Here is a 140,704-nt window from a genome sequence, read left to right as displayed (position 1 = left end):
CAAAATTTTTGTCATGTGTGTCAATTATTTAATGTTCATATTTTCATATTTTATCAACTTGATTTCACATACCCTCATCCTAAAATGTGAATTGCAGCTTTTAATGGGCTATTTGTATTTTTTCTGACATGCATTTAAAAACAATTATTAAAATGAAAAATGTCTCATCTGTATATCACATAAAACCATCTCAAACATCCCCAGGGGTTGGCTTACCACACTTTGGGAAACCCTGGCCAACACATGCACTGCATCAGGCCCCTGAACTAATCTTCCTTCCTGCTTATGAGCTGTCCCGGAGAAGCACTGTGTCAGCCCCTCCTGTGGCTGGAGTGTCAGCACCGTGCCTACCATGATATGCAGGCTCTTTCAGTGACCACAGCCTGAATGGCTGTCATGAAAACACAAATGAGTAACCTAAGCCTGGGGAGGTGGGGACATTTGATAAGCTGCTTGTCTAGGGCAACATGGATGGTGCTTGTCACAGTCAGGATAGGAACCTGGGTCTGCCATGGTCTATCTCAGGCAAGGCCAAAAGCATGGGCAGAGCTTCTTGCACAGGCCTGGTTAATTTGGGCTAGCCTTGGAACTCTTCATCTGTCTTTTTTCAAATATGGCCTACAGCTCTTGTCCTGGGCTCTTTGACCTCTGCCTTGATGCTTCCCATCAACTGCAAACTGCCTACAGTCACACCTCTCAACTTCTGGGACCCTGTAGAAAGTCCTGCCTCCATAGAACCCACTCAGAGATAGCCTGCCTTGCAGCTCAGTGTAAGAGTATGTGCACACGGTTTCACAGTGTTCTCTGACTTCCTCTCCTGTGCAGGTTCAGGTCTAGGGTAAAATAAGTGAAATGCCTGGATCACAAAATGGAAGAGGCTTCTAAGACATGCTAAGATTTTGAGACAACAATCCTGTCACTGGCTTTGAGATGCTTCAGTCTAGTTTCCAGAGTTTAGTCCAGGGAAGCGGGGTTCTGGGAGGTCAGGTTTATTGGCATATGAAATATATTTTTCCTTCATTTTGTTGACATTTGCACCGACAACACAAAAACAGGACTGGGTAAAACTGGGCACCATGGGGCAAATCAAGAGTGATGGCACCGCCTGTATGAGGAGCCCACTGCCATTTCGTGGGGGCTTGAGAGAGCCTGAAGTGAAGATTTGGAATTGGAAAAATGGAAACAGCCCTGAAAAACAGATGTTATGGAATTTGAGTCCAAAAGGGTCAAGATAGCTGCTCACAGAAGTGTGTGGAATTCTCGCTCTGTTGTCGCATTGCTTAACAGGCCATAAAGCAAAAGATTTATGCAGCTTAAAGAGGCTCCTCTTCCATCAGTTATTTCCTGGATGACATGGCCTTAGTGTGACACACCAAGTTCCACTCCATCGGAGGAAGCAGCCCTTCCCTGGTCTACATGTAGACACAGGTTATGTAGGGATTTGGGGTCACAGGGGTGATGATCAGGCCATACTGAAGCCTGGTGCCTTGTGAAGGGAGGACAGTCATGGTAAAGTGGCATAGAGGATAGACTTGGAAGCAGATGAGGATACCGAGGTCCATAAAATAGGAACGAACACCAAAAATAAACGAGTTCATAGCAGCCATATTAACAATAGTTAAAAGGTAAAAATAGCCCACATGTCCATCATTCGGTAAATGGATAAGGAAAATCTGATGTATCTGTGCAATGGACTATTGTTCAGCCATAGAAAGGAATGGAGTACTGATAAATGGTACGACATGGATGAACCTTGAAAAGCAGATATAAGGACACACTAAAGAGCAGAAATCAGTGAAAAAGAAAACAAAATTTATAGAGGAAATAAAAGCCAAAGATGGTTCTTTGAGACCAATAAAATCAATAAGCCTCTCATGAGATAAATTAGGAAAAAAAAAAAAAGGGAGAAGTCACAGGTTACTAACATTAGGAATAAGAGAGGTGATAGACTACAGAATCAACAGGCCTGATAAGGACAGGGAGTGCTATGAACCCTTTCTGCCAATGCATTTGACAACTTAGAATAAATAACACATTCCTTGAAAGACACAAAGTACCTGAGGGACTGATGTAAGGTGCTCATCTCTGTTTTACCCAACTTGGAATTCAGGCCAGAAGAGCCGGGAGCATCACTCAAAAATTTTTCAAGCAGAACTAACAACCTTCAAGAACCTGGAGCCAAAGATAATAGTTGAAACATACAATAGACTGCCTGTGTCAAAACTGAGGGCAATTTCTTTGGGAAATTAGGACATTCAAAGCATTTATACTGGGGAATTTAGAAAGCCACCATATGCCCAGGGCAAGACCCAGGCTTAGAACTAAGACCTGAACTTTCACCTGGGGCTGATTCCTAGACATAGTGCATGCCATAGTACAAAGAAAATGCCAAAGTGTTAAATGAGGGACCTAGGACACAGTGAATTTGCAAGGCCTGGGAGAGATACTTTTTGTTTCTTTTAGCTCCCAGCATTCAAAGAAATCTGTCAAAACACTAGCTGAACACAATGACCACACCCAACAAGAATTACTACATTCTTTGCAATAATAGTTTGAGCAAGTCACTAAACAAATGGATCCTTCACCAATTAAAAAACAAAACAAAACAGAAAAACCTGAGGAAAGGGGAGAATTTGATATCCAGAGTTCGTACATTATAATACTCAGATGTCCAGTTTTCAACAAAAAAAATCACAAGACATGCAAAGAGAAAAGTATGGCATATTCAAAGGCAGTAAATATACAACAGAAATCATCCCTGAGAAAGGCTAGACATCAGAAATTCTAGACTTTCTTAAATATGCTCAAAGAGCTATTTAAGGAAAAGCTAAAGACATGGACAAAACACTAAAGGAACCCAGAACAAATATATATACAAAATAAAAATATCAGTAAAGAGGTGGAAACAATAAAAAGAACCAAACAAATGCTGGAGCTGAAAAACTGCAGTAATTGAATTAAAATTCACTAGAGGGGTTTAATAGCGATTTGAACAGATGAAAGAGTCTGTGAACTTGAAGATAGGACAGTTGAAATTTATCGAGTCTGAGAAACAGGAAGAAAAAAGAATGAAGAAAAGTGAACAAATCCTAACGGACCCATGGGACAGCATCAGGCAGACCAATATACAACTAGGAGTTCCTGGCTGGCCTGAAGGTACTGACTCATCTCAAATGATTGCCCTCTGTCAGTCACAGATTGAAATCTTTGTTCCACTCTTTCTCTCCTTCTCACTACTGTACTTGACTAGTCTTTTTTAAAAAAGAAAAAAGCAAGCGGGAATTCTAGAAAGAGGAGAGAGAGAAAGAATCAAATAATATTCGAGGAAATAATGGCCATAATGCCCCAAATTTAATGAAAGACAAACCAACAAACCCAAGAAACTTAAACTGTAGTAGAATAAACTCAATAAGAACTTATCAGATGTAATCAAATTGCCAAAAGCAAAAGACAAACAGTCTTTGTTGCGGAGAGAGAGAAGTGACTCATCATTAACGTGAATAAGATTTGTGGCCAATTTCTCATCAGAAACTATGGAGGCCAGAGAAAGCAGTATGACATTTGAAGGGCTGAAAGAAAAGAAAAAAAAAACTGTCATTCAAGAATTCTATATCCATTAAAACTGTGTTTCAAAAATGAGGAAGAAGTTATTTCCATACAAAATTAGAAGGAGTTTGTTATGACTAGCCTTGCCCTACAAGAAATGCTAAAGGGAGTCCTTCAAGTTAAAAGGAAAAGATGCTATATTAAAACATCACGTTGTGCACTGTGAACATATACAATTTTTATTTGTTAATTATACCCTAATAAAACTGAAGGACAGGAAGAAAAGATGGCAGATAGTAGCTTAAAGTCATATGAAGAAATAAAGATCTCCAGTAAAGGTAAATACACGGGCAAATATAAAAGTAGGTATTATTATGACTTCGGTTTGTAATTGCACTTTTTATTTCCTGCAGGATTTAAATGTGTAAAAATAATTATAAATCAATGTTGAGCACACAATATATAAACATGTTAATTGTGGTGACAACAGCATGATCATGAGGGCAGAATGGAGCTGTCTAGGAGCCAAGTTTTCATATGCTATTAAAGTTAAGTTGGTATCAGAATAGACTGTCATAAATTGAGGATGCTAAGTGTAATACCCACGCTAATCACAAAGAAAATATCTAAAAATTATGCAAAAAAGGAAATGAGAAGAGAATCACATGGTTCACCACAATAGTCAACCAAACATAAAAGAAGGCGGTAACGGAGGCAATGAAGAACAGAAAAAGTATAAGACATAACAAAACCAAATGGCAAAATGGCAGAATTAAGTTCTTCCTTATCAATAATTACTTTAAAGAGCTTAAACTTTCCAGTGAAAAGATTGGCAGGATGTGTAAAAGAATGATTCAACTATATACTGTCTGCAGGAGTCACTTTAGATTCAAAAACACAAATAGATTGAAATTGAAATGATGGGAAAAGACATTTCATGAAACTTATAACCAAAAGAGAGCAGCGGTGGCTAACCTAATGCCAGGAAAAAAAGACTTTAAATGCAAATTGTTACAAGAGACAAAGACATTATATATTAATAAAATGGTCAGTTCATCAAGGATGTATTAGTATAACCATTATAAACACGTGTGTATCAAACAAGAGGTCACCCAAATGTATGAAGCAACACTGACAGAGTAATAGGGAGTGAAAAATTCTACAATAATAATTGGAGACTTCAGTACTTTCAGCAATGGGTAGAATAACCGGATAGAATAGCAAGAGGAAAATTCTACTTTCAATAATAGAATATCTAGACAAACTAGCAATAAGGAAACAGAGGATGTGAACAACAACATAGACCAATGGGACCTAACAGACATATACAGAGCATTCCATTGAATAGCAGCAGAATACACATTCTTAGTGCACCGTTCGTAGTCCAGGGTAAACCATATATTAGGTTATGCAGTTGACTGAAGGTTCCCCTCAAATTCATATGCTGAAAGCTTAATCTCAGTGTGATGATATTGGCAGGTGAGGCCTTTGGGAGGTAATTAGGTCATGAGGGTGAAGCCCTTATAAATAGGATTAAGTGTCCTTATAGGAAGGGACCAGAGAGCTAGCTGGCCCTCTTTCCGTCATGTGAGACCACAATGAGAAGTTGACAGTCAGTTTGCAACTTAGATGACCAGAATCCAAACTTGCTGGTACCCAGAGCTCAGATCTCTAACCTCCAGAACTGTGAGAAATCAATTTCTGTTGTGTAAAATCCACCCAGTCTATGGTCCTTTGTTACAGCAATTCAAACGGACCAAGACAGGCAACAAAACAGATCTCAATAAATGTAAAAGTATTGAAATCAAGCCAGGCATTCATGCATGTAGTCCCAGCTACTTGGGAAGACTGAGGTGGTGGAAGGGTTGCTTGAGCCCACGAGTTGGAGGCTGCAGTGGGCTGTGATTGTGCCACTACACTCCAGCCTGGGTGACAGAGTAAGACCCTGTCTCTTAAAATTATTTTTAAATACTGAAGTAACATATTTTCTGACCACAATGAATGAAGCTAAAATCAGTAACAGAAGAAAAACTGGAAAATGTAAAAATATGTGGAAATCAATTAAAACACTTTAAAATCAACCAATGGTCAAAGAAGAAATCACAAGGGAGATTAGAATTACCCAGAGGGAAATGTATAGCTGTAAATGCTTACATTTAAAAACAAGAAAATCATCAAATTAATGACCTAACTTTATAGCTTGAAGCAATAGGAAGAGAAAACTATGCTGAAAGCTACCAGGAGGGATGAAATAATGAGGATAACAGCAGAGATGAAAGAACAGAACACAACAGAGACAATCAACAAAACAAGACTGGTTCTTTGAATAAACCAACAACATTGGTAAAGCTTTAGTTAGACTTAGTAAAAATGAGAGAAGACACAAATAACTGAAATCGGAAATGAAAGTGGAGACAGTAACGGTTCTATTATTACCAATCTAATTAAACAAGGACTATGAGAATGCTGTGAACATTTGTACGCTGACAAACTGGATAACCTAGATGAAATGGACAAAATTCTAGAAACACACAACTCCTCAAAAGTGAATCATGAAGAAAATCGTGGATAATCTGGATAGATCTACAACTAATAAGAAATGGAAGCAATAATAAAAAACCTCCCAACAAAGAAAAAGCTAAGCTCAGATGGTGTCACTGGTGAATTCTACCAAACATCCAAGGAAGAATTAACACCAGTCCTTCTAACATCTTCCAAAAAATAGAAGAGGAGGGAATACTTCCTAACTCATTCTATGAGGCCAACATTATCTTGAATCAGATAAAGAAAATTACAGACCAATATCCCTTAAGTATATAGATGCAAAAATCCTCATAGAAATATTAGCAAGCTGAATCCAACAGCATCTTAAAATGATCACACGTAATGATTAAGTGGAATTTATCCCAAGAATGCAAGGGTCATTCAACATCAGAAAATTAAAGTAATATATTACATTAGCAGAATGAAAAAAAACACACACAGAATCATCTCAATTGACATAGAAATGGACTTTGACAAAGGCTAATACCATTTCATGATTAAAACAAACAAAACAAAACAAAAACACACACACGCACAGAAGGCTGGGCATGGTGGCTCACACCTGTAATCCCAGCACTTTGGGAGGCCAAGGCAGGTGGATTACTTGAGGTCAGGAGTTCAAGACTGGCCTAGCCAACATGGTGAAATCCCATCACTACTAAAAATACAAAAATTAGCCAGATGTGGCCAGGCACAGTGGCTCACGCCTGTAATTACAGCACTTTGGGAGGCCGAGGTGGGTGGATCACGAGGTCAGGCGTTCAAGACCAGCCTTGCCAAGATGGTGAAACCCCATCTCTACTAAAAATACAAAAATTAACTGGGTATGGTGGTGGGCACCTGTGATCCCTGCTACTCGGGAGGCTGAGGCAAAGAATTGCTTGAACCCAGGAGGCGGAGGTTGCAGGGAGGTGGAGGTTGCAGGGAGCCGAGATTGTACCACTGCACTCCAGCCTGGGATACAGAGTGAGACTCCATCTCAAAAAAAAAAAAAATTAGCCGGGTGTGGTGGGGTACATAAAAAGATGTCCAACATCCTTAGTCATTAGGATAATACAAATCAAAACCACAGTAATACAACTGCATTATCTACTGGGATAGCTCTATGTTTTTAAAAAGGAAACTGTTGATGAAGATGTCAAGGAATGGAAACCTCATACGTTGCTGGTAGCAATGTAAAATGTGCAGATGCAGCCAGCGTGGGAAGCAGTTTGGCAGTTTCTTAAAAAGCTAAACATAGAATTTCCATATGATCCAGCAATTCTCCCCTAAAAGCATATGTTCACTAGAATTTAAAACAAGGACTCAAACAGATACTTGTATGTCAACGTTCATTGCAGCATTATTCACAATGACCAAAGGGTGAAAACAACGCAAATGTCCATTAGCGGATGGATGGATAAATATATAATGGATATACTGCATTTATATTCTACAATGTATATGAGTCTTGAGAACATTATGGTAAGTGAAATAAATCTTACACAAAATGACAAACACTGTATTATTCCATGTATCTGAAATATCTAGAATAGTCAAACTCATAGAGATGGAAAGTAGAATAAAGGTTCCCAGGGGTTGGGGAAGGAAGGGAATGAGGAGTTATTGTTTGATGGGAACCCAGTTTCTGTGTGGATGATTAAAGGGTTTCAGAAGCGGACGGTGTTCATGGTCTCACAACAATGTGAATATAATCAATGCCACTGAATTGTACACTTAAAATGCTTAAAATGACAAATTTTATGACTTTATGTATATACATATACACATATACATATATATGTGTGTGTGTTTGTGTATATATAAAACTACTTGGCCAGGCTTGGTAGTTCAGGCCTGTAATCCCAGCACTTTGGGAAGCCGAGGCGAGGGATCACCTGAGGTCAGGAGTTTGAGACCACCCTGGCCAACAGGATGAAACCCCATCTTTACTAAAAATACCAAAAAATAGCTGGGTGTGGTGGCGAGCGCCTATAATCCCAGCTACTTGGGAGGCTGAGGCAGGAAAATTGCTTGAAACTGGGAGAAAGAGGTTGCAGTGAGCCGAGATCGTGCCATTGCACTCCAGCCTGGGTGACAGAATGAGACTCCGTCTCAAAACACACACACACACACACGCACACACACACACATGCACACACACACACACGCACACACAATGGTATGTGACCCAGTTGAGGCCAGTGAGATGGGAGACACTGACTGAAGGGCTTCTGGGAAAAGTTTCCTCATTCCTAGTGAGAGCTGATGGATGAGACGTGGTCTCCGCTGTTGCTCTGGATCTGGCATCTGGAACTGCTGCAGCCATCTTGTGAACAGACTGAGGCTATGCCAACAGGGGGCCACAGACAGGAAGAAAGATCTGGGTGCCTGAGGATGCCATGGAGCTACTGGATGGACAGCCTAGGAAACATGCGGAGACCTGTGGCTACTAAAAATCAAACACATGAGCTGGGCATGGTGGCATGCGTCTGTGGTCCCAGCTAATTGGGATGCTGAGGTGGGGGGATTGCTTGAGCCTGGGAGGCTGAGGCTACACTGAGCCTTGATCACATTACTGCACTCCAGCCTGAGTGACAGAGCAAGATAAAAAACAACAAAAAATGCTACTGGACCAGTGGACTGCTCTGAAGTCAGTCTTATCTGGGCTTTATAGTTTCTTAAGATGAATTTCTTATTGTTAAAAAGGAAGTGTTGGAGGCAATTAATAAAAAACTCAAAAATTCCATCTCTTCACTTAAGCTTAAAATAGAGAATTTAGGAAAAAACTGAAAGATGAAAAATCCAAATATTTAGAAAAATTGGTCTGATGTCTGACTTTACCAGATCAAGAAGATGGATGCCAACCTCATATTTCAAGTAGCTGCAAGCAGAGCAGCCTTCAAAATCCATCAAAAGAAAGAGCAAGTGCACTTTAGGAGGCTGAGGCAGGCAGATCACCTGAGGTCATGCGTTCAAGGCCAGTCTGGCCAACATGGTGAAACCCCTCCTCAACTAAAAATGCAAAAGTTAGCCAGGTGTGGTGGTGCATGTCTGCAGTCCCAGCTACTCAGGAGGCTGAGGCAGGAGAATAGCTTGAACCCAGGAGGCAGAGGTTCCAGTGAGCCAAGATGGCACCACTGCACTCCAGCCTGGGCAACAGAGTGAGACTCTGTCTCAAAAAAAAAAAAAAAAAAAAAGGAAGTGTAGACAACATTAGAAGATGCTTTGGAAGCCAAGTCCTGTCTTCAGGGAAGCCTGGCACTGCCTTCTGAGAAGGCCAAAGAATGGAGAGGAAGAATGAGCAAGCTTAGTCCCCAGAAACAATGGCTACGAGGTGGGAGCTTGGCTTTGGATGTAACGAAGGAGAGACATCCCAGAAAATGAACCAAAAACAGTTTTAAAAAAAATATGCATTGACGTGGCTGAGTTACATACTTATTCGAAAACTCTTAGGGGGAAAAAAGAAAAGCAATGAACACTAAATTAACTGAAGAAGCTAAAATAATTGATTGCTTCAAGACCACATGAAAAAAATCTCCAAACCAAGAAATTGATACTGCAGAGAAAAGCACAGTTAGAAAGGGAGGGGCAGAAACACTTCCGGGAGAAACTTCAAGTCCTTTCTGAACTCATCGTGAAAACGAAATGAATTTTCACCCAGTATTCAGTCTTTCCAAAGCAGCAAGCAGTCCCTTCATTCCCAGAGTGACTTTGGGGGAAGTCGGAAATTGCACAAGTGATGATGGTAAAGAATGAAGAGTGTTCCAGAAAGAGGACCTATAGGGTGCTCCAGGATGAAGTGCAATTATGTACCTTCCTAGCTGGTGCGTCATGGATCATTACAAGGACCTGGGCACCTGGACAGGGCGGAGAGGCTCAGGGGCATCTTGTTTCTCTCGGCTGCAGGAAGTTGCCCCGGAAGTGCAGCTCAGCCCTCTGCTGCAGGCACTGACCCGCCTCCCCTGCCTGAAGTGGGAATGACTGAGGTTAGCTGAGGGCCTCCGTCCTGAACTTGCCTCAGTGACCAGGAAGTCGGTCTAGCCCCTCCAAGTCACAGGCAGCCGCAGGACTTCCTGCCTGGGCTTGTGTGTTGGGGCACACACAGCCTTTCCCTCCCTTTCCAGGTCCCAGCCATCACTTTCCCACGCTTTGCTTGTGCCTTTGACCTGTGCCCAACCTGCCACATAAAAACATGTCAGGATGGCCCGTAGCCCAAAGAGGGTGTACTAGGTCCCCTTGGGGTAGCAGTGGAGTGAGGAGGGGGCTGCTGAAGTCGGTCCAGGTCCCCGCATCACTGAACTGAGGCAAGTTTCCATGATTCCAGCCTCATAGTGCTGCTGGGTTGAGAGGGCCATGGGAAAACCAAGGCTCTAGGCCTGTGAGGGTGACAGTTTGTGTCTGCTCTAGAAAGGGTAGAGGGCAAGGAGGTAGCCCCAGGGCTTGAGGGCAGCCAGGACTCATTGCTGGGAGAGCTAAGGAGCCTCAGGCTACCCTGGGCTGGAGAGCCCAGGAGTTCTCAGCCGTGGCTAACAGGTGGACGGAGCGTTCCGGAGGAGTGGGCTGTGACGTCCAGGCCAAGCTCCCTGCTTCCAGCAGGCTCCTGCTGGTCAGAGAGTCAGCTCAGCTCATGGCCCCAGCCACAGCTCCCTCTGGCTGAAAATGTGTGTGTCCCTCTGGCAGAGGCTGCACTGTCCAGGGAGAGGGAAGGTCCAGGCCATGCCAAGAGGGCACTGGGCATTGTCTGGCTGCTGTGGGTGTGGAGCAGAGCTTTCTGTTTCTGGATGGCCTCTTGGGGGTAGAAGCAGTGAGCCCCAGAATCCAGAGCCATGCTGGTCACAGCTCTGCACCCTCTAACCCCAACCATGGGATGAGGTCCCTGGTTATGCCCAGCATGTATGTGTCCACTGTGCAGCAAGCATGTGGCTCTGGCTGGCCTTCGTCTTCATGGCCTTGGAAACTGTCCTCCCACTGCCACTCCCGGCAGCTGCCCTGTCTGGCTGCTGAGCCCAGCTTCTCTGCCCAGGGCCTTCCAGGTGCTTCTCACTGCACCCGCGCCCCGCCTGGCCTCCAGCTCCCCTTCCCTACGCTGCAGAGTCTCACCCCTTATCCCGTTTGGACAATCCAGAAGCTGGCTCAGGAGCTCGGGCAGACACACTCATTCACCCGTCCATTTTTTTCTTACGTTTGCAATATGCCAGGCCTATCAGGGACCCAGGGAAAACCAGTGCAGCCCAACCCGCAAGGAGGTCACAGTCCTGTGAAGGAGTCAGATGTAGAAACAGCGCTGAGGCTGCAGGGTAAGGGCTGTGAGGTGGAAGCCAGAGAACCCCCGTCCATCCCCATGAGGTCAGAGGTGTCAGCAAAGCTTCCTGAAGGGGGTAGCACTGTAACTAAGACTTGAAGGAAGAGCGGGAATTTTACCGTCAGCTGCAGACCTTCATAGAACCCCAAACAGAGAGATGGACTAGGGTGAGGACTGCAAGTTTAGTTCGGTCCTTGAAGGTGTGGCCAGGTTCTGGAAGCTGTCATAAAGGGGTAAAGCTGCTGAGAACCTCATGATGGAAGAGCTCAGAGGGTTTCTTCTTCCTCTTCCCGCAGAAGCTCCCACTGTCGCAGGCACTGAGTGGCGCTGGAATGTGTGCGATGGCACCTTTCCATTCTGCTACTTCCTGAGCTTCTGTGGACACGCTGCCGTCAGCCCCTGACTCTCAGGGAAGGAAGCAGCGGTGTTTCTGGGCCAGCTGTGCATTCCTCCATCAGGCGAGCCTCCTGCTCGGCACTCTGTGAGGCCACACTGCCATGAGGGATTTGGCAGCAGAAAGACCCCAGAGAAGTCCTGACAGGGGCAAGGAGGCTCCGGATAGCCATGGAGGGCAGTGGCTGCTCCAGCAGCTGAGAAAGTCTCCCCAGGCCGGCAGGTATCCTCCTGCTTGGGATTTCGGCCCACTCATCCTGGGCTAAGGTAGGGCTGAGGGTGGGCAGGTTCTAGGGGCAGCTGCCCTGTGACCCTTGTTGTTGGGACTGAATTGTGTCCACCCCCCAAAAGATGTGTCCAAGTCCTAATCCCTGATACTTACATTTGTAACCTTATTTGGAAATGGGGTATTTACTGAGGTAATCAAGGTAAAATGAGGTCATACTGGATTTGTTCGGGCCCTCATTTAGTGAGTGGTGTCTTTAGAAAAGAAAGGGAGATTTGGACAGAGATGCAGACACGGGGGGCGGGGGGGAAGCCACGTGAGGCGGAGGTGGAGACTGCAGTGTTGCAGCCACAAGGCAAGAATGACAGGGATTGTCAGAAGCCACTAGAAACGAGGACAGACGGGCGAAGGAGCCTCGTCCGGAGCCTGATAAGGAAGTGGGGCCTGGCTGACACCTTGATGTTGGACTTCTAGCCTCCAGAACTGTGGGAGAACAAACCTGTGTTAAGTCACCCAGTTTATGGTATTGCTGTGGCCGCCGCAGGAGATCAACACACTATCCAGGGGTGTGCTGCCTGGGCTTGTGCCTCTGCCCCTCGTCCTAGCAGCCAGGGACTGGGGCTGTGTCTGTCAGTGAGTCACCCAGGGGTCCACACCCACTGCTTGCTTCCCTTGCTCAAGAATCATTTTTTGATCACCTACCAGGCACCAGGCACAGTGGGATTACAGACATCAACAGGCAGGGCCCAGCTGACACTCAGGCTGTGGGGGAGAGCACAAGGAAACCTGTCATGTTCGTGGCCCACCCAGAGCAAGCCACTCAGGGGTGGCCGTGAGCAAGTTCAGGGATGCTCTGACCCAGGGCATTGTGGACCACCAGAGCGGCTGCAGGCTGAGGGCCGGCACGGCTGCAGGGGATACCTGTAAGGCTCGCTGGGGTGTGAGGTAGGAAATCCTCGGGATATGCCAGCCCCGCTCAGCAACACTGGAGTTCAGGCTGGCTCCTCTGTGTCTCAGGCCACCATTGCTCACAGTGGTGACCACCCTGGTGATTTCACAAGGTTCACCCTTGAAGATGACCCTGGGAGAGGTCAGTGGTCTGTCCTAGATCACATGGCTCCCCTGGGGGACTTAAACCCAGGTCTCAGCTCCCTGAGCAGACAGCTCTTTTTCTCGGGACCCTTTGCTCCCAAGGCATGTTCTGCCTCTGGCTCTGGGATGGTGCCAGTGCATTCTGAGGCCACATCTGTGTCATTTCAAAGTGCCAGAGTGAATGGAGGGGAACAGCCAGTCTGTACCAGAGAACCATACGCCCTGGATTCTCTCACTCTGAAAGCAGCCACTTCCTCCAGAGGTGAAACAAGCCTCATGGCTGGACCTGGGAGCAGTCTTTGTCGGGGTGGGGGCCAGTGCCCACAGGACTTGTGAGAATCTGAGGCTGCTCAGGGTGGGCTCAGGTTCCAGGTGACGCCACACAGGAAGTGGCGCGGCCTATGGGGAGACCCTCTTTCAGCTGTCGAATGTGGCCTGTGACCGGGTACAGTAGTAGCTCATGCCTGTAATCCCAGCACTTTGGGAGGCCGAGGTGGGAGGATCACATGAGCCTGGGAGTTCAAGACCAGCCTGGGCAACATAGGGAGATCCCGTCTCTACTAAAAATTAACACAAAAGAATAAAAAATAAATGAATGTGTCTGTCACCAGGGGGCTGGCCGAGTTAGGGGGATTGCAGGGGGAGAGGAAGGCCCGCTGTGAGTAAAGGGACGCCTGAGGCAAGGGCAAAGGGCCTGGGGGCCTGGGGCGGGGCTGCTGCTGCCCTCTACCCTCCTCGAGGGGGTCCCTCTGGAGACCCCTTTGCCTCCCCACCAGGAAGTCCTCCTGAATAGTCCCCCGCCTCAGCACTTGGGTCCCATCGCAGTCTTAGCTTGCCCTAAGTCCCTCTTTCTTCCTACCCCACCCCCTCACCTTATTGTACGGCTCAGACCCTCCTCTGTGCAGTCACTGGCCCTGGGGCAGTCGTGGAAACTACCTTTCTGAATATAAAAGTTAGACATGCACATTGCAGAAAAGCGGTTAAATACAGAAAAGTAGAAAGAAAAACAAAGCACTGGTATCACTTTGGCTTACTTTCCTCCAGACTTCCTTTTCCTGCACACACCTTAACAAAGCGTTTCATCCCTCAGCTCCCTCCTTAACCCCTGTCTTGCCACCCCCAGCTCCACTTAGCATTATGTTGAGTTTTCTTGGACTCAGTATTCAGAGAATTTACTCGCTATTCAATATTCAAGGAATTTGCCAAGTTCTGTGTAAAACATCTTTTTAAAAGACTGCATAGGCTGGGCATGACGGCTCACACCCATAATCCCCATGCTTTGGGAGGCCAAGTTAGGAGGACCCCTTGAGCCCAGGAGTTCAAGACCAGTCTGTGCAACAAAGCAAGATCTTGTCTTTATAAAAAAATGAAAAATAAAAAATTAACTGGGTACAGTGGTTTAGTCCCAGCTACTCAGTAGGCTGAGGTGGGAGATCACTTGAGCCCAGGAGTTCAAGACCAGCTTGGGGGACATGGAGACCTCGTCTCTACCAAAACAACGAAAATGAGGCATGATGGCAAGGGGCTGTAGACCCAGCTACTCGGAAGGCTGAGCTGGGAGGATCGTGCGCGCAGGAGGTTCCAGACTGCGGAGAGCTGTAACTGCCACTGCCCTCCAGCCTGGGTGACAGAGCGAGACCCTGACTCAAAAACAAAAACAAAAAATTCCAGCATATGTAGGTATAATATATTTAACTAATCCCCAATTCTGGGGCATTTAGGTTCTTTCGCTATTTTCTTTTTTGCAGTCCTTGCTCTTCCCCTGCCATGCAGGCCTAGTCCTCAGCTTGGAAGCCCATCCTTCACACCGTTAGGTGGGAACCATGGCAAACATGCACCCTTGTGGTGGCTGCACCCCCGCTGCCAGGGTTTGTCTGTGCCCTGACCTCAACCTAGGGGAGTAAAGGAAGAGTCCCCGGGCGGCTCCCCTCTGCCGGCCACCCCTCGTCTGTAGAGACATCTGCAGCTGTGTCTGGTGATGGGGGCAGATATCACCAACAGCTGAGGGTGAGGATGGCATGACGGAGAGGCGGGAGACAGCACGAAGACCCCTGGCAAGTTGCTGAACAAAAGAGCCTGTTCACTGGCTGCTCGGCCTCTGGGTTTCTTGTAACGCTCCTTATTAAGTCACTGTCAATGATGGCCAAAAGCATCCCGACTGATGCATTCATCATCGTCCATCTTCCCAGCCCTGGGCCTGCCCATGCTGCGAGACCCCGTTTCTGCACCAGGCTCACCTCACTTACACTCAAGCACTACCTCTTCCTCCTCCCTTCCTCCCTCCTCAGCTGTCCAGAGGTCCTGTTTGGTTCCAGGCAGTCCCTCTTATGTCACTATGCTTGTATCACTGGAGGCGCGCAGGCCTGGCTGCCCTCCTGAGGGCCGCACCTGCACCTTCTTCCTTTCTGGATGGGCCAGCCATGGACCCCTAGATGGACTGCATGAAATGTCCCCTCTCACCTGCCAAGGGCCCTCAAACAGTTCTCCAGGGACATCCCAGGCAATGCCCTCCTTCCCACTCGTGGCTTTTGCCTGATGCCTGCTGGTAGGATGGTGACCGTCAGGGACTCTAGACCAGACACCCTGGCCCTGCCTGGCCTCCCGAGGCTGGGACTTGGATCTAGGTGGCCCCAGATGATCCCCCAGCTCTTGGGAGCGTGGCTAACACCTTCAGAGCCCCTGTTGGTCATAGCCTGCAGCCCTGGGCTAGAGCAGAGTCCAGTCTGGTTCTCAGGGTCAGCTGGGAGACCAGGTTCAGGTGTCCCATCCAAGAGGACAAGAAGTGGGCAGGGAACAAGAACCGGATGAGAGGCTGAGGCCAGCTGGAACCCAAAGGAGGGCACGGCAGGCCTTGAGCAGAGCAAAGAGCCGTAAGTGATGTTCAAGACAGCAAGGGCCCCAACCCAGAGCCATGCCACTAAACAGGCTGCAGAGCGGGAGGTGGGGTGGCAGGAGCTGTGGGCAGCCAGGTGGTGGGGGTTTGGGTGCTGAGGGGCAGCCCTGGCTGGATGTTCACACTGGCCTGGAACCCTGGCCTGTTCTCATTGGTTACTGGTTAAGGAGTGTGTAGGGAACAGGCCTGGGAAAGTCTCGGGCTAGTGAATGAGTCTGAACTTCCCACACTACTCTCACCCCTGGGTCAAAACCTGAAAAGGCCAGGTCAAAATACCAGCATGGCCATGGGGGATGGGACTTCTGCCATGAGTGGCCAGTCATATTTCGGTTCTGCTGCTCAGGCCAAGAGGGGGCCAGAGTAGGCGGCCTCTGTGTGGAGGGAAGAAGGAAGGCCGCCACGTGTCCAAGAGGGCAGACCTGTGACAGGGCTGGGAGGGGGCAAGAAACGTGATGTGTGGTCCAAGATCCTGTCCCGGAGTGTTGCTGAAGCTCCGCTGGAAGCACGTGGAGGCTTCGGCTTCGAGGGCGCAGCATGGCCACATCGCTGGGTGCCTGGGCTCCAGAGCCAGGGTGGGGCGGGGGCACAGGCAGAGAGACTGGGAGGGAGCGAGAGAGCTGCGGCGGAGGAAAGTTTCAAAACCCACTTCCACTCTCCCTTCCCCGCAGGGACGCTGTTTAACAAACAGGACATCCTGAAAACAGAGAAGCTGGCCGGTGAGCTTTGGGTGTGACTGTCCACCTGTTTCCCTGGAGTAGTCAGGATCAACTATCCCAGCCCCCAGGAAAACCCCCACCTCCCCCTTTGACAGACACTCAGGGGGAAATAGCCTTGCCTCTGCAAAATGAAGACAAGAGGCTCATGGCCAAATTCCAGGGGATCCCCCAGGCTCCTCTGAGCGCATCCATGTCTCTTGCTGAGATTAAATGGAAGATGCCAGCAGGACCAGTGACGGGCTCCGGCCCCCGAATGAAGGTGTCAGTTACCCTGCTGTCTTCAGGGACCTGACTAACCCTGGTGCTGGCGCGGACAAGCATCAGGACTGCAGAGAAACCGTCCTGTGCTGTGTCGCAGACCTGTGCTTTTCCTCCCTACTATGTCCTACAGGTTTTAATTTACTAAATTAAACTCTTATTTTCCTTCTGTCTTTCCCCCATGATAATATAGGGTAGCAGTTCTCAAATAGTTTGGTCACAGGACCCCTTCACACTCTTGAAAATCACTGAGGACCCTAACGAGCTCTCGTTTATTAGTTATGCCAACATTTAGCATCGTAGAAATTAAAGCCAATAACTGTGAAAAATATTTACTTGTCCATTTTAAGACCTTACATCCATTACATATTAACTTTTTTTAAAAACCTATATTTTCCAAGGCAAAAAGTGTATTTCGTCAGTAGGAGTGGCATCGTTTTGCATTTTTGCGGACCTTTAAAGCCCGGCTTAACAGAAGGCCGCTGCATTCAGTCTATTGCAGTATGGTATCCTGGCAGAAGAAAACCACGTGAGGTTGGGAAAAGAACCCCCAGGGGTTCTTGCACCACACTTCCGATGGCATGCTGTGTCGGCTGACTTTAACCCGTACGTTCTAAATAGAGAGTGCCATGACCAAAGCAGAGGGAGAGACACCTACAGATGTCCTGGGTGAAGGGCTGGAAGAAGTATTAACGGTGGCGGAAGCAGCTGGGCATCGCCTCTGTTTTCTCCTAGGGAAAGGATGAACCGCTGTCTTGCTATGAGGCATGGCTGTGTTGTGTCAGGTGGGAGCCTGATTTCTGAGGTGTACGGACGGGAGGAAAGGTGCGCATCAGATCTCCGAGGAAAGTGGTGTAGTGGACTTTTGTCATCTTTGGCATCAGAACACCCTTTCTTCAGGGAAAATCTTTTATTGAGTGAGTTTTGGCAGAGTCCCGCTCCTCCTGGAGACAAAGGAGCCAGACACTCTCTCCTCACACGTTCCAGGAGCTACAGAATGAACACACACCTGAGGTTTGCCTGATCGTATCCTCCCTAATGGTACTTAATCGTGAGCTCAGGGCAGACAGCTGAGGAAGTATTTGCAGGAGGGGTGAGTCTGGAGGCTCCCTTTTTGTGGGCGTCATGCTGTCAGTGGTGCTGGTGGTGGAAGCCGCAGCACGCCCAGCAAATGGTCCCTGTGCTGCAGCCCTGCCTGTTTCCAGCCACGCAGCTCCCCGGACCCCTGTGAGCTTGCTGGGCTTCATCCCATCTTTCCTGCCCGGCTGAGTGACCTTTACCCAACAGCTTCCTTCACTGAGTTGGGGCCCTGGCAGGGCCAGGCTGGAGGCCTCCCTCACCATCTGCAGCTTCCACCTATATGGCTGGGCTCCCTGAACCCACGCTTGGCCTTTCCAAAGTGCCCTGCATAGCCCTCCGGAGAAGCTTTGGATTCCAGCACTTTCCCAAAACTGTCCTGCGTGGAAGACTTGGGCCACACCACTGTTAACTGAGGGGCTGGAATGCAGGGTCTTTCTCATCTCACCTCAAATCCCCAACAGAGCCCTTCTAATGGAAACAGTGTTTACCAGTTAGAGTATTTGTAAAGCACAGGGGAAACGCATCATGGGCGATCTGCCACAAATTTCGTGATTCCTTGAGAACCATTTTGTTAACACTGAGGTCATGGAGTGACAGCCCCATGTGGACTGTGATTGTTCCCTGGCCGTGCACTGCCTCTCCCCACGGAGGTCGGGCTTGGCCATGTGCTGTGGCCAACGGAAAGTGAGCAGGGGCTATATTTGTGCCTGCAGGGTAGGGCTCAGCCTCTTGTGCTTCTGCCATGAGAAAGAACACGGCCCAGGAAAAGCTGCTACTTCGACCAGGGACCCAGAATACCGGAGCAGACCTGATCAGACCCGAGCCTGGAGCATAAACCAGAAGCCAACTTGTAGACTATGCGAGAATGGGAATCTGTGGATGTAGACCACCGAGTTCTGGGGTTGCTTTGCAGCAACAGCTGACTCTGACTGAGCCCGTCACAGGAGGAAGAGTTCCAGAATTTGATACATGCTGAACACTGGATAGTCAGTGTTACATGGCAATTTGGTAAATTCCCAGGCACTGCTGAAGTTCTCTTGACCTCACAGACAAATAACTTCCTACAACCTGCCGCTTCCGTTTTTACCTAATGGTCCTGACTGCGGATGCCCTACCTGGTGAGAAAGCTTGTTTCCACACTTCAGATGCTGGCTCTCCAACACTAGACAGCTTGGGGGACAGGAGGTAAGATGGGCTGGCGGTTTGCGGGGGACCCCTCAGGTTGGGGAGTTGGCACCAGGTGCCAACAAGCTCCTGGCCTGAAACTGCAGCCAGGGGGGCCAGTGATCCCACTGCCACCCCCAAACCTGCCTCCCAACTCCTCCAGCACTGCCTGCCCATCCACGCCTACATCTTACTGAAATGAAAATCCATGTCTTGGAGAAATTCTTTAGGGGTGGAGGGGAGGCACTGGGCTCCTGAAAACACACATGGGCTTCAAGTTCTAGGTCACCCTGAGGCCAGCAGCATCTTTCCGTGCGTCTTGTGCAGGCTGCTCCGGGCTTTCCCTCTGCGGACGCAGCTCACACTTCTCACCATACAGGACACTTCCCTGTTTGCTCTCCACTACATCCCCACAGGATGCACCATGCTGGGCTCAGGGTAGGTCTTAAAGAAATATTGAGAAAATGAATGGATGAATCTTTATTTATAAAAAGTTACATCCACTGCTCTCAGGGCTGCCGGCTGGTGTAACCTGACAGTGTGAGAGAGACAGAGACAGAGCGAGCTCTGTCCCAGCCGACTAAGCTGAGCCGTGGCTCCCTGGGGCATTCTGGCACTCAGCTTCCTAGCACAGGCTTTTGTTGAGAGAACGTGTACAGAGCATGTTATTTTAATGTTTTATATACGGCAAAAGTAGTGAATTTAGGATTATGTTTTTATATTTCTTCAAACCCAACAAGTTTGCCTCATGGCCAGGGAAAAGAGTGTGGAACACAGTTTAGATCATTTTTAGTAATGACTAATAAGTGGACTCCATCCAGTCTTCTCCACAGTAATAACATCAACACTCCTTTTCGTTTTAACCTCCTTTCGAAAGTATTTATTTGTTCTCAGTCAGACGAACATAACTCTTGCAGGATCCAGCTTCTGCTGATTCCCTGGTGTGCTCCCAGCACCTAAAGAAACACTGCACTTCTCTACAAAGAGAACTGGAACTGTTGTTTCCTTACTGCTGACAGATGAAAAAGTTTGGACCTTAAAATGATACCTGCTTCTGTTGGCACTTCTGGGTAAGGCCACTCTCTCCAGCCTTCCAATGACAAGTAATGCTTTACAGTACAGCCAACTAATAGTCTAAGATGCCTAGAAATGGACAAACCACATGTTGCTTATTTCCACACAGTTACGACCTGTGTGGAAAAATTCAAGGCGCTAAGCAACCGTGTCACTTTATGGCCTGGTACCACACTGGAGCATGTCACAAGTTCCCAAGGGCAGTGGCTTCTTCCTCTACTAACAGGTTCTACCACAGACCTTTACACAGCACAGACCTCGGTTACTAACACCTAAATGTTAAGACCCACGGGATTTGCAGTCTCTATATTCGTGCCTAGTACTTTGGTAAAAGCCACACCAGGCACATGGTATTTTATGCAGTCTTCAAGGACATCTGCGATAGACATGTATCTTCACATGTAAGCTTTAAAATATACTTTAACATAATACATTGTACTGCAGAGAACTAGAATTCAACATATTACACTGCTAAAATGTTCATATAAATACTATATATGCATGGATTCACTCCATTAGAAAAATTCACCTATCAGAATATCAAAGACCAGTATCAGCAAAGCCCAAGGAGAAAGTATTTTAACAGTAGGAACACTAAAAATAACGACTATGAGGTTTATAAACAAGTGGTGGGAAAGAGAATTCTTTACATTTGCTATTATGTCATAACAGGCACAATCTGAAATACAATTTAAGATTAGCAGTGTACAAAAATACTTTTTAAACAATATTTTTGATAGGTACAGTAGCACTTAAAAAAACAAAAACAAAAACAGCTGTGTAGTTATTCCTTTTGAGGACCTACTAAAACAATTCACCTTACTGCCCCCAGCTACATATGAAAGTGCAAACCTGGAAAGCAAGTTCTCTTACCCAGGTACACACCACATACACCCACATACGGAAATAACTCCATCTACGATGCATACTGATGAGGCAGCGACCTCAAACGGCGTGAGACGACAGTGTGTGGAGCCTGCTTCCATTTCCAGGTTTGGGATGAATGAACAAGAGGCAAAGGCAAGGTGGAGTCTATGAGTGCTTGGGTCCTCTCTGGGAGTTTAATCTGGCATATCAATATTTAACTTGGGAGGTGGGGGAACGTATTTCCCAGGGCTCTGGGTTATAACTACCCTGGCCTTCTTTCCAAATATTGGAGCAATTTTCGGAGCTTCTGGAACGGATGTTTCCTCAGCATCTTCACTATCTTCGTGATGGAGATCATATGAAATGTTCCCATATTCTCTTAAAAATGGAAAAATTTCAAGCAGAAACTGACAGAAGTCTCTGCGAATGCCAAACCACCAATGATTGCCACCCTTTCGCCTAAATGTTGTGGCCATTAAAGTTAGTAAGGAAAGCCAAAGGGGGACAAATATGGAGATGAAGGAGAATGTATTGTGACCATCCAATCTGTGAACCAGCAGGACCTCAAAAGTGAGCAGGGGCACGACAATCGTTATCCAGCTGATGGCCATGGTCACGTGTGTTCTTCGCTGCTCGGCAACCACATCCAGGGACCGCAGGAACAGGAGGGACCAGACGATGTAATAGAGGACGACCAGGCAAAGGAACGACATGAGAATCCACAGAGGCACAAACACCACCAGCCACGGCCAGTGAATAATCCTGTCCAGCCTTAGGGCGATGAAGATGAACTGCAGGATGTTGACAGAGCACAGGATCTCCAGCTCCAGCGATCTATCATGTCGAAAGCCCCAGACGCAGGCGGCCACGGACACGGGGGACACGAAGAAGAGAGGCATGAAGACCAGCAGCCAGAAGTGGGTGCCCCTCTCCACCCTGTCGCAGACCAGGACTTCGAACATGAGCAGGAGCAGGTGGATGCCCACAGCGATCAGCATGGCTTTGAACTCCACGCAGGCCTCTCCCTCGGTGCGGTAGCGAGGGTTGCGGGCCCAAACGCCCGCGCCCACCGAGGCGCCCGCGATGACCAGAAGCTTCCACAGCCATATGGGGGTGAAGACGGCCCAGTAGCTCCACTGGATGATGCCGTCCAGGCGGAGGGGCAGCAGCACCGAGAAGAGCAGCAGGCAGGAGTAGATGAGGAACTTGCTGGGGTTGAAGTCCTGGAACAGGCCCCTGGGGTTCATGTCGGAGGCTGCCGCCCACCGGCCCAGGCCTGCTCCCCCGTGATGCTCGGCGCCCGCGTCTCCGCGGCTCCCCGGGCCGCCGCCTCCCGGGCCCGGCCCACGCCGGCTCCAGGCGGACCAATGCCGGGGCAACCAGGAGGAGGCTCGCAGCGGCGACGCGGAGAGGCCGGAACACGTGCGCGCGCGGTCACGTGTCCCGGCCGGAAGCAAGCTACGGTGTGGCCTGCGCGGGCCCGGGCGGCGCGGCGGCTACCGGCGGGGCGCTGCCTCGGTCCCGCTGCTGCCCGCTTTCATTCCGAACTCATTAGGCTGGCACCTACTGCGTGCGGCGCCCGGAAGGGCCTGGCGCGCTGCGGACTCCCCAGGCGGCCCGCAACCTCGGACGGACGCTTCCAGGCGACTCCGGGAACATGGAGGCGGGAGTGAGCTCACATCCTCCCGGCAGGGCGGGGCGGGGCCCTACGGGGAGGGCGGGGCCGGGCAGAGAGGGCGGGGCCTGGCGCGGAGCACCCCACCCCACTTTGCGGGGATCCTCCCCTCCCCGCGCTAGCCGCGGCTCCCCGGGAACCCGCCTGGAGCTAGGGCGCCCGCGGTGAGGCTCCAGCGCCCCTGGGGCTATGGCGCCCGCGGTGAGGCTCCAGCGCCCCGCGGGCGGCTTGTAGAGCGGCGCGTACGGGAGCAGAAGCGGGTGGCCGGGCGAGTGGGGGAGTTTGCGAGCCAGGGAGCGGGTGCCGGTAAATGCACGGATGCTGGCGCTGAAGACCTGTGCGGGCCGGCGCGGGGCGGCGGCGCGTGTGTCCCTGGCTCAAAGCAAAAGGCCCGCGCGTGGTCTCAGTGCACCAGGGCCTTGCTTGGGATGAAGACTCGCGGGGCAGAACTCCGCCTGGCGGAGCAACGGACGTTTCTCGGGCTGCCTGCGAAGTGGCTGTGCAGAGCCCGGGCGGCAGCGGCGCTCCTGTACCTGTCCCGCTCACTCCAGAGTGGAGGGTGCTGGGGAGGGTGTTAGACCCCACTGGGCCCCTGGACGGCGTCCCGCGGAGCAGGGAGGAAACTGGATCCAGACCCGGGTTGGGGGTTGCTTCCTGCCCCAGGTCACCCGGCAGGATAGCAGAGAATCGCGTCGCAGATACAGGACTCCTACCTTTAAGTGTCTGGTCCTCATTTTGACTTATCTGGCCCTGTCTCCGTGTTATTCTTGCAGAACAATGTTGGGAAAAGGGTACTGGACGAGAGGTCAAGAAATCTGGGTTCTTGTCCAGTCTCTGCCACCCATCAGCTGAGAAACCTAGGCAAATTCACCTTTCTCTCTGGGCCTCAGTTTTCGGGTCTGTAAAGTTGGGAGACAGGAGTGGGTGATCTCTAAGAGCCAGCAAGGCTGTAGCGAGTCTGTGATTTGGAGCACCCGTTTCACCCTCTGGCCAGCTGGGCAGACCCTGGAGGATTTCTGTCTGTCTTCCCTGCTGTCCCGCTGCTCAGCAGAGCCCTGCCTGCCCTCCTTCCTGCCCTCACCAGTCTCTCCTAGTCCTGTTTCCTGATGTGGATGTGGAATGGTGTCACGCAGGTCCTGACAGGCCGTCAGAGGAATGCATCACCTGTCAGGTTCTTCACCGAGTGGCCGTCCCGCACCCCCCGGGCATGAGCAGGCTGTTCAGGGTGTGAGGCGGACAGTCCCAGCCCTCAAGGCTCTTTCCACAGCTTCACTTCAGCCTCAGGCAGTCTGTGGCCCTGGGGAAGGGAGTCCAGCTGAGTGAGCTTCACCAGTCCTCGGGCTCAGCCCTGAAGGCTGACTTCATAGATGTGTCTTCAGAGCCTCTTGTTTCTGGAGAGCCTCTGCGAGCCCTGTGGGGAGAGCCTTAGCTAAGTGGGGCTCTAGCCTTATCTCCCTCAACTCCTCCCCTAACCAGAGTTGCTCCAATTTGTCTGTTTTCCATATTGGTCTTTTCTGTACTTTTTTCTTCCAAGAAGGATTTGTCAACTGCAAATTTGTAAAAGTGGAAAACCCCCTCACCAGTCCAACTTCTTCATCTGTGAAATGGGCTAGGAAAAGCACGTAGGATTGTTTTGAGGATTAGATGAATTGATACATGGAACTTTGCACTTTGCATTTAGAGACGTGCAAGTGATTAATGTGACCACACTAGGAAAGTAGAGTCCATGGAGGGGAGGGGCCTGCCAGCAGTGCCCCCACCCCTTGGGGAGCTGGTGGCAGAGTCAGGTCCTCTGGACCCTGTGAGAACAGTCAGAGGTCCTTCCCAGTCTCCTGCCTAGCCCGATGAACTCAGGGCTTCTGCTGCCACCTTTGTGGCAAAGATGGAGCTGAGAGCGTATTTTCCCGCCTTGAGCTCCTTATTCAGGACAGGTGCATCCCTCCATCCAAGAAGAGGCTATGAAAGTGTCCTGTCATGGTTCAACGTTGCCTCTGCTGCCCAGCTCCTGAGGGAGGGTAGAGCCAGCTTCCAGGCTTGTGCCACAGAGTGAGGGATACTTTCTGCCCTCTGTCCCCAACTGGCTTCCTTTGAACTGCAGGCCTTGGCCTCTCCCCCATCTTGTCCTGAGCATCAGGCCCCCACACTTCACTGTTTTCTGTGATGTGGTCAACCTCTCACGGACCTGCCTTTGTCTTTTATTTACCTGTAAAACTAACATGGATTGTTTGCTATGTGCCAGGTGCTGGCGGCATAATACTCTCCGAGGCTGGTATACAAACCAAAGCGTAAATTCATTCATTTACAGACGGTGTGTGTGGGTGCGGTGCTCCAGGCCACCAGCATACGCTGCTTTTCCCCAGTCAGGGTGTGCAGGGGCATGTGGCCCCAGAGGGTAGGGGCTGACATGGTTTGAAAGTCCCTGTCCTAAAGGATGGGGAAGTCCTGGGATGTGTCCCCTCCCCAGAGTCTCTTTCCTGCTTGGCATCCTCAGTCCCAACTTTCCTGTCTGAACTGTGAGGCCCTCCTGAGCTGCCTGGCACACCTGGTGGCCAAGACCCTTATGGTCCATGTGCCAGCCCAGCCAGTGTGCTGCTGCCCCCTGAGTGTGGGCATCCAACGTGGCCTCTCTCTCCTTCCTGGGCACCAAATCCCAGGACAGGGTTTCAAGCCCTGAGAAACCTTCTCGACCCCTGGTGGACCACTGACCCTTCTTTGACCTCCCACCACCTCTGGGTGCCAGAGATGGGGTAGCACTGGGGAGCCTTTTCCTATCCTGGGACTCATTTCACTGGGTGTCATTTGTTTGGCCTTCTGCCCTTTCATGAAATTTGAGCTCCAGACACCCAGCTAGCACTTATGTCTTAGCAAATGTTTGAGAAACGTTGGCTGAATGATTGAGTGAAGGAATGGGTTCAGCACTACTCATGACTGTGATGCTCCTGTGGGCAGTGTGAAGCTGACGGCAGGACCAGTGTCCTTTCATGGCCAGCATTCTAAGCCCTGTTCCCTCCACTCTGGAGCCCAGGTGACCTTTCTTCAGATAGCTCATTGGTGAGTCATTTCCAACTACTTTGTTAACCAGCTGCCACAGATACAGCAGTTTAAAGCAGCGCCCGGTTACTATCCCCCACGTCCCGAGAGTCAGAAGTCAGCATCACATGCCTAGCTGGTGCTCCGCCAGAGTCGCAGGGCCGAGGTCTGGGTGTGAACACTCCAGCAGTGAACCTGCCTTCGAGTTCTGTGTTGACAGGACTGCATCTATCCATCGAGTTGTTGGCATCCCATGAGGATGCCAAGCTGGGAAGAGACTCTGGGGTGGGGACACATCCCAGGACTTCCCCATCCTTTACCCTCTGGGGCCACATGCCCTTGCATGCCCTGATTGGGGAAAAGCAGCCTATGCTGGTAGCCTGGACTGAGGTCCCTGTTCCTTGCCCACTGTGGGCCTCGGGGTTCATTCTCAACCTCCCGTATTTCCCGACTCGTGGCTCCCTTTAAAGCCACTAGTAGTGGGTTGAGTCCTTATGACTGGAGTCTCTCTTCTGCCGTCCTTGTTTTAAGAGTTCCTGTGATTATTTTGAGTTACTCAGCTAACCTAGGATCACCTCTCTAGTTTAAGGTCAGCCTGTTAGTAACCATAATTGCATCTGAAAATTCCTTAGAATTCTGCATAGTATCAGCAGCCAGGCCCAGCTTGGCTCTTCCTGCCCCACAAAATGGCCACTGCTCAGCAAGAGCTGAGCTGGGTGTCCAGGGAGAGCAAGGCACCCTCCACAGCAGACCAGGGTGACAGTGACACCTGGGCACGCTCCCAGTCAGAGCAGCTGGAAGCTGGCGGGAGTCAGGTTTCCCCTGCAGCCCTCTTGCTGCAGGACATGGGTGCCTTTGCTGAATGTCCTCTGAGGGGCTGGCTTGGAGCAGGGGGATGACCTGCGCAGAAAGCCCAGGAAAGTTTTCCCTTTACAGGCAGATTTGTGGATTTGCTCACATCAGCTTCTTCACAAGGAAGCCACAGGCCACCTAGCCTTGTGTCAGCCTCATTGCCCACCATTACCCTTGGCCCCTGTCTCTCACTGAAGATCATGCTGTCACCTCTACAATAGCCTCCTCCTGTCTCCCTGCCTTCCCCACTGCCAGTGTGTGTGTGCGCGCGCGCGCGCGCGCACACACACACACACACACACACACACACACACTAGTGAGGTAGTGTACCTGTGGGTATGGACTCTGGAGTCACCCTGGCCCAGGTGCGAGTCCAGGCTCTGTGACCTTGACAGATAACAGCTTCCAGCCCCGATCTCTGAAATGGAGCTAACCTCCCAAAACTATCAAGGCGAAAGGAAACAATGTATGAAAACCCAGTGCCTCCATTATTATTCCCCAAGGGTGACTGCTGTAAACTGCCTCTCAGCAGCAGATTGGGTGTCCCCTCCCTCGGGTATCATCCTGTTTGCTCATCTGGCTCTCTGGGCTCCCTGTGACTTTTTCAAGGACAGGGACCCAACTCTTATCTCTGTGTTAGCAGTTTCCAGCACAGGCCCGTACACAGTAAGCGAATCTGGAAAGTGCATGCGGGTAGGAAGGCAGGAGCTGATGTGGTATCTCCCGTGGGCTGAACCGCAGAGCACCGGCACCCTCCTGAGACAAAGCAGCTTGTGTGAAGCTCACAGGTCCCAGTGTTACAGGGAGGTGCTGCTGGGCTCGCACGAGGACCTCCTGGAGCATGACAGCTCTTCAGGCGTGCACGCAGCTTAATATTTCAAAGCACTGTATGATCTGGAGCTCACTTCAGAGGCTGAGGTGGCACAGCACTAACCTTCTTTGACAGATGGGGAAACAGGCCCAAGACCACAACCGTGGTCCTCTAACCCCACAGCTGCAGACTTTCCACAGGGCCCTGCTGTTGGCCTGGCCCTGTTTATCGGCTCAGTCCAGTGAGAATGGCTCCCTGAAGAGCCAGAATCTGCTGGGACCCCTTAAGACCTAGGCTCCTGTTTTAGCAGCTTTTTCCTTCCTTAACCTGTGTATTAATTTAGCAAATATGTATCAAGCATCTTCCCTGTGACCCAGGCCCTGTCCTGGATATAGATGTAGCAGTGAACTCTAAAGGTGGCTTCTCCTGTGCTGGTCCCTTCTCAGTTCAGGGGTCACCTCCTTCAGGGTCACCTCCCTGACCACCCCTCCTAAAGTCATTCTCCTCTCACTTGCTTCACCTTGTTTTATTTCTCCTTTTCTTCGATGTTCACTTTAGAAAAAGCTGGAAAATGCAGACTCGTTTAAAGAAAGAAAATGCTGTAGTCTTACCACGTGCAGAAAATCACAGTGAACATTTTACTGTGTTTTCCTTCCAGTTGGTCTGCTCTGCAAAGAGATGTCCTGTCATCATCCACATACCATTTTATTCCGCTTTTTTGCTTAAGGTTAATTCTAAGATTCACTTATTTTCACACTGTCACATCTCTGGATCTTGCACGCTGCAGTGGGGCTGATGTTTTACAGGTGCTGTCAGCCAGTGTTAAAACTCAGCTCTTTCCAGAGGAGGTTGTATTCGTTCTGTCAGTCACCTGGGGCACTGCCAACTTGAGACAACCTGAAATTAAACTTAAATTCAGTTACAGCATTTACTTGGCATATTTCCAGATCACATCTTAGTGCAAATTCAGACTCAAAGCAGCGTGAGTATTGGCTTGTGCACGTCCTCAGGGGTGTTTCTGTTCCCTGCCTGCATCCGGGTCCATGGCTGGGACACGGAGATTTCCTCACGGGCTCTTTCTGCCTGACAAGGCTGCTTATCATTCCCCTCACACCAAAGAAATACACCTTTAGGATCCCAATTTTACTTAGATGTCCTTTATTAGATAACCCATTCTGGGTATTTACTTCCTTAAAGGTATGTGAAATAGTGGTGTGTTTTCTAATCAAGTGTCTTAAATGTGCTGAAATGCCATAGATAGAAACACTTATGAGCATCTTTTCAGTGGCCCCACGATATTACATTAAGGGAAGTCCAATACTTTACTCACCCACTCTCTTGCTGTGTATTTATTTCCATTCTTTTTTTTTTTTTTTTTTTTTGGAGACGAAATCTTGCTCTATGGCCCAGGCTGGAGTGCAGTGGTGCGATCTCCGCTCACTGCAACCTCTGCCTCCCAGGTTCAAGCAATTCTCCTGCCTCAGCCTCCCGAGTAGCTGGGATTACAGGCACCCACCACTACACCCAGCTAATTTTTGTATTTTTAGTAGAAATGGGGTTTCACCATATTGGCCAGGCTGGTCTCGAACTCTTGACCTTGTGATCTGCCCGCCTCGGCCTCCCAAAATGCTAGAATTACAGGTGTGAGGCACCACACCCGGCCCCGTTATTTCCATTCTTTTGTTAAATGAAGAGACTGTGCTCTTTCTCACACATGGCTTCTTTGAATCCACATTGTTTTTCAGGGTAGATTCTCAGAAATAGGCTTGCCATGGTGAAGGATTAAATACAGTAGTTCCCCCCTTACCTGCGAGTTCGCTTTCTGAGTTTTCATTTACCTGCAATACACCGAGGTTTGAAAATATTAAATAGAAAATTCCAGAAATAACTCATCAATTTTAAATGGCACTCTGTTCTGAGTAGCGTGACACAATCTCGCTCCATCTAGCCTGGGACGTGACCCCTCTCTTTGTCCATGGTCCCCACACCGGGCCTGCCCCCTGCCCTTCAGTCACTTAGGCAGTCACATCAGCTGTCACCACATTGCTGTGTCTCTGTTCAGGTCACCCTTGTTTGACTTAATGGCTCCAAAGCACAAGAGTACTGTACCTAATTAACAAATTAAACTCTATGATAGGTCTGTATGTTCAGGTATATACGTAGTATATACTGGGTTTGGTACTATCTGTGGCTTCAGGCGTCTACTGGGGGTCTTGGAACAGATCCCCTACGGATAAGCGGGGACTACTGTATGCTAAAGACCCTTGATACATAAAGCCTAGCATCTTTAGAAGTTGATTTCTTTTCTCTCTCTCTCTTTTTTGGAGATGGAGTCTCCCTCTGTCTCCCAAGCTGGAGTACAGTGGCCCGATCTTGGCTCACTGCAACCTCCACCTCCTGAGTTCAAGCAGTTCTCCTGCCTCAGCCTCCTTAGTAGCTGGGACTACAGGTGCACCACTACACCAAGCTAATTTCTGTATTTTCAGTAGAGACAGGGTTTCACCATCTTGGCCACGTTGGTCGCAAACTCCTGACCTCAGGTGATCTGCCAGCTTCGGCCTCCCTGAGTGTGGGGATGACAGGTGTGAGCCACCGCACCGGCCTTTTTTTTTTTTTTTTTTTGTTTTCTGTGTCATCTTTGAGGAAATGGAGTCAGTGCCACCCCGAGTTGGGGTGTGAATCTGCCTGTATTGATAGCAGCCGGCAGAGCTTATTTAGAAAACTCCACAGGGTTGAAGGATTCAAATTAAAGAGGCTGAAATCAAAGGTAGACTCAGGTATAAGGCTGTAGAATCCTAAAAGCCAACTAAAAATAGGGCCAGTTTTGACATGTTTGTGAGCGTGCACATGCCGAGGTAGGCGCTTTCTGGAGTCAGATCACATGCTTCAAATGTTATGAACAACGCAGTAGGCATTGGGATTGTTCAATTTGAGGCATTCAAATATAATTAAATATAATCAATTCAAACTAATTTTTTGTGGAGGTGAGTGGGCAGCTTCCTGAATTATGGGATTAGGCAATCCAGGTGTCGATTGTACTAAGCTGACATTACCAAAATGTCTTAAACAGTTCTCATGGATGATTTAAGCTTTTCCCCAGTCTCATCCGCGCTCTTAATTTACTCAGCAAAACCTTTTTTTCTTGGATAAAGGTCATTTTCAACCCAGCTCTCACCTGGCTTTGTCATAAATTCCAAGGGGACAAATGATGTGCTTCCTGAGTCACAGACATTGTAAAATTGTCATCTGATTTCACTCCGGGTTGCCTTTCATTCTTCCATTTTTTTTGCTGCAAAGCAGCAAAACAATAAATGCCTCTGCATGCCACTGCAAGCCAGGGCCTGGAGTTACCCCAGGAACAGTGTGGGGCTCCTGATTGAAGGGGCAGCTAGCAGTACAGGAGGCAGCACAGCCTGGTGACCCAGAGGCCGCAGGAGCATGGCCCTCCCCTGTCAAAGCTGGCTTTCTCAGGACGAAATCCATCCGCTTTACGGCCCTGGCTGATGGGCCTTGGCCCATCTCTCTAGCTTCACCTCACTGCCCACTGGGCTCTTGTGGCCACCTCAGCTTCTTTCTGCTCCTCAGACTCCCATGCTGGACCTGTTGCTGCCTCAGGGTGTTGCTTTGTGTGTTTTCACAGCTGCCTGTAGGGGAGATAGACCTAAAAGAGCCTGGGCCCACGTGCAGCCTCCAAGCAGTTCACTCATCACTCAGCTGCTATGGCCAGACTGCCTGCTAGTGCTTGCTAGGTGCCAGGCCCCGGGGAGGGAAGCAATGCCCTGTGGCCCCTGTCCCCTGTGGCCCCTGTTCCGTGCAGTCAAGATGCACAAACACAAAACACTGAATAACCCTGAAAGAGCAGAAGAGAGGACCAGAGGTCACTGGGCTGAATACAATGAGAAGTCGACTAAAAACCAGAAAAACAGCATCGGAAATAAGCTATCTGACAATGATCAGGGGAGAAGCTTGTGCTCCAGGCTGCGACGCAACCCCGAGGAGACCACTGCTGAGACGGCGCCCTGGTGTAGTTAAGCGTGGGCCAAAGAAGGGACCACGTGGGTTCAAAGCTGGCCTTGTCACTTCAGCAACTCTGTGTCCTTGACCAAATGACTCAGCCTCTCTCAGTCTAAGTTTTCTCATCTGTAAAATGGGAATAATAAAGTCTACTTCACAGGATAGAGGTGAGATAATAGAGATACAGACCTGGCACATTCAATAGATGCCCGCATGGGTGTGTACTCCCCTCCCACGCCCGACCCTGTGCTGCTGGAGAGGAGAATGACTGGGGAGGTCTGTGCTCAAGTCAGCGGGGCATAACTAAGGACACCTTAAATTATGTAATCAGGTGACAAGCACCCAATTCATTCTCCACCCTGGGGCTAGTTCTGCTTATAAATTAAGAGGGCCAGGGTGGCCCAGGGGTCCCCAGATGCAGGTCCAAGTGGAGCACTGCTGGCTACACAGGGGCAGATTCCCAGGCCTCATCCCAGACTGACCAAGTCAGAATCCTTGGGGGTGAGACTCAGAATCCATATTTGTAAGCCTTCCCAGATGATTCTAAGTGCAGCCAGGTCTTCACACCCACACAGCCGGACGACCCCTGAGAGGCTTTCTCAGCCTTTGCAGTCTGTGTTTCTGGCCCCATCAGATGTGCTGAGCAGCGTGGGTTTGGTTCATTGTTCATCCTCTGCCTTCATCAGAGACAGGGGTTTCTCCTGGTCCCACTCATGGGAGGAGGCCACAAACAGAGACAACTAAGTGGAGAAATAAATCTCTATCAACTGCCTCCTGCCCTGCTCTGGAGGTTGTCTGCGAAGAGGGAAAAAGCTAACTTCCAAGACCTGGGGTGCTTTCTCCCCACTTATCAGCTGAATCGAAACTGAAAATACACCTCCGAGGCTGGAGATCTGTTACACGACTGAAACCTTGATAAGCAATCCCTTGTCTTGTGGCTGCTTCTACCTAAAAAGAAAATGAAACCCCTTGGAGTTCCTGCTGGTCTTAGATTTTTTTCTTTCGTAAGAACATAAAAATTATTTACCGTCACTGAGGTTCTTTCCAGATTGCCCCAAATAGCCATAAATTTCCCAGCTTTGTCTGGGAGGTATTTAGAGGGGTGAATTGCTGTTTACATAGTGAATTCCCATTGCAGATCCAGGGTTACTAAATTTCCCCCATGAGGACAGGTCATCTCTTGAACTCAGTGCTCTTACAGAGTGGGGCATTGAAGGAAGAGGTTCTCCCTGATGGTTTCTAAGGGGGTGCTTTCAAACCTCAGCAAGAGCCTGGCACGGTGGCTCATACCAATAATCCCAGCATGTTGGGAGGCAGAGGCGAGCTAATCACCTGAGGTCAGGAGTCTGAGACCAGCCTGGCCAACATGGTGAAACCCCATCTCTACTAAAAATATAAAAATTAGCCAAGTGTGGTGGCACATGCCTGTAATCCCAGCTACTTGGGAGGCTGAGGCAGAAGAATCACTTGAACCTGGGAGGCGGAGGTTGCAGTGAGCCGAGATCGGTCCATTGCACTCCAGATGGAATGAAACTCTATCTCGGGAAAAAAAAAATCTCAGTAAGAGTGGAAGTGGTTTGCAACTATTGGTGCCACAGCAAAAGGGAACTTAAGGAACAATATGGTCAGGGAAGGGGTGTTGGTTTTTTTTTTTTTTTTTTTTTTTTTTTTTAATTAACAAAAAACCAGGAACACATTTCAAAGTAAATAGAGGGCCCAATTTTTTCTTTTGGTCTGAAAGGAGCTTCAAAAAATCGTTTCAGTGTTAAATAGAATGACAACATTAATGGCAATGAAGATAGTGAGAAGTGCTACCCTCTGTTTAGTGTGGTGTCCCCGTGAGGGTTGGGGGAGAGATTTGATGCTGTTACAGGGGAGACTGAGGATCAGAACGGCCAAGTGCCTGGCGCAGGCATCCCCACGCAGCACCGCCCGTCTCCACCACAGTGCAGGGATGGGACAGAATGAATGTCCACCCACGCTGGTGCTCTGTCAAACGTCTGCTTTTAGAAGTTCTTTTTCGGCCAGGAGTGGTGGCTTACGCCTGTAATCCCAGCCCTTTGGGAGGCCAAGGCAGGCAGATCACAATGTCAGGAGTTTGAGACCAGCCTGACCAACGTGGTGAAACCCCGTCTCTACTAAAAATAGAAAAATTAGCCAAGTGTGGTGGCACATGCCTGTAATTCCAGCTACTCGGAGACTAAGGCAGGAGAACTGCTTGAACCCAGGAGGCGGAGGTTGCAGTGAGCCGAGATTGCACCACTGCACTCAAGCCTGGGTGACAGAGAGAGACTCCATCTCAAAAAAAAAAAGAAAAAAAAGTTCTTTTTAAATAATTATTTTCTAAATATCCTGGTCAAGTCAGGCTGCCGTAACAAAATATCACAAACTGGTGGCTTAAACAGCAAACATTTATTTATCAGCAGTTTTAGAGGCTGGAGGTCCAAGATTCAGGTGCTTGCAGATTTGGCATCTGGTAGGGACCCGCCTTCCGGTTTGTGGATGGTATCTTCTCATTGCAACCTCCCTTGACAGAAGGGGCAAGAGAGCTCTTCACACCTCTTTTATAAAGTCACTTGTCCCTTTCATGAGAGTGGAGCCCTTATGATCTGCCCACTTGCCAAGGCCCTGCCTTCTCACACCGTCACTGGGAGGTTAGGATTTCAACACTTCACTTCTGAGGGGACACAAACCTTCCAACCGTAGCAGTAAATAACCAACTTCTAGCCACTAAAAAATGGATTGCCCCTGGGTGAACAGGGAGGTGAGGATCAGAACCGCTTTTTGATGGGATGATTTAGGCAGTGCCAGAGAGTAGCTGTTGGATAGGGTGCCAGGCGGGCAGTTCACCAGCACTCCCCCAAACCCGGGTACTCACAGATCACAGCCATCAGGGTAGCAAGCCGGGTGAGGGGAGTGGCCTGGCTGGCAGGAGGTGATGGGGTGGCTTCCCCTCAACTCCCGAATTGCTGGCTTTTCTCCCTTTATTGTGGCCTGGGTCAGCATTGGAATTCAAGTTTTTGTGTGAATAGCATCAAAGGTTTTATTTTGTGTGTGTGTGTATGTATGTATATATATATATATGTGTGTGTGTGTATATATATATATATATATATGTATGTATATGTATATATATGTGTGTGTGTATATATATATATGTATATGTATATATATGTGTGTGTGTATATATATATATGTATATGTATATATATGTGTGTGTGTATATATATATATGTATATGTATATATATGTGTGTGTATATATATATATATATTAAATTGTTGATGCATACATAGGTGGTAAAGCCACAAAACAAAGCAAATAAGTGATTTACATAAAGTCATGATTGTGGTTATCTTTTGGGGGACATTGAGGGATTATGAGTGGGGACACATGTGAAGGGGATTCCTGGTGTATGGCAGTATTTTATTTTTTAATTTATATGGTGGTTATAATTATGTAAAATTATATATTTATGTGAACACATAATTTGTATAAATATATATAAATAATTCATAAACATATAATTTGTATAAGTATATATAACTATAAATGTATTTACATTATATATTTATGTTACAGATTCACATTATGTAAATTATATATTTATATAAATATATGTATGTAAGTTACATATTCATATTATTTATATAAATTACATATTTACATTATATATTTATATAAATATATATAATTTATACACATATACTTACATAAATATTGTTATCTAGTTTCATAAATATATAAATATATTGACATAAATAGAGTATAAAATGTAATGTTTTTTGTATTTCCGTGGGCAGGCTCCGCCGTAGCCGCCGCTCTGTCCTCTCTCTCATGTAGGAGCCCGGCAGTGAGCCCAGGTTTGTCTCTTTCCTTCATCCTTCCACCTGAACATGGTGAGGACAGGAGCGGTGGGCATTGGCGGAGAGTCTGACTTCTGGGCACCCACAGCAGGTGTTGGAGTCACTGAAACCTGATACCCTGAGCAAGGCCAGTGAAGGGCACAGTGGTGGCCCCTTCTCCCGGCCCTTGGTGCACCACTGAGTGGCCCCAGTTTTCTTGCCCTGCCCTCTGTCCCCTGGCAGGGCTGCTTCCTGGCTTAGTGCCATGTGGGTGGATTCTCCATTTGCAGTGTAGAGTTGTGATTTCAAGCCTGGACTTTATGCAGGGCAACCCTGGGTGGAATCCCACCTCTGCTGCCAACTGGCTGTAGGGTCTTAGGCAAACCGCCTGGTCGTTGTGCCCTCTGTCTTTTGGCTGTAAAATGGGGTGATGCCAGGACCCAGTGGCAGGGTTGCTGTGGGACTGGCCGTGTGCAGGATTGCTGATGTTGGGGTGGGGCGCTCTCTGTTTAAAGAGGGGTGCTCTTACAGCAGTCTGGCCATCTTGGACTTTTACCCACTGGTTCTGCAGACTTCCTATGAACCCTGGCAATGCTTCAGCATCTGATCTGCTCTCTTTCTTTCTTGGGTTAGAAAGAGGCGTTCTGGAAGCTGGGTTCTTTTTTTTTTGAGATGGAGTTTCACTCTTGTTGCTTAGGCTGAAGTGCAATGGCACGATCCTGGCTCACTGCCACCTCCACCGCCCGGGTTCAAGTGATTCTTCTGCCTCAGCCTCCCAAGTAGCTGGGACTACAGATGCCTGCCACCATGCCTGGTTAATTTTTGTATTTTTAGTAGAGATGGAGTTTCACCATGTTGGCTGGGCTGGTCTTGAACTCCTGACCTCAAGTGATCCACCCACCTCAGCCTCCCAAAGTGCTGGGATTACAGGCGTGACCCACCACTCCTGGCCCTGGAAGCTGGGTTCTAACCCCAGTCAAGATCAGTGTTTTGCACGCAGCTTTGGAGATGGGAGTATGAAAAGTAGCCTGCTGTTTGGGTCTGTGATAAGAGCCCACCCCCTTCGTGCCAGTGGAGCCCCTCCTGCAGCATTACATGAGGAGTGCCGTCTCTAGATGGCATGTGAGACGGTGGGCAGCAGGGGTCGGGATGGAGACCCAGGTTCCGTGTTGCCACCTGCAAGGCTAGATTCTAGCTCTTATTTTATCCCAAACTCTCATTTGAACACAGCTGGATTCCTCTCTTAAGATAAAATAATAATACGGATCATTTAACTGGCATACAGTGTGAACCAGGCACTGTTGCAGGTGAGAAGTGCTCTGTTAATGTGTGCACATCTGTGCGTGAGGACCCTGAGGCTGGGACAGCCTGATCCTGAGTCCAGCTTTTCCTCACCAATGACTCAGGAAAAGTTGCATTTATTGAGCACCTACTATGTTTCAGGCATAGTGTAGGAAAATGCAACTAAAATCTCTGATGGAATCTTCCTCAAGGAGGATTAGAGAGGCAGAGATGGGGAAGGAGGGGCGGCAGGCAGCTGTGCCCTCCTCCAACAGGACGAGGGGCTGTCGGGTTAGACTGAGGGGCACAGAGGCTACAGAGCCCCGGGGAGTCTCAGCTCTCCAGCCCAGGTGCAGCTGCCCCTTGGGCAGAGAGACTGGAACACATCTGCTCATTAGGGACCTACTCAGGCAGCTGGCTGAGTGCCTGTCCCTAAGGCCTCCCTGAGCCAGAGGCTCCCCAGCCCTGGCACCGAGGGTGCAATCCCCAGAGCTGCTTTCCCAGGCTCACTGCAGAGGCATGCACAGCCCAGGTGTCTGTGGCCTCCACATCTAAGCCCTTTGGACACCCAGGAGTTTGAGCTCAGCAGTGAGCTCGGAGCTTGCACTTGGGTTGCAGCATCCAAAAACCAATTAGTGTGGGGCTCGGGGGGAAATCTGTCTGACCAGTGGTTTGGCACAATCTTCAATCACTGTGAGACAGAAGATGTATGCTGTGTGCTGTGGCCACGGTGTGCGTGGCTGCAGCTCCTGCCAAATAGAAAGAGCCCCCACAGTGCCTCCGTCCCCCAGCCCTGCCTTTCCTCCCAAGTGCAGTGGGGGTGTCTTGGGTCAAGGGGCTCTCTAGACAGCTCTGTCCCCTCCGTAAGTCCCCCAGACCCCCTTGACTTGCTAAGCAGTTAGCCCTATGGCAGTCAGTTCTAAGGGTAAGGGGGCTGAAGGCAATGGTGCTTAGACGCCCTTGAGGGGCAGAGACAATGCGATGAGAGCCCGTGAGGCCACAGCATGCACCAAATCTCCCCTCTGATCATTTTGGAACAAGTACAGTGAGCATGCGTTGGAGGTGTCCCCAAATTGCAGTCATCTGGGGTCTTCCCCTGTCTGTTACCTTAGGGTTAGTTTGGCAGTGGATGCAAGGCAGATGCTCTGCATCCGTCACTGTGTTCATGAATGGTCCTCATTTCCTGAATCCTTCTGGAGCATTCTCTGAATTCAGCAGGGGCATGTTTTCCCAGGATGATGGGTGGAGCCCGAGGTGCATCTGGCTGCAACAGCCTGGGAGGGGCCCGAGCCGCCTGCAGATCTCGAATGGGTCTCAGAGAAAGAGACACATAGGCCCCACATGCGTGCGCACATGCACACGTGGGCAGGAACGTGAGCAGCAGGCGTGTGTGCTCCACACACTTCTTCACTGGAACACTCACCCCAGCCGCAGAGAGACTGGAGCAAGGGCTAAGGGAGGCCGAGTGAAGGAGCGCTCAGCCCTGGGGTGGGCTCCTGGGAGAAGTGAGTCACTGACCAGTAGTCATGGTGGGTTTGCTTTGCAGAGCCATCTCTGGAGCCTGAGGTCATAGGGTCTCTCGCGCTGGCCAATCAAGTTCCTGGAAGGGTTTTTGACAGGGAGGTTTTCCACAAGGGCTTGTCCCCCTGAACACTGCCTAGCCTGCTCAGAAACACCCCATGTCTTCGGCAGGCTTGGTGTTCCATTCCAGGCTTTCTGCTCCTGGTGGAAGGGACAGTTCCTCCCCTTCCCTCCTGCTCCCACTCCCTCCTTTCCCCCTTCCCCTCCCCTCCCCTCTCCTCCCCTTCCCTTCCCTTCTTAAATAGAGATAGAGTCTCCTTATGTTTTCCAGGCTGGTCTCAGACTCCTGAGCTCAAGCAGTCCTCCTGCCTTGGCCTCCCAAAGTGCTGGGATTACAGGTGTGAGTCACCCCCAGCCAGGCCACTTGTCTAAGCGTTCCTCAAATGCTCCGCTAAACCACCTAGTTAGTCTTGCCAATCACTTCCTGGGCTTTCCTGCCTCCCAGCGTTCCTTTATCTCACTCCCCAGCTGCCTGGAATGCTCTAGTTCTCTCTCTCCCTCTTTTGTGTTCCTCAGAATCCTCATCGCTTTTTAAGCCCAACTCAAGCTCTACCTCTCCCAGGAATTTTCGGGGGTCTACTTCACTCTAGTCAAAGATTCTTTGCTCTGAAGTTCTTTGAAATCATCTCTTTGCCTGAGGCTTCAGTTTCCTTACTTGTAAAAGTGAGACAATACCATGTCATGGTTTGTTGTCAAGATTCCTTGTGACGACCTTCATAACAGTGGCCCGCACATAGTAGGTGCTCAGTGAAATTCTCATTCCTTTCCTGTTCTATGCCAGGCACAAAAATACAGATGTGAGATGTAGTCATGGCCTCTTGGGAGGAAGGGGGCCTGGGGTGGAGGAGGCCAGGGTGAGGGGGTTCTATACCTACCCAGGGAAGGGAAAGGGTGGCAGGAAGCCTTTGGAAGGACCTGCTACTGGGCTGGGTTTGAAGGACAGTTAGAGGCCATCGGGAGCACCAAGGAACAGGAGTATGGAGAGGCAGTGGGGCAGGAGAAGGACAGGCTGGGAGGATGAGGATGGGAGCCAGTCGGTGGGAGGGGTTGGGTGCAGGGCACTGTCCGGGGGACAGCCTGGACTTTATGAAGGATGAGGAAATCACGAAAGGAGTTGAGGGTGGGGGCAACAGTGGGAGAGGCTGAGCCAGGAGAGGCGGCTCAGTGGCCTGTGAGGGCAGGTGGGGACCAGGGGAAGGCAGCCCTGACTCAGGCTTAGTCAGAGATCCTGGTCCAAGGTCCCCTGACCCCTCCCCGCTGTGGCCTCACAGTGCACTTCCTGGAATGAAAGGTGGAAAATGCGAGTTTGCTGTTTGGGGCTGCCCTTGAGCTTGCCCAGGTAGGGAGGATGATGGCCCTTCCTGAGGGCTGCCCATGTCCACTGCCCTCCTCAGTCCCCAACTTCTCAAGCTCACGGTGGTAACCAAGCTCCCCGCCCCAACACCTGGCTTGCCTTTCCTGGGGCGGTTTCTCCCTCAGAGACTTCACTCCTTAGTTCAGCCTTGGCTGTTTGCACAGCCCCTCACCTGAGTCAGTTTCAAGTGAGCAGAGCGCACAGGGGCTTTGAACACAAGCCACTCGGGGCTGGGCAGGAGGGCAGGGGGAAGGAGGGCGGCAGAGGCAGCCATAGGCTCCTCGTGTTCCTCTGGATGCCCCCCTTCTCCTGGCACCCCGTGAGGGTCCGTTTTGCTGCCTGTTGTGCCCTGATCCCTAGCACCATGCCTGGGGAACCGTTGAATGGATGCCTGTTGAACTCCAGGGTCACTGTCTCCAAGTCCCAGGTGTATAGCTGGGTGCACAGCGCCTGCCTCCGCCTTTGATGCCTCTCCCCCGCACAGTAGTCTAATTGCCCAGGATGTGGGGCAGGGGCAGAGCGACAAGGGGTGCGGGGGATGACTCTCTGCCCGCTCCCCTCAGCCAGGCCCTCTGCCGCTCCTCTGTGCATTTAGAGAGGTAAGGGCGACTGAGAGTGTAGGCCCGCCAGAGTGACCTGCCACTGTTGGCGAGGCTGGGGCAGTCAGGGGGGCGTGGCCTCCACTCCTTGCCCCTGAAGTGTGCTGGCCTCTGTCTGGAAACTGCTCATTTTTCCTACCACTGAGCTTGGCAGCCATCGGGGAATTTCTGGAGGGAGGGGGGATCCTGGAAGGAAACCACCGTGGGACCTTGTTGCTTCCCCAGAAGCCCAAACACAAAGAGAGGATGGAGTGGAGGTGGAGAACCGAGTGCAGCTGCAGAGGGGGCTGTTTTTTCCCTTAAGAACAAACCGCCCCACGTCGGAAAAAGGAAGGCCGTTACCCTTTCATCTCCTGTTTTTTTCCTCCAACCCCGGGTCTAACTGTGTGTGGGATTTCAGCAGCAGGAAAGCGGGTGGCAGGAGGAGGTCTCCGCATGAGACAGCAGCAGTCAGGCGGGTGCCCTCCCTCGGCTGCATTGCTCTTTCAGCCCTACAGTGACCTTGTGACTCCCATGTTATTATCCTCATTTGCCAAATGAAGCTCAGAGAGGTAAACAGAATTGCCTGGTGTCACACAGCATGTATTGATGGAGCTGCTACTTTATTTTTTTTTGACAGTGTCTCCCCCTGTCACCCAGGCTGGAGTACAGTGGCTTGATCTTGTTTCGCTGCAACCTCCACCTCCCAGATTCAAGTGATCCTCCCACCTCAGTCTCCTGAGTAGCTGGGACTTTAGGCACATGCCACCATATCTGGCTATTTTTCTATTAGTATTTTATATTTTGTTAAGAAAGGGTTTCACCATGTTGCTCAGGCTTGTCTTGAACTCCTGGGCTCAAGGATCTACCTGCCTTGGCCTCCCAAAGTGCTGGGATTACAGGTGTGAGCCACCGCACCCGGCAGGAGCTGCTATTTGAATCCAGGTCTGTGTGGCGCTAAATTCATGTTAAAGCTTCCCCCTGGATGGGAAGAACGGCAGGCCTACACAGGCCTGCTGTGGGAAGTAGAAAAGTTCCTTTTTAAAGTTTCGTTTCTTGTTAAAGAATAAGTGTGCTAATAGGTCTTTGTTAAACCCTATCCTATGTAGCTGTTAGACCTGCCATGCTTACAGGCACGTAGTACATTCTATGGCATTGTACTTTAGCCAAGATATCTGTGCTGGACGTGCTCACAGGCATGTCCCAGCTCTCCATTGCTTTTACCTGTTTGGAAAAGTTTTAAAGTTTGTCAGCCAACCGGATTTTAGTTTAGATTGTGAGGTCTGGCTCCAGCCAACGGAGATCAGACATAGCGATCTCGTGGCACAATGGCTAGTGAGGGTACCCTTCCTGCAGCATAGGAAGTAAAAATAGCATTGCTAAAAAATCCTTTGTCTCAGTGCTAATTTTTCTTTGTTGCACCAAGCATCAGTTTCCAACACCTGCTATCCCCAGTCTTGTTCTGGATCATTCCAGGCCTTCCCTCCATCAGAGCTTACTGTTTCCATGACCTCCTTGGTGCTTTCCTGTCATGCCTTCTCCTACCTGTGCTGTTGAGTCAGTGGGGGGTTGCTTCCTGGGCGCCTGGGTGAGTGTGTGGGGACTTAGGGAGACAGCATCTGGTGGCTTTTCAGGCTGCCACCCACTCAGCCTTTCGGGGCAGAGAGAGCTGGGTTTGGGGAGACAAGAAGCCTATTGCTGGGAACTGGGAACAGGAACAAAGTCGGTGCCTACAGCTGGAAAGGAGGCAGCAGTCTCAAGGAGCCCAGATCCACTGTCACAGGGCGTGTGTTTGTCCTTGGTCCTGTGGGAGCTGATGGGCGGGTTAACTTGAATGCTCCAGCAGAAAGCCACAAGGCTGAGACTGCCTGGTGGCACCTGGTGGCGAGAATTGTGCACTCTGTGCCTGGCTCCCTGCCTCCCACTCCCCCAGAAGGGCTCATCCTTGAGCCTGCCCAAGGGGAGAACAGAGGTGGCCCTGGCTGTAAATAATCCCCAAGGGCCACAGGCCCAAGGGAGAAAGCTCAGGACAGAATCTAGTTCACCAGTGAACCTCCATGGAGTGCCTGCTGAGTGAGCAGGACTGGAAGGTGTGTGGGTCCAAAGCAAAAGGAAACAGCCCCCTCACACACTCAGGATGTCTGCTATTAAAAGAGTAGAGAGGGCCGGGCACCGTGGCTCATGCCTGTAATCCCAGCACTTTGGGAGGCCAAGGTGGGTGGACCACTTGAGGTCAGGAGTTCGAGACCAGCCTGGGCAACATGGTGAAACCCTGTCTCTACTAAAAATATAAAAAGTAGCTGGGCATGGTGGTGTGTACCTGTAATCCCAGATAGTTGGGAGGCTGAAGCAGGAGAATCGCTCAAACCCAGGAGGTGGAATGCAGTGAGCTGATACCGTGCCACTGCAATTGGGCCTGGGCAACAAAAACAAAACTCCATCTCAAAAAAAAAGCAAAGAGCAAGCATTGGAGGACATGGAGAAATTGGAGAAACTGAACCCTTGTGCACTGCGGGTGGGAATGTGAAATGGTGCAGTTGCTATAGAAAACAGCGTGATGGTTTCTGAAAAAATGAAGCAGAGGGGCCAGGCACGGTGGCTCACACCTGTAATCCCAGCAATTTGGGAGGCTGAGGAGGGTGGATCACCTGAGGTCAGGAGTTCAAAACCAGCCTGACCAAGATGGAGAAACCCCGTCTCTACTGAAAATACAAAATTAGCCAGGCGTGATAGTGCATGCCTGTAATCCCAGCTACTCGGGAGGCTGAGGCAGGAGAATTGTTTGAACCCAGGAGGTGGAGGTTGTGGTGAGCCAAGATCGTGCCATTGTACTCCAGCCTGGGCAACAAGAGTGAAACTCCGTCTAAAAAAAAAAAAAAAGAAGAAGCAGAATTAACATAAGATCCGGCATTTTCACTTTGGTGTGTATACCCAACAGAACAGAACGCAGGGTCTCAATGAGATGTTTGCACAGCCGCATTCACAGCCACATTCTCACCATAGGCAAGAGGTGGAAGCAGCCGCAGTGTCTGTGGCAGGTAAGTAGATAACACAGTGAGGCACACGTGATGGAATGATCCTTCAGCTTCCACAAGGAGGGAAAGACAGGCCACGACACAGGTGACCATGAGGACATTATGCCAAGTGGAATAAGCCAGTCATGAAAAGACAAATACTGTATGATTCCCCTGATGTGCGGTACCTGGAGCAGTCAAATTCACAGAGACAGAAAGTAGACTGGTGGTTGCCACGGGCTGGGGGGACAGGAGGGAGTGGGAGGGAGCGTTTAATGGGTGTAGAGTTTAGAGTTCTAGGGATGGATGGTGATGGTGTTTGCACAATACTGGGAATTTATTTAATACCACTGAACGGTACACTTAATATCAAGGTTGTGACTTTTATGTCATGTATATTTTACCACAATTAAAAATAATTTTAAAATTAAAACAAAAAATAAAGTGACCTGTAGTGGTTCATGCCTGTAATTCCAGCACTTTGGGAGGCCAAGGTGGGAGGATCACTTGAAGCCATGAGTTCAAAACCAGTCTGGGCAACACGGCAAGACCCCATCTCTGTTTTTTAAAAAAGTAAATAAAGGAAATGGCCGTGGACTAACAGGCTCTTATGGGCCAAACTGGTAAGAAGCCCTTGGTGTTGTATTGTGTAACCTTCCCATCAACCTCTGTGAGAGAGCTCCCTTCATTCTGACACAGAACCGGTGGCTCAGAGGTGTGCCTTGTCTTCTTCAAGGCTTTCACTGGTCTTTATGTCTCAGGTGAGCGCTGGTTTCCTGCGTTGTGCTGAGCTGTAGGACTGGCCCTCAGTCTGCTGGCTGGGGCTTCTGATTTCAGCTGGGAGCCCTCAGGCACACAAGACAATGGAAAAGGACAAGGGCCGTGTAATTGGTTGTGAAAATGTATGGACAGATCAGGGAGGCATGAGTCATGGACAAGGCTTCTTAGAGGAGGAAGTGGGATATGGCTGGGCCACCACTCTCGCCCCAGCCCTTCCCAGGGTTCTGCTGGGTGGGAACAGGCTGTGTGGGATTCTTCGGGAAAAGGGCACGTGCCACTGGAGCCAGGGGAGGAGCAGGGCCTGGGGAGCACCTCCCTCCATCCTCCTGGTGTGGGAGAGCTGCCACATACTGTCTCATTGGAGTCCCCAGCTGTCCTCACTGGGAGATCTTTTCGTATCTGAGAGCTGTTTCTTGGGCCTGCCACTCTGGCCTCTTCTCTCAGCAGTTGGGGGATTTCACAGTGTTGGTGCGTGTGGGCCCCAGAGATTTGCCCACCTAGAGATGCCTGGGCTTGGGTAGGGTTGTCAGATTTTGCCAATAAAAATACAAGATGCCCAGTTAAATTTGAATTTCAGATATGAAAACACATTATTCTTCATATAAGTATGGCCCCTGTATTGCATCGGTGTTTCTTCTGCCCCCCGCCCCCAACAGTGTCTCACTCTGTCACCAGACTTGAGTGCAATGGCACAATCTCGGCTCACTAAAACCTCTGCCTCCTGGGTTCAAGCGATTCTCCTGCCTCAGCCTCCCAAGTAGCTGAGACTACAGGCATGCACCACCATGCCCAGCTAATTTTTGTAATTTTAATAGAGACAGGGTTTCACCATGTTGGCCAGAATGGTCTCGATATCTTGACCTCATGATCTGCCCTCCTCGGCCTCCCAAAGTGCTGGGGTTACAGGCCTGAGCCACTGCGCCTGGCCTGCATTGGTATTTCATGTGGCAACTCTAGTCTTGGGGCTGTGTCCACTAGAGAAGGGGCAGTGGATGATGCTCTCGGTATTCCAGGGCCTGCTGACCCTAGACAGGATCGGGGCCTGCCATAGACATTGGTTGTATTAGTCTGTTCTCACATTGCTATAAAGAACTACTTGAGACTGGGTAATTTATAAAGAAAATAGGTTTAATTGACTCGCAGTTCCATAGGCTATACAGGAACTATGGCTGGGGAAGGCTCAGGAAACTTACAATCATGGCAGGAGGCGAAGGGGGAGCGGGCATATCTTCACATGGCAATAGGAGAGAGAGAGAGCAAAGCGGGGAAGGGACACACAATTGCAAACAACCAGATCTCGTGAGAACTCACTATCAGGAGAACAGCAAGAGAGAAATCCACACCCAGGATCCAACCTCCTACCACATCCCAACCCCCACACTGGAGATTGCAATTCCACATGAGATTTGGGTGGGGACACAGAGCCAAACCATATTATTGGACATCCAGGCCCGGGCCCAGCCAGTCCTGGCTCTGCTGAGACATATGAGGCAGTCTTGGGTGGAGCTGCTGCCCCGTGTGGGCTTACCAGGCAGGTAGCAAGGGCTTGTCATTACCCGCCATGATGGCTCACAGCCTCTGTGCCTGCCAGTGTGCTGTGTGTCGCAGAACCTCAGCAGTCAGTAAGCTGTGGTTAGTAAGCTGAGCTCTGCGTGGGCCTTCCCCACCTCCTGCCTGTGTCACCAAGGCCTCCACGTAGCCTTGTGGCTGCAAGCATCCTTTCCTATGTCCACCACCTCAGGCCAACCTCACCAGGGCACCCCAGTTCATGAATAGCACCCCTTCATCCTTGAGTCTCCTAATCACCCTTCCAGCTGCTCCCTCATCCATCCATCCACTTATCTGTCCTTTCATCCATGGACAGATGTTTGTTAAGACCTACTGTGGGCCAGATGCTGTGGCAGCCCCTTTGATGTAAAACTCCCCAGCTGCTAGGAGGGATGAAAAGAATTCATAGATATGAGCTCTGGTCAGCCAAAGGACCCGTTTCCCATCCTCAGGCATCAGGTGATCTGGGAAGAGATTCTCCAGAGGCAACCTTTAGACACCAGCCACTCCTCCAAGTTCCTGGAGGTGGCTTCAGGCTGTGACCTGATGGGAGCAGGCATGTGGGGAGGCCAGGAGTCCCAACAGTCAGGGAGCTGAGCTGGCTCTGCCTAAGGTGTGTGAGGGATTCCCCCACGTGGTCTCTGCCTCTTCTGTGTGCCCTGGTGCCGCATGCACATTCAGGAAGAAGGAGAGCCGTGGGACATTCGAGCCACAGTTTTCTGGCCACTGGTGTCTGGCACAGCTCCTGCAGATAGCAGGGGCTCAGCGTGGACTCATTGACTGACTGTCCCTTTACAGATGAGAACACAAAGGTCTGGAGAGGGGAGGTGACCCGTTAGAGGTCACACAGTTTTGCAGCATGCAGGGGAAGGTGGTGGACTGGGGCAGGGAGTGCAGATATGGTCATCAGGCATGCTTGGTTTCAGGCTTGGTCCACTTTTGTGATTTTGGAAAGACATTGAACTCCCAACCTGATGGGCCTCACCTGTAAAGAGGAAATCACAGCTCCCTCTCAGGCTGTCAGTGATGTGCTAGGCCCAGGACCTGGTGTGGTGAGATCCTGAACTGCGAGGGGAGGGGAGGAGTGCACCACAGTGTCACTTGAGAGGGTCCTCACGGCCACACCTGCCCCAAGTCCCTCAGGGCCTGCTGAGCTCTGGGTGGGCGTCTTCTCCTACCTGTCCGGGATCAGGGCAGAGAGCTTCCTGGCCCCAGCAGCAGAGAGTAGGAATCGGACCTCCTGCCAGTCCGCCTTCCTGGTGTGCTGTAGGAACTGGGGGCCTTGCTCCGGGTGTGCACAGCTGCCTGCAGAGCTTTCTGTGATTTATGGCCCGAGTGTCGAGGCTGAGGCTGGATTTACTGCCTGCACAGGCTGTGCAAGGAGGCCCCATGTGCACCCCTACCCCAGGGCAGGGTGTGGAGGGGAGGGAGCCCTGAGCCCTTGCATCTGGAGCTTTCCCAGTGGGGACCAGGCCTCAGTGGGACCTGCCGGAGATGCTGCCTTCCCACCCTGGAGCCCACAACCAATGTCATTGGTTATTTGTGTTCCTGTCTGCCAGAGTTCTTCTTGGCCATTTTAGAAAATTAAAACCCGACAGAAAAATGTATTCTAGAAAGGGGAATTGCCCTTTGATTCCCAACCCAGAGATGAGCATTTTACTGGCTTGGTGGTCTTACTTCCTGGTGGAGCTATGGTCTGGGACCTTCTGAGGGGTGCCTTTTACCCCCACACCACCCTGCATTCCTCAAGCCTCTGACCCTTTGGCCTTCCTGCTCTCTAGAGCTCATGCAGGGAAGGAATGGGGCTGTCTATAAAAAAAAGTCACAATTTAAAAAATGCTGCTGGGTTTGGCATTTGTGGGGGGGACAGAGTGACAGAGGCTGCATGGGGCTTTGCCGAGGGGCCAATCCCAGTCCTGGGGTAGCCCATGGTGCTGCCCCTCCTGAGGCTGGAGGAGGAAGGGGGATGGGCTTGGAAGACAGAGAGGCATCCACTTTCCCTTTGAAGTGCACTCCCCGACCACCCCATCCTGGTCCTAGAATCAGCCTCCAGCAGTAAGCAGTGACTAACGGGCCCTCAGGCCTCTGTGACCTCCTGACTCTCTGAGGTCCCGGGTCTCCTCTATGAAGTGAGGATTGCTGTGAGGTGCCAGGAGAGCACAGTCCAGCATCTGACAGTGCCAAGCCTGCCACAGGCCTCTAGCCAACATCCTTTCATTCCTCCTTGCCCTTCCTAACTCCGGTCTTCATGTCCTCTTTGTCTGTCTGCCTGTCTGTCCAGCCGCCCAGAGCTGGCTAGCTGCTAGGGTCATGTGCCTCTGCAGATCAGGAGCACCCCTGGGCCCAGGACCTGAATCCACCTGGCAGCGGTCAGCATGGAGGATGGGTGGGCTGCAAGTGTGACTGTGCTTCCCCAGGGAAGAGCAGGTGGTTGGACTGCAGCCTCAGGTGCTCTGATGTTGAAAGGGCAGCAGAGGTCATGGGGAGGGTGAGAGAGCACCTGTGGCCAAGTGCAGTCCCTGCAGGGAAGACCTTGAGATGCCATCAGGAGGACAGCCTAGCTGGGGAGGGAGGGAGGGGCCGAGCAGGGTCCGGTCATGCTCTTGGATGAGGCTGGCTTCCTGGTAGGCTGCAAATCATATTTCGCCTTGGGAAGAGCTCATCACAGAATCTAGACACTCGAATCTCGGTTTATCTCACAACGGAGTACTAGGTAGCTGTCACCCTGTGGCGGCTTTTATCTGGTTACCTGGAGGTGGGTACCAAATCTGCGGCAGTTGTTCCTGTGCAGGTCGTGGGAAGCACAGAGCACACGTCTGCGGGAAGAGGGAAGGGGGAGGACACGAGCAGGAAGGCAGTGGGGATGAGTAATAGCTAGGAAGGCATATGTCTCAGTTACAGACACACTTGACTTCATTTCTGGGAGGTAACACTTTGTAAACTATGACGGCAGAAAGATGAGTCCAGCTAATTCAATAATTTAAAATTGACGTTGAAATGCATGAGATTTTTTTTTTCCTAATGTGTTTTCCAAGCAGATTTGTTTCTGTTGGAAGATGAAAGCTTCTCCTTTAGCAAATGACTTGGGCCTCTGACTTTCTAAGACAGCAATTCCCAGGAACATCTGGTGAGTGCCTGCCGGCTGGCTGGGCTGCAAGGACCACCTAGAGAGATGGCGGTGGGGAAAGAGAAGCCGTCAATACAACCAATACAATGGGAAAAGTGGTTTTCAAAGTCCCTAGTAAGTCTGTTATGGCGGCAATGACTACACTGAGAAACAGAGTCAAGCTTTTGAATCTGTTTGGGAATCAGCAATGAGCAGGAGCTTTTTTTTTTTTGGTAGCGCCCTGCAAAGGGCTGCAAGAAAAGGCAGGCTCGGGGCTACTGCTCAGGATCTCAAGGAGGGCTCCCATGACACACTGCCCTTACCTGGCGCTTTGCGTGAGAAGTCAGGAGTCTGAGCTTTTTTTGGATGAGGGGTAGATCCCTCTATCCTAGTGATGTGAATTAAAGATCTTAGGTCCTCCCGTAAAGACCTCCCCCAGCCTAGAACTTTGGGTTTTCATCAAGTGCCCAGGAAGGAGTGGGTACACGTGGAGCTGTAACTAGCCATTTATTCCTGCATATGAATGAGTCTGTGCAACCCGCACCTGAGGCGAGAACCTCTGGGCACTGAGGGGCGGTGAAACGCAGACTGGAAAGCTGAGAGAAGGGTGAGGGCGAGCTCCTCTTGCTGTGGCGGCTTGGAGAAGCGCCTGTCCAGAACCACCAGCAGGTGAGAATGGCTGTTCCCCCATCTGTAGATTGGCAGCTCTTTTTCTTTTCTAATTGATGCAGTCACCAAAGATCAGATGCCCACAGGGATGCCCACAGGAGCTTGCCAGGCCTCTTTCTAATAATGCTACCTATATATACACTCCTGCCAGCTTATGGAAGCGAGTCTCTACTGCTGGCTAATGTTCTGGAAAATCTGTCAGCCGTCCCTCTCCACGCCCTCCCCCATTTCCTTCCTGGCTTTTGAGCACCCATCTCCCTGTTGTCAAAGCACCTCTAGGAATCCCAACTTCAAACCCTGCCTCTGGTTCCTCTGGGGTTTGGCAGGAAGATTGTCCTGTTTGGTCTTCAGCTCTCTTGCTGCCTTCCTCCCACAGTCTCTCCAAATCTGTGATCTGAGAGCCGATGATCCTCTCTAGTCCTCTGGACTCCACTGCACATGGACCCCTGGAACAGCGCCTTAACCTTGATTCCACATCCACCCCTCACAGCCCAGTCTTCCCACCACAGCTGAAGTGATTTTGTTTTTCTTTTTTTTCTGACAGCTTCTTGCTCTGTCGTCCAGGCTGGAGTGCGGTGGCACGATCTCAGCTCATTGCAATCTCTGCCTCCTGGACTCACTCAACTTCCTATCTCAGCCTCCCCGGTAGCTGGGACCACTGGGTGTGCACCACTGTCTGGCTAATTTTTGTATTTTTTATAGGGATGGGGTTTCGCTGTTACCTAGGCTGGTCTCAAACTCCTGACCCCAAGAGATTCACCCTCTTTGGCCTCTCAAAGTGCTGGGATTACAGGCATGAGTTACCACGCCTGACCCAGAGTAATCTTTTTAAAACCAAAGTCAAAGCATGTCAGCCTCCTGGCTTGAACCTTGTGTTAGTCCATTTTGTGTTGCTCTAAAGAACTACCTGAGACTGGGTAATTGATAATGAAAAGAGGCTTAATTAGCTCATGTTTCTGCAGGCTGTACAGGAGGCATAGCACAGGCATTTGGTCCTGGGGAGGCGTCAGGAAACTTCCAGTCATGGCGGAAGGCATTGGGGGAGCAGGCGCATCACATACTGACAGCGGCGATGAGAATGGGTGGGGAGGTGCCACGCACTTTTAAATAACCAGACCTTGTGTGAATTCACAGCAAGAACTCACTCATCGACAACGGGCTAGCACTAAGCCATTCATGAAGGATCTGCCCCCATGATCAAAACACCCCCTACCAGGTCCCACCTCCAACACTGGGGATTACATTTCAACCTGAAGTTTGGAGGGAATACACATCCAAACCATAACAAACCTCTTGAGCAGTTTCTACCACACTAGGAGTAAATTCCAAACTCTTCCGTATAACCTAGAAACCCCTGTATCATCTGCCTGCTGCCTCCCCTTCCAGCCCTGTGTAACTCACTTTCCCCTGCTCACCGTTCCAGACCTCCTGGCCATTCATTGCAGTACCAAGCTTTCTTCTGCTTCAGGACTTTGCACAGGCTCGTGCCTCTGCCTGACACACTCTCCTGTCCTTCCTCCCTACCTCAACTTTTGCCAAGATTGATTTTTCTCATCCTTCAGTTCCTAGCTTAAATGTCACCTCCCAAGAGAGACTGTTTTTGACCACCCAGTCTAAAATAATTTGTAATGACACAATTTGTAATTATTGGGGTGCTTATCTGTTTACTGGCCTCTTCTCTATCCTTTTGTCTGAGTTGTTCACCTTGCATCGGTCAGAGCAGGCTAAGCTACATGCAGTAACAAACTCACACATCTTAGTATCTTCAAACCATAAGGGCTTATTTCTCAGTCATGCTAAGTGTCCATCACAGGTTGCCAGGGGGCCTGTGCTTATTGTAGGATCCCTGGCTGATGGAGCAGTCACATTTCCTAACATTCTCAGTAGCCATACCAAGGACGAGAGAGCTCTGGAGGGTCTTATATTGGCAATTAACTTCTCTAGCCTAGAAATGATTTATGTGTCATTTCTGCTCACAAGTGATTGGTTAGAGCTAGTCACATGACTCCACCCAATTACAGGGCTAGGAAGTTCCCAGTGCCCAGGAGAGAGTAGAAATGTTTGTCAGACAGCACTAAAGACTCCCACAGCAATCAATAAATACTTTAGAAGGATAGAGTGTCTAGAATGCTCCTTCCATGGCTGCAGGCGTTTAGAGCATCCTTACGGAGTCCTGCTGGAGATTTTGTGTTTCTGCTGCTCAAGCCCCTGGCTCTGCCAGGAGTCAGAATTCTGGCAGCAAAATGCAGCAGAAAAGAGGTCTCCTGAGACCTGGCATGAGCCATCTTAGAGGCAGCCAAGGCTGGTGGCCTCTCAGTGCCCTTATCCTGTTGGGACACGTTTCCCCTGTTGATGTACTGTGTGAGACAGCCCCGCCAAAAGGGTTCTGCCACTCCTCTCTGAATCTGCCACACAGCTCAGGGTCTGGCATATCCAGAATCTGAACAGATGATCCTGCTGGAAGAGTCCCAGTCGGACCCCTCCGAGCTCTAGGCAGGCAGAGAATGAGTGCAATATTGCTCAGAAAGCCCAGTGCATCCTGTTACCCATGCAAACGAATGGCACCTCAGCATCCCAGGAAATGTGGGGGAAGCCTCCTGCAGCTGCCGTGGGTCCTGGGGGATGGGGGGCAGGTGGGAACAGGAGAATCCTGGCCTGTGACCTGATTTCTAACCCTTTTCCCTCAATTACAATACCCCTTCCACCTGGGTAGGCTGCTGCAGCTGCTCTCCTGTCTATACTTGCATTTGACGAAGGGTACCCCCACAGCAGGCCCTTTCCACCAGGCAGTCACACTGGATACAGATGGGCTTTGGGAGGAAAGGCTGTGCCAGGTTGGTGATCACACACTTGACTGTACATTGTGACCTCTGCTGGCAATCACGATGTAAGCTCACATTTGTGAGGCATTTACCAAGATCCTGGCACTGTACTGAGAGATCTATGTGGACTCTCATGTAAATCTTCATACCTACAGTGTAGAGGTGCTGCTTTTGGGCAATGGGCGAAACTAAAGCCCACAGAAGTAGCTTCCTAATTAAGTAACTGTAGTCATAAGGTGTAGCCCTCCTTTAATCCTATGCTTCCAGGCTCCAAACCTGTGTACTTGTTACTCCGTAAGAAAAGCTTTGGGTCTGATTCCTGTTCTAGGTTATAAATACTAGGGAGCTTCCTCTTTGAGAAGCCTCCTACCCCATCTCCTTACTGTACCTAGCAGAGTGTCTGCCATATAATTAGCACTCAGTGAAAGTTTTAAATGTGAGTGAGGAGGGTAAAAACAGAATACTTAAAATAGTAGGCTAACAGTAGGATATTCTCGATTGCATTTTTTGTTAAGTTGGTCACTAAGGTAAAGCTTCTGTGCTTTTTCATATTGATGTTGATAGAGGGGCTGGATCTGGTCGTTATACATAGCAATCTAATCATGGCCCAAAGCCTCCAATATAGCACACATACATCCTAACTTATAATGATCAACAATGAAATAATTAATTACACTGTGCTAGCAGCCATGGATATCACATTGCATATGGTTCCCTTCCTTAGAGATAAGAGAGGCAGACATTTAAATTGTTCGTTGCGAAGCCTTGTGACGCGCATGACGTCTGCGTAGGAGTCGGCGGGGCCACAAAACCTGTGGAGGCAGAGGTGGGTAGGGAGGAAAAATCCACCGAAATGAAGCTCTATTGGATACAAAATTACACGTTCCCGAGCTTTGGCGGGAGAAAACCTGTTGGCCAGGAGCTTGCCCACTGCACTTCTGCCTCGAGCCTATGGCTGGGTGGGATTCTGGCCCTTGTAGGCGGCTTGGGTCCAGTTACTGCGACGCACTAAGTAGCTCCATTACTGCTAATGGGATGTCATCAGCGAAGCGAGTGGTGGCGGCAGGTGGAGTCCCGCCCCAGGACCCCCTGGCGGCGTCCCCAACGCTGCGCTCAAGCACGCTTCGCCACCTCATAATTTTCTTCTGTTTCTGTATGATCAGGTCTGTCCTTCGCTTTTGCTTTCCATTACTTCGTCCTGGCCCTGGCCTGAGTCTCACAACTGGCGCCCCACCTAGCCCGCTCGCACCCGCCCTAGGGGCCAGGCCTGCAGCTCCGCCACACCTGCAGGGTTGCAAGCCGCGCGTCTGCCGCGGAAAGAAGGAAATAGAGGGGGGCGGGGCAGGCGCCCCCGGCCCGCCCCTTCTGCGTGGGGCTGCTTTTCATTGGAGAAACCTCACCCCCCCGCCGCCAGCGGCTTGGAAGATTCGCCTTGGATTGGCTGGAAGCCCCCGATGGGCGTGGCTTCCGAGGAGAGGGCGAGAACGGAAGCGAGGGCGCGCTCTCGAGAGGAGGGGTTGCCTAGGCGACGCCGGGGGCGCGCTCGGGGGGTGGGGAAGCGAGCCGGGCTGCTCAATGACAAATCGGCGGAGGACGGCTGGGGTCCGGCCCCGGGAGGGGGCGGGGCGCGTTTAAGAGCGGCGGGCCGGGTGCGGACGGCGGAGGCGACTGGACGGATCCCTGGTAAGGGCGCGGCGCCCGCGGGCCCCGGGCGGGGTGAGGCGCGGCGGACTGGGGAGGGGGGTGCGCCGCGCGCCCGCAGCCTCCTGCTCCTGCGTCCTCAGTGCCGGGCTGTGGCCGGGCGGCGGCAGGACACGTCGGGTCCCGAGGCTGGCGGAGGGCGACGCCCGGACAGCGGCCCCGCTCCGCTGCGGCGGCTCCCTGGGGAAGCCTCGGCCTCCCGGGCCGCCCGGGCTGAGAAAGTGGGGGCGGCCTCCGCCCCTCCCGTGTCGCCGCCGTTCCTTCGCTATCCCGCAGATGGCTCTGCTTCCACTTCCTGCCGCGGGCCTCCGGCCCGGGACTGTCCACTTCCTCAGTGCCCCGGCTGCGGCTTGGGCAGGGCCAGGGCTGGGAAGTGTTGCAAAAACTTACAGCCCTCGGAGCTTGCGCTCGCCGTGGACGGGGCGGTGTTCCTGAAGGGCTCCAGGTTGCGGGTTTGGTTTTGGTCCTATCTTGCGGATGAGCATGAAGTTGTTTCTCCGCCAGCCTCTCCCTGTGCCTCCTTTCTGATGGGGGCCAGCGGCAAAGGGGACTTTAAGGGGACTCAGCGTGACTGAGCCTGGACCGGGCATCGTAGCCCGGGTTCTCGCCGCCTGGGGGTGGGGTGTGAGGTTATCCGTACTCGGCACAGGGCTGCGGGGCGCGGAGCTCGCTGCGTCCACACTGCTTGTGTGAGCACTGTCCTCTGTGTGCTCATTTCCAACGAGAAACGTTGGAACTTTGGTGTTCTTATCAGGCGAGTCTTCTGGAGAGAAGTGCTTGTGCCTGGCGGACTGAATGAAGTGGCCGTGGAAGAGACTTGGCTGATTGCTCATCTGGGTTACCTGTGACTCGTCTTCAGCCCTCGTAGAACAGTGCACTTTCTGCTCTGTCCTGGTTTCCTGACGTTTCTTCTGAAGTTTTGGGGATGGATGGTGGACACGGAGCATCAAGAGGGGGTAGTGAATCTTTTAGAGGTGTCAGTGACTGATGCTCTCAGCAGAGCCGTGAGATTCTTGGATGTCAAAGCTCAGCTCAGAACACGTCAAGGCTCAGAATGTTGCTTACGCCTGGAGCAATGGAAGCACAGTATCGAAGTTCCCAGAAATGGGGCGACCATGAACGGTAGCGCTGCATATTGGGAAAAACAGGAGGGGTGAGTTTGAAGACCTAGGTTTGATGCAGGTTCTGAGATCTTACCAGTGTTGTGAAGTGGAGCACGGTCTTTCACTCTCTGAGTTCCAGAGTCAATAAGTCTAGGAGGGTGATGATAGTTATCCTAATTGTTAGGATCGAACGAAATGGGAGCGGGGAAGAAGAAGGCCAGGGAGACGTTTATCTTGTGCGTGGTTTTAGTTGTCATCCTGTCTGCTTTATTCTGTCCACATCTGCGGCTTTCCTTCGTTGTCCATTCACATTGCTTCCCATTGGAAGCAGCACTCTTATCAGAGATCTCAGCCAGATCTCCCTCTGCCCGAGGAGCAGAACATTTTCCCAGGGTTGTGTGTGGAAAAATAGTGTAAGTTATTTGATATCTTTTGGGAACTTGGGACCTAGAACATAAGGATAGAAAAACAGGATTTAGAGTCTTTCACGGCATGTGAAGAGATCTTGGTAGAAGATGAGAGTAGAAAAGTTCTAAATTCTTGCCTTGGCTGAAGGTGGCTTGAGATTCCATGAAAAATTGTAAGTCTGAGAATTGAGATAATTTTTTTTTTTTGGAGTCAAGGTCTTGCGCTGTTTCCCAGGCTGAAGTGGAGGCTCACTGCAGCCTCGACCTCAGGTGATTCTCCCACCTCAGCCTCCCGAGTAGCTGGGACTACAGGCTTGCACCACCACACCAAGCTAATTTTTGTATTTTTTGTAGAGACAGACTTTCACCATGTTGCCCAGTTTTCACCATGCTGCCCCAGCTCAAGCCATCCTCCCACCTTGGCTTCCCAAAGTGCTGGGAATCACAGGCGTGAGCCACCCTGCCTGGCGGGGTTAATCCTTTGTTCCAAATCACTTAATGCTACTATACCTCTTTGCATTTGGTTACTAAATTCTTACCCCCTCAGGTAATTTATGGAAGTTAGAAACATCATTAGAGACCTTTCTTGAAAGCTAAATTTGGAGATAATGTAACAACCTAGAACTAGAGTGGGACGAGATCTAGGTGAACTCTAGGTTTCCAGTGTAACTTGTCTCAAGATGGTATACAGGAGTCCCACTTTTCATTGTCTCCAGTTACTGCTAAACAGCCCCTGCTCTACACATGCAACATGCTTGTTTTTTCGTTTTTGTTTTAAATGAATGCATGTTGTTGAGAATTCTGAATGTTAGCACAAAGGGAGCCGAGTACAGAGGAAAAGCAACTCTTCCCTCGTCACATGGTGGAGGAGGTAAGGAGAGAAACTAACACTTATTGAGCATCAACTGTCTGCTTGGCACAGACCCACTGATCCAAGCCATACCTGTTAAAGATATGGCCTTGGAGATTTGACCGTGGGCAGTCTCTGTTAGCTCTTCAGTTCTTTTGGTAGCTAAGAATATAAGTATTGGTGTATGTGAACCTATATTCTTAGATATTCCAAAAAGCAGAGGGACCAGTAGGCAAGTTAATGAGACTTGGATGGGTGACTGTGGAAAGAAAGATGAAGGGGATGTGAAAGTGAGTGTCAAAGAGGGATGGTCTATATACTTAGTACAGCAGTTGCAAAATACTAGCCAGGTCTCAATTTCAGGTTTGTCACTTTAAAAAAAGTAACTGGGTATAATTTTCCTGAGTGTTCACCTGGCAGCTTTTGTTTTTGTTGTTGGTGGTGGTGGTAGTGACTAGTTGTTTTTTAGTTGAAATCTAAATGCAGAAAAAGTTGCCATTAATTGATAATTGCCAAAATGTTGTTTTCATTGTTGCTTTTGTCAGTGCTTTGTGGGCATTTTATATATAGCATTGTCACAGCCATGTAATTTTAGTGAGAATACAGCATGAGTTGAAGGAAATACGGGAATTTGGTCCTGTGTGCCTCGCTGCCTGTGAAGTTTGTCCACCTTTTGAATGAGTTTTCTGTTGCTGCAGAACAAATTTCCCCAAACTGAGCAGCTTAAAACAGCAGACGTTTATGATCTCACACAGTTTCTGAAGTTCTAGAATCTGGGGACAGCTTGGCTGGGTGCCTCTGGCTCGTGGTCTCTCCTGAGGTTGCTGTCATCTGAAGCTCGACTGGGACTGGAGGATCTGTTTCCATAATGGCACACTCACATGGCTGTCGGCTGGAGGCCCCAGTTCTGCACCACGTGGGTGTCTCTATAGGGCTTTTCACAACGTGGCTTTTCTCCCCAGAGCAAGTGATGTGGGTGGGTGGGGGGAGAGGGAGAGAACGAATATAATAATGACCAAGATGGAAGAGGCAGTATGCTGGTGGCTGTGTCCCCACCCAAATCTCACCTTGAATGGTAATCCCCATGATCCCCACATGTTGTGGGAGGGACCCAGTGGGAGGTAATGGAATCATGGGGACAGTTTCTCCCATACTGTTCTCCTGATAGTCAGTGAGTTCTCATAAGAGCTGATGGTTTTATAAGCATCTGGCATTTCCCCTGCTGGCACTCATTCTTTTTCCTGCCGCCCTGTGAAGAGGTGTCTTCTGCCATGATTTTAAGTTTCCTGAGGCCTCCCCAGCCCTGTGGAACTGTGAGTCAATTACACGTCTTTCCTTTATAAATTACCCGGTCTCGGTTGTTTCTTCATGGCAGCATGAGAACGGACTAATACAGTGTGTAATCTTGGAGGTGGCATACCATCTCATCAGTATACAAACCAGAGCTGGTACAGTGTGGGAACGGACTACAAGAGGGGAGGTCAGGGCACATCAGTATTCTTGGAGGCTAGCTACCACTACTGTTTTAAGGTTTAGACCAAACATCATTGAGAAAGTCTTTCTTTCAGTTGCTTACTGAATTATATTGTACTGCAGGAGATGAAAACACAGCTGGGGTCTTTACTATTCTAGAAACTTTAATATTATATGTGAAACTTTTATATTCTTTCTTCTGGTCCTTTGTCAGATGCTGGAATTAGCCAAGTATGCAGTAGCTTTGGAAATTACAAACTCAAATCTTTCTGGTCCCTAAACCAAAAGGAACATCTGAAAATTTTTTTTCTTTTCTTTCTTCCCCGTCCTCCCCCCAAGACGGTGCCTTACTCTGTCGCCAGGCTGGAGTGCAGTGGTGCGATCTCAGCTCACTGCAACCTCTGCCTTCTGAGTTTGAGTGATTCTCGTGCCTCGGACTTTTGAGTAGCTGGGATTACAGCCATGCGCCACCATGCCGAGCTAATTTTGTGTTTTTAGTGGAGATGGGGTTTCTCCATGTTGGTCAGGCTGGTCTTGAATTCCTGACCTGAGGTGATCTGCCCGCCTTGGCCTCCCAGAGTGCTGGGATTACAGGTGTGAGCCACCGCGCCCGGCCTGAATTTTTTTCTTTAACCCTAAAACAAGTTGGTAAAAAATTATTGCCAAAGTGATCTCCTTTGACGAATGGCTTAAAATTAGCCATTATCTGTGAGTTCTTAAAAATAAAACTCATTGGCAAAGTAGCTGAAAAATTTTGGAGAACCTAAACCCTCTTACTCCTCCCCATTATTTTAAAACTTTGGAGACTGCTTATTTGCCTAGCAATTCTTCAGTTCTCTTTTGAAACCCTCACACATTTTAATTATCCACCTGGATAGAAGGGCTCTATTTTTGTAGCCTCCAGATGAAATCTTCCTGAAGTGCCTACAGGTGGAGAGAAGTTTCTGAATCCTGAGTCTGAGCCTGGCTAAGTGACCTCTACGTTCCTTTAATCTCTAAAAATTCTCTGATCCTAGTATTTTTTTAATAATGAATATCCTTTGAGTTGTGCATATTTGTAACAAAAGATTTCATTAATCATGTTAAATTGCAACCTCAGAAGACAGGCTCTTCTGAGAATAGCTTTTGTTCTTCCCAGTCCAGTTGAAGGTCGTTGGATTCGCTGTTAGGCCGAGTTGAAAAGTCAGCACGATTTGCACTTCCTCTGCTTCCTATTTTTGGCCCCTTTCCCATCCTCTGCCCTAATTTATGCGCCAGTATCTTTTCTTTTCTTTCATTCTACCTTCCTTGTAATCCCCCTCCTTCCTTCCACAGGAAGGGTTGGTGGCCAGTCCTTTACTGCTGATTAGCTGATCCTATTGTTAGGAATGAATTTTAGCCCATGTGCTACCTCTAGTAATACTTGCATGGCAAGCCTTTCTGTTCACTTAGTAAACGCTGCTTTATTTATTTATTTATTTTTTTTTGTGATGAAGTCTCACTCTGTTGCCCAGGCTGGAGTGCAGTGGCACTGTCTTGAATCACTACAGCCTCCATCTCCTGGGTTCAAGCGATTGTCCCAACTCAGCCTCCTGAGGTGATGGGACTACAGGTGTGCGCCACCATGCCTGGCTAATTTTTGTATTTTTAGTAGAGACAGGGTTTCAACATGTTGGCCAGGCTGGTTTCGAACTCCTGACCTCAAATGATCCACCCGCCTTGGCCTCCCAAAGTGCTGGGATTGCAGACGTGAGCCACCGCACCTGGCCTCATTTTTTAACGTCCCAAGTAGGTCTAAAATTTAGTCACTTTCCTCATGTACATTGTCATCTCCTTAGTCCCCATCATGTTGTGGGCCTGTCCTGGTGCATACCCACACCTGCCCTTCACCCCTCTGTTTTTCTGCTCTGTAACCGGCATTATTTTTTCAACATTCAAGTCTAATTATGTTACCCATTTACCTGAAACACTTCAATGGCTTTCCAGTGCTTTCAGGCAAAGGTTCCAAATCCCTAAAGTTGGCCTACAAGTCTTGAATGATCCTGCAATGTCATCTTGTACTGGGCTGCACTTCTTTCTCTCTGCTGCAGGTAGCTGTGAAAGTCTTTATTCAGTTTCTTGACTGGACCTTGCTCCCTCTTGCTTCAGACCATCCTGAATGGTGTGTGTGTGTTGGGGGGGTTGGGGTGGTGGAAGGAGGCCTAGGTAGGAAAGTGCTTGGCACATTCACACGGCTGGAAAAAGGCCACGGAGTCCATAGCCAGTGCAGGGTTTAGCTGCTGCTCATGGTGAGCCTTTAAGGAGTGTTAAGCACAGTTTCATGTGCAGTGTTAGAAACTCCATTGGAAGGACTGTGTGGAGAACAGATTGAAGAAGGCCTGGAGTGGCAGTGAGGGGTCACTTAGGAAGCTGGGGCTGTTCAGTAGATGGTGGCAGAGAAGGTGGAAGAAGTGCATGGATTTGAAATGTATGTTGGAATCAGTAGAGCTGGTCATGAATTGAGCTGGGGAGAGGCAATGGCAGTCAAAAATGACTTCCAGGTTCCTGGCTTTGGTAATGATATGGATACTAGCAGTGACTTTACAGTGCTAGATGGGGGATAGTGGAGCAGGAGCAGATTTTAAGGGATTTTTAGCATCAAGAGTTGTATTTTGGGACTAAATTGAGAATTTTGTGGCAGCCCACTGGGCAGGGGTGGCAGCAAGGCAGAAGGCTGTGAGCCTGGGGGCCGGGAGAGCAGGCAAGGCTGCATCCTCCGGGTTCCTGAGTTGTCTGTAAAGCCACTGGGCTGTTTGAAGTCAGTTGCCTGGGAAGAGAGTGCAGATGAGGAGGGAGCAAGATGGAGCTGAGGAGTGCTGACATCTAGACGGGGAAGAGGAATGCCTGGCAAGTGGCGTTGAGAGCAGGCCCAGAGAGCCACCTGGGAAGCGCTCAACCTGTGGGAGAATGTGGACTGTGGAAGCCAGGAGGGATGGCTTCTGGAGGGGCACGCTGGGAGGGACCTATTCCAGCCTGCTGCAGGCCTTCCCTTTCCAGGCAGCTCTTGCTACCTGCTCATTTTAAAGAGGTAGAAGGCATGGGAAGGAAGAAAGAAGAGTTTTTATTGGAGCTAGCTACGTGGAGTGTGTGCGTGATCTTGATCTCACACATTTCTGTGAGCTTATGTTGGGAGGAAGTTGGATTGGAATGGTTTCCATAAATAGGGAAGGAAACAGGCCTTTGCTACTTAGAGTAGGGTTTGTGGGTCAGGAGCAGGATTTGAGATTGGTTAGTGGTGCGGAATCTTGGGCCCCGCTCCAGGCCTGTTGGATCAGAATATGCATTTTCACAAGATTCCCAGGTAAACTGTGCATTAAAGTTTGAGGAGCGTTGGCATAGATAGTTCCTGTAGAGGAATTGTGTCATTAGCTAGAAGGATATGTGGGGATCAAAGGCACGCATGTGTGAATCTTCAGGGTGAAGATTCAATAGAACGTGTCTACATGCCGTTGGGGATGATCTTGGAGCGAAGTAAAGACTGATGGTGCAGGAAAAAGGGTCGTGGCAGGGATTAAGTTCTTGGGCATGGTGGCGGTGGAGGGCTTGGCCTTTGCTAAGAGCAGGAATGTGTGCTCCATGTGGCTGGAGACAAGGAGAAGAGGGCATGGAAGGTTTATAGATTTGGTGTTCTCTGGGACAAATGAGGTGAGGATATCTGTCAAGAGAGAGCAGAGGGAGGGCACAGGGGAGAGTCATATTGACATTTCTAGGAAGTATACGGGAGTGCCCATTCGTGGTTTGCGATCATAAGTGCATTGAAAGGGAGTGCTGAAGCTGCTTTCTTGAGTTTCTTTCCCTCATCAGCAGCATTTGCGTGCTGTGTGCAGGTGCTGAAAACTGAGTGAGATGGAGGGGAAAGGAGCAGGGAGATGAGGTATCTGCAGGAGAGCTTTTCTCATGTCAGGCTTTGGGATCTAAGCTGGCGAAGGGAGGCAGTGCAGCCCAGAGGTGCTTGTTATGCAGAGAGAGTGCTGGGGCCAATGCTTGCAGGTGTCAAGAGGGCAGATAATTGCGTGTGGGGATGGTATGTGAACAAGTGAGCGAGAAGGATGGAGGCTAAGGCTGGAGGGTTAGAGGAGATAACTGTTTCTGGTGATGGTGAAGTTCAGGGTATGACCATGACAGTGATGGATAGAAAGAAGGAAAGGGTTTTTGGAGAAGAGAGCATCAAGGACTTGAGAGGGGCCAAGCTTGGCTGGGACTTCCATATGCACAGATGTCACTGGGGAGGATGATGGGAGTAGAGGTAGATCAGAAGTCTGCAGACTAGAAGCAGATGTCCTCAATAAATGAGAGATGTGACCAGGATGCCTGCAGCTGATAGTAACACGGTGAGGGACAGGGCTTTATGGCTGGAAAGACCAAGCCTCAAAGGTGTGAGGGCTTTTGTAAGAGGGAGGGGACTAGTGGAGGTGCTGAAGTGCAGGTGACATTGGGGAGGAAGGGAAGGACATATATCTGGTCTGTCTGGCCCCGAAGCACATGGCACTGGAGGAGAAATAGCATCTGCTTGATGTGGTGTTCCTAGGGCACACCCAGGTCTCAGACAGAGCTAGAAGGTAGAGGAACATCCTTAGAAGACATGGAGGCTCCTGAAGGGTTTGCGGTGGTGCCCGAGGTTGCGGAGGCCAGCTGGGAGATGGATGCATTTCAGGAGGTGGATGCAGTTCTGTGGGGTTGAGAGCCCTAGTCATAGGGAAGCCCGCACTTCTGCTGGTGACTCTTCAGGACAGATGGCCAGCAGTGTGCTCCCCCTTAGAGTAGCGTGGTCCTATTCTAGCACCATAGTTCCCAGATGTGGCTGGGGATATGGCAGCTTCCTTGTGTGATCCCCTCAGGCTTCACACACTGACCCAGCAGGGAAGAGAAGGCAAGACTGCTTCTGTTAGAGCCATTTCAGGAGTTGCTAGGGAGATTTGGGACAGGGACATCCTGAGATGCCCATTGGTTATGCCTCTAAGGCGAATTACATTGTATTTTGGGTGATGAAGAAAGAAGGGTGTGAAGGGCGTCTTTTGATGAGAATAAGCCTGTGCTTGTTTCTGGGTTGAGTATGCCTTTGGTTCGCATTCATGTGTCACCCCCCCGCCCCCCGCCACTGCCTTGCATAATCCTCTAGTGAGTCAGTGGCTGAAGGAGGCCTGGAAGCCAGGCCCTTTCATTCCTCAGGACAAGGGGAATTGCATCTGAGCAAAAAGTCTCTTGCCTTATCTTTTTCTTATTGACTGGCAGCTTTCCCTGCCTTAGCAGATATTTGGCTCTGAAGCCAATTTCTTTCTCAAGACTTTCTAGAATGTTAGAGAGAGATTTATTTATTTTGAGACAGGGTCTCACTGTTGCCCAGGCTGGAGTGCAGTGGTCAGTCACAGCCCACTGGAGCCTTGACCTTCCTGGGCTCAGTGATCCTCCCACCTTAGCCTCAGTCCTGAGTAGCTGGGACTGTAGGCACATGCCACTACACCCAGCTAATTTTTGTATTTTTTGTGGAGCTGGGTTTCACCATGTTACCCAGGCTGGTCTTCAACTCCTGGGCTTAAGCAATCTGCTTCTTTGGCCTCCCGAAATGTTGGGATTACAGGCGTGAGCCACTGTGCCCAGCCTAGAGGGATATTTAAAAAGCTACTAAGTGCTTACTGAGCACTTCTTTTAGTAGGTGTTCCCGCATTTAATCTTCTTAACAGTCCTAAGGATATAGCCCTCCTGTATTTTATTTTACTTTTATTTTTGAGACAGTCTCGCTCTGTCACCCAGGCTGGAGTACAGTGGCATGATCTTGGCTCACTGCAGCCTCTGCCTCCCAGGCTCAAGTGATCCTCTCACCTCAGCCTCTGAGCCCAGCTAATTTTTTGTATTTTTGGTAGAGATGGGGTTTCACCATGTTGCCCAGGATGGTCTTGAACTCCTGAGCTCAAGCAATCCACCCACCTCAGCCTCCTAAAGTGCTAGATTACAGGCATGAGCCACTGCACCAGCCTGTCCTGTATTTTATTTTAGTTTAGCATTTATTTATTTTTTGACATGGAGTGTTGTTCTTTTGCCCAGGCTGGAGTGCAATGGCATAATCTTGGCTTATTATTGCCTCTTCCTCCTGGGTTCAAACAATTCTCCCTGCCTCAGCCTCCCAAGTAGCTGGGATTACAGGTGCCTGCCACCATGCCCAGCTAATTTTTGTATTTTTAGCAGAGATGGGGTTTCACCATGTTGCCCAGGCTGGTTGCAAACTCCTGACCTCAGGTGATCTGCCTGCCTTGGCCTCCCAAGTGCTGGGATTGCAGGTGTGAGCCACCACGCTTGGCTTATTTTATTTTTTATTTTTAGTTTTGAGACAGAGTCTCACTCTGTTGCCCAGGCTGGAGTGCAGCGGCGTGAGCTTTGCTCACTGTAACCTCTACCTTCTGGATTCAAGCAATTCTCCCTGCCTCATCCTCCCGAATAGCTAGGATTACAGGCATCCACCACCACACCTGGCTAATTTTTGTGTTTTTAGTACAGACGAGGTTTCACCATGTTGGCCAGGCTGGTCTCAAACTCCTGATCTCAAGTGATCTGCCCACCTCGGCCTCTCAAAGTTCTGGGATTGCAGGTGTGAGCCACCATGCCTGGCCTTGTCCTGTATTTTATAGATCAGACTGAGGGCAAGAAATGTTAACCAAGCCCTTAGCTTCGTAATGGCAGACTTCAAGTCAAGGGTTTGTTTTCCTGTCCCATGCTGTGGTTGGTATATAACTACTTTGTAAAAATTTTGGGGCCAGGCGCAGTGGCTCACGCCTGTAATCCCAGCACTTTGGGAGGCCGAGGCGGGTGGATCACGAGGTCAAGAGATCGAGACCATCCTGGTCAACGTGGTGAAACCCCGTCTCTACTAAAACTACAAAAAATTAGCTGGGCATGGTGGCGCGTGGCTGTAGTCCCAGCTACTCAGGAGGCTGAGGCAGGAGAATTGCCTGAACCCAGGAGGCGGAGGTTGCGGTGAGCCGAGATTGTGCCATTGCACTCCAGCCTGGGTAACAAGAGTGAGACTCCATCTCAAAAAAAAAAAAAAAAAAAAAAAAATTTTGGTAAAATGTACATAACATAAAATTTAACATCTTACCTATTTTTAGGGGTACAGTTCAGTGACATTCAGCACATTTACTTTGTTGTGCAGCCATCACCACTACCCATCTCCAGAACTTCTTCATCCCAAACTGAACCTCTGCACCCGTTAAACACCAATTCCCCACTGCCCTTTTCCACAGCCCCTGGCGGCCACCATTCTGTTTTGCTTTCTGTCTTGGCATGTGATTGTTCTGGGTACCTCCTATCAGTGGAATCATAGTATTGTCCTTTCGTGCCTGGCTTATTTCACTTAGCATAATGGCTTCAAGGGTGATCCTTGTTGTAGCATGTGTCGGAACTCCTTTTTTAAAGCCTGAATATTCTGTTGCAGATTTTCACCACATCTGATTTATCTGTTTATTTATTGATGGACATTTGAGTTGTTTCCACCTCTTGGTTATTGTGAGTAATGCTGATGTGAGCATGGGTGTATAAATATTTGTTCAAGTACTTGCTTTCAGTTCTTTTGTATATACAGCCACACGTCACTTAATGACAAGTATGTTCCAAGAAATGCTTTTAAGCAATGTCATTGTTTTGCAAACGTCATAGGGTATACTTACTCAAACCTAGATGGCATAGCCTGCTACACACCTAGACCAGATGGCACAGCCTTTTGCTCATGGGCTACAAACCTGCATGTCAAGTTACTGTACTGAATACTGTGAGCAATTGTAACACAAAGGTGAAGTGTTTATGTAAACACATCTCACCGTAGGAAAGGCCCAGCAACAGTAGGGTACTATAATCGTATGGGACCACCATTGTATATGTGGTCTGCCATTGCCTGAAACACCTTTATTTGGTGCATGAGTGTGTAACAACTATTTTTTGTTGTATATTTCCTCTCAGGTATTTGTTTTAGGGCTGCCTGCCTGTGCATTTTTCTCCCTCTTTAGTGAGCTTTCTGACCCGTAGGTCTGTGTCCTTGAAATAAATTTCAACATTTCACATCATACTTGAAGCTCTTCCCCATCCCACCCCAGTCCACTCATAAGAGCCCAGACCGTGTAGTGGCTCAGAGTGTGAACAGCTAGGGCTCCATCCCAGCCCTGCCATCCACTAGTTAAGTGACCCTGGACAAATGATACAAACTCTGTTTGAGAGTATGCGATGTAATAGTGATGCTATAGAAGTAGTAGTAGAATCTGTTTAAGTCTCAAAATAGGATTTTATTTGAATATGTAATTCAGAATAGGGACGTGTATACTAGTTCTAAATTTGCCTAAAGCTGTTAGGAGTCTCAGTAGCTCTAATGTCTCCAAGGCTGCCTTTGCAGGTAGCAGGAACTTCAGAGTGAGTCTGTATAAATAGGTAACCCTCTCTAAGCCTTGCAAAATCCCAGATTCCATGGGTGGGTAGAGGAGAACTTTATATTTCAGAAATAATTTATTTAAAAAAATGAGCTTGCAAATTATTCCTGCCATTTATTGTTGCTTTCAGGAAAGTCATCAGATAAATTAATTAGCATTTCAGAGCTTACCAGGTTTCACAGTGGCTCATGTCTGTAATCCCAATACTTTGGGAGGCTAAGGCAGGAGAGTCATGTGAGGCTAGGAGTTTGAGACCAGCCTGGGCAATATAGTGAGACTGTGTCTCTACAAAAATTTTTTAAAAATTAGCTGGGCATGGTGGCATGTGCCTGTAGTCCCAGTTACTTGGGACGCTGAGGTGGGAGCATTGCTTGAGTCCCAAAGGTTGAGGCTATAGTGAGTCATGATCACACCACTGTAGTCCAGCCTGGGCGACAAAGTGAGACCTTGTCTCAAAAAAGAAAATAAATACATAAAAATCTTACCAGTTACTACCTATCCTTTTGAGACCTCACAACCCAGGTGGAGAACACCAGCTCTGGTGTTTTATCTACTAAATGTTGAGCAAGCATCCCTTAAGTACCAGGCACGCTGGGCACACAAAGATGAATGGGCTTTTGAAGTGTGGTGGGAGAAACAGACCTCATCTTGGGGGATATCACCAGTTTCCCTAATTGAAATGGTAGACAATATTGACAGGCATGGGGGCCCGCTGAGACTGGGAGGATGAGCTTGCTGGGGGATGTCTAGGAAGGTGAGGAGGAAATATTCCAGCTGAGTCTTAAGTTATAGGCGATCCTCCTCCATCAGAAGGAAGGGCAGTCCTGGCAGAAGAAATAGCATGTGCACAGAGGTGCAGACCAGAAGCAGTCTGCTGCTTACAAGAAGGGACTCCAAAGCTTCTAGTTCTTGTTTTAGTTAGTTTCATTTGTTTTTGTTAATTTAGTTTTCCTTTTTTGGGGGGGTGGCGAGGGACAGGTAAAGAGTTATCCATTAGGGGACAGAGATACCTAAAACAAATTTCCTTAGGCACACAGGAGTGCTAATTCAAATTGTTTTGCAAATCTAATGTCAGGAAAAAAACCAGCCAAAAATTGAAAGAAAATTTAGATTACTTAATTCAACTGTCTGATTTTTATAGACATGGAAAGCGAGTCATAATGTTATGAGCATATAGATATATTCCATTTCTTGGTGCTAATAAGAATAGCAGCTACACAAGGGAAGGGGAACTTGACCAAGGAGGGCACTTGACTCAGGCCAGGGTCTGGGTGTGAGATCGGGAGGGCTGGGTCCGTCATGTCTAAGACTGGGTCAGGGAGCAGGGCGGGCCAGACAGACCAGTGAGGCAGATGGAAGTAAGAGTGTGGCGGGCTTATGGTGGCTTTCAGATAGTGTATGTCCCTTCCAAAAGCCGCAACTGCTCTGCAGCACCAGCCCAGTGGGACTTAGGAATGTCAGACTTCTTGATTTTTTTAAGAGATGCCAGAAATTTGGGCTTTTATGTGAAATCATTCTTTTAAAAATATAATTAGCTAAATGAATTTTTAAAAGCACTGTATGAGCAAACAAAGCGTGTCTGCAGGCCACCAAATTTTACAAATGGGCATCTCTGTTTTTGTCAAGTGGTGAAAGCTGAACTACAGCAAGGAAGAGAGCCAGCACGTGGTGAGAATCACAGGGCTGGCCTGGCAGCTCTCAGGGCCCTGGGTCCAGTTGCTCCTGAGTCCAAGCCCTCTCCTCGGCTTCCTTCCTGTAGCGGGTTTTTCATTTTGAGTCAGTGACATACACTAGTAGTCTGCTAGTAAATCCCCCTTTGTGGTGTAAGTTCATTTACCTTATGTTTCTTTTTAGTGGAAATTTTCAAACATACTCAAAAATATAGAGAATAGTACTTAATGCACTACCTTGTCACCATCAGGCAGTGACTGGTTAACCCGACTAGATGCCATGGCTCACGCCTGTAATCCCTGCCACTCTGGAGTTAGGGGCAGAGGTCCCAGGGCAGGGATGTGTGTGGGGGGGGTGTTGCTTGAGCCCAAGAGGTGGAGACCTGTAGTGAGCCATGATCACGTCACTGCACTCCAGCCAGGGTGACAGAGCAAGAACCTGTCTTAAAATAAATAAATAAAATCCAATCAGTGTTCAGGATTTCCTCAATTTACTTTGTTCAAATTAGGCAAAATAAGGAGGATGTGTTTTTTAAATTTGTACATTTTTGAAGCAGAAGAAGAAATCAAGGCAAATTTCAGAGCAGGAGTGAAAGTTTATCAAAAAGCTTTAGAACAGGAAGGAAAGGAAAGAAAAGAAGGAAATTCCAACTACATTGTTGCCAATATTAACTGTGTATCCTACAATAATTCTTTATATATAAACAAACAGTTTTTTAAAATGACATTGTATTATGTTTTCTGCACATTTCTGATAGAATTTGGATTTTTACCATTTTGTACGTCCTCCTAAATGATACATCTGGACGTTGTTCTAGGTCAGTACATACTGCACTTCCTCATTCTTTCCAATAGCTGTGTAATCTAAAATTTGGTTCTATCATAATGTATGATATTGTAAGAATTCCTGACTGATGGAAAATTTAAAGATTGTTATAGCATTCTTTGTAATAACAAAAATCATTCTTGTAATTATATCCTTATACTTTTTTCTTTTTTTTTTTTTTTTTTGAGACGGAGTCTTGCTCTGTCACCAGGCTGGAGTGCAGTGGCACAATCTCAGCTCACTGCAACCTCCGCCTCCTGGGTTCAAGCAGTTCTCCTGCCTCAGCCTCCCGAGTAGCTGGGACTACAGGCGCGCGCCACCACACCCAGCTAAATTTTGTATTTTTTAGTAGAGACGGTGTTTCGTCATGTTGGCCAAGATGTTCTCGATCTGCCTGCCTTGGCCTCCCAAAGTGCTGAGATTACAGGTATGAATCACCATGCCCGGCCCTTACACTTTTATAGAATAAATTCCTAGAAGAGTTTTGCATTCAAATAATTCTTTTAGTGGTAGCTTATATTCTCCCAAAAGCTTGTGACAGTTAATATTATTATCAGTAGTATTTCCCCAAACTCTTGATGAACCCTATCTAATGTTTTATTTACATTTCCTTGACTACTAAAAAATTGGGTTTAGCTTCACATGTTTGTTATCTGTGCTCACTTCCTTTTCTGTGAAGTACTTCTTCATTTATTGCCCATTTAAAAAATTAGGTTGTTTGACTTATTGCTTTGCAGGGGCTTTTTATATATTAGGGGTATTACCTTGTTAGGTGTTGCAAATATTTTCTCCTAAGCCTTTCAGGTCTTTCAGTCCTTCTTACAATTCTCCCTTGCTTTTCAAATTCTTTTTCAATTTTGTAGCTGTTGAGTTAAATGTTTCTTACCATGTTTGATTCCCTGCATTTTTCCATTATTGCTTCCTGTTGGGAATGCTCGTTTCCAAAAAAAAAAAAATAACAGGAAGTTTGCATTTTAACTCTACTGCTGAGTTTGAGCTTTTGTAAAGACGAAAGACAAAATTATCGCACATGTAGTTTAGAGATCTGAACTGGCTTTATTTGCCATTCCAGAATCAGGCAGCACGTAATTCCATAAGATTGTGTTTGAGTGAGCTGAGGAGAGGAGGCTGGCTTTGTGGACAGAAAAGGGCTGAAGAATGCAGAAACAAAGAACCCAAAATAGGTCATTTCAAAGTTACTTTTCTTGTGAGACTGGAACAGGGAGACAAAACAATGGAAAATAACTGGTTAACATCAGGTTAGTTTTTGTTGTAAAGATTAAAACAAAGGAAACGCCATTTCGGTGATTGTTGGAAAATGTGAATTTCCTGACGTACCCTGCACATTGACCAGTCTCCGCTAGGTGTTCTGAAGCAGAGCCCTCCCTTCTCCCTTGTTTATTCAATATTTATTATAGGTATGGATTTCTGGATTCCTAATTTTTCAGGGGTCTGTTTTTCAATACTGTTCTTGTTTTTGTTCCTACATTGTCTCAGCTTTAGGATTGCCAGACTCAGATGTTATGATTGTGGCCTGTTAGGTCACCTTCGGTTGATACTGCCTGGAGGAGTGCTGAATGCCGTTCTTTGCAGGCCTGTACTGTTTGTTTGCCATGTGCTTCTGTTGCCATATTACTCAGGACATGGAATTTGAGGAGGGGGACTGAGAGATGAGGTTTCCCTTAGGTTTTCAGGTTCTCATTTGTGATTTTCATTACAACCCCATGATACAGCAAGGTGGCATTTGGACGCTACTTACCAACGCATTTTCTCTTTGCCAAGTTTAACAAATGACTAATGACTGTATTAGCCTATGGGACTAAGGCTAATAGAAACCACCTCTTCCTCCTAACATGTATAGTTTATATACTGTGATTTGCTTTCAAAATACATTTTACTTAAGTGAATATATGTTCTGGTATTTGGCTTTATGCTAAGTTGTAGAGAGCCCTATCTAATATTAATGTTTCATATAACATTACATAGGAAAACCATTTCCCAGCGCTCTTGCCTCCCCTCCCCGACAAGTCATCTAAATGGACATCCTTAATTTAGAGTGTCTTGTTATTCTGTAACCTTGTCGATTCAGTGTCTTATAAGCTAAGATGGGCTGGAGGACCCTCCTAGCATGGCTCTCTGTTTTCTCTAGAATCAAACAACGTTTCTTAAGATGGCACTTTAGGCCTACTTGTAGACAGACAGGGCTATCTTTGGAGACTCATTACCCAGGCACTTCCCCATCCCATACCTTATGCTTCAATATCATGTGACGCCTGAACCCACTGTGATGTGTCATGCCGTTGTTGCTTTGCACATGCTGTGCGTTAAGCTGGAATATACTCTCACTCCCATCTGCTGAATGGGCTGTTATTCACCTTTGGAGCCTTCCTGATTCCCTTTTCCTGGAGTTCATCATGATTTCCGTTATATCTTGTGCCACCTTCATCATTGCGTGTGAGAAATTACATTAAAATGCTTTATTTATATAATTCTTTCATTGAGAAGACTGAATTTTCTAAGGGGAGAGACCTGAAGCTTGGCACAAAGTAGAGCCCAAATGGTTTTTGAACAAACTTAAGTCAAACAACAGGCTTTTGTGTGAGTAGGTACAAACATGTTGAAGGGTGCTGTCTTACCTCGGGCTGCCATAACAAAATACCATAGACTGGGTGGCTTAAACAACAGGAATTTACTTTCCCACAGTTCTGAGGCCGGAAGACTGAGATAGGGCACCACCGTGGTTGCGTTCTGGTGAGGGCTGTCTTCCTGCCTCATGAGAAGAGGAAGAGATACCTGAGCTGCCTTCTCGCTGTGTCCTCACATGGTGGAAAGAGCTCAGGTAGCTCTTCCTCTTCTTATAAGTGCACCCATTGTCTAGGATTGGGGCTCTACTTCTATGACCTTATGGTTTGCAAGTGGTCCCAGCCCCGTAGATGTAGTTCTGAAATTGTTAGTGAGTTCAGTGGGGGAAGTCCCATTGCTTTGGGAGAAATGAATGTCTGTGCTTCATGTTAGGGATGAAGTATACTGACACCTGCAGTTTACACTGAAATACATTAGCAAATGAGACGTATTGGTGGGTAGGAAGAGGGGCGACAGATGAATGGATCTGTGGTAAAACAAGTGGAGCAAATTGTAAAGGCCAGGCGGTGAGTGCCTGGATTCACAAGACAGTTCTTTCAACTCTTCTTAGTTTTGAAACTTTTCAAGATAAAATGGTGTGGAAGATACCTGCATTTTTTAAAAAACACATTTATTGGCTAGGCATTTCCATTATAACCATTAAATCGTTAATGCGAGCTTCCTAAACTTAACTGATTTATTTTTCCCTTCCTGCCGTTTCTCCTCCTGTCTTTATCTAGTCGGTTCCTTCAAATCTCAGTTCATGTGGTGTTCCTCCAGGAAATTTCCCCCAGCCTTCCAGCCTGACATAAATGTGTCTTTCTGTGTTCCCAGGGTACCACTCGCGTACTTCTGCCATAGAATCTATCATCTTCTGCTGTAATCATTTACTTACTAATCTATCTGAACCACCAGTCTTTGAGTTTTTTGAAGGCAAAGACTATGTTTCCGGAATGTTTTTGATACAAGAAAAAGCAAACACAAAAATAGACTATCTGTGGCTTAAACAGAAGTTTCTCATCTCTAATACCCTGTGTCATCGCCTGATGGGTCTTCCTGCCCACTGCACAGACGAAACCAGTTTACTGAGACCATGGTATTGCAGTAAAGAGAGTTTGGTGGACTCAAGGCTGGCCACATGGAAGAACTGGAGTTAGTAGTCAAACCAGTCTCCGTGAAGGCTCAGAGGTTAGAGTTTTTCAAGGATAGTTTGGTAGGCAGGGGGTGAGGGAATGGGTGTTGCTGATTGGTTGAGGATGAAATCATAGGAGTGTGGAAAACGGTGCTTGTACACTGAGTGCACCTCTAGATGGCGGGGAGGAACCACAGGGATGGTTGGGTCATGAGTCCAGGTGGAGTCAGAGTGAAAAACATCTCAAAAGACCAATCTTAGGCTTTACAATACTGATGTTATCTGTGGGAGCAACTGGGGAAGTCCAGATCTTGTGACCTCTGACCACATGACTCCTGAGCAGTAAGGGGTTATAGAAATGAGGCCTACATTTTAGCAGAATTCAGGCCCCTCCCATAATCCTAATCTTATGGCTTTTTACTAGTTTTATAAAGGCAGTTTCAGTCCCCAAACAAGGAGAGGATCAATTTTAGGGAGGGACTATTATCATCTTTGTTAAACTAGAAATTCCTTGCACCGTTAGTGTGGCCCATGTTCAGGAATAAGGGAAGACGGCCAGCCTGTGAGACCAGAGGCAAGATGGAGTCAGCATGTTGGGCTTCTCTCACTGTCAGAATCTTTGCAAAGGCAGTTTCACCCGAAGTCTGGAGGTTGCTGTTTCCAGGACTGGTTCAGTGAGGGACTTGTGGTCAGCACCTCTGCCTTGGCCCTTTCCCTTAATCATGCCAAGTTAACTGAAGCAGTGATGTAGGCTGGAAATACCCACCATGGCTATTTTAGTTTTTGAACTTTAAGCACAGATGTTTTGAGAAGTAACTGGCTTTGTTGAATAGTTTTCAATTCATTTATTTCTTCTAGAGAAATTGACATTGTTTTTCAAAATAGCAGTTCACAGTTAGATAACTACATGTGTTTGAAAGGATCCCCCCCGCCCCAGCCTGGAAACTTTCTTTTCAGACAGCTATAATAATTCATAGAACCAGGGTCGCTTCAGAGACATGGTGTGACAGGTTGGTGGTCTGGAGGTTCCAACCTCATTCACAAACCTCAGCTCTGTAGGAAACTGTGTGGACCAGAAATGAGGCCAGAAGTAGTTTCACCTTCCTAAATTCAAGCCTTTGGGGGAGGTCTGCCTCTTAGCCCATTTATTCTATTTTAGTCACATTGCAGATGTTTTTATCTAGTTAATTGCTTAGCTCATTTATTTATTTATTTATTTATTTTAAAAAGCACGTAGTTCACAGAGGGGGAGTGGAAGGAACACCTGGTGTAGGCAGGTAAACAGTCAAGTGTAAGGGGGGAAGAGCAGATGTGATCTGGACTCCTGACAGCCAAGGCCCTTCACTGATGAGTGCCCTGAGATCGTCAAGAGAAAGCCTGATTATGTTCAGCCTGTGCTGTTTCAGAAGACAGAGAAATCTAATACGTGAAAAATAACTTGCAATACTACATAAATATGGTCTTAAACAGGTTTTACATATAGGAAGGTATAGAGAAAATTCTGGTATGCACAGTTAATAGTGAATATCTCTGGGTGGTAGGATCATACGTGCTTTTTATGTGTATTCTGTACATTTGCTGTGAGCATCATTATTTTAAATGAAATATTTTTTACATTTTGCTTTTTTTCTTTGATAAAATTGATCAACTGATTACTTTTTATAACACTTGCCTGAAGAGTCCTGCTTGTTACTGCTGTTGACTCTCATGAATTACGATTTGCTTGTGTTTTGTGAGCTGAAATTACAGGCTTTAGCTGTGAGACTCCCGATCATTCTTCATGCTTTTTGTTCCCCCAGAGAGGATTCCTTTAGCATTGCCTGGGGCTCTAGCACTGTGAGCAGCCTGGGACCACCTTTCATGTTACTTTATTGGATTTGGAGGAGTGTTGTGGGTATAGATTTTCAGGGGAGAATTCCCTATAGCCAGAGTCCAGGCAGACACGCTTCCTTGTCATGTTCCTCTGTTGGTGCACAGCTGGTGTGCTTCTTCAAGGGTCTTGACTTCTCAGCTCTCAATTGAAAAGGTGTCTCACTTCTAACTCCTACCTTGTGTGTCTGGTCTACCTGCCACGTGAATGTGTGCAGGCGCACACACTTGCACATTAAATCCTAAATTACCAAGAACAGCAACCATCCAAAACTTCAGGAACTGCTGCTCTTACTGCTCTGATTCTCTCCTGTTTGGGGATTCTTGCTTTCTTTTGAGCTCAGCTGTGCATTTCAGAGTAATTCTAAGTCTTAGCTGCTCATGAGGATCACCTGGGAATCTTTTAGCATTTCCCATGCCCAGGTGCTTCTCAGACCAATTCTTTCAGAATCTAGGGTGGGACCCAGACGTAGGATGTTTCTGAAGCTCCCTGCATGATTCTCTTGTGTAGCTAAGAACGGGAACCACTGATTTAAAATGATTTTGCTTTATTTCACCTGATGATGTATGTGTGTGTTGTGTGTGTCTCTTTTTCCAGTGGGGATGTTTTCAGGCTATCTGGTCAGAGTAATGGAAATAGGAGTCCGCATGTCTTAAAGCAGCCTCATTTTCTGGGGTGACACCCAGAGTTCTTGGAAACCAAGGAAATCAAGGATGCAGACAACACCAAGTGTGAGGTTTAGAGCAGAACTTGAATAGGAGAAAGAAGGAGAACAGTTGTCTGCAACAGAGAGGGGTCCCAGAAAAAGGGTTGCAGTGAAATGTAGGGTTTTTTTTTTTAATAGATGAGTTTGTGGGGAGGCAGTGTCTGATCTACACAGGGTATGGAAAACCTGTTAGGACCAAGTATGCCGTCTGCATAAGGCAGCCCCCACCACAGTCTTATTATGCAGGCGGGTCCTCAGTCTGAGCTACTCCATGTTACTTATTTCTTCTTTCCTGTTGTGCATGTGCTAAAAAAGGGGGAGGTGGAACCCCCATGGTGGACATGCCTGGCTCCAGGTAGCGCTTCTATCAGTGCAGCTGCTGCATTGTAGCTGTTCAAGCTTCCAGCTTCCTTATCTGTGTTTGCAGTCTGATCTTCCAGGCTGCTCTGTGTAGAAAATAAGGGATTTCTTGGGCAGCCTTTTGTTAGAAGGGAAGTTCTGGCCAGGCAGTGGCTCATGCCTGTAGTCCCAGCACTTTGGGAGGCCGAGCAGGAGGATCACCTGAGGTCAGGAGTTTGAGACCAGCCTGGCCAACATGGTAAAACCCCATCTCTACTAAAAATACAAAAATTAGGCAGGCAGGGTGGTGCGTGCCTGTAATCCCAGCTGCTCAGGAGGCTGAGGCAGGAGAATCACTTGTATCTGGGAGGTGGAGGTTGCAGTGAGCTGAGATTGCACCACTGCACTCCAGCCTGGGCGATAGAGTGAGACTCTGTCTGAAAAAAAAAAAAAAAAAAAGGAAGAAGAAGAGTAGTTTCTACCTCCTGTATCACTCTTAGATGGGAAGGAAACCAACATTGGTTCATTCCTACTGTGTGCTGGGTGCTATGCTTTGGTCTTTCCCATGTGTTATCCCATTTAGTCCTTAGAATGTTCCTGCAAGGTAGGTGGTGGTTTGTTTTATGCACATAAGAAAACTGACTTGGAGAAATTGAACTAGTTCTAGGGTCACACAGCTCACAAATGGCAGAACCAGAGTCCGGCCCGCCAGGTGCTGAGCCCTGCCCTTTCTCCTTGTGTTGCGGTGTGTGTGAAATCGATTTTTCCGTATAAATTGGCTAAAATAAAGATTGGCACTTGGGTTCCAGTAGATTCCAGGACCCTGTTAAATATACTTACTTGGGATGCTTTGTCGTCCCACAGTGCTGCAGTTGCTCTGCCCATTTTATCTTCCTTCTGATGAAGGCAAACTGATTTTGATATAGATTGTTAGACAATTTTAGAAAAGTTTAACTCCTTTTAATTATTTTAAACCTGAGTAAATAATTGATTTCTCCTTTTAACTCAGTTATGTGTCATGAGGAGATATTTATTCTTGAACTCACTTCTTTAATTCATCAGAGGGATGTGTGAGGCTATGTGAGTATGTGAGAGAATATGTGTGTATGAGAGCATAAGAGTGCATGGGAGCATGTGTGTTTTGTGTGAACATGTATGTGTGTTAGAGCATGTGAGAGTGGTGTGAGCATGAGTGTGATCATGTGTGCATGTATGTTAGAGCATATGTGTAGTGTGAGCATATGGACATGTATGTGTGTTAGAGCATTTGAGTGGTGTGAGCATGTGGACATGTGTTAGAGCATGTGAGTGTGATCATGTGTGCATGTATGTTAGAGCATATGTGTAGTGTGAGCATATGAACATGTATGTTTAGAGCACGTGAGAGCATTGTGTGAGCATGTACATGTGTGTGAGTGTGTGAGAGCACATGTGAGTGTGATGGTGTATGGAGAGTGTGAGTGCAAGTGCGTGTGTTGTGAGAGCATGTAAGCTTGTGAGCGTACATATGAGAGCACAAGTTTGTGAGAGTGCGTGTTGTGAGCATTTTGAGAGCATGGTGAACATATGTTGTGAAAGTGTGAGTGTGTGTGAGCATGTGATAGTGTGTGAGAACTTGTGTGTGAATGTGAGCATGTATGACCATGCATGAGCATGTGTTAGAACATGTGATAGTGAGCATGTGATAGTGTGTGTGTGTGAGAGCAAGTTTGTGAATGTGAGAATGTGTGTGAATGAGAACATGTGAGCGTGTGAGAATGAGTGTGATAGTGTGTGAAAACGTGATAGTGTGTGAGAATATGTGTGAGCATGTGTGGAGTGTGAGTGTGCATGTGTGAGAATGAGCGTGTGTTTGAATGTAAGCATGTGTGAATGTCAGAATATAAGTGTGTGAGTGAATGAGTGAATGTGAGAGCATGTGTGAATGTGAGAGCATATGTGAATGTGAGAGAATGTGAGTGTGTGAGTAAATGAGTGTGAGTGAATGTGAGAGCATGTGTGAATGTGAGAGAATGTGTGAATGTGAGAGCGCGTGTGAATGTGAGAATGTGAGTGTGTGAGTGTGTGAGTGAATGAGTGAGTGAATGAGTGAGTGAATGTGAGAGAAAGTGAATGAGTGTGTGAGTGAATGTGAGAGCATGTGTGAATGTGAGAGAATGTGAGTGAATGAGTGTGCGAGTGAATGTGAATGTGAGAGCGTGTGTGAATGTGAGAGAATGAGTGAATGAGTGTGTGTGAGAGCATGTGTGAATGTGAGAGAATGTGAGTGAGTGAATGTGAGAGCATGTGTGAATGTGAGAGAATGTGAGTGAATGAGTGTGTGAGTGAATGTGAGAGCATGTGTGAATGTGAGAGAATGTGAGTGTGTAAGTGAATGAGTGTATGACTGTGTGAGTGAATGTGAGAACGTGTGTGAATGTGAGAGAATGTGAGTGTGTGAGTGAATTGAGTGTGTGAGTGAATGTGAGAGAATGTGTGAATGTGAGAGAATGTGAGTGAATGTCAGTGTGTGAGTGAATGTGACAGCGTGTATGTGGATGAATGTGTGTGTGAATGTCAGCGTGTGTGAATGTGAGCATTTCAGTTCCTCTGATGTCTCTGCAATGGCGGCTCTGGACTCCCTGTCACTCTTCACTGGCCTCGGCTTCAGCCAGCAGAAGGCCCACGAGACGCTCAAGAACGAGGCTCTGAGCCCGCAGCTGTGCGAGGTCGCTACCAAGGCTCAGCAGACCCTGGGCTTCGCCACTGACAAGGCTACTAGGACCCTGTTATATGGCTTGGCCTCCCGACTCAGGGGTACCCGATATCTCTCCTTCCTTGTAAGCTACATAGCCAGTAAGAAGATCCACACTGAGCCCCAGCTGAGCGCTGCCCTCGAGTGTGTGTGGAATCACCCCTTGGACCCCATTGACACTGCGGACTTTGAGCAGGAATGTGGTGTGGGTGTCAGTGTGACCCCAGAGCAGATTGAGGAGGCTGTGGAGGCTGCCATTAACAGGCACTGGCCCCAACTCCTGGTGGAACGTTACCCTTTCAACATGGCGCTGCTGATGGGAGAGGCTTGGGCTGTGCTCAAGAGGGCAGATGGCAAAATGATCAAGAACGAAGTGGACATGCAGGTCCTCCACCTTCTGGGCCCCAAGATGGAGGCTGATCTGGAGAAGAAGCCCAAGGTGGCAAAAGCTCAGCTGGAAGAAACAGATTGGAGGACAGCAAAAGATGTGATAGAGAATGGCGAGACTGCTGACCAGACCCTGTCTCTGATGGAGCAGCTCCCAGGGAAGGCCCTTAAGTTCCACAAGCCGGGTGAGAACTACAAGACCCCAGGCTATGTGATCACTCCACACACCATGAATCTACTAAAGCAGCACCTGGAGATTACTGGTGGGCAGGTACGTACCCAGTGCCCACCAGAACCCAATGGAATCCTGCATATTGGACATGCCAAAGCCATCAATTTCAACTTTGGCTATGCTAAGGCCAACAATGGCATCTGTTTTCTGCGCTTTGATGACACCAAACCCAAGAAGGAGGAAGCAAAGTTCTCCACTGCCATCTATGACATGGAGTCCTGGCTGGGCTACACATCTTACAAAGTGACATATCCTTGTGACTATTTTGACCAGCTATATGCCTGGGCTGTGGAGCTCATCCACAGGGTTCTGGCTTTTGTGTACCACCAGTGAAGGGAGGAGCTCAAAGGCCATAATCTTCTGCCCTCACCCTGGAGAGACTGTCCCATGGAGGAGTGACTGCTGCTCTTTGAGGCAGTGCACAAGGCAAGTTTTCAGAGGGTGAGGCCACACTGTAGGTGAAGCTGGTGATGGAGGATGGAAGTTGGACCCTGTAGCCCATCGAGTCATGTATACACCACACCACTGCACAGGGGACAAATGGTGCATCTATCTCACCTACGACTACACACCTGCCTCGGTGACTCCATTGACCACATCACTCACTCACTCCCTCTGCACCAAGGAATTGCAGGCCTGACTCTCTTCCTACTTCTGGTTTTGCAATGCACTGGATGTCTGTTGCCATGTTTAGTGCGAGCGTGGCCGCCTCAACCTGCACTACGCTGCTGTCTCTAAGAGGAAGGTCCTCCGGCTTATAGCAACTGGTGCCGTGCGGGTCTGGGATGACCCACGGCTCTTTACACTCATGGCCGTGTGACAGCGGGGCTTCCCACCTGAGGCTATCAACAACTTCTGTGCCCGGGTGGGAGTGACAGTGGCACAGACCACAATGGAGCCACATCTTCTAGAAGCCCGTGCGTGTGATGTGCTGAATGACACAGCCCCATGAGCCGTGGCTGTGCTGGAGTCACTATGCGTCATCATCACCAACTTTCCCGCTGCTAAGTCATGGACATCCAGGTGCCCAACTTCCCAGCTGATGAGACCAAAGTCTTCCATCCAGTTCCCTTTGCACCCATTGTGTTCATTGAGAGGACTGACTTCAAGGAGGAACCAGAGCCAGGCTTTAAGCACCTGGCTTGGGGCCAGCCTGTGTGCCTGAGGCATACAGACTACGTCATTGAGCTGCAGCATGTTGTCAAGGGCCCCAGTGGTTGTGTAGAGAGTCTGGAGGTGACCTACAGAAGGGCAGATGCTGGAGAGAAGCCGAAGACCTTTATTCACTGGGTGTCACAGCCTTTGATGTGCGCGGTTCGCCTCTATGAGCGACTATTCCAGCACAAGAACCCTGAAGATCCTACTGAGGTGCCTGGTGGATTCTTAAGTGGCCTGAACCTGGCATCACTATGTGTGGTAGAGGCAGCATCAGTGGACTGCTCTGTGGCCCTGGCAAAACCCTTTGACAAGTTCCAGTGTGAACGTCTTGGGTACTTCTCTGTGGATCCAGACAGCCATCAGGGAAAGCTTGTTTTTAACCGAACTGTGACACTGAAGGAAGACCCGGGAAAGGTGTGAGCTGGAAGCACTGTGAACCTAGCTTATCTTCCTGGAGGTTGGGGCTACCCTCACCACCCCAAATTCCATGTTAATAAAGAACAGCTAAATTTTAAAAAATGGCTCTTTTTTGATAAGGGCCAATCATTTATTTTCCCTGTCCCAGTCACATGCTCTCCCTCTGTGCCCACTCCTGCCTGCTCTGACCTGCTGTGGAGAGCACCCTCGCCCTCCCTCCCCACCCTCCCCACACCACCTCATCGCTCTCCTTTACTTGGCTGCCAGTCCAGCCGCCTCAGAGTATTAGAAGGGCACCATTTTCAGTTCTCTTCCTGTCTGACTACACAAGAGAACAGGTAGCTCTAAGTGTTGCTTTCTGTGCAAATGTTTTTGATTACAAATCTAACTAGGTTTGAAATGTGTTGTAGAATAAGACAATATTCTTTTCAACAAACTTTAAAAAATGTACAGTTTTGTAGTTTGTTTCCACCTCCCCCCCCAACCCCTGCTTGAGCACCCTCCCCCACCCCCTCCCTGACAGCTCAGCCTGACCCGGACAACCCCTGTTTTCCTTGGTTGTATTTTGGGGAGGTGCCTGGCACCCCCAGAGGTTCAGAGGTGACCATGGCAGGGGGTTCACCAGTACCCTTGGTAACTGTAGTAGTTCCTGTAGTTTTGGTGTCCGTCCTGGGGTGGCGGTAGTAGTAACTCTGCCAATCCCAATTGTATTGTCTGTAATAGTCTCTATCTGTTGTACTCATAATCTCGCCCGCAAAGTCGATCATAGTCTCCCCTGTCTTGATCATAGAAATTACGGTAACCTCCTCTGTTTCCAGGCTGCCCCCAGTACTGCTGCCCGTAGGCCTGGTTGTCGTGGCCTTGGCACTGCCCGCCCACATAGCCTTGGCCCGGACTTCGGTTCTGCTGGTTGTGCCTGTTACGCTTGTCTCGGCGGTTTGTCCACTTCTCAGAGGGAGGCAGTAGCTTCCGTGCCTCCTCCTTGTACTCAGTGGCGATGGGCTGAGCTTCCTCCTCCTCCAGCTCCCCATATGTCGTCTCATCCATATAGTCGCATTTTTCAGGCAAAGAGAATTTCGCTTTCATCTCCAGCATTATAGATTCAGGCACAGCATCTCCCTCTACGTCCTTTCTCAACTCCAGCCTCTTCTTCCAGTCTTCCTCATTAGGGACAGCCACCACCACTTTCTGAGAGAAGGTCTTGAACAGCAATAGCTTCCGCCGTTGGCCAGAAGTGTACATATTACACTGATCAAGAATAAAGTTCCGCTTTTTCTGGGAGGCAATCTGGACCAGCTTACTAAGGCACTGGGAGGCTTGCTGAACTAAAAGGTCTCAGCTTTTGGGGTCTACCTCTGGCTCCTCGAGCCCCTTCATCCTCATTTGGTTGAGCAGAGTCTCAGCTCCCAGGACACTATCTTTTCTCAGGGTTTTCTTTTGTGTATTTCAGTGCCTACTGAGTCTTTCCAGATCCAGGTAGTCCCACCATCAGAATCACTCCACATTCCTCTATGGTCTTGGGAGGAACTGCATTGCTCACCGCAGCATGTGCGAGTGAATGTGAGTGTATGTGAGCGTATGTGAACGTGTGTGAACGTGAGAGCGTGTGAGAGTGTGTGTGTGTGAATGTGAGCATGTGCGAGTATGAGTGAGCGTGTGTGAGTGTGAATGTGAGAGCATGTGTGTTGTGAGTCTGTGTGCATTGTGGGGTAGAGGGTGCGAGGGCAAAGCGAGGAGTGAAAGTAATGGGGATTGAGGTCCTGAGCTGTTCTCCGCTGCAGCTGAGGTCCGGGCAGAGAGGTAGGAAATGGGCTAGGGGCAGCTTGCCCTCTGACTCAGTGACGCCCTGCCGAGGGTCTGATGATTTTTGGTGACTGGGTGTCCTCCTCACCCTGCCCAACGATGCAGGTGTGAGGTGTGCACTCCTGTTTCTCCCTGTGGTCTTGGCTTCGCCCCTGCTCTGCTGGGATAAGTGACTTCCAGAGTTGTTGGAGGGCTTCGATCTCTGCCCTGAGCCTGGAAGGATTACTTTCTTGTTGGAATGTCTGAGTTAGCTAGGCTTTTCTGGAGGACGTGGATGACATTTGGTTTCAGCTGGGTTGAAAGCAAATTGCCTCTAAGTGTTTATCTTTGTCATCGGCAGCTCTTCACTGGGTCGTCTGTCTGTCACAGCCTCAGAAGACCAGCAGGATGGCTGCCAACAAGAGTAAGGGCCAGAGCTCCTTGGCCCTCCACAAGGTGATCATGGTTGGCAGCGGAGGCGTTGGCAAGTCGGCCCTGACGCTTCAGTTCATGTATGATGAGGTAAGCCCTGCTAGGCACCGACCCCCTTCCGATGCCATTGCCCTAGCAGTGCCCCTGTTCCCACTGTTTCTGTGCCGGTCCTTACATGCACAGGGGTTCATGTAGCAAGTCTGTGTTGAGGTGGCGTCTGGATAGCTTCCTAGGAAGGTCTGATCACGTAAGATCTGGATTGCTGATTCTCGGTGAATAATTTCAACTCCAGTAGGGATGTGAGAGATCTCTGCTTGCACCGATGCTATTGTTACACTGCAAGCCTGCTTTCTCACAAAAGCAGGGGAGGAGAGAGGAGCCTTTGTGCACAGATATTTAACTTTGTGATTGCCTGTCGTGGGAGAGAGTGAAAGGGGAGCTGAGTTGCCATACAGCTTAATCCTTTCCCAAATGATAGACATCAGATTCTCTCCAGTTCTCCCGTTACGGCAAGGTGAAGCTTGCACTATCCTTGCCCAAAATTTGTGTCACCTACTTAATGTGGATAACGTGACTAACGTGACTGGTGTTGAATGTTGAGTTCAGTGTGGCAGCACAGCCTTGATCCCCAGAGCCACGGAAGTCCCTGCTTGAGCTGTTTGCTAGTATACTCGGCCTTCTGTGGGCTCCACATCTGCAGATGCAAGCAATGTAGGATGAAACATTGTGGAATGAAAATATTGGGGAAAAAAAAGCGGTTAAAAATAACAGTACAACAATAAAAATAATACAAATTAAAACATGCAGTGTAACAATTATTTGCATAACCTTAACATTATATTATGTATTTATAAGTAATTTAGAGATGATTTAAAGTGTACGGGAGGATGTTATATGTAAATGTGCCATTTTAAGTAAGAAACTTGAGCATATGCAGCTTTTGGTATGGGGGGCGGGCAATGTCCTGGAACCATTTAAGAACACCAAGGGATGGGTGTTCAGAGCAGAGCTCAAACCCCAGGACCTCTCACTGCATTGCAGCCACATGGCTTTTTGAGATTTATGAAAGAAAGCCATCACCTCCATGCCAATTAAAGTCACTATCTTTTTTCACTGGACTTTCCCGTTGCCCCGCTTCCTCTTATGCTGGGTGCAGTTCGAGTGGCCGTGATATTTTCGGCCTCTAGCTGAGGGAGGCTGAGTTGGGGTGGGTTAGGTGGGGGATGGTGGTATGTGTTGGTGTGTTTGGAGTCACGCAGCACTTGATGATTATCGCTGGCCTCAGGAGTACCCCCGCCACCCACTGTGCTGATGCCAGCATCGTGATGTGAGGTGTCGGGCCAGGACAGAACCTGATGTGAACGTGTCCTGTGGCACCAGGCACAAGTGTGTGAGAGCTAGAAGCTAGAAATGGGGCCGAAAAAGTCTTTCAGATCTTACAGCTTCTTATAGTGAAGCTCAATAGAGGTTTCCTAAATTTGACAAGAATCCCAAAACTTTCATTGCTAGAAATGTCATGTAGTCATATGCACAGTATGTTTATTGTAGAACTATTTACAACAGCAAAGACTTGGAGCCAACCCAAATGCCCATCAGTGATAGACTGGATAAAGAAAATGTGGCACATACACACCATGGAATACTATGCAGCCATAAAAAAGGATGAGTTTATATCCTTTGCAGGGACATGGATGAAGCTAGAAGCCATTACTCTCAGCAAACACAGGAACAGAAAACCAAACATCTCATATTCTCACTCGTAAGTGGGAGTTGAACAATGAGAACACATGGACACAGGGTGGGGAATATCACATACCAGGTCCTTTCAGCGGGTGGGGGACCAAGGGAAGGGAGAGCATTAGGACAAATACCTAATGCATGCATGGGTTAAAACGTAGATGATGGGTCGATAGGTGCAGGAAACCACCACGGCACATGTATACCTATGCGACAAACCTGCACTTTCTGCACATGTATTCCAGAACTTCAAGTAAAAAAAAAAAAAAGTCACGTAGCTGTGGAGCTGAAAGAACCTTTTCTAAACTGTCGATACAAAAGAAATTTTCATTAACCATGCTGAAGGAAAGACTAAATTATTTTTTATTCTCTATAGGAATATTTCAAAATCATTGGCATATGACGAGAGAAAGAGTATACCGCAAACAAAAAAGTAGAAGGTATTCTAGAGGTATGTCAGGCAGTTTAATAAGAATATTGGTATTCTGCTGGATTTTGCGATATCGGTGCTGTTTGTATTAGTTTTATTACTGTATAATAATCACAAATTTAGCAGGTTGAAACATACATTTATCGTTCCATAGTTTCCATGGGTCCAGAATTGGAGTCTCAGCTGGGTCCCCTGCTCAGGATCCCACAACGCCCCAGTCAAGGTGTCAGCCGGGGGTCTGACCTCTTCTGAGGCTTGGGGTCCCTTTTCCAGGCTCCCTAGTGGTGGGTAGAATTTTGTTCCTTGTGGGTGTTAGACACAGGTCCTTAGCTAAACATTCTACATCACACAGGACAGCCCCCGACAAAGAATTAACCAGCACAAAATATCAATAATGCCACTGTTGGCATTAGAGGCAGAGCCGTGGCAGATCCGAGGATAGAAGATTCCCCTACCATGTTAGTGATTCAGAGGCCCCGGGATGCCAGTTTCAAGAGCAAGTTCAGATACAGAGCTAGCTCTGCTTTGAGACTAGGATTCGTTCTACTCAGCACTGCTGAGTAGACTAGGAGAGCCTGGTCTGGAGGTTTCGGGGGGTGTGTGTGTGTGTCTGGCAGGTGGGTAGTAAGAGAAGGGGAAGATGCGTGCAGAAGATTCAAGATTCAAGAGTTTTTTCTCTTCTTCCTGTTCTCTTCACAGAGACCAGGGAAAGCTATGCCTGGCCTTAGTTTGTTTTTCTCATGGGCTAACATTTGAGAACTGGAAAGTGGCAGTTATTGAAGAAATCATAAAATAAAATTGGGGGAAGGAAGGAATAGAAATGAAGTGATGTGTGTTTGGGGGAGGAGTTCTAATTGATTTTCTAAGGTGCTAATAGAACCTTCCATGATGATGAAACTGTTCTGTATCTGTACTCTCCAATACGTGTGGCTATTGTGCATTTGAAATGTGGCTGGTGGCTACTATATTGGACAAAATGGTTCTGGAATCATAATTTTGGAGCTCAAAGAGACCTGAGCAGTAATTCTCAAATCTAGCTGATTACGGTATAGAATTTCCTGGGAGACTTTTCTTTTTTTTTTAGCCTTCTGAATAACATTTGTGGAGTTGGAGAACTGGGACACTGTTTCAGTGGTGCCCTCCTGGCGATTCTGACACATGGCCAGGTGTGGTAATTCTTGCCTGAGAGATTATCTAGTCAAGCCTGATTTTACAGTAAAGGAAACTGAAGTTTGTGTTCAGGGATGCCGGCTGTCTAAATCAAGCTTGTCCAACCCATGACCCAGAATGACTTTGAATGCAGCCCAACACAAATATTTAAGCTTTCTTAAAACATTCTGAGGTTCTTTTTTTGTGATATATATATATATTTTTAGCTCATCAGCTGTCGTTAGTGTTAGTGTATTTTATTTGTGGCCCAAGACAATTCTTTTTCCAGTGTGGCCCAAGGAAGCCCAAAGATTGGACACCCCTGGTCTAAAGTCTCCCAGGCCATTCAGATTTTTTGTTCATAGTACAATGCTTCATTCTTATTTAAAATTTTTTAGCATATATGTTGGAATTTTCATGAAGATTAGATTATAGAAGAAGCCGTAGTCCCAGAGTCTTTATTGTCTAAGTTCTAACTTTGAGAAGAATTGGAGGGAGCTTCCAGGGTAGCTGCAGTCAGATTTTAATCTTCCTATGCTCAGCCTAACATACTCATTTTTACCTTTTCTGGGAGAGTAAGGCTGGGGATGGAGAGGCTTTGGCAGCAACCATTTCACACTTTCAGTCTCCAGAAAAGCCAGCTTAGAGGAAAGTCAGCTTAGAAAGAAGGGGTCTGCGTGAAGTTTGTCTTAGATTCATGTGTCTTGAACATCTAAAACAGCCATGCAGAGCTCTGCAAGGCCAGTAGGGGATAAGGATAGGTCATGCTAATGGATACGAAGACTTTGCGATTTTCTATTTCCAGCTGGGCAATGTAAACATCAGGGTTGTAATGGAATGTTAGGGTAATTGGCATACTTTTCCCTGAGTACAGAGGTACACAGGGACAGCAGGACATTCTGACTTCTGTGTCAAAGGAGCCAGTGGAATTCTGGCTGGCTTTATTCTTGGAAGCTGAGCAATACACAGTTGAGATAATTTATGGTAGAATTCAGAGACTTTCAGGGGGCAGTGGTGTTTTGGATTGTTTGGTCATGTATTTGTCTGTTTGGAAATGAGTTAAAAGAAGGACACCTGAAAGCATAGGCAAGTTTTCACATCTCAATTTGCAGATAATTTTTTAGTACACACTTAAGAGAACCTACTACTAAACATGTCTTGTCTGGGTACAGTGGCTCATGCCTATAATCCCAGCAGTTTGAGAGGTCGAGGCAGGTGGATCACAAGGTCAGGAGTTCAAGAACAGCTTGGCCAACATGGTGAAACCCTGTCTCTACTAAAAGTACAAAAATTAGCTAGGTGCGGTGGCAGGTGCCTGTAATCTCATCTACTTGGGAGGCTGAGGCAAGAGAATCGCTTGAACCCAGCGGGTAGAGGTTGCAGTGAGCCGAGATCACGCCATTGCACTCTAGCCTGGTCAACGAGCAAAAACTCCGTCTCAAAAAAGAAAAAGTCTTCATGTTTTTATTTTTGAGTAGCTGTTAACTGACAATACAAGGCTCTTTTTAATAGTATTCCTCAAATAACCCTAAATTCACTTTGACATTTTCAATTCCATTTTTAAGTTAAAAAATTTTTAAATCACAGCCTTAGTAAGATGTAATGCACATATGATGAAATTTGCTCTTTTAAAGTGTACTTTTGTTTTGAGATTGAGTTTTGCTCTTGTTGCCCAGGCTGGAGTGCAATGGCGCGAGTTTGGCTTACTACAACGTCCGCCTCCTGGGTTCAAGCAGTTCTCCTGCCTCAGCCTCCTGAGTAGCTGGGATTACAGGCGCCCACCACCATGCCCAGCTAATTTTTTGTATTTTTAATAGAGATGAGGTTTCACCATGTTAGCCAAGCTGGTCTGGAATTCCTGACCTCAGGTGATCCGCCCGCCTTGGCCTCCCAAACTGTTGGGATTGCAGGCATGAGCCACTGCACCTGGCTTAAAGTGTATAATCTAATAGTTTTTATTTGTATATTCATACAGATGTGCAACCATCACCGTTATCTAATTTTAGATCATTTTCACTCCAGAAAACCAGCCTACATGCTAGTAGTCATTCCCCATTACTGCTTCCCCGTCCCGCTCTTGGCCTCTGGCAACCACTTCCTGTTTCTATGGATTTCCCTATTCTGGACATTTCATATAGATGGAATCATACAATATGTGGCCTTTATGTCTAGCTTCTTTCACTCAGTGTGTTTTGAAAAGTTCTTCCGTGTTGCAGCGGATAGGGTCCAGCCCTACAGGGTTCTGTGAGCTGCTCCCGGCTGGTGTGGAGACGAGAAATTGTGGAAGTAAAAGACACAGACACAGAGATAGAGAAAAGAGATTTTGGGCCCAGGGGTCCACTGCTACCCAGATTGCGGAGACCAGCAGTGGCCCTGAATGCAGGGGTGCTCTCACTTTTATTGAGTTGCAAATCTGGGCGCAGGGTAGGTAGGGCGTGGTCTTGGTGGTCGGAGACTGGGGGCAGGGTAGATAGGGCGTGGCAGTGATAGGGTCAAGTACTTCACCTGTCATTCAGGTAGGGGCTCAGGAATTTCTAGCACCCGAAGTGAGGTAAGGAGCATAATGCATCAGCACTTTTTCCATATATATCAAGAAAGAACTAAAACATTAAGATTTATATTACTGTTACTGATGATCTTTTCTAAGAAAAAAGGAACCAGGTGCAGAAGCAGGACATGAGAGTAGACTTGGAAGGTGACCGCTGAAGCACAGCATCACATAGAGACAGTTAAGCCCCCGGATGTCTGCGGGCCTACCTGACAGCATCAGGCCTTACCACAAGAGCTTGGAGAAGTAGAGTTTTCTCCAAACTTCCCCAGGAAGGAGATGTCTCGGCCATTTTGGACAGCTCCTCCCTTAGCTGGCTGAACAGCGGGCGCTGTCACAGCACTGGCACTGCCGCACAGCCGAAGTGCCCTCCAGCAGCCCTTATGTGGGCTTGACAGAGGGCTTAAAGCATCTTGCCTAGTGTCATCCATTTCACAATGTCACCCCAGGTTCACACTTGCGACCTGAGAGGCATTAGTAAAAGAATTAAGATCACCTATGCATAACTAAGATCACATATGAATAACTAATAACTACTACGGTTATATTTCTAGTCACTTTCTTCTTCATTATTTATATGGAAATAGGCTGAGGCCTTTTGCTCCTGCCTCGGTGCTTATGGGATCTCCCCGCTACAGCAGCGTGTGTCAGTACTTCATTCTTTCTCAAAAACCCATACCACTACAAGCCCCTTGATACACTGTGTTAGTTTGTTCTGTTGCTGCTGCGAAGAAATACCCAAGACTGGGTAGTTTATAAAGAAAAGAGGTTGATAGCCTCTTTTCTTCTGCAGGGCTGGGGAGGCCTCAAGAAACTTACAGTCATGGTAGAAGGGGGAGCAAACATATCCTTCTTCACTAGGTGGCAGGAAGAAGTGCAGAGTTAAGGAGGGAAAAGCCCCTTATGAAACCATCAGGTCTTGTGAGAACTCACTATCACAAAAACAGCATGGGGGTACTGCCGCCATGATCTCATCACCTCCCATAAGGTCGCTCCTCCAATACATGGGGATTATAATTCGGATTACAATTCAAGATAAGATTTGGGTGGGGACACAGGGCCAGACTGTATCATACGTCTTGCCAAATTACTTTTCAGATGAGTTTTATACTTCTGTTATTATGAATAAGATCTCCAGTTTCTCACCCTTGCTGGTGTTTGCATTATAATTTTACACTGACAATAATATTGCAAGTGTTCTGCTCTGTGCCTTGTTTCCTCATCTGTAAACTGGGTTGTCTACCCCTATTGTTTAAAAACAAAAAATGGCAAAATGGAGCTATAAAGAACAGAAGTGTTATATAAAATGTTACTTCTATTCTGTAGTGTCCTGTTCATAGTACGAAGTGCCCATATAGGGAATTTTTTTTTGTCACATTTATTCCCCTTTAAGACTTTGTTAATTACCAATAATGTTTATTTCCTCAGTTTGTGGAAGACTATGAACCTACCAAAGCTGACAGTTATAGAAAGAAAGTGGTTCTTGATGGGGAAGAAGTTCAGATAGACATTCTGGACACCGCTGGGCAAGAGGACTATGCAGCCATTCGAGATAACTACTTTCGGAGTGGTGAAGGCTTTCTTCTTGTGTTCTCAATCACAGAACATGAATCCTTTACAGCAACTGCCGAATTCAGGTATGTTTGAAATGAGCTAGCAAAAGACCCCAGGAGGCTTTTTGCCTTTTTTCATATGTCTTAATCCTGTAAGGCATTTGGGGCTGAGCATACCAGGAGAGGGCTGAGCTTGTCCTCAGGAAGAATTCTGTCTAAAGAATCTTCTGGGGCTTTCTAAATCTTGGCATGTCATAGACCACGATGATTGCAATCTCTTTGGGCTTTCCTGATCTGTGATTTCTGAGTAAAATTATTTTAAGAGTCTTATGGTCCCTGAAAAAGAATGAAGCTATTCCATATATGCAAGAACGTATAATTTTGTTCCTAGGTCCTAGGTTACGGAACGCTGACCGGAGAGTGAAAGATGTGAGTCAGAATGACCATTTGCTGCCACTTAAGGACTTGGGCATAGTGGAGGGGCAAGAACGTGGCTTTAGGGTTAGGAGACTTGGTTTGAATTCCGGCCTTACCACTCACTGACCATGGGCAAGTTTACTTTGTGTCAGGGTCTTACTTCTTTTTCTGGAAATGTACTTGTGAGTTGAGAATGAAATGAAAGGATGCATTAGACTGTGAATTTCATATGGTCAGGAACATGGCTACCCTGCATTGTCCCCAGGCTCTGTCACAGTGTAGACACGTGGTACTTCCATAGTGAGTAGAATATCCGTTGTTATCATTCGTTTTATAATGTGGCAATTATTCTCCATGAAGGTGTTAGAGAAGAAAAAAAAAAAAAAGAAAACATGGCAGTTAAAAATACCTTCGGCGTAATTCCTATGCTCTATAAATGTGCCTTTACCCGTACCCTTCCCACTTCTCCGGCATAATTGTATTTTTAAAAATCTATTTTCCTTATAAACATGTCCATCTAGATGACTTTTTAAGAAGCAGATCTAGAGTTTAGTGGGGAACTGAAGAGAAGAACCCAAAAGTCAGTCAGTTTTTTTCATTTTTTAGCAAGTTCTGGTCTGACAGTAAGTTGGTCAACCAGAGGTGAAAATGAGGAAGTGTCACTGAGGCAGGGAGGTCTCTGGGCTGAGTGCAGGTCACCCAGCAGAGCGAGTGGAAGGTAATAGGGAGGTGCCTCAGTGATGCTTCATCGCTCCAGGCTTCAGAGTTGAAGACCTAGTTTTGTGGAAGCAGAGTGTGTGTGTTGCAGCGATCAGTTAGATAACTATGACTCATGAGAAGTCCTATTAATTTTTAGATATTTCAGACCTACCCAGGGGCTGCTCTGATTGAATATAGCCCATGCATTTATAATTGTTTGCTTCTGCATAGTCTTGTTTTTCTGCCTCCTGGAAGGTAAAAGAGCACAGATGCACACACTCTCTTATTTTCTTCCCTGTCCTGAGCCTTTTGATTTCCTGTTGTCCTGTGACTTATTTAGAAGGGAAGTGGGCAGGAGAGTCCTCTGCAGAGGATATGGAGAAATACAGAAACACAGGTGCTGCTTGTCCTCTCCTCAGTCACCACACATGCACAGGTAGTACTTGGGCATTCTCATAGAGCTGGAGCAGGGCTCCCCTCATCTTGGAAAAGGGTTTTGGCTGTTAGGTGAAAAGAGAGATTCTTAGAAGAAAAAGGACAGATGAATACCTGAAACCAGAGAGAAGGGGAAGTTTGTTCTTCTGATTTGAATTCTGCTTAGGTGTCTCATGTCATTGCAAACAGAAGAATGCTGGTCAATGATCTGAGCCCTGTGGCTAAACTCATCATGTCTCTTCATGATGCGTTAGCAGTTTTAGTTTTAAAACATAGCATTTCTGTATTATCTTCCAAATAGAAAGGCCCCAATATAAAATGAAATGTGAATATGCTGTCTTACTTGAAACATTCCCGGGAAAATATTTTATGAACTAAGATAAATAGGCTTGTCATAAGAGACCAGAACTTGGTACTCCCATTTTTGGATCGATATGTTTGTTAGTAAGGTAATTTTATGTGCCCCTGCAAGACTAATGAGCCAGACGACTATCAGTTTTTATTGTTCATAGTTTGTATTGATCACATAACTTTTAAATGTGTTGTGTTTTTTGACCCCAGTTCAAATGTAGGGTATAACAAAGCTACACAAAGCCAATTTTGAGCATCTTTTTATCCTTTTGTCTTAAAATATTTGATATCTGGTACTTAAAGTGACCACATGGCAATTTTAGTTGCTTTTTGTTGTTGTTGTTTTGTTTTGTTTTGTAGAGACAGGGTCTCCCTATGTTGCCCAGGCTCTTGAACTCCTGAGCTTAAGTGATCCTCCCGCCTCAGCCTCCCAAAGTGCTGGGATTACAGATGTGAGCCACCATGCCTGACCTAGAAAATATTTTTATTACTGTGAAATATTACCTTACACCATATAAAAATCAATGCAGAGCTCTGCAAAATACATTTTCGAAGGGGACTCTTTTTAGAATGTATTGGAATATAAAAGTAGAAATGTTCTCATTGGACCAAAATAATGGAAATGGGATATTTATTTTTGTTAAATATTTGATTTTGATTAGTACTTTCAGATAGCTGATTATTTTTAGGAGACATAAAATTTAATGTGTTACAGGTAATGGTACTTTTATAGAAGACTCTTTTGAAGTACTTTCCGTAGGGCTTGTAGTATTTCATTTTTTTCACTTTGTAGTAGAAAAATGGTATGTATTGGAATGTGATTACTGCCTACCATATCTGGCCCAATTCTGTGGCCTATAACATTACTGTGTCTGGATAGAAACTGGGGGTAGAATGACACACATGTCATGTATACTTGTAGATCTAATCCAAACTGAAGTTTCAAAACAAAACAGGATTCACCTTTCTTACTTGAGATTCCCTTGGATGTTTCTGTTCTGTTCCACTCTATTCTATAATATTCTATTTCATTGATGAGGAGATGGGGAGAATTGCTGGTTGTGACCCACTAGATTGGTTTTGTGATCCACTAATAGGCTGCCACCTTCTGTATAGAATTCACTGGATTTCATAGTTTTTATGTCACAAAGAAACCGTACCATATTTTCAGGGGAATTAAGGATTTTATGGAGATAGTTTCTTAGCTTATTTTCTTTTTTTGGTGCTTAAGTTGGGGACCTTGTTATGATGCAAAATCCTGGGCTCCTATTCAGACACCTACTTCTGGAAGACTGGGCCCAGATACCTGCATTTGTAATGAGCGTCCCCGGGAGTTCTGATGCAGACAAACTGAGAACCAGACTTGGAAATACTTGTCTCATTCGTGACTGGCTCTAGGGAGTGCTTTCTTGAAACATGCCCTAAATCGAGTGATTTTTTTTTCTTCTGCCTTAGGAAAGCCTTTTATTTTAGACGGGCTCACAGAACTTGGGTTCTTATTTTAGTTTTTTTAGCTGCTGTATTCTTGGTGTAATGCCTTAGGGAACAGATTCTCCGTGTGAAGGCTGAAGAAGATAAAATTCCATTGCTCGTTGTGGGAAACAAGTCTGACTTAGAGGAGCGGAGGCAGGTGCCCGTGGAGGAAGCCAGGAGTAAAGCCGAAGAGTGGGGCGTGCAGTACGTGGAGACGTCGGCTAAGACGCGGGCCAACGTGGACAAGGTAGGCATGCACTCTGTGTGCTTCTCAGAAACACACTTGAGAAACAGCAGAATGGAGGCATCCCACCTGCTTGTTTATATGGGAACCATTTATGAAAACTAGGTAAAGATTCTGATTTCTCTGAATGTCTAAGCCATGATCATGATTGCAATGAGAAACATTGAGAGGATATCACCCTGTATTTCAAACACCCCCCAGAACCTTTTATTTTGTCATGAGGCGTCATTAGAGTAGCGTGTGCTTAATGTGTGTGTGTGTGTGTTTTTTTTTTTTTTTTAAGACAAAGTCTTACTCTGCCACTAGGCTGGTGTGGTGTGATCTCAGTTCACTGCAACCTCTGCTTCTTGGGCTCAAGCAATCCTCCTACCCCAGCCTCCCGAGTAGCTGGGACTATAGGTGTGCACCACCACACCAGCTATTTTTTGTAATTTTTTGTGGAGATGGGGTTTCACCATGTTGCCCAGGCTGGTCTCAAATTCCTGGACTCAAGTGACCTGCCCGCCTCAGCCTCCCAAAGTGCCGGGATTACAGGTGTGAGCCACCACACCTGGCTGAGTGTGCTTACTGTTGGTTTGGTCCTGGGAAGGATGGTGGGACGAGACCGTTGGTTTGTGGAGGCTGGGCTGGAAGGATGGACATCCTTAGCTTGTGTGTGTGCTGTCACCTTCCACAGCCTTGCTCTTCAGGAGCAGGATGGGTGGGCCTGGCTGCTTCCAGGAGGTTCCCTTGGAGGTGCCCTTGAAAGATACGTGGAGCTTCTTGGTTTTGCTTTCATTGAGTTATTGGTTAGATTTGTTCTTTTTACCTTACTGTTCACTGACAGAGCCATTGTGGTCTGTCTCTGTAGTGTAGTGTCTAAATAGTATTTCCTCTCAGAAATCAACTGTCTGGGTCTCTCTTTTTTTTTTTTTTTGAGACGGAGTTTCACTCTTGTTACCCAGGCTGGAGTGCAATGGCGCGATCTCGGCTCACCGCAACCTCCGCCTCCTGGGTTCAGGCAATTCTCCTGCCTCAGCCTCTCGAGTAGCTGGGACTACAGGCGCGCGCCACCTGGGTCTCTCTTTTTTATTTTTCTCTTATCTCATCCCAGCATACTTTCTCATTCACATCTCTGAAACTAATAAAAGGGTGACTTTGAGTGACAATGATGAATGCTGACAATTTGAAAATCCACCGTCAGGGCTTGCTATTGTCAGGCCTTTTGCCTTTTTAAAATTAAGGTTCAAGGTGGTTACCACACAGCTAAAATCTTAAAGCGATGCCTTCAAGATGAGACTTTCCTTCTGCGTTGACCTCGTTCACTAGCTCTCACTTCACATCCGTGCGCTTGCAGAAGCTCAGCACATAGCACGTTGGCAGCCACACAGTGGACACGTCTGCTTTTAGTTCTGCAGCATCAGCATCTGAATCCCCCAGACCCCGCCTTCTGTTTCTCTTTCTTGTGCAGAAACAATTCCCGTTTGCTTCATTATCTGACAAGGGAGAGATTTTTATCCAAGCTTTATTTTCACTGGAAATGATGCTAGAAGAACATTGGTATTTAGAATGTTGGTATTAGAAGGAGTTTGCTTTAGATGCACTTTGGCAATATACATCTATTTGTATGTATCGTACATAAAAACATATATCCCAGGCGACATACATATGTGGGATAGATATACATATGGGGTATATATATTCTACAGCCGAAGTCCGTTTAGTTATCATCTGCCATGTGAAGCGTGCGTTCTGTTGTCAGCTTTTCTTTATGTTGTCATCTCTCAATGCTTACGCTCTTATGTTCCTGTGCTACTTAAAATATTTTTATCAAATTATTTTCCAGCTGTGGAAACCACACAGGAAATCCAGAAATATGCCTCATTTTTAATTGGAACTGCAGATGCGCGTTTCTTGGATTGGTTGTGGTGGGGAGGGGTGTTGTCTTCCCCCCTCGTCTGCTGGACCAGCTTGACCTGCCAAACGGGAACCAGCAGAAACTTATGACTGGCAGCATTGTGTTCATTTGTAAAGAATTTACGTGAAAGGTGTGATAAGATCAGCCCGTGAACATCTTTGTCATCATTTTAAGTTGTAGGCACTCCATTCCCCTCCTCTCATCTTGTGCTGTCAGGACAGAAAAAAAAAGAAAAAGAAAAAAAAAAAAAAGAAAACCCGTAGCATTTGAAGCTGTTCACTGTTGCTGTCACGGGCATCGCTCTTTCTAGAGAGGCTGGTGGGAAGGGGTGTTTGGGTTAGCCTGATCCAGCTGGGGCCTGAGGTTGGGGGTGCTTTTTTGTGCCTGGAGCTGGTGGTAAATGCATGTGGAGCCCCACACTCCAGAGGCCTGGTCTTGCTTTTCACCAGGAAGAAGGTGTGGCCATGAAGGAGCTTGTGGTATTGTGTGAATGTCCAAAGACAAAGGCTTGTGCTCAGTCGCCTACTGTCAGTCTCCATCATTCTCTATGAGAAATCTCAAATGGCTCTTCATAAGATTCATATTTTGTCTGCTTGGGTATAATCAGTCCTCTGGCGTGATTGCTGGTAGCAGAGGGCAAAACCCAAACTACTGTGACAAAAGGATAATCCGTATCTAAATAACACACTGACCTTCAAAGGACAAGTCTCAGTCAGTTCTTTGATAAAGTTCCTCTCAGCTGACATCACAAGGGATGGAGGAGTGGCTGTTCCTGAGAATAGGGGTTGGGGAGTGTGCGTGGGGAGGGATAGGGTGGCCAGAAGGACATCACTCATCCTCTGAGCTTTCGTTGTTGATGCTTTATGCCCTCCTCCTCCCCCCACCCTGCCACCTCCCCAGGGCTGCTGTTGTGGAGGTCACTGGGAAAGCTGTCATGCAGAATGAGGTTCCACCCACCGTGGGGTCTGTGTAAGATGAAATGAGATGCAGAAGTGTAAAGCGTACCTAGGAGCAGGGACTTATCATGGCATTCTTCCCTTTCCTGGTGGTTGGACGTGCCAGCAAGTCTGCTTGCTGTTGTGACTCTCAATATTTGTAAACTGTGTACATTTATAGATCTGTTCTATACAAAAACACGTTTTATCCTTCATCACACTTACTGTAAGAAAAGATTTTATCATTTTGAAAGCAGCTGTTAGGCCGGGTGCAGTGGCTCACGCCTATAATCCCAGCACTTTAGGAGGCCGAGATGGGCGGATTGCTTGAGCTCAGGAGTTCAAGACCGGTCTGGGCAACATAGAGAGACCCTGTCTGAATCTAAAAAAAAAAAAAAAAAAAAAAAAGCAGCTGGTGCACGGTAGTAACAGTATGACGATTCTGTCCCTGGCTTGAGCAGTTGTGTGATACAAAGCAGTTGTATGAGAGATGTTTACTTTGTATAATTAGCATGTTTTTAAGGTTAATTTTTCTTATTTGCCCCAGATCTTTTGTTTTTGTTAACATCTGGTTTACAAAAATAAGTTTGACTTTATGCTTTAAAATATACATATCTGGCTTAGTCAGATTATCTCATTGAATCCTTAAATTCTATGTTCCCGGTGTCAGGTTAACAACAACAAAATCATTAAATGGCTTTTTCTTCACTGTTCTTTTTACTCCTTCCTCCCCATTCCCCAGGTGTTCTTTGACCTAATGAGAGAAATCAGAGCAAAGAAGATGTCAGAAAACAAAGACAAGAATGGCAAGAAAAGCAGCAAGAACAAGAAAAGTTTTAAAGAAAGATGTTGCTTACTATGAATGTCAAGGTGACGGATGAAGCCAGTTGCCCCTAAAGACACAGGGCTGGGTTGGTAAAGAGAAGGCTGTGGTTGACTTCTTGCCTGTGCTTCCCGCTCTCCCCAGCTTCATTCACTCAGACTTCTTGAAATGGAGAAAAATATTTGTGACTCAGTGGCTGGCAGGAGAAATAAGCCCATGCAGTGGAACTGCTGCTTTGTCAGGAGGTTGTGGGTTTTTTCCTCCCTCCCTTCTTCCTTCCCAAAAGCTTCACGATGTATAAAGTGCCACAGGTAGGAAACAGGTGTTAACTACAAAGAGAACGTTTGAACTACAGGTGTTGTAGTAGGTTTTGGAGGAAGGAGTGGAGTAAGATGCCCTCCCACTTTTATCAATTTAGTAGTAGAAGTGAGAAAAATCCATTCAGCCCCAAGGACATGGAAAAATCCATCAAGTTTTTGGATAAGTTTCTTGGCAGTACCCTGTGGGTCTGAAACAGAGCTAAAAAAATTAATTTGAATTGCACCAAATAGATCACTACTAAGCTTCTGACTCCTCCTCACATATGAAAAGTGAAAGTTGTGAGTTGTTTTCCTCTTATTTAAATACTGGCCAATTATAGTCTGTGTTGGTTATTTTTCTCCTGTAAACATCCTGATTTTTATGTAGGAACTTTTTTTTTGGCAGGCCAAGTGAAGACTCAAGAATAGTGTACATTATAAACGACACACATTTCCACTCATGTAGATATTTTTAAGTTCTTTTTCTAAGTCCTCTCCTAATTGGCATCCTATGGTTAGGCCCCTCCCTCTCCACTAATGGTGAAAGCACGTGCCTTTCTGATTAGCGTCACTGCACTCAGAGGTCTAGTGAGCCTCTTAAGTGTCACACACACTCTTTCCAAAGACGTGATGAATTAAAGTGGTATTCTAAAATCGTGAAGCCAGAGCCTATGCCAGACCTTCTGCTACCTCTCATGGAATTGCTCTGTAATTCTCAATTTAAAGTTAGAAGTGGAGAGAAATAAGCTGTTGCCCCTTTGCCTCTGAGAATTGACTGCTGTTTCTAATATAATTATTTTCTAAGATGGCCAGATAGTTAGAAAAAGATTTTCACTGATGGGATATTGTTCATCTTTTGTATCAGTATTCTAAAGTTAGCAAGCAGAAAGATACTCATCAGGAAAGGAGCACTGTGGTAAAAGCCCAGTATTCACATTTTTTCCCATTTTTGAGAAGTGACATTTCATATATAGGTGCCAAAAGTGAATTGGGCTGTGGAGAGCGGGAACTTTTTGAATTTATGATTATCACAGAGATTGTAGAAATTATGATCTGACTGGAAAACAATCCTGTATCACCTCCCAAAGGATCGTGGGCTTTTTTTGAATAAAAAACAAAGCAGACAAATAGACTTTCTTGGGATTTCAGCCTTGTTATTTTATCCTTTCGTCACACATGTGAATACAAGTATTGAAGGAATGACCAGTTATTCATTATTGTTCTTGCCAGGTTTATCTTTCAGGATAAACTACTTCAATTAATACTTGAGCTGTGGGAAATAAAATAAGTATCAACAGTCATTTTAAATTTATATCTCCTCCATCTCTTCTTAAAATTTAAAAAGTTGTACAAAAAATTAGCTGGGCATGGTGGCGCATGCCTGTAATCCCAGCTACTCGGGAGGCTGAGGCAGGAGAATTGCCTGAACCTGGGAGGCGGAGGTTGCGGTGAGCCGAGATCGCGCCATTGCACTCCAGCCTGGGTAACAAGAGTGAAACTCCGTCTCAAAAAAAAAGTTGTGGGTAATGACATTCTTGAATTTTTGCAACAAGGTTTTTTTTTTTATCCTAGCTTGCCATCTATTTGATATCAGTTCTGGTCAAGAGTAGGTAAATTTGAGCCGGGCGCAGTGACTCATGCCTGAAGTCCCAGCACTTTGGGAGGCTGAGGTGGGCAGATCACCTGAGGTCAGGAGTTCAAGACCAGCCTGGCCAATATGGTGAAACCCCGCCTCTACTACAAATACAAAAATTAATCGGGCATCGTGGCGTGTGCCTGTAATCCCAGCTACTCATGAGGCTAAGGCAGGAGAATCGCTTGAACCCCGGAGAAGGAGGTTGTAGTGAGCCGAGATCAAGCCACTGTACTCCAGCCTAGGCGACAGAGCGAAAAACTAGGTAAATTTGGAATATGTGCAAATGAATTAAAGGTATTATAAGTTGTTTCATGCTATAGAAATTATACTTGATATAGTCTATTAGCATATTTCTAAAATTATATTTAATTGGATAGCCATCAGAAGTGGATCTTCTAACAAAATAACTTGTACATATGCGATTCTTAGCCATTGGAAAATAATGAAGCCGTGCTGCTTATTAATTTGAAACACACTCACTAAATGTTTAGATACTATATCCATAGCTTAGCACTGGTTTTAAACGTGTTTATTTTAGAATTATTGGAGCACCTTCTTGGTGTTGGGCTCCATTCTAGGTGCTGGGGATGTGGTGTTGAACTCGACAGGCAAGATCTTCACTCTCCTGGAGCTTAAGTTTTAGTAAGGAAGGAGAAATGAAGACACCAGGATAACTGCTTTGATGAAAATCTGGGTAATAGGACAGAAAATGTCTCTAGAGCACACAGCTTGTTTAGATTGGGTGGCCAACAGGCTTTTCCGAGGGACTGATGTGTAAACTGAGACTTGGTGACCAGAAGGAGCCAGCACTGTGAGGAACAGGTGGGCTGGATACAGGAGCTTTCCAGACTAGGAGACAGCTGGACTAAGAGACAGTCCCAGGACCCTGAAGTGTTCGGGAAGAAACCCAACCACCAGTATACGGCTGGCGTACAAGGAAGGAGGAGCAGAGAATTAGAAATAGATGTAACAATCTATGATTCCATCAAGTAATGTGGGGAAAAGTATCTTGACATAATTTTCTACAAGTGCCCTTTTTAATTAAATCTAAGACATCACTGATTATAAGATAAACATAATATGTATCACTAACAACCCTGCCAATTCAATGAATTCATCCTGATTTCAATGACATAAAAATGCAGGAGAAAATGTGCCTTTTAGGTTAGGTCAACTGTGGCATATAATTTAAATGACAATTGAAATATGAAAGTCACCTCTGTTGGTCTATAAGCTACTTTATTTATTTATTTATGTATTCATTTTTGAGATGGAGTCTCTCCCTGTCACCCAGGCTGGAGCGCAATGGCGCCATCTTGGCTCACTGCAACCTCTGCCTCCCAGGTTCAAGCGATTCTCCTGCCTCAACTTCCTGAGTAGCTGAGACTACAGGTGTGCACCACCACACCCAGCTAATTTTTGTATTTTTACTAGAGACAGGGTTTCACCATGTTGGCTAGGATGGTCTTGATCTCCTGACCTTGTGATCCACCCACCTCGGCCTTCCAGAGTGATGGGATTACAGGCGTGAGCCACCATGCCTGGCCTAAAAGCTACTTTCTAATAAAGATCATAGTAGCTTAACAGTGTTTGAAAAGTACTAATATGTTAATGTTATAGCAGTAAACTTGATCTTGATATTTTCATTTAAAAAGTTTATTAAAATTATTTTATCAAAATTCTAACTGCACGGGCTTTCAAGTCCAGTGGCCCAGAAGCTCTTGCGATGGAGGTCTCCAGCTTCAGAGCTCACCTCTAACCCTTCCTACTCTCAGATCATTCATTGGGTACTCCTGTATTTCTAAATAATCATCTTATGCCATTATTTCTTGATTTGCAACCTCAGACCTTTCCAGTAAGGACTTGACATAACAGACAGGATTGTGTGGATCTAAGTGTGGCTCTCTTGTGATTCATCCTGCTTCGCAGTCAGCAGAGGCTTCCAACGAAGACTCCTGCCTCTTCAGCTCTAGAATATGTATTTTAGAAATTATTCGATCGCTTCCGTTTTCTCCTTCCAGAGCTCCTGTTACCACCTTTGGGACCTCCTAGATTCATATCTGCTCCATCTAGTTCTTTTATTTTCCGTCTTTATTTACTCTCAAATTTATCTTCCCTCCCTGGGTTTTTTATTACCTGTGATTTGCCAAGCACAGCTGTAGGTTCTTGAGATAAAGCAGTGAGCAAAACAGACAAATTCTTGCCCTTCAGGTGCTTACACTAGTGGAATCAACTTTCTCTTTTCACTTGGTCACCGTGTGTGTGTGAACAAAAGCTTTCGTCTTTATTTGTTCCTTTTTCATAGCAACTGTTCTTGGCGGCCTTACGGATTCAATATATTGACTTTGGAAGGAGGTCAGAGCTTTTGAAAGTTGTATTTTTATTCACTTTTTCTTTGTTCTTTATTTTTTAAGCCATAGTTTTCCTCACATATCTAATGATTCCTGGTTGTCCAGCCATATTCTTACGAGGAAGTAGAAAATCAGCTATAGTTCCATGTACGTGAGTGGGGCTTGTGAAATAGGCTTGAGTTTGGGGTGAATGGGTAGAAAACCAGTCATAGTGCTGGGAACCCCTAATTGCTAACCGAGGGAAGGTGTGCTCTAGAGGCCAATGGCCAGGCTGGTGGATGCCTGGGTTCGCTCTAGACGGTTTCTTCCAAGAGAAGAGCCATGGTGAGGGACAGACCTGCCTGCAGGGGTCGGGTGGACCGTGTCCTCATAGACCTCTACTTAGGCTGTCTCTAGCCACGTGCCATGGTTCTGCTGCTCCATCTGCGGGTTCAGACTGAGCCGGTCCTGCTAGGGAAGTAGCCCTCTCCTCGACAGCTCCTTCCTCATCCACCGGCTCACTTCTGGCTTTCAGCTTTTATAAATTTGTCAGACTCACACATCAGCTAGTGACCTTTCCATTCTCTCTGCCCTTTGGGCTTTTTTTTTTTCTTTTGAGACGGAGTTTGACTCTTGTTGCCCAGGCTGGAGTGCAATGGCGTGATCTCAGCACACTGCAACGTCCACTTCCCAGGTTCAAGCAATTCTCCTACCTCAGCCTCCCAAATAGCTGGGATGACAGGCATGTGCCACCACATTGGCCTAATTTTTTTGTATTTATTTTTATTTTTATTTTTTAGTAGAGACAGGGTTTCATCATGTTGGCCAGGCTTGTCTCAAACTCCTGACCTCAGGTGATCCACCCACCTCGACCTCCCAAAGTGCTGGGATTACAGACATGAGCCACCACACCCGGCCGGGCTTTTAAAATATTATTATTTGAAGAGAGCCTTCAGGAGAGATTAACTTTTGGGCTCAGCTTTCCATTTTGCCCTGGTTTCATTGTCACAAATACTTTGAATTTCCTTTTTTTTTTTTTTTTTTTTGCAGATAATATTGAGTAAAGGTTAGAGTGAACACATTGATTTGATTTTATGCCAGGGTCATTTTGAACTTGGGGGCCTGTGGCAATCTCTGTTCTGCAGGAGTATGGACCTCAGCATTTGGAGTCAGACTGGGTCTGGCAAGTTGTCTTTAATTTTTGAGACAGACTCCTGCCTGGCCACCCACGGTGGAATGCAGTAGTGCAATCATGGCTCACTGCAGCCTTGAACTCCAGGGCTCAAGCAGTCCTTCCGCCTCAGTCTCCAAAGTAGCTGGGAATACAGATGCACACCTCCATGCCTGGCTAATTTTTAAATGTTTTTGCAGAGATGGGGTCTTGCTATGTCACCCAGACTGGCCTTGAACTCTTGGTCTCAAGCGTTCCGCCTTCGTTGGCCTCCCAAAGCGCTGGGATTACAGGTATGAGCCCCTGTGACCGGCCTGGCCAGTTGTCTTCTGATACCAACTTCCAAGTGACGGAATTGTCAGTTTTCCCTAAGCCTGTGTTGATTTCACTTCTATGCTTTGCCCTTATCTCTTTATTACCAGTGCAGGTACAACCTGAACTGCCTGTGTAGAGTAGTACATCCTTTGTCTTTTTAGAAATGTAGCTGACTTGGGGTGTTGTCTTGTTTTTGTATGGTCAACAAATCTAATTTACCTGTGCTATTAGCAGTTCTATAGATTTTTTGTTTCGGGCTCTGGACTACCCTGCTTGCCAGCTGCAGTTGGTGAGTTACCTGCTCCTTGGTGAATGTTGCCCGTGCAGACTTTCTGATTTCCTTCTGTAAGTTGCTACATGAGTCCTACTTTGAGGACTTTTTAGAAAGGATGCAGTAAAAGTTTTCAAACTAGTTTGGGCCTTTGGGTTTGAGGCTGGTCTTCTCTGAGCAGATGTGAATGAAGAAAGAGATTTCCTCCAGCACCCGTCCACCCCAGCGTTTGTCTAATTCAAGGGCTAGAGCTTGTCCTGAGACAGTGCAACTAGCTGTGAATTTCTACTTGTTTGGTTGTATGCCACCAAGCTAGACACGTTCAGTCACACTGACAGGACTGTCAGGATACGTAGTTGAAGTTGGCACGGGGCCTCTGGTTGTGTCCGAGAAGCGCCTGGCGGAGCTGAGGACTTGGCCTCCCACCCGGGTTGGTGAACCCGCTGCAGCTCCGGAAGCTACCAGGAGGGCGAAGCTGCTTCTCCGCAGTGCAGCCTCCACAAGTCTTCTCAGGCGGCAGTGAAGAAGGACCAGATAACTAAATGGTCTTCAAGTTCCGGAATCCTTAGGGAAGTTAGCATCCATCAACTTCACATGTAAGAACAAGCTTGCTTATTTCTAGTAGTTAAAAACATGTCAAGGTGAGTGCTGCACAGGAATCGAGGGACAAACTGGTTAACTTCTTATGGGCTAAGTCATCAGTTACTTCTTGTATATTTTCAATAGTTACCGCTATGAAAGCTTTCCTAAAATCTGATTTACTTGGTGAAAACACATGTATGCTATCATTATTTTAATCCTATGGTAAAACTCAGTGAGTCTATAGTGCCTTAATTAGCCACACGTTGGTTTGAGTGAGAACCTCAGACAAGATGATGTCCTGACCCATGAGGCTTCTTTATCTCAGTACAGCTGGAAATGTAGCCTCAGGCAAGGATTTCTCAGCCTGGGGGATGGCTGCAGGCATTCTGCAGGGGCTGGCACCCAGGGAAGAGGGGGACATACTGGGGACTCGATTCTGGCTGTGGAGACTGCAGCGGAGTGGAGCTTCCTTAAAGGTTGAGACTTCCTGGGTCAAGATGACTAAGACAACTGCGTAACTTGAAGTCAGCACTTTTCCATGTGCAATTGGCCATCTTATCAACTCATTCTGTGCAAATTATGTTCTTTATTAGAGAAAAATTGCTTTTGGTATGTGTTGGATTTTTTTTTTTTCCTGCAGAGATGCTTGAATTGTATGGGTGTAGGAAAATAATCCCTTTCTTCTTTTTGTCTTTTCATGGTTAGGCCATATTCCTTACCTCAGGCACCGGGCAGGGGCTACATGTTCCAGAAACAATCAGTCCCCATTGCAGTCCGCTTCCACTTCTGCCAGGCTGGTTAGGGGACAGTCACCAGGGACCTCCCCCTGCACAGTCAGAGGACGTTTCCAATCTTTATGGCATTGCCAGTGCTCCCGTGCCTGAGCTTTCTCCTTTCACCTCTCTCCCTACTCAGGGTCTCACTCCTTTACTGCCCACTGTTGTGGCGGGCACCTGTAGTCCCAGCTACTCGGGAGGCTAAGGCAGGAGAATCGCTTGAACTTGAGAGGCAGAGGTTGCAGTGAGCTGAGATCGCGCCACTGTACTCCAGCCTGAGCGACAGAGCGAGACTCAAAGAATAAAATAAAAGCTTATTAACATATAGCATACAAACAATACGATGTCTTTGTAAAGCCCGGGCCTGACCCTCTCCGCACCCTTAAGTACCGCGTAGCTGCTCTGCAGCCCTCCTGGACACGCTGACGGCTTTTCCTGACGCTCCTCATGAGCCCCTCACGGCTCCTGCTGCTGCGTCATGCTCCCCCCAGTCCCTGTTGTCGTAGGAGGCCCGTGAGCACAGAGACCAGGCACTCTATCTCCAGGCCCCCTGTGGATATGGACTCACTGCAGGATCTTAGTGTTTGCTGAACTGAATGAAGTAGTTTAAAGTCACGTCGCCTTGAGGAAGTGCTTCGAGTTTCTTTATAAAGCAGGAGCTCTCTTTTCAGAACTGATACCAAAAGGCAAAGTGAAGTAAGAGCTAGAGCAGTGATCTCAGAAGTCTAGCCAGGTTCTACTTCTCTAAACCCAGATTTGAGAACTGTTTTCTCAGTGAGAGTTTTCTGCTAAGTTGAAAGTAGACACTGGCCGTTTGCCTTGCCGCTCCCCACCCTTAGCTCCGGTGGTGCTGAGCTTGCCTCCACGTTCTTTTCTGCCCTGCTTTTCTTCCTCACGTTTGCTGGCCGGCATGCCTTCTCCCTGGTAGCCCCCAGAACATAGTTTTCTGTTTCTACTTTTCAGTCTCCTCTTCTGCCCTCCTTGTTTTCCTGACCTCACGCGCTTTGGGGATGTGGTCTATTAGTCGTGGTGGTTTTCCCACCCAAGTCTCTCCTTGTTTCTGTCCACTGTAGGAACCCCTGCCCTGGCAGCTGGCGTAAGTACCACCCAGACTGTACTCCCACCTGTTGCCTGCAGAAGGAAATTTAGCCAGCATTAGAGCAAACGATGGCACTGCTTCAACTGAACACACACCTAAGTGAGCCATGCTGCACCCATGCTGTGGAAATGCAGCTTTGCATAAGCCTCCTCCATCCCCCGCCCCAGCTGTTCCTCCAGACCTCTCCTCTGTAGGGATTCGGGAACACTCCATCAAAGCCCCAGGGACCTCACCCCATCGGGCTACCAGCCATCCCTCCACCTGCTCCCTTGCTGTTCAGCGCTCTCCTCCCTGAGCAGTGCCTGTGCTTGTCATAGAGAGGTTGCTCTGGCTGTGGAATCACACACAGCTCTGTGAATTTCAGCTCTGTCCCGTGTGGGCTTTGTGAGCCGGCACATCTGTAGAATGAAGGTGGTCACAGTGGCCTCACAGGTGACTGGATAGATGGATGCTGTGCAGAGCACCTTCCTTCCCCTCATCGCTCTTTGCCTTTTCTCATGCAGTTCATTCCGCCTGGACTCTTTCTCTCTTCCAATTTCTGACAGTTCTACCCGTCCTTTCAGGGCCACAACCCTCCAAACGTGCTCCTCCCTCCACACAGATGTCCTACATCTCAAGTTCCACACTGTGCACAGCAGCCCAAACCCCTGCTGGTCACCCTCCTGGTCACCCTCTCGGTCACCCTCTCGATGTCTTTTCAGATGTCTCTGCTCTTTTCCTGGAACCCCTGGCATGCCTTCTTGAGCTTCTCCTGGTCATCTGCCTCCGCTCTGTGCTGATTGCCTTCTGAGCATTCTCTTGGGCTGGGTTAGGGTCTCGCCCACATGTCCATCCTTGTCGGACCTGACTCCTTCAACAGAAGGGGCTGTCAGTGTCAACTGCAGGTACTTTCACAAGAAGTATTGATTATATAGGCTTTGTGGGTAACCTGTGACAGACAGCCTTGCATTCCATATTCTGGCTGTCTTGCATAAAAGTCTTCTAGCGATATTTTCATGCTATAGGCAAGAGACCACTCACCTGTGACTAGAAAGCAACTTTAGAAACTGAAATTTCTTTCCAAGTTCCTTCTTGAAATGTATGTGAAATGTACATGTCTAACTGTAAGAATAAACCAGCCAAGTGCCTGCACACGCAAAGTGTGCAAGGAAGATGTGTTAAGTGTGTGAAACTCACCTCCTGTGTGAACCTGAAATTATTCTGTCTGGCATGTTTCATTGCCTTCCGTATTGATGGTACAGGCTTCATGGGTGTCTAATCCAGAGGGCGGGCTTGCTCTGCCAGCCTGTGATTGAAGGCTCAGAGCTTCCCTAAGGTTTTACGAATGCTGGGTCCAGGATTTAAACTGGGGCAGAGCCTGCAGTGGAGGAGCTTGGTCCGGGTTGCACTGAATGGGTAGTTAACTGAAATGAGTGCCCTAGGTCGGTGAAGAGAATATGTCAGGATATTTCGGAGGCCCTGGGTTTATAAGCAAGCAATTTAGCAAACACCTACAGGAGATGAACTTTGAGTGTTACCACAAAGGTAGTTATGAATTTTAGTTCAGAGCTAAATCAGGGAGAAAGTAATCCCGTAGAACTTCTGTTTAACAAAAGAAACTTTTTGTACTTTACCTGTTAATTAGAAAAACAAGTGCTGTCCTCCTTCCTTCAAAGGTTTTTCATTAATCAAATCAGAAAATGAATATATCACAACTGATTTGATCAACTTTGAATTGACATGGAAATGAACTGCCTTTGGGGGAACTGGTAGATGGGATAAGTTAAATGTTTCCATTTAAAGAGAGTGTATGCTGACAGATACAGAACTGTCGTGTGGTGTTGGCAGAACTGGAGCCCTGGTTTTAATAGATTATTTTTCCAAAATATCTTACTGTAAAATCATAGTAATTCTAGCTGGGGCAGGTGGTGGGGGGCAGAGTTTATTTTTTAGATGAGTTATTTAAAAATATGCCTTTGAAGAGCTGTACACTGTGATGTACCTGTTGTCTATATTATTTGGAATGTTCATGATAGCTTCTTAAAGCATTTTTAAGGTTGAAAATTTCATAGACTTTAGAAGATTTATAAAACATTTTCCTGCTGTATTAGTTTATTCTCAATAATAAAGAGGTATATTTAATATTTACTCTGTGGTTCTATGGCTGTTTATTCTGTTGCGATTGCCAGAGTTCTTGTGTATTGATGAGCACTCTTTCTAGACAGTTATTTTTGAATTACTGCACCATTTCCCACTGAAAACACCCCTCCCACTTCCGGTGCTTCATGGATGAACACAGCCAGCGAGGACCACTAGACGTCATTCTTCTGCCTCGTCAGGCGTACAGGAGCTTCCCGGGGCACGGGAGTGTGTATCCAGAGGCTTCTCAGTGTCCACCAGGCAGTCCGGTCAGCAGGAAAGCATGCGTAGCGGGTGAACGAGGCTGTCAGAGACACAAATGGACTCTCCTACCCTGGAAGGAGGGCGAGCCAGGCAAGCTCCTGGGTAGGTCCGTAGAGGCACTTAAGCAAAGAATATTTGCCTAGTGGTTATTTGTGGAAACTCCCGTGCCAGGCGACTGCTAACGTGGGTGATAGTAGGGCTTCAAGGATAAGTAAACATGAGCCTTGCCTTTCATTACCTTCTAAACTTCTAGTACTGCTGGTCATTTCTTGGGCAGGAGCATCACTTTGACCAATATCCTGCTCTGTCTCATGCTTTGGGCTAAGCACTGAGATACAAAATGAAATACAGCCCTGACTCGGGTCTCCACATTGCTAGAGAAGATTAACATGTATGCTGATAAAAGTAATACACTAGCTAGCACAACTGACATTGTGTGCGATAATACTGTATTCTAGCAGTGTTAGGAATAAGTCACCCAGTCTGGTAAGGGAAGGAAGGAAGACTTCTTAGAGGAAGCGACAGCGAGATGAGTCTTGAAGGGTGGGAAAATAGAGAGGAAGGCGAAGAAAAGAGGAAGTGTGTTCAAGACAGAAGAAGACTCTGAGCATTATCAAGAGAAGAAGCAGTGAAGCAGCCGGCTGTGTGTGTCCCACCATCCCGAGGGAAGATTGGGGAGGCCAGATGGCGGCAGGCTCCAGGAAGTCCCGTGTGGAAGGGGACCCAACTCTGTTTTGAAGTGCCTTTGGGGAGTGGCTTGTAGTGGACCACACTGGAGCCCAAATACATCCAAGCAACCTCTGTTCACACCTGCCCTCCACCTGCTGCCACCTGCAGACGTCATCTTTAAGGGAAGACTCAGAGCTGCCAGGCAGGTTGTAAGGATTGTTCGTATCGGGGTCGGGGCAGCTTGAGGAAAGAATGTAGGCTTTGAATAGGGCAGCCTGAATCTTAGCAATGGAGCTCTGTGCCCGTTTATGAGACTCAGTCTCTCTATAAGCATCATTTTCTCACAGTTTTTCTTAAGTGGGGATGATGCCATTTTACTTTTTTGTCTTTGGAAACATTTAATGAGTGTGTATATATATTTATATGCAGGATTTAACTTATGGTAGATGCTGAATAAAACAGTATATGATGATGATTATCTCCGCTAGCAATACACACACACACACACACACTCACACACACACACACAAGGGTTTATTACCAGTAAAAAAAAAATATGTATATATATTACCAGTAATATATATAAATATATATATATTTTTAAAGTTTTTTTATATATATATACATATATATATATATTTTCTTTTTTTTTTTGAGACAGGGTCTCACTCTATCACCTAGGCTGGAACGCAGTGGTGCAATCTTGGCTCACTACAGCCTTGACCTCTTAAAAAACTTTAAGAGGTCGAGACTTTAAGAGACAAAGTCTTCTGTGGTGCAAGTGATCCTCCCCTCAGCTTCCTGAGTAGCTGGGACTACAGGTGTGCACCATCACACCTGGCTAATTTTTCTATTTCTTGTAGAGATAGGGTTTTGCCATGCTGCCCAGGCTGGTTTGGAACTCCTGGGCTCAAGAGATCCACCCGCCTTCACCTCACAAAGTGCTGGGATTATAGGCCTGAGCCAATGTGCCTGGCCGTCCACTAGCAATATTTTAATAAGAGTGTGTGTCAGGCTATTCTTGCATTTCTATAAAGAAATACCTAAGATTGGGTAATTCATAAGAAAAGAGGTTTAATTGGCTCGAGGTTCTGCAGGCTATACGGGAAGCCTGGCAGCATCTGCCTCTGGGGAGGCCTCAGGGAGCTTCTACTCAGGGCGAAAGGCGAAACAGACAGGCAAGTCACATGGTGAAAACAGGAGCAAGAGCACGAAGGGCCAAGAGCCACACACTTAACCCACCAGATCTCATGAGAACGTCGTGAGGACAGCACTGAGAGGATGGTGCTGAGCCATTCGTGTAAACTCCGCCCCCATGACAGTCACCTCCTCAAGGCCCTGCCTCCAACGCCGAGGATTACCTTCAGCGTGAGATTTGGGTGGGGCACACGTCTAAACACAAGGCTAGAGAAAGTGCGCTCACTTCGACTCTTGCACTTGGCTAACGGAGATATTTGAAGATGAGGGTTTGAGCAGTGGCCCAGGAATAACAAAGAAGGGTTTGGAGTTGAGAAATGTTTAAGAAATAAAATCAGAAAAACTTTATGATAGATGAGGCTAAAAGAGGAGGGATCCACAGTGACTTCCAGGTGTCCCCAGCAGGTGACTGGAAGGCTCATGGCACCGACACAGAGGCTGCAGAGAGATGAGCAGGTTTATAGAAAGGAAGTGAATGGGGGGAGGGTGCCTGTGAGAGCCAGCCCCACGCAGGACTGGAATGTCGTGCAGGATGCCTCAGGACTCCGGTGAACAGGCTGTCCCCTGCCCCCATGAGGCCAGGCACCCGGCGTTCTCTTCCCTGCCAGCAGCTCCTCTGTGACTCAGCACCTCCTCTTGCATTTGCCACGTCTGCTCTGCTGCTGTGACTGCTGACTGATTGTACACGTCAAGTGCAATGTCGGAACATTGGACATCCTTGCTTGGTCGATGTATTAGTTACCTCTTGCTGCACAAATTTAGTGGCTCAGAAAGCACATATTTATGATGATATCTTACAGTTTCTGTGGGTCAGGAATGTGGGTACTGCTTAGCTGGGTCCACTGCTTTGGGTCTTACAAGGCTGCAGCCAAGGTGTCAGCTGGGCACTCTTCTCTGGAGGCTCGGCAGGGGAAGAACACACTTCCAAGCTCCCAGAATTCAATTTCTTGCAGCTATAAAAGTGAGTTTTAGGCCAGGTGTGGTGGCTCATGCCTGTAATTCCAGCACTTTGGGAGGCTGAAGCGGGTAGATCATGAGGTCAGGAGTTCGAGCCCAGCCAACATAGCGAAACCCCGTCTCTGCTTAAAATACAAAAAAACTAGCAGGGCATGGTGGCAGGTGCCTGTCATCCTAGCTGCTCGGGAGGCTGAGGCAGGAGAATCGCTTCAACCTGGGAGGCAGAAGTTGCAGTGGGCCGAGACAGCAACACTGTACTTCAGCCTGGGCAACAAAGTGAGACTCATTTCAAAAATAAATAAATAGTCAGTTTTAGTTTTTTGTTGGCTGTTAGAGGAGGCTGCCCTCTGTTTCTAGGGCCTCCCATGGTTCCCTGACCTGTGGCCCTCCCCACAGCCGTTCATGACATGGCAATTGCCTTCTTCATGGCCAGCAAATTGTAACATAATGTAGTCAAGATGTAGTGCCATTCATCACACTGGCCGTATTCTATTGGTTAGAAGGAGAGGTGAGTCACAGGTCCCGCCCACACTAGAGGGGAGAGAATTGCACAAAGGCCCACGTAAGTACCAGGAGGTGGGGCTCAGGAGCTACCCCAGGCTCTGTTGCCACAGTCACTCTCCCACGCAAAGCAGACCCCGAAGGCCAGGGTGCCTCCTTTTGGATCAGGACTTAGTTCTGGGCCTAGGCTGCTGTGGCTAGAAGTGGGTTAGCTTGCCCAGCCCGAAGCATGGCAGCCCCTTCATGCTGTGTCTCTGGGCACCTGTGCCAAGGGGTCCCTGGCATTGCAGGCCCAGGGTATCTGAGACCGAGGGGCGATAGGAATTTGCTGGAGTTCACACCGCGGTAAATGTTGTATAAAAACATGTAAGCTACTCATGAGATCCGCTTTCTCTAGGTAAGCGGGTGCTTTGGGTAGTCTGTTTCAGGATTGCCATTGGCATTCTTTGGACACTCTCTCAGCTCTTCTGTTCCAGCTCCTCAGGATGAGTAATAACACATTTACTGATTTTTCATTACTTTTAACGCATAATAAAATCAGCTTTTCAATAGCTGTTTTCTCATCTCTTTTTAAAGTAGCATTCCCAGTTTTCTGAAGCTACAAAAAAGTTTTGACATATAGAATTAACAGTAGTTTAACAAAAATCTTTAACACTGCATATGAGAACTTTGTCTTTCTAATTTAAAGGAAAAAGTCGCTTGGATGGTTTTTTTTTTTTTTTTTTTTTTTTTTTTTTTTTTTTGCGTGAGGTCGGGTCTCACTTGTCACCCAGGCTGTTTTTTTTTGAGGTCCGGTCTGACTTGTCACCCAGGCTGAAGTGTCCTGGTGTTGTCATAACTCACTGCACCCTCAGCCTCCCTGGCTCAAGCAATCCTCCTGGCTCTGTCTCCCGAGTAGCTGGGACAACAGGTGTGGCCAGCTAAGTGCTCTATTTTTTTTGTAGAGATGGGGTCTCGCTATGTTGCCTAGGCTAGTCTCAAACTCCTGGGCTCAGGTGATCCTTCTGCCCAAGCTTCCCTAAGCATTGGGGTTGCATGCGTGAGCCACCGCGCCCAGTCTCACTTGACTTTTCTGTGCTTCACCTTCCTCACCTGTAAAATGAGGAAGGCAGTAAGCAATTCTCTCAGTTTTTGAGGCGCTCAACTTCTGGGGCTACCCTCTCCCAGGACTGTGGTTAGGATCAAAGGAGAACAAAGCACAGGTGTGGGCTGCCCAAACACACACCGGGCTGTAATCACATTACAAAGAGTTCCATTGTGGTGCTGCAGCTATTTTATATAGGGTTGCTTCTCTTGTGTTTCAGGCTTATTTGCTTATAATGCTTCATTTGCGTATGACTTTTCAGAAACCTGTTCTATAGATTGAGAGTCCCACATTGATGACTACACCCTAGCACAGAGGCCTAGCTAGGTCCCTGAAAAGGTTTAATGACAAATTTGGGGTCTTTGCATTCCTAACTGTACATTTTTGATGAACTCTTTGAGCATCCTTCCTCCTCCCCATCATGTATTCGACATGACTTGTTGCTACTGTTTCGTCCAAACTCTGCTGGCTGATTTGTTTGTTTTTAGACAAAGTCTCACTTTGTCACCCAGGCTGGAGTGCAGTGGCCTGATCCCAGCTCACTACAACCTCCGCCTCCCGGGTTCAAGCGATTCTCCTGCCTCAACCTCCCAGCTAGCTGGGATCACAGGTGTGCACCACCATGCCCAGCTGATTTTTGTATTTTTAGTAGAGTCAGGGTTTCACCATGTTGGCCAGGCTGGTCTCAAACTCCTGACCTCAAGTGATCCTCCCACCTCGGCCTCCCAAAGTGCTGAAATTACAGCCATGCGCCACTGGGCCTAGCCTCTACTGACTGTTTTTATTCAAATGCCAGGAAATCATTGGTGCCACAGCCTGATTGCTTGTCCGCACTGGCCTGCATGTTCCATTGAATTGGATAACGTTCTTCAAAAAATATAGCTCAAAGTACTAGTTCTCAGAAATTCAAATTGGTTTTTCAGGAAACAAGGGTTTTATGATGGAATGTGCTTATGGAACATTGCATGTTCATGTTAGACTCCTCCTTTTTGGAGGTTCAAAGCCCTGATCAGGACACTTTATTTTTAATTCAGTATTTTCTGGGCTTATTTGAATAGGAAACATGATTTTTAAAATTAAAATAGTTAAGAACAAAACATTTATATACTACAGGTCAAAACAATCTTTGGCAAATGCTACATAGATGCACAGAAATTGTTTCTTTTGAAAGTTTAGGTTGGCTCTGGAAGATCCTAGAGATCCATGCTGCTGCCTGAACCCTGTGACCCAATTCCTTTAAATTTAGACTTCTCGGCCTGGCGCAGTGGCTCATGCCTGTAATCTCAGCACTTCAGGAGGCAGAGGTGGAAGGATCACTTGAGCTCAGAAGTTTGAGACCAGCCTGGGCAACATGATGAGACCCTGTCTTTACTAAAAAAGAATAACTAGAAAAATTAGACTTCTTTTTAAAAAACATGCTGCTTTAATAAACTTCTCACTTCTTATGTGTTTTTTTTCCCTGTAGTTTGTTTGGAAATAAGCAAGTAGCTTTCCTCTTCTAGTTCATCATTGATGAGCCGTGAACTGAGCCAGTGATTCCTGTAATTAGAAGTTGATTGGGGACCTGTAGCTCTTCCTCTCCATGTGCAGATGGAAGCCTCACAGGTGACTCCGCTGTGGCCTGGCAGACCCTGGCCCTAAGGCTTCATTCACCATCCCTGAGGCTGGGTGGCTGGGTTGGGGCTACTCTGGGCTCTGGTGATCTTGTATGCGTGATTACCATATACACACTTATACCCCCTGCCATGATTTCTTTCTAAAGTTATTGGAGAAAGAACTTCTGTCAATGCCGATGTATGTTAAAAAGTGTCAGATAACATGAGTTTGAAAAAGACCTATCACACAGCCAATGCTTTATGTCCATCTCTTCAGTTTATGTCTGTTTTCTGATAATAAATAACAAAACAATCCTAACAATGTCTGAAGATTGCTTTACCTTCTCAGAATCCTTTCACATCCCCTGGCAACCCCAGCTGGTGGGCAGAGCTGGTACCAGCATTGCTTCTTGGTACGTGGGTCCCTGGGCACAGTGATCTTAGCTGTGCAGCGGAGGGTGCTGGTCTCCGCATTCCCAGGACTGCTCAGGTCGGGAGATGGATAGGGGCGAACAGGAACGTGGCGCCCCAGGTTCCGAAGGGTTCCTCTACCCGCTCCCTTCCTCCCATTCTCCGCACTTAGAGTGAGACACGGATTCCTTCCTGCCCACATATGGGGGGCTTCTTCCACTATGAAACTTCCAGGTGCTTCTCATAACATAGCACCCTCTAATTCTTTTTTATGTGTAAAATTTTTTGTGTAAATCCATTTTATGTGTAGAAGTGTGTTCCGTCTGGGTGGCCTTCACTGCCGCTTGGCGCCATGGTAGTTGCATAGAAAAATGACATTTTAATATCCTAAGTCCCCAGCTCACCAAAGCGCAAGCTGCCGGGCGTTTTGGTAAACACCTAGCGCCACCTAGTGGCCACGAGAAAGTCCGTTTTTTTCCCGAGAAAACGCTGCCTGCGCCCTCCTCCGCGGAGGTAACTGACAGCACTTTGCAAAGCGATTCCGCGAGGACAGCGCCCTGCGAATCACTCCCTTTGAAAAAGGCCGCAGTGCAGTTGTTTTTCATGACCTGCGTAATTACAGGCTTTGGATCTTGCGTAGGTGCCAGGAAGAAGGGCGAACAATACACAAACCCTTGGAGGGAAGTTTTCCTTCGGAGAGTGGCGCAGACAACCTAAGCCGCCGCGCTGCTGGTGAGGGCCGGCGGTTTCAGCCGCGTTTTTAAGGCATTAATCAGTTTGTATCGTAATGAATAGGAGTTCTGTTCCCACACTGTTTACCGAGGAAAGGTTTGGAGAGTAAAGGGAGGCCCCAGGCCTTAGCCAGAATCCCAGCAGACTCTTCCTCCAGGTGAAACAGACGCAGGGCGACCCCACAGCCAGGCGCAGGCACGCCCGCCCCGGGGGCACCGGGCTCCACTGCCCCCCCAGAGAGGAGCAGACCTTGAGTCCAAGAAACATCCCGCCCGTCAACAGCAGCCTGTGCAGTGGCCGCCACCGGCCCCACCGGCTGTGATAGGAGGCCATGGCCTTTACAAGGGCTGCTCTCTCGCACCCAAACGAGCTGACCTCAGAGGTCTGGGGCAGCCGGTGGGGGCCGGGAACTCATCACTCCCACCCGCAGGCTGTCCTCTGGGTGGGTTGTGACCGTGACCTGTGAGCTGGACCACGGGGCACTTCTGGCACATTCTGCTTGGCAGGTGGTGGAAGACCATCTTGTCTTATGTCGTTTTGTCCTTCCTCAGTGTTCCAGCCACGTGTGTCTGACCTAGAGCTGTGCTGTGGAGCAGGCTGTCCCTCACTGCAGGGGGTGGGGGGTCTGGGAAATGGGCTATCCTTCCAGACCCTGTAGTTCAGCCTTGCCTCCAGGAACTAGGGAGGAGCTGGCAGAGGAAAGCCACTTGCGCATAATGAAGCGGTGACCGTATGCTGCCTTAAATCTCCACGCAGGCTTGTCAGAGCAGCTCCGCGTCACCCAGCTACCAGCAGCTGGACTCGCCCTGCCATAGATGTTCACACCTCTCCTCTTCTGCCCTGTGTCTTTCCTTCTGCACTCCTGAAATCACAGATCCTCATGGCGCTGTGCATGGAAAGACACCTTGGGGCTTCTGCTCTTCATGGATGCGGGTACTGTGTCAGCCTCCCCTGGCCCTCCTTCCCTCCCTAGCTGTACCTCTCCAGGCCTCCTCCTTCCCCACTTGTATGCGATGGGTCCCTGGACGAGCTCCAAAGCACTTTCTTTCATCCCTCAACTGGAGATTGATTGATTGATTGATTTTGAGATGGAGTCTTGCTCTTGTTGCCCAAGCTTGAGTCCAACGGTGCAATCTTGGCTCACTGCAACCTCCAGCTCCCAGGTTCAAGCAATTCTCCTGCCTCAGCCTCCCAAGTAGCTGGGATTACAGGTGTCCACCACCACATCCAGCTAATTTTTTGTATTTTTAGTAGAGATGGGGTTTCACTATGTTGGTCAGGCTGGTCTCGAACTCCTGACCTTAGTCGATCCACCTGCCTTGGCCTCCCAAAGTGCTGGGATTATAGACGTGAAGCACCGCGCCCCGCCGGGTTTTATTTTGAAGAAAGCCAGGTGCACTTTTAACAGCCACAGCCAGACAGAGCAAGCTCTTGTGAAGCGGTGCGAAGGTGGAGCTTGTGCAGCTGATGTGGCTGGGCTCACGGGGGACGCTGGACTCCCTGCCAGCTTGCACTAGCCTTGGAGCAAACCTTTGTTATGTAGGAGGCAAATCACCCAGGGCAGTGTTTTCCCGACCTTTTCTGTCCTTGAACGACTGACCACAATTTGTGCCTTCCTCACCCCCAGGCCTTCCCAACTCTATCTTGAACACTGTTCACTCCAGGGGCTTCAGTGAAGTTCATTTTTTCTCCCTGGTGACAGCTTCTGGGATGGATTCTCTCTCACCTGCTGGCTGAGGGGGGCCTCCCACCCAAAAGCGCCACAGGAGCTGGGCTGCCTGCAGGGTGTCCTCATTCTTCCTATGGCCTGGCCCCTGGTGACCGTCACCGAATCGTCCTGTCCTTTCTCATGATCTGTCAAGTGTGCTCCATCTGGGTGGCCCCCACTGCCCTGCGGTGCCACGGTCGGGCTTGCACAATATCACGCCTGGGCCACTGACTGTCTTTTCCCTGACTTCTCACACTGATGCTCTGGTCTCTAGGACAGGCCTTCACTCTAATGCCAGTGTGAGCTCGCTGCTGATGCTCTGGTCTCTAGGACAGGCCTTCACTCTAATGCCAGTGTGAGCTCGCTGCTGCACAGACCTGGCCATGTCACCCCTCAGCTGACCATCCCTGGAGGTGGGGGACACCACCATGACCACACAGGCCAGTGATGAGTGGGGGTGAGGCTGGGGAGCTAGAGGCCCCTTCTGCAGAGGGCACCTCCTCTGTGTCCCTGGCTGCCGTCCATAGAGTGCCATTTTGTCTGGGCTCCCGGCTGTTACCTGCACATTCTGCAGTCCCATCGTGTTCCTGTCGCTTTTCTGCGTTCCCAGTGCTGTGCCTTTGGCCCTGACTGCACCTGTCACCACCCTGCCCACCATAGTACACAGCACACTTCACCCAACTTTGCTCTTCTGCTTCCCCAGGCAAAGCCAGACGCTGGTTCCCACCCCCACCCAGGGCTGAAGTGCCCGCAGCAGCCCTGTGGCCCTTGTAACATGATGGCCAGCTCCAGCTCACGCCCCTCCCTGAGGTCCTGGGCAGCCCATGCCTTTTTGCTCAGTGAGTGGTCATGGAATGGTGCAGAAGAGAGCACAGAGGCACAAGCAGGGACAGAAATAGCAGCGATGCGAACAACAGCCTTTTGCATCCTCACAGTGGTCTCGGCCCCGGCTGGCGCTGTCGTCGTTTTAGGGGTAAGGAAACGGAGGCCCTGGGAGGAGGGCTAACTTGTCCGAATTCCCATAGCTGCTGTGTGGCCCCAAAGCCTCTGCTTGGAGCATTCTGCAGAAAGTGGAGACGGGGCCTGGCTGTGCTGGGGTGGGGGCCTGGCGAGGGCCAGAGGGGTGGCCTGAATGCCAGGGCCCAGGAGATCGGCTGGCGAGGAAGCCTTCGAGAGCTGCCGCTGGCTGAGCAGATGTGCAACGCTGCAAGTTAGCACAGAGGAGGGCTGTTCTGGCTGGGAGACAGGGCGGGGTGGCCAGAGCCAGGGAGGATATCCGGATGGATTTCAGAAGCACACTAGGAGGCTTGGAGGGACTTCGAGGTGACTTATTGTAAGCTGGGGAAGGAGAAAGAGGCCTCGGGACATCTGGTGCTTCTGACTTGGGGGATTTGGTGGAGGAGGCCCCCTACTAGACATTGGGAAGCAGGAGAGATCAGTCCTGCTGGGGTGGCAAGAGGAAGGGAGGGGCCAGCTGTGAGGGGGCCACTGTCTTCCTGATGGGGGTATCTGACAGCAGCCGGAGCTGAGATTGGTAGCTGGGTCCCCGGTACAGCAAGGGCAGTAGGGAAGCCACAGAGGGGTGGGGTTTGCCTGGCAGGGGTGGGGTTTGTGGGTCACGCAGGTCCCAAGTAGCCCAAGCTCAAGGCCCACGCCTGCCTGCTCTCCCCACTCATTCTTGCCTGTGGGAACTCTGTCCTTTTTTCCTGAAAAAGTTTAAGCCCATGACCTTCCTCCTTAGTGAAGCCTTTCCTGCCTGAACTGAGTCTGCAAGGGGCAACCCTGAGTCCCCTCTGTGCCAGCTGTCTTCTCCCTGCCCTTGCCCCATCCTTTCTGGGCACGGGCCTCAGCTCCCTCGCACTCCTAAGCTCCCCTTTCTGCATCCCCACAGAGGCCTTCTTTAGCTGTGAGCCTGACACAGGGCTCCCCTGGTTCCTACTGCCAAGAACCTGTGCTTTGCCACCAACTCCTTCCCACTCCCCAAGGGAAGCAGGTGGGAAGCACCCTCCTTTCTCCTTCTGTAAACCTGGGTTGGCAGACCTTTTCTGGAAAGGACCAGATGGCAAATACTTTTGGTATCACAGGCCACACTGTCTCTGTTGCAGCTCCTCAAAGTGAGAAGCAGTTCCAGACAATATGTAAAGGAACAAGTGTGACTGTTTCAATAAAACTTTATTTAGAAAAACAAGGGGTGGGCCAGCTTTGGCCCACAGGTTGTAGTTTAATGGCTCTGCTCTAAACCATTCCTCATCCTCCTGCTGGATAACAACTAAACTTTTCAGAACCAACAGGGCTGGGGGTGGGAAGCAGCGGGTGGAGGTGGGGTGTTGGCTATGGAAGGCAGAGGGGAGGCCGCCACAGGGATGGAGAGCTGTCTGCCTAGTCCCTCTTCTCTTTTCTGGGAGAACCAGGGATGGTGCCCCCTCCAGGCTTAGTCGTCCACGATGCAGAGCCCCGTTAGTTCCACATCAGGCCCCCGCTTGCCTGTGAACTGGAAATCAGTTTCTCCCCCTCCGTGGTTCCTGCCCGATTCCCTTCACATCAGTTCAACAAAGCATGAGACAGGAGGTCCCTGTCCTCTTCCTGCCCTGGAAAATCAGTCTTCGGTTACTGCAGCGGGCTTGAGAGACTTGACTGAACTCCACAGTTTAGTTCTCAGGTGGGGAGTGTCCCTGCGTGCGGTTGCTGGCGGTTCCAAGGGAACTGCCTCTGGCCCCTGTCCCCAGGTGTGGAGTGGAGGTCAAGGCCTGGGGTCCCTCCTTTCCTGAATCTTTGAGCCCCAAACCTGGTGACCCCACAAGCTCCTCGCATTTCTTCACCTTACCTCGGTTTTACATCAAATGTGCGTAGCCCCTGTTCATTCTTCTCTCTGGGATTCAAGTCCAGGTCTGGGTGACCGGGGCCTCTCAGAGGCCTGCCTGCTGGGGTTCCACAGCTCTGTCCCCCAAGAGCAGAGAACAAGATGGGCGGTGGGGGGATAAAGCGTTCTGGGCAAGAGACAGGCTCAGCAGGCCGGGGGGGTCTGCTGAAGGGGGGCCCTGGAGCAGTGCAGGATCACTCGAGGCCCCCGGGGATGGGGAGGAGGCTTGCCACCAGTGGGAGCTGCAAGGTGGGGAGGCGACAGGCCCCTTTTCAGCCCTTCTCAGTCTGTCTGTCTGCGGTGTCTCCACCCCCTCACTCTGTGACCAAGCCTGGAAGGGGTGGGCTCTGGGCCAAGCCCTGCTCTTGGCACAAGCCCTCCACTCCACTCGGAGGTGCACGTTAGTACTGTGTTTAAAAGTAGGCTGAGAAGTCCGAGCAAAGTTGGGAAGCTTTGTTTTCAGACATAATGGGATGGGTGTGTGGAAACAGAGCTGCAGAACGAAGGCAGACTGATGCTGTTGTTTGTGATATCAGTACAGAGGAGGGCACAAGAGATATGAGGGGGCATGGGGGGCCAGGGCGTTCGGGTTTTAAAAGGCGTGTGCAGGAGCCGGTTCACGCGTCTACACTGGCTCTGCCGTGAGGGTGGCTTCTGCCGCACAGCTCCGTGGGCCTGGGCTTCGCCCCCGCAGAGCGGGGAGGCCAGGAATGGTCCTGCTCACATCTGTTTTCCGGCCCTGGAGACTGGGCGTGGTGGGGAGAGGGTGCTGTGTTGGAGTGCCTGGGGCAGCAGAGGAGGATGGAACAGGTTCTGAACCACTGCGGTGACCTGCTTCTCAGGGGAGTCGCCACGGTGGCTGGCCCTGGCATGTCAGTCCTTTACCTACATTTGCCACTCCACTGGGGCCCACACAACTCCTCCAGTGGGCCTTATTTATTATCTTCAATTCATAGGCAAAGAAATAGAGACACAGAAAAGTAAGTCGCCCAGAGCCACAGAGGCAGTGCAAAGTGAAGCCGGTTGGTGTCTGTCTCAGCGCTGGGCACCGGCCGGGAGACCACACAGCCCAGGGGGACCCCTGCCTCCGCTAGTCTGTGATCAGGACCAGAAGCCATTCCCACAGCCTTTATTGATCCCATAAGAAAGAGGCGTTCGTGTTTCAGAACAATGTGACTGCTTCCGACCAGGTCCGTGGAATTCGAACCCAACGGGACGTTTAGCCGTTTCCCGCACTTACCTGCCCTGTCATTTACAGTGTCCTTAGAGCCCCTGGCCGGTCAAAACTCCTCTGTCTGATGCTGCAGCTCCGATCGAGGACCTCAGTTTTCCCTTTGCGAGCTTTTGCTTGGCTGCAGGATTAGTGGGCGGTGGAGGTTTTTGGTGGGACTTTGTGGGCCAACATCAGACGTGACCAAATGTGGCAGAAAGGGAGGGGTGTGTCAGGGAGGTGCCCTAGAATCTCATCTTTTCTGTTTCGGGGCAATGGTGGCTGCTCCACAAGGGCTCTGTGCTAGAACCCACCAGGCCTGGGCCCCTTTGGGGCAGTAGTCATTCACTCCAGGTAAGTAAAGGAGAAGGGTTAGGCTTTGGGGCAAATAGGGAATGAATGAGCTTCTGTTCTCTAACCTGACCACATGAGTTGGAGGCTTTGCTCCCGTAAACACATTTTGTGCAGGTAGACGCCTGTCTGCTCACCATGCTCGCATGGGAGCGATGCCCTTCTCATGCCCTGGCATCGCTGGATCTTTGCTGCTCGAAGGACACTGCAACTTTGAAGCGGCTCCGGAGTTGCTTCCAGCAGGGATGAAACGAGCCATCAGCAGAGCCTGCACCTTTCCCAGAGCTTGGCAACGCTCCTGGGAAGGCAGGTCACCATTGAGCAACACCCAGACAGAGGCTAGCATTCATTTCCAGATGCCTGTGGGGCTCAATTGTTTTCTTCCTCTCTCCCCACCCCTCTCTCCCCATAGTTACAGATTTTGCAAGATCTGTACAACACGTGTGTGTGGATTTGCCTCTCCTAAGTCATTCCGATCTATCGGCCCAGTGTTTCTTTTGCTCTCTCCAATGCTGATGGTTTTCAACAGCTGTGTATAAGAAAGCTGCTGGCCTAGAGCAACAGGCCATCAATAGCACTCACACGGCCTCCCCTGTGGCCCGACAAGCATCTATGCTTACTTGACGCAGGCAGGATGGCCAGCATAGCCTTCACAAACAGGCTGGGAAAGTTTGGGGCTTTTTTTTTGACAGAAGATAATATCCTTGTTTGCGATAAATGGAAGGTTGGGAAACTTAGGTTGCCTATTGGGAAAGCCAATTCCTAGAACCAGAGTCAAGGGAAAAATATCCTCTAGATACATAGATCTTCATAAGGTCTTCTTCTTCTTCTTTTTTTAATTTTTAAAAGAGTTTAAAAATAGAGCCAGGATTTCACTCTGTTACCCTGGCTGGAGTGCACTGGTGTGATGGTAGCTCACTGCAGCCTTGAACTCCTGGGCCCCAAGAATCCTCAGCCTTCCAAGTAACAGGGACTATACAGGCTTGTTCCAGCATGCCCAGCTAATTTTTATTTTTATTTTTGGTAGAGATGGGGGTCTCACTATGTTGCCCAGGGTGTTCTCGAACTCCTGGCTTCAAGCAATCCTCCCACTTGGCCTCCCAAGGTGTTGGGATTATAGGCATGAACCACCGTGCCCGGCCACAGAAGGCCTTCTTTATACAGCGTTCTTTCTGAGCTGTGTTGGCTGTGATGGACTGGCAGGACCCCCTCCATCTACCTGGGGGCTGAAGGTGGGTTAATGCCCAGCAGTGACTGTGAACTCGTCGTGGGACGTCTGGAATGCCAGTGTTGGGGTTTCATGCATTTGAATCATGGAAGGCGTTTTGCTGTAAATACTGTACATCTAAGGCGCTGAGCAATGGCAACCTCGAGCTGGGGGCCTTCCTGGGGCAGGGATGCATGGCAAGTGCTCTGTGTCACACGTTGGATGCACAGGGCGGGTCAAGGAGGAGGATATAGTCAACATCTTCAGAGTTTTTGCAAAAGATTTGCTGCGAGGACCCAGGCGTAAGGGGGAAGTTCGTTTCCTATCACTTCTGGGGGTGGCTGCGGCAACTGCTCATGAACTCACACTACTGGAATCTTCTCTTGTTCATTTGAGCCCTTACCTGGTGGAAGAAATGACTGTGCTTCCATCAAAATCGCTTTCCTTTTCCTCCTGGACACCCAGTGATAGGACTTTTTCTAACCTCTTGCCCAATGTGGCCATGACACCCAGGCCTGCCCAGTGAAACGTGGGCAGAAGCATTTGCTGCCTCTGGGCCTGCCTGGACAGCTTCTCCCACAGTTCCCCACATGCTCACTCCTCCCCAGGGCATGGCGTGGACAGCAGGGAGAAGGAGCCTGGGTCCCTGAATGACTGTGTGGAAGGCTGCCACTGCCCCTCGACCTTGGCATTGGACTTTGAACGAGAAACAAACTGTCACTGGGTTAAGCCCCTGAGGCTTGGGCGTTTGTTTGTTACAGCAGCTAGCCTTGCGTGACCTAACTAACGCAGACCCAGCGGCCCTCCCATGTGTTCTGCTGTGCCTGTGCCTCTTGCTTTTCTGTGTTGCTCAGTGTCATCTGTGTGAGACTCAGCTCCTCCACCTGAGCATGTCTCATCTCCAGCTGCCTTCCTCTCGTCCTTTTCTTCTGTCTTAGAGGATAAAGTGTCTTCTCCCTTCAAATCTAAATTTATCTGCCTGTGACTGGGTGTGGGGGATAATGCCTGTAATCCCAGTGCTTAGGGAGGCTGAGGAGGGAGGATCCTTGAACCAAGAATTCGAGACCAGGCTGGGCAACATAGTGAGACCCCCATCTCTACAAAAAAAATATAAAATTTAGCCAGGTGTGGTGATACGCACTCATGGTCCCAGCTACTCAGGAGGCTGAGACGGGAGGATCTCTTGAGACCAGGAGGTCGAGGCTGCAGTGAGCTATGATCATGCCACTGCATTCCAGCCTGGATCACACACACACACACACACACACACACACACACACACACACACACAGAGAGAGAGAGAGAGAGAGAGAGAGAGAGAGACAGAGACAGAGAGAGAGAGACAGAGAGAGAGAGAGAGAGACCCTGTCTCTAAAAAAAAGCAAACAAACCCATATCCGCTTGTGCCCTTGGTTCTGCCCCCCACCCCCACCCGCTGTTCCTTGCCAACTCTGCCTTGTGCACACTTTTTCTCTGGGACAGTTTAAATCTTTATCTCCCTGGCTCCCTTTCTTCTTGTCTGCAAATATGTCCCAACAGCCCCTATCTTAAAAAACCCTCAGCCTCGTTACTCATGTATCCACTTCTCTTCAATGTCAGACTTTTTAAAAAGCATCTCAGTTGCTGCTTCCTCCCTCCTCCTCCTCCTCTGTTGGAACTGGCCTTGGCTCCACTGCCTTGGACTTGGCTTGGTGAGCAGCCCTGAGCCACCTCGGTCACGGCAGCCCCAGCATCTGCAGTTCCCACGCCTCGGCCTTTTGGCCAGGCCAAGCCGAGCTGGACTGTGTCACGCTGCCCTTTCCCGGGTCTCCGAGGAGCTCTTCCCTTTCCAGCATGGGCCGGCCTGCACGGCCAGGCAGAGGGAAACGTATTCCCCGGGCTGCCGCCTGGGCCTCCCCTCCTGCTCCACAGCCTCTCCTTCCAGAGTGTGTATTTGGGACTCTTGTGGCTTCATCTGCCATCTTCACGCCAGACAACAGCAACACCGACTTGTCCTCTGGGTCTGTTTCTTGTGGCCCGGTCCCCACAGCCTGCTACATTTTGGGGTTCCAGGGAGGGCAGGGATAAGCCAGCCAGCTGCCAGTGGCTGTTAGTTCTATCTCCGTGAGGTCTCCCCAGCCCATCTCCGCATGGGTACAGAGTCTCTGTTGTGGGGCAAGCCCTCCTCATCTCTGCTCAATTAAGGCTTCTGAGCAGCTGGCCAGCTGCCTCCCTGCTCCTTACCTTCCTCCACCCCAACTCTCTTGACGGCCTGGGTGCTGAGTGCGTGCGGGGGCACCGCATTCCTGGACGTAGTGTCTAGGGAGGGCAAGGCGTGGCTGTGGGCTTGGGCGGACCAGGACTCCTATCCTGGCCCTGCCACCCAGGAGCTGTTGACTTTGGCAATTACTGGACCTTCTGGAGGCTCAGGGATCACTTGTAAAATGCAATATTGCCAACTTTACTGGGGCAGTGGAAATCACAAACGGGAAGTCCATCAGCCCCAGGGACACACAGCAGGTGTCCAGTGCCCGGTGGCTCTCCCCCTCCCTCCTCCTGTGGAGCTCTTGGGACCCGCTGGAGGGAAGCCTGGTGTGATAAGTCCAGGGCTTGTGGCCACAAGGCATGCAGGAAGCCGCTGCGGCTTGACCAGTCCTTTAGGTGAGCCGTGGTTTCTTGCTTTAGAGCCTTGCGAATCTGATGAAAAACCCCAAGATACTAAACCGTGTTTTTATCGCTCCTTGCGAATCTGATGAAAAACCCCAAGATACTAAACCGTGTTTTTATCGCTCATGTTGAAGCTCTTTTATTTCAGAGGTTTATAAACACTGAGCTCTTCTTCCAGACCTTGAGTTTTACTCCCTGGGAGAAAATTAGGCCACTGGAAAGTCTTCATCCACTGTAGAGGCAGAGGCTGCAAAAGCCTCGATGAGGGAGACCCGCTCCCCAGAAGTGACCCCTAAGTCGCCCACTGGGCTGGGTCAGGGTGATGTTGCCTTATGACGAGGGAAAATGCCACACAGCTTCTAGGTCTTCTGCCAGGAAACAAGATTGCACAGCTAACCTGAGGGCTGGAAGGAGGGCCCTCAGGTGTCTCTGGAGGCCCAGTTGCTATCTGCCGCAGTGTGGACAGGATGAGGAGTCAGACCCCTGTGTTTCCAATGCACTTCCAGTGCTTCATAAGAGCCTGAAACTCCTGGGCCAGGTCCACTGGGAAGAGAAAAAAGGTAACAAAAACGAGAAATGGTTGAGGTACTCTCAGATGAAGAGCATCCCTAGGTTTGCAGAAAGTCCTGTACCTGCCCGAGGGCCTTCACCTGCCTGGTCGCCAGCTGACCAACAGCTTCCTCTGACCGGCTATCAAGGACGGTCTGGCCCTGGGTGCTATTCTGGGTGTTGTCAGTCACCTGCTGGGGTGGCCCAGCGCAGCTTGGCCACTGGATGCCACAGAATCTCCAGTTTGAGCATGGGCCATCGTGGCTGCTGCTGGGGATCTCATGGCGTGCCCTGCTGTGTCAGCCTCACAGCAGCTGTTGTGCAGGCAGAAGGGTGGGGGCAGGCCGCCTGAGGCCTGGGAGGGCCCAGTGTTGGCTGCTCTGCCAGGGCCAGGCCCCTCATACTGAATGCCTTGGCTTGTAATCCCACCCATCTTTCCAGGAAGATATGATTGATGTTAGTCCTTGCGTTATCAGGCCTGGAGGACAGCCCTGAGACACCCCTTGTTCCCCCCCACTTTGGATTTCTATGAAGAGCTTAGAAAGACAAAAAACCAAAAACCCATGGATGAAAAGTCGAGTGGCCGTCGATCAGGCAATGTTGACTCCTCATTTGGTTGTTATCCATTCTTGATGCAGCATAAATTTCCCCTGCATCTAAACCCAACTTCTTGAAGACTATGGCTTATGGAGATCTGCTATCTCTCTCATGCCAGGCTCAGAGCCTGTCCTGGTGACTGGCGGCCAAGCACCTTGATGGCCGAGCACAAGTCGGGTGAGGAGGGCTTACTGAAGATGGAAGCGTGTGGGTGGGACAAGTACAGGCAGCAGTGGAGATGAATTCACTTGGGATGGATCCCAAGGTTGTCTTCACCTGGAGCAGTCACAGGCTTCAACAAATCTTTAAGTGTGGTGCCACCAGTAGCCAAGTTCAGGCCACTCCACACCCAGCCACTCTCTCTGTTCAGGCCAAGGGAGCTGCCACTGTGGGAACTCGCCGGCATCGTGGGAAACAGGTGCTCATCGTCCATTCTTGCTGTGAAACGCTCAGCAGCAGCCCAGAGGAGACATTAGCACTTAATGCTTTATTTATATGAGCTCTTTTGAGAAATTTTTTTTTTTTGAGATGGAGTTTCACTCTTGTCGCCCAGACTGGGGTGCAGTAGAGCAATCTTGCTTCACTGCAGCCTCCGCATCCCAGGTTTAAGCAATTCTCCTGCTTCAAACTCCCTGGGAGCTGGGATTACAGGCATGCGCCATCAGGCCTGGCTAATTTTTTTTGTATTTTTAGTAGAGATGGGGTTTCACTATTTTGGCCAGGCTGATTTTGAACTCCTGACCTCACATGATCCACCTGCCTTGGCCTCCCAAAGTGCTGGGATTACAGGCGTGAGCCACCGTGCCCAGCCGAGAAACATTTTACCAACAGGTGCATTGTGGGAATGGGTGTGGTTACTGTCACATCGGTAACAAGTCTGAACACAGGCCTCAGACGTGGCTGTGGGTCCTGCTCCTCATTTTTCTGTGAGGACATGACACAATCAGGGACTCTTGTGAAACTGCCTGGAAAGGAGCTTGACTGGGCTGGTGTCATCCCAGGAACGCGTCAGCCATCTTCCCCCTTTGGGTTCCCTGAGGTGCGACCACAGGCCTATGTGTGGGATGTCAGGGGACTCGAGGCTTCCTTCGTGACGGTCTCCTGAGGCTCCCATGCCCTCTGTGTCTGTGTCACTGGGAGCCCCTGGGCTTCGGGTCTGTAGCTTTGGTATTTGGATGCCGGCAGAGCTTGGCATCCAAGTTTAGGGAGAAGACAAGAAGTCAGATGGTGAACAAGTGGAAGAGGAGCTAGGTTCATGCAAGGGACCATTTGTTCAGCAGAAGGGGCCTTGGATGTCCCGGTGGGCACTGGCAGAGGGGCAGCTTGCAGGTGGGGGATCAGGACTCTGCAGATGGCTGTCTGGGTCCCCTCTTGCCTTTGGGCTCAGTGGGGTTCCCAAGTGGGTGCTTCCCATGGTGAGTCTGCTCTCACATGGACCTGGGGGCCCTCCCCACAAGGCAGTTACGGTGAAGCACTCAGTGTAGTCCTGGGACAGGGCAATGAGCTCCGATGCCACCACTGATGTGCCACTGAGGCACTTAGGTGTGGTCTAATGAGGTCCCACCACTCTGATGGCAGCTGGGTCCTTGCCCACCTGTGAGGAGCCCTTAGGCTCCTCCTCCTCCACCACACCCTTCCAGTGCGGTGCAGAAAGGAAGGAGAACCTTTGCCAAGGACCTGACATTGAACCTGAGCTTGACAGAGAAGTAGAAGTTTAGCAAGAGCAGCTCAGGGAAAGACATGCCTGTAGAGAGATCCAGAACAGCACGCAGTCTGGAAGGGCGTGTTGTGTTTTGGGAACTTTCAGTGTGGCTGGATGGGATGTTGGCGTGCCAAGGGGAGGCGAGGCTGGCCAGGCAGGCGATGGCCAGGCAAAGCTTAGACTGTATCTCTAAAGCAGTGGAGACTGGGGGAGGTTTCTAAAAATACAGAAGAGATGGACTCTAGAACCTGTTAACAGGATGATTTCCTTGATTGAGTTTCTAATGTTGAACTCACATGGGCAAAGCCTAGAAAATAGCCCTCTTCGAACACAAGACCTTCTGGGTAGGAGGAGGGCTGTGTGTTGTTTTGTCTTTTTTTTTTTTTTTTTTTTTTTTTTGAGACAGAGTCTCCCTGTGTCACCAGGCACCAGGCTGGAGTGCAGTGGTGCGATCTCGGCTCACTGCAACCTCCGCCTCCTGGATTCAAGTAATTCTCCTGCCTCAGCCTCCCAGGTAGCTGGGCTACCCCGGGGGCTCTGTTTGGATCCCTCAATGCCCTGGACAGTGAAACAGCCTTCATCTCTTTGATGGCTGGTGCTGTGCTAGGCAGTTCAATGGTGTGCACATCCATCGAAGGCCTCCTCCGCGCCAGAAAATGTGCGGCAGTCACTTTAGAAATGGTTTCAGGAAGTCCTGCTTTGTGCAGAAAACTTCGCTAGCTTCCTAGCCATCACAGCGTCTGGTGGCAGCTGTCTTCCTTAACCTAGAAGGCCTGCCCCACCCGCCTCCTCTGGCCTGTGCCCACTCCATGCTTGTGTCTCTGCCATACCCTTGCCGGTGACCTAGAATGTCTTTCATCTCCAGCAACTTCTCCCTCCAAGCTGCCGTCCAGGCCTTGCATGTGCCCTGTCTGTTCCCTGGGCCTCCCTGCCTGCCCCACAGGCCTCTGAGCCCTCTGGATGTCCAGGTTGCCTGGGTCCTTCATCATGTGAGTTTCTCCTTGGCTACCATTGTTTCTCTTGTATCTGTCTTGAGTTCCCAATGTGAACCTCTTTGAAGGAAGATATCATTTTCACCACAACTCCTGGATTCTAGCTGAAGTGTAGACCTTTGAAAACGTATATAGGTTGGCTGATTGATTGATAAGGTTTACCAGGCTTGGAAAAAAAGCCAATCTAATTCCAGAGGTGGCTAGAACCCAAAGGTGATGAAAAGGCCCAGGGACCACAGCAGTAGATGCACATGCGCTGAGTTTGGGGAACTGCGATGTGCTCCGGACCGTCTCTTACTCTTTCTTGTCTCCCATCCATGAAACTGAGGGGGCCCCATGGCTCTCTGCCCCTTAGAGGATATGGTGAGGGGAAATGAGGTGCTAAAATCACATGCAGGTCTTGCTTGGAAGCTGTGATTCTTCACAGGATTGTTAGCATCTGAGAGGAGAGGCTTCCCAAGCAGGCCTCCCACCCGCTTAGCACAGATACTGTCTGTGTGCGTGCCTCTTGTGACGCCTGCCTGGACGCACACCCATGCCGGGCAGTCAGGGATCCTGCTCCTGTTTCCTCGGAGGATGAGCAGTTCCATCCATTGCTTCTTGCTTTGTCAAATGGGTAATCGTGGCAGCTGCCAGACTTGTTGCTATTTGCAGCCCTACCTGTTGGTTAGCTCCAGGTGGATTGCCCAGACCGGGCCACCCTGTTACTGCTGGCTTCGGGCCACTGGGATCTCTCAGCTACTGTCACTCCCCAAATGTTAATGTCTGCCTGAAATCCCAGGGCAAGAAGGAACCAAAAGCTCATCTAGCTCCCCCTCCTGCCTTGAAGTGAGACCACACCTAAAACGATCCAGGTAGCTGAGGGTCGGGCCTGGTGGGAAAACCTGCAGAGAAGCCTCCCCGGGGTAACTTGTTATAAGCCCCTCCATCAGGAGGCACTGATGCTTCCTTACTTCAGATCTGGTGCTGCCCGTCCCTGGAGGGGTTTTGAATGCCCCTCTTGAACATCTGCTGGTGTGTTGGGGAAATCAGAAGGCTGACGTTCTCGCTGCAAAGAGTGTAGTGAGTCAGGAATGCAGAGTGTGTGTGCGTGGGGCTTTTGGGAAACCTTGCTCCCTGTCTGTGAGGGGCCTGACGCTCCAGGGGCAGCCCCAACTGAGACGTGCCTCATCCTTGCTGGTGGACAGTGTGTCTGGTCCAGAATCCTCCTGAGCCCAGGCTCTGGTTCTGGAAGAAATGAAGTTTCAGCAGGAAAGAAATGACAGCAGAGCAGGAGTGAATCTGTCAGAACTGACACCTCTTCACTTATTCAGCAAATTCTTGCTGACCCCCACTACGTGCTTCACGGGGATAGGGGAGAAATGAGAACTGGAGGGGGTCCAGGTTGCTTTGGCTGTCAGAGAGAGCCCAAGGTTGTCAAGGTTGTCGGACACCGGGAGGGCCTGCACAGCCTTGTGCTGCAGGCAGGGTGGTGCGGGGGAGGGATTGAACATATTTGCACAGCCCACTTGCATGTTCTGGCTCTGCTGTGCTGGGGGCAGCTGGTCTTCTCTGCACTTTCCTGTCCAGGCTGTCCCTCAGCTACCATGGACTGATGTGGAGCGGTCACCCAGTAAAGACAGGTGACAGTTCTGTCTGGGTGTGGTGGCTCATGCCTGTAATCCCAGCACTTTGGGAGGTCGAGTTGTGTGGATCACGAGGTCAGGAGTTCAAGACTAGCCTGGCCAAGATGTTTAAACGCTGTCTCTACTAAAAGTACAAAAATTAGCAGGGCATGGTGGTGGGCACCTGTAATCTCAGCTACTCAGGAGGCTGAGGCAGGCAGGAGAATTGCTTGAACCTGGGAGGCGGAGATTACAGTTAGCCGAGATCGCACCACTGCACTCTAGCCTGGGTGACAGAGCAAGACTCTGTCTCAAAAACAAAACAAAACAACAAAACACACAGGCGACGGTTCTTAGAACCTGCTGTGCACTGTCCCACCCCTGACCCAAGTGAGGTTGCCGGGGGCACACGCAGCTTCAGGCACTCGGCCTACACCATCTCCCTTGACCCTGCCGGCACCTCTGCAGTGAGCCATGTCCCCTCGAAACCCATATGTCCAAGCCTTAACTCCCAGCCCCTCAGAAGGTGACTGTATTTGGAGATATGGCTTCTAAAGAGATAATCAAGGTAAAAAGAGGTCATACGGTTGGGCTCTAATCCAGTATGACTAGTGTCCTTATAAGAAGAAGAGATTAAGACACAGACACACACAAAGGGAAGACCGTGTGAAGACACAGGGAGAGAACGGCCACCTGCAAGCCACGGAGAGAGGCTGCAGGAGAAACCAACCATGCCGACACCTTGAGCTTGGACCTCCAGCCTCCAGAACTATGAGAAAATAAATTTTGTTGTTTGAGCCATCCCGTCGGTGCTACATTGTTAGGGCAGCCCTAGCAAACAAACACAGCTTCCACGGAGCGGGGTGTCATTCCCGTCTTACAGACGAGGTCTGTAGCTCTGCCAGACGCCATACACGGAATGCCGGGCCAGTTCCTAAACCTCCCCAAGCCTCTGTTTCCTCATCTGCAAAGAGGGATTAATGACAATTTTGTGGTAAGGATTCAATGAGAAACGACACGACGAATGTTTATCCCCATGCATGTCTCGGCCTGATTTGGTTAAGAAGCCCATGGGCCTGGGGTGGAGGCTAGCTGTGAGTTCTGCATGTGGTTGACAGTTGGTGTTGATGAACGATATGCAAAAAAAACCCAAACCAAAAGTCTTTTGCACTCTATGGAGAACGTGGAATCGGAAGTGCTGTTTCATTAGTTGGCAGATGTCTCTGACTTGTGAACTTGACTGGGCACCCTGGGACTCCCTACATCAGTCTTCCTACGGCAGCCTCCAGTGAGGTGGGGGAGGGTGAGAGGGCGTGTCTTCCAGGCACCATCTGCCTGTCTTGACCCTGTTGAAATGTACATGGGAACAGAGCCTAGGGACCAAGCCCTCAAGCCCAGGGGCAGGGCTAGCAGTAGCGTGGGGGCTGCAAGCCTGTCGACACCATTGATGCAATGTCAACCAATGGATGTTCCTCGTTTGGCCTGTGCCCTGCTCAGCTCAGCTTGGCTGCGGGAGTCAGCTTCCGTCTGTCTGGAGACACCCGAGGATGCAGAGTAGCACGTGCAGATATGTTCCTGGGGGCGGGTACCACTTTCTCTTTTATTTGGAAGTTGTCTCTCACAGTGTAGCAGCCTTCAAGCCACATAACCTTTTGCCACCCCCGAACCTGGAGGGGCCTCGAAATCCTAAATGTCACTCTGGGAAAAGCTGAGTCTGGGAGGGGCCTGAGGGGTGGGGCAGGCAGGGGCCCTTCTTTGGGTTGGTCCAGAGGCCTATTCTGTACCCCTCAATTATATTTTAATATCTATCTATACACTTTCACACCACAAATCCTAAAGCATCGTTAATTAGGTAACGCACACAGATACACACACCCAGCTCAACAATGGTAGAAAACGCCAAATTCTGTTTGGCAAGGAGTCAGAAGCCCAGCCTTTCCTCTGGCTAAACAGAGGGACCTATTATACTGGAATATGATTTTCTCATGGTTTGAAACCATTACATCAGCCTTGATGTCATAACATTGTTTAACTTCAGAGGTGTATTTATTTTGGTTTGGAGTTCAGAAAGTTTAGCTGTTAGCTGGGGATTGAGCAAAAACCCAGACAAAGCCACTGAAGTTTGAAATGAACCATCCTGCCATTTTCCTTCTCCCCTCCCCAAAATAAATATTCTTCAGATGCAGTTTCATCTCACAGCCAAGGTGGTGACCGGGGTGCTGCTAGATTTTGGAGGCATCGTTTTTTTCCTCTGGTGTTTGGCCAACATGATAATGACCAGCTGGGCACTGAGTGGGTCATCAAGCCCCAAACCCAGTAAGGACTTGGGAATTCTACCAGCAGCCTGTGATCTTTCCACGGTTCCTCCGTAAGCCCAGCTCTTCTCCCTAAATAACTCACTATAGGTAGTGCTTTGATTGGTCGCTGTGGGGACACAGGGGAGGGCTCTTGTTAGCCGCTGAGCCCAGAGGGCCAGGAATCCAGATAGGAGTTCTTAGAGCCCCAGAGAGTAACGGGAGGCTTCTAATTGTTTCCTCTGAGCCCGATCCTTGGAGTGGGTGGAAAAAACTATGGTACCCGGGGTGTGATACCCTCTCTGCAGCAGTGTAAGCGACAGGAACTGTGAAATGACCACTGAGGCTGGGTGACGGAGGCATCGGAGCCCCAGGGCTTGTTGGTGAGGGAGCCCTCCCGACTGCTTGTCCCCTCCAGCTCCATGCATGTCTCTCCTGCCCTCCACAGCAGCACCGTTGGGAAGTTTCCTGGCGGGTCCACTTGCTCATCAGCCATTCTTTCCGAGGCCTTCTTCCCCAACTCTACTGCGATAGCTCTTGGCTCTTATTAGGGTCCCTACCAACCTCCACGTGGCCACCTCCACGTGGTGAATTCCTGTTGCCATCATACTCCATGCTTGCAGCGTTTGGCACTTGGCCCTGGATCCCTCTCCACCACACTGGCCTGTTTTCCTCCTCCTTTGCTGGCTCTCTGGCCTTCAAAGGCCACAGTGCCCCAGGGTTCCTCCTTGGCCCTCTTCTCTTCATCAACACCTTCTCACTGAATGAACTCATCTGGCCCTTGGGCTTCAATGCCAGCCACTTAATGGCGGCTTCCAAATTGTTATGACCTTTGTCCTGAATCCCAAACTTCCCCATCAACTGCCTCTTCAGCAGCTGCATTTGGCACCTAGCAGGCCTCTCGAAAGCAATATACCCAAGCAGAACTTTCGCTGTCCCGGGTCTCTCCCCATCCCTTCCCGCCCCGTGAATGGCATCTTCCTCCTGGCTCAGCCCCGTAAGCTGGGATCCATCTTCACGTGTCTGTCTTTCCTTCATTCCCACACCCAATCTTTCAGCCAGGATTGTCAGCACCAGCGCCCAAGAAGAAGCAAATCCAGCCACTTCTCATCACCTCCATGCTGAAGCGCTGGCCCACCCGCCCTCATCTCTTACCTGGATTATTGCAATGCACCTAACTTATCTCCCCGCTTCCACTCCTCCTGGCCAGAGGTCCCCTCCACCTGTAGCCAGAGTGATGATCTCACCTGGTACATCAAATCACAGCAACACCTGATAAAGCCCTCTAAATCCTTCTTATTGCAGTTAGAATGCAGCCCGGGTTCCTTTCCACACCCTTGTGCACGCCCAGTGTTTATTCTGTGTGTCTTGCTTTCTGCTTGAACCTTTCTTTTATTTGGAGCAGCACAGTACCCAGTTAAATGCCTGTATCTCCCAGCCTTCCTTATAAGTAGGGGTGGCCAACGAGAGGAAAGCAGAGCTGTCGAGTGGGGCTTCTGGTATTGTCCTTCCAAGAGAGCTGTCTCAGCTGGGAGAATGCAAAACTTTTCCTCTTCCATGCTTTCCTCCTTCCTACTGCTTAAAATAGAGATGTGATGGATGGTACTCCAGCAGCCATCTTGTGATATAAAGTAACCTTGACGATGAAAACTTCATAAGAGGGATAGAAGGAGCAGGGCTGCTAGATGACCACAGCGTCATCATACCAGGCTTGGAATTCCTAATTCTGAGCTTCTCCGATGGAAGAAATATCTTGTGTTAGCTACTGATTGAATCTAATCCTAAGAAGTAAAACTTGCAAAGCTCGATGTAATCTGGCCTCAACTCTCTAATTTCCTTAAACTGCTCTAATCTAGCTTTGCCATGTCTCACACATGCTGGCTTTCTTTCAGTGCTCCCTGAACATTCCAAGCTTAGTCCCATCTTGAAGTCCTGTCACAGATCTCCGTGACTTCTTCCTTTGTATCTTTTGACCTCTTCAGAGAGGCCTTTCACGACTTTTGTAGCTCCTAACCAGTCTGTTTCTCCTTAACCTCCTTTTAAAAAAATCCATAGCACTTTTCACTCTTTGGGATTATTTACTTTGTAAAACATGCTTATTATCTGTTTCCCCCCCTCAGATTGTAAGTTTCAAGAGGACAGAGGCTTTGACTGTCTTGTTCACTGCTTTATTTCTTAGGCTTTGCATATGATGATAGCTGTTTAGTAAGTTATTGGTTAAATGAATGTGTGGAATGAGATGATTTTTCAGAAGTTTCTGAAAAAAACTGGTCTTGGGTGTGGCCATCCATCACAGAATCCCTTCAGCAGTATTTGAACATAGCCCAGCAAACGCTTGTGGCTCACCCATGACTTGCTGACCCTGCTGCAGCACTGGGATGTTAAGACAGCATAGCTCCTTATCCTCTGGAAACTCTGAGTGAACAAGAGCATGTGTAGATAGAAGACTGAGGCACCAAAATACAGGAACACCGCGGCCAGCCTCAGGAGGCTTCGGGAGAGACTTGGAAGGCAGAGTCCTAGGGGCTTGTGATTGGTTGGATGAGGAGGGGAGGGAGAGGGGAGAATGGAGAGTGGCAGGTGCCTGGCATCAGGGCCACATATCCCCAGCATGTGTGACATTAGAGGGCATGACAGAGAATGCAGTACATCTAGACAGTAAAGTATGTTTTTTGTTTGTTTGTTTGTTTGTTTTGAGATGGAATCTCACTCTGCTGCCCAGGGTGGGGTGTAGTGGCATGATCTCGGTTCACTATAGCCTCCGCCTCCTAGGTTCAAGTGATTCTCCTGCCTCAGCCTCCTGAGTAGCTGGGATTACAGGTGCACCACTATGCATGGCTAATTTTTGTATTTTTAGTAGAGGCAGTGTTTCTCCATGTTGGCCAGGCCAGTCTCAGATTCTTGACCTCAAATGATCCACTTGCCTTGGCCTCCCAAAATGTTGGGATTACACACATGAGCCACCACACCCGGTCTAGACACTATGGAAGTGCTGTGCTACAGCTCTGTGCAGGCCACCAAAAAGGCACAGAGGACCATGTGGTAGGTTCTGTGGTTTTAATAGAGTCAGGGGCTGATTAGGAGAAGCTTTTGGGAGGCAGTGATGCTGGAGGCAAGCTCAGATGGAGTAGAGTGTCCTCCTCTCAGACAAGGCTCAGGGGAAGCAGCTGCAGGCTGAGCACATAGAAGAAGTGAAGGTATAAAGGGGTGAGGTATGTAGCATGACCTGGTTTGTCTGAGACTGTCCTGGTTTTACCATAGAAAGTCCTATGGCCCAGGAAACCCCTTCATCCAAGGCAAGCAGGAAGATGGGTCATTTTAGAGATCTAGGGTCTGTTAGGGCCATCGGAGTAGCTTTCAGTGGCTGGAGGAGAGAGTCATTGAGTGAGTTGTGGGGGATGAGGAAGGGGCTAGCTACTTCGTGGAAAGCCGGAGCGGCAGGGGCTGGACAAAAAGCCTCCTAGGCAGCAAAGGAACTGGATCTTTTTCCTGAATAGTGGAGAATCACTGAAAAATACTTCAAGATAGGAGTGAGGCAGTAAAGAAATGAACGGCATCTCCATTGGAGAATGGTTCTTCCTACTGTAATACACATGGAGCTGCAGTTCAACAGCCTGCGTGTTTTATGAGGCAGGCTTGGCTGCCACCACTTTTCTCCCAAAGCAGCACACTGTACCCAGGGCAGACTGGGCACAGGCACCTGCTTGAGCAAACAGCCCCGCATTCGCCCGGCTCCGGCATCATCAGTCAGAAGCCAGTTGTTCACCAAGTCCTGGGGTTGGTGGTCGGGTGGTCGCCAGTGGTTCTGGGGAGAGTCGCTGGCTCTTTCTCTGATGGCCTTTCAGACCCACTGTTGCAGAACAGGGCGGCCTCACTTTTCCCATCCCATCCTATCCTGCAGGCCATGCTTTCCTTGTTTCCAGGGAAAGTCATTCAGGAGGATCTGGGCAACATTATCTTGGTGTGGCTGTGGGGATGCAGGAAAAGCAAGCGTGTCCCAGCAAGCCGGCAGCTCTCCAGCCCAAGGGGTCCAGCAGTGGGGCCCAGCGACCATGCCAGTGCGAAGGACCTGCTCTGCAGTCACATGTGCCTGAGGAAACGTGGCCCTGATGCCAGACACCTGCTGCTCCTCATTCTCCCTTCTCCCTTTCTTCCTCCTTCAACCAATCACAAACCCCTAGGAGTCTGCCTTCTTCATCTCTCCAGAAGCCTCCTGGGGCTGGCTGCTGTGTTCCTGTATTTTGGTGACTTAGTTATGTATCTGCACGCACACTCACACACTAACGCCCACATGCCCCAACATACACACCCAGTACACATCCCCCGAACATATGACATACAACATACAAACACTAATATGTGCCACGACACACACACTAATACATCAATACACACATCCCAACACATACACACACCCCAACATTCATGCTCCCAAACACACTGCATAACATATGTGCCTGAACACACACATACCCTAATACACACACACACACACACAATCTGTGAATATACACGTCACATATTGTAAATATGCACATACACTATTGAGTCCTTTGAATTCAGTTGCCACATGGAGCTTCTGGGGCCCACCACCATCCCATGCACCTCCCTCATGGGTGGGGCTTCTGTTTAGGCCACATCTCCGCCTCTCTCCATGCTCTAGGCAATGTCCCCCCCACCCGGGACTGGGCCTTGTCCCTGCACTCTGCCCATGGGCTGGCCAGCACCCCCCACCCTGACACTGTCTGCTTGTATCTCCTTCTGAGTATCAGCCATCCCTTGGCTCCCACTTTTGAGGGCTTCCCAGCTGAAGAGGCTCGCAGCTCCAGGCTCCCTGTGGACCTGAATCAGGAGGGCAGACCCCGCCCTTATGCATCCCCAGCGTCTTCCTTGTTCTGGTCGCTTTTTACATTCAGAGAACACCTACCTGCTGCCCTCTCTTGCGTACTGTCACCTGCAGCGCCCTCTCCTGCGTCCTTCATAGCCCACCCTGCTGTGCCTGGCCTCCCTGGCCACCCCCGGGCTGCAGGACACCACCTGTCCCGGTTTCCTTCCACCTCCCTGACTGCCCCTTTCTGTTTCTTGTTTTCATTTTTCTCCTGCTACCCGCTCCTGCCTCAGCCCTATGCCTCTTGACTCAGTTACCATCAGGTCAGGCTGCACATAGTGGAAAACCCCAAACAGCGGCGGCTCAAGTGCCCAAGCTTCTCTTCCGTCCCATGAGAGCACAGCAGAGGAAGCAGCTCAGGGCTGGTGTGGAGGCACTGCGAAGTCACCACGGCCCCAGTCTGGCCTTCAGGAATCTGCTCTCTGGAAGGCCCTGGCCAGACCCTGCTCCCAACCCTGACTGGCTGGGCCCTACTTCCTCAAGGGTGGCTCCCGTTCCCAGCGCAGGCCCAGGCATCTCTCCCCCAAGCTCCTGTCAGCTCTGTCCTCTGCAAGCCCTGTAGTGCCAGGGCCTGTCCCGCTTATCTGCTCCCGCTGTCCTGCCTTCTTCAGAGCCTGGTGCTTGCTGCCAAGGTGTCCACCCTCCCTGCTAATTGATCTGAAGGCAGGACAGTGCCGTGACCCTGTCATTACCTGGTACAGTGTTCTGTTCCTACTAGGTCCTCTGCACACATGTGGAATGATTACAAGAACCTTTCTGAACAATAATCAGAGGCATCAGAAAGGGTTAACGACCATCCTGAGGGCCCTGAACCCAGCATATGTTCTGTGGCTGGAGGCAGGGCGCAGTGGCTCACGCCTGTAATCCCAGCACTTTGGGAGCACAAGGCAGGTGGATCACCTGAGATCAGGAGTTTGAGAGCGGCCTGACCAATATGGGGAAACCCTGTCTCTTTTAAAAATACAACAGTAAGCTGGGCGCGGTGGCAGGCGCCTGTTGTCCCAGCTATTCCGAAGGCTGAGGTATGAGAATCACTTGAATCCGGAAGGTGGAGGTTGCAGTGAGCCAAGATGGCGCCATTGCACTCCATCCTGGGCAACAGAGCAAGACTCCATCTCAAAAAAAAAAAAAAATAAATAAATAAAAAGGAATATGTTCTATGGCTGGAGAAGAGAGTGTTATCACCAATGCGTACAAGATCAGTGAGTGTGTCTGACAGTGTTCGTAGATTTAATTACGAAAAGATTCACGGTTAGCTGAGCTCAGGTAAATAAGTTTGACTACATTGTGTAATAATGGATGTGACACCTGTTTTGACCAGTGTTACTTAATGTCAGTTGATGAGTGCTTCAGTATTTGTATGCCTGGCAGGTTCTTCTTTTAATTTCTAATTAAGTGCCTTGCTCTGTGCTGTTATTTCTGAATCAGTAGGAAGTTGCAGGGGTATGAGAAACATTAGATACCCTAAGGGTGGTGAAGGTCAAATGAAAGATTAATGTTTTGTATTTCTTCATCCTAAAGATGCTATCTATTTGTCTGGTCAATCTTTACATCTTTTTCTTCTTCTTTTGCTTAGAAAGGTGTACAGTGTCAAAGGGCACATCCTCCAATTCCTGGCTTGAGACCAGTTTGTGTGACAGCCCCTGTTGGCAGGTGGAAGCTTGAGGATGCTGCTTGGTGGCTTGGGCTCTGCTCACGGTCCTATCAGCATCATGAATGTGTGTGGCTTAACTCTGGGAATCTTGGACCAATGCAGACAGCAAGTTTATAATAGGTGTTTGCCCTTCAATAGGCCAGAACTAAAACATCTGCCCCCTTCACAGTGGGGCCTCTTAATTAGATATAAATAAATCCATTAAGCAAAAAAATCAAATCCTTTCCTTTTCATTCATTTTGTTCCCTCTGGCATCTCAATTCATAATCTAATATATAGGAAAGAGAAGGCACTGTAGGGGTTGAGTGACCTGGGGTAGGGAGATAGGTGAGAAATGCCTCCTTTCTCAGACCAGCACCTGACTCGTGGGCTGGGGGCCTGGGTAGGGAAGGAGGAGGAAAGAGAGGGAGCATGGTACGAACCAGGAGCCTGCCCAGCACCCAGCCCAAAAGGGAAAGGCCTGAACATTGAGAAGGCCTGAAATTAACAGAGCTTTACCAGCCAGTCAACAGGTCCAGGCTGCAGGGAGATGCAGCTGTTAATGGCTCTGGGTTTTTTCTCCTTCTGCAGCCACAGTGGTTCCCTCTGTGGGGTTCCCTTCAATGGGAGACCGTTTTACTGACTGCGAAAATTCAATTAGAGTCTTATGTCAGGGTGGGGAGAACTTATGCAAAGCCAGCATTATGGTGACTCTCTTTTTGAGCTGCTTTACTATGGTGGCTTCCTAGGAAGTGAGTTCCATTAATACAGAGCATACGGGTGCAGCTGGAGGGAGTGTGGGCTGTGGGAGACAGAGGCCCTCAGATTTCACATACATGAAAGGATTGATGAATTTCTTGGTTCTGTTTAAAAAGCAAAAATGATGTCTTGTCTGTAGACAAGTATAATTTCTTTGGTTTCTGTGTTGTCCCTGTCACCCATCAGAACCTCAGAAATGCTGTCTTGGGTCAGATGTGCATTTTTCTTTGCTGGTGGCCCATTGGACAGTCAGGTCACTTCTTGTCCTCCCAGGAGTAGATGGAGAAAAAGTCAGATGGATGTTCAAGGACAGCTGAGGACTGAGGCATGCCATTTAAGGGAAGTTTGGTACTTGGACCCAAGTGTTCCCAGAGTGGACACAGTTGGGCTCAGAGAACCTAAACCAAAAAACCTTAGAAATGCTCTACTTTTTATTTGTTAGTAGTAAAATAGCCACAGCTCGTTGGGTTCTCAGCCACACACGGGCACCTGGGAGCCATCTACAGGGGCTCCCATGGCAGGAATAGGAGGAGAGGGCTCCTCAGCTCTTCTTGCTCAGCCCCTCCTCCTGTGAGCTGCCCAGGCCTGTGTCCTGGTGGAAGGACTCCAATCCTTCCCCTTCCTCCCTTTTGGTTCTCA

At 48.7% G+C, this 140,704-nt stretch overlaps 2 protein-coding genes, 2 long non-coding RNA genes and 1 pseudogene across 7 annotated transcripts; 3 read left to right on the top strand and 2 right to left on the bottom strand.

Moving 5' to 3' along the window:
• Positions 1-20,052: 20,052 nt before the first annotated feature.
• TMEM185B (transmembrane protein 185B) lies at positions 20,053-22,821 on the bottom strand. The gene has a single exon (XM_032250618.1). The coding sequence runs from the start codon at positions 22,382-22,384 to the stop codon at positions 21,332-21,334; it is 1,053 nt and encodes a 350-aa protein (XP_032106509.1). The 5' UTR covers positions 22,385-22,821; the 3' UTR covers positions 20,053-21,331.
• A 6,507-nt stretch (positions 22,822-29,328) lies between these two features.
• On the bottom strand, positions 29,329-39,484 carry LOC116531731. Its single transcript, XR_004260554.1, has 4 exons — positions 38,882-39,484; positions 37,753-38,245; positions 32,002-32,314; positions 29,329-29,343 (listed from the first exon to the last, which is right to left on the bottom strand). It is a non-coding gene; the product is annotated as an uncharacterized LOC116531731 (long non-coding RNA).
• Positions 39,485-53,558: 14,074 nt separating this feature from the next.
• RALB (RAS like proto-oncogene B) lies at positions 53,559-98,489 on the top strand. 3 transcript variants are annotated; one of them, XM_032250615.1, is made up of 5 exons: positions 53,559-53,780; positions 82,297-82,457; positions 89,660-89,868; positions 93,229-93,406; positions 96,978-98,489. In XM_032250615.1, exons 2-5 carry the CDS (start codon positions 82,344-82,346, stop codon positions 97,095-97,097), a joined length of 621 nt encoding a protein of 206 aa, XP_032106506.1. In that variant the 5' UTR covers positions 53,559-53,780; positions 82,297-82,343; the 3' UTR covers positions 97,098-98,489. The 3 variants fall into 3 exon arrangements, with proteins under 3 accessions (XP_032106506.1, XP_032106508.1, XP_032106507.1); XM_032250617.1 differs by lacking the exon at positions 53,559-53,780 and adding an exon at positions 54,407-54,427; XM_032250616.1 differs by lacking the exon at positions 53,559-53,780 and adding an exon at positions 75,025-75,132.
• Positions 77,724-80,249, top strand: LOC116531728 (annotated as a pseudogene). The gene has a single exon (XR_004260552.1). The product of XR_004260552.1 is annotated as a glutamine--tRNA ligase pseudogene (transcript).
• Positions 98,490-99,252: 763 nt separating the features above from the next.
• On the top strand, positions 99,253-122,073 carry LOC116531730. The gene is made up of 4 exons (XR_004260553.1): positions 99,253-99,629; positions 105,374-105,379; positions 109,763-109,770; positions 122,063-122,073. It is a non-coding gene; the product is annotated as an uncharacterized LOC116531730 (long non-coding RNA).
• Positions 122,074-140,704: the final 18,631 nt, after the last annotated feature.

This window comes from Sapajus apella, unplaced genomic scaffold, assembly GCF_009761245.1.
Source record: "Sapajus apella isolate SASKATOON/1434 unplaced genomic scaffold, GSC_monkey_1.0 scaffold72, whole genome shotgun sequence".
NCBI classification, from domain to species: domain Eukaryota; kingdom Metazoa; phylum Chordata; class Mammalia; order Primates; family Cebidae; genus Sapajus; species Sapajus apella.
Note: the sequence above shows the minus strand (reverse complement) of the source record. Positions and strands in the feature narration are given on the sequence as shown.

What these genes read in the sequence shown, in the direction of transcription:
- RALB (XM_032250615.1), top strand. Translation starts at nt 82,344, where the DNA reads ATGGCTGCCAACAAGAGTAAGGGCCAGAGCTCCTTGGCCCTCCACAAG. An exon ending in ACAGCAACTGCCGAATTCAG is followed by an intron (nt 89,869 to 93,228) that starts GTATGTTTGAAA and finishes GTAATGCCTTAG; the next exon opens with GGAACAGATTCTCCGTGTGA. An exon ending in CGCGGGCCAACGTGGACAAG is followed by an intron (nt 93,407 to 96,977) that starts GTAGGCATGCAC and finishes CCCATTCCCCAG; the next exon opens with GTGTTCTTTGACCTAATGAG.
- TMEM185B (XM_032250618.1), bottom strand. Translation starts at nt 22,384, where the DNA reads ATGAACCCCAGGGGCCTGTTCCAGGACTTCAACCCCAGCAAGTTCCTC.